The sequence below is a fragment of the Centroberyx gerrardi genome, chromosome 7, assembly GCF_048128805.1.
Source record: "Centroberyx gerrardi isolate f3 chromosome 7, fCenGer3.hap1.cur.20231027, whole genome shotgun sequence".
In the NCBI taxonomy this organism is placed as follows: Eukaryota; Metazoa; Chordata; class Actinopteri; order Beryciformes; family Berycidae; genus Centroberyx; species Centroberyx gerrardi.
Genome location: NC_136003.1, coordinates 13,008,164 through 13,148,710, shown reverse-complemented (window position 1 = coordinate 13,148,710; position 140,547 = coordinate 13,008,164). Strand labels below are relative to the sequence as shown.

Here is a 140,547-nt window from a genome sequence, read left to right as displayed (position 1 = left end):
CTTGGCCGGCAGTATCCCAGATCTGCGTAACAAACCACATAATTACACAGTGGCTCACATGGGAAAAATGCAAATCCTAAACAATCCTTTCAGCAAATCCTAAACAGTCAATGATTAAAACGGAAACATACTATTATTGAGTCATGGTGAGAGAGAGAGACTATTTTAGAATTAAGCATAGGACTATTTCATGATTGGGGCCTTTGCAAGAGAAGCTGTGGATTTACTAGAGCTAGCAGAGGAATCTAATTTTGGCACCTCCCACGCATAGTGTTGAATGAACAGGTTATGATGGTAGACATGTGTGTGCTCTAGATAAGCAGTGCAAACAACCCTGTAATACTATCACAACATGGCAGTCATGTGAGTGTAACGCACAACTGGGTCAATTCATATTTGTAAATTACTATTTAGAGTCTATTGTTTGATTCTCCTTTGACTAGCAGATGAGTCGAGTTAGCTGCATAGGATAATGACTGCCAGAAAGATGAGACTATCTGAAAATCCACCACCCATTTGGAGCGTTAAAATAAAAGGTAAAAATTATACTATAATACAATAATACTATTTTGCACAGATCTGGAGTAAAGGTCCAAGCTCTCACCTGAAGTTTGACTTTCAAGTTGTCCACAGTCACCACCTTATTCTGAGGAAAAGAGAGGAAGAGTCAACCTAACTGCGGTGGTGCACAGAAAGAGAGAGAGAGAGACAGACAATTTACCATATGCCTTAAAGATTGGAGTGCTGTGAAAGCTACGCAGAAACTGAATGATGAACACCACAGCAGACTAAAAAGCCCATAGACACAGCATGTGGCAAAGGAAACATGACAAATAAGAGTGGCTTTGAATGCTGGCAGAGAAAGCAATTTGCAACACCCACACAACAACAAGGTCTTGGGATTAGACTTAATTACACAATAGTGAGAAAGAGGACTGGCAGCATAACAACTTACTCCCCCGTTAATTTCCTGTAGTTGTCAGGGGCGCCCTATGATTTCCTGTAAGGCAATGATTGGCCTAAAATAGTTTAAGGCACCCCAGCTGAAAGACTGAATGTTTTCAATGATGAATGTGGTGAAAGGGAAAAAATGCTGATAAAAATGCTCTTCAAGTCAGTAAAAAATGGAAGGAGTGAGGTTGGAATAAAGGCTATAATACAGCATTTCATCATGCATGCTCATCCACAAACAATGGCAAACAAAAGCACTGTCTCTCTCACTCTCTCTTTCTTTCACACTGTTTCTTTCAAGTCAGGGCAAACCACATCTCAAGGGTTTATTGGGTGTCTGTCTGTCACTGTGATCCAGCTACAGCAACAAACCCGCTCTCGTTAGCATGAACATGTTTTTTTTTTTTTTTTTTTTTTACTTTTTATTGAAGAGAGAATTGTGTGGAAACCTTGCACAGCAAAACAAGATCAGAGAGAGGCTGAGACGCAGGCTGACGGAAGTGCGGTTTGCAACTGTTCTGCATCGCTTCCTGGATCACTTCATAACTTCTCTATCAGTGACAGGTCATCACAGACAGATCTTGCCTTTCCTGTGAATGCGCAAAAGCATTCAGGAAGCACATGCACGCACAGAAATGCAGCGAGCGCGACACGACAGCAAACAATCTCAAGTGTGCGCAAAGCTATCACTCCCAACTAGAATTGCCACCTGCTGAGTCCTCTGCCTCGGCAGAATGGACATGGTTCAACCCCTGCATTAGTTGCTATGGGTTTCCATTCCCCCCCCTCCCAATTATGACGTGAGAGGAGCCTGCATGCTGAGTAACTGCTACAAGGAAACATGCCGAAAATAGACCGGCCATGTTACAAGCTGCCACAGCAGCCTGCCTGCCTATCCATACACAGAGCAGAGGCTACGGACAACCTCAGCAAAAGACTCAGTGAGGCTCATATTGACTGAACTGTCTCCTCTAAGCTGCTTTTGTCCTTTTAACAATACAAGCATGAAAACAAGGGAGTGGGCAGTGTTCTTTACACAGAGCAGCTCCTTATGCTAGTAGACATTATTCCCCTTTTTTTGTTTGATAGTCTCAATAACAAAACCATGTCGCTATCCCTTTAATGCATCTCATGAATGGCTACTGGCCACAGTACCTGTTGCTTTTACTTGGGGGTTAATAAAATGTTCATTCTGCTGGATAAACTGCCTCCATACAGCCCCATCTGTCAGCCATCCATTAGGGCCGGTTCACATGCCGCATCTTTTGCGCGCTCAAATCCATTCATTTCAATGGTGGCGCGCGGCAGACGCGCGCAAAAGCGAGGCCGATGCGGTCGCGACGCGCACGCGTTTTCGACCGCGACCATGGCGCACTGAGATAAAAACATCTCAACCTTTTGGAACGCCGCAAGCGCACCGCATGTCACATAGCCTGAAAGCGAAAGAGAGAGGGATGTATTCATGGCGAGATCTTTCTGCTCCACATGTAGATCAAGAAGTGAAGCTACTACGACAGTTTTACTGCGATGTTAATCCATTATTTCAGATAACTACTAACAAACGTGTGAAGTTGTTGTCTTTGGTTGCTTGGCAACGCCAGGCGCACCCGTAGCGCAACCGTCCAAGCCATAGAGATGTAACACACAGAGATATGTTATATCTCTATGGTCCAAGCGCACTTGATAAACTTTCTGTGTTCACTGTCCACCCAGCGCGCCTCGCGTTTTCCAAGCGTTTTAGAGCGCTGCATGTGAATCGGCCCTTATGCTCCCTGCCCACACCACCATCAGAAGGAGACGATATATCACTCTGCCTAATGCAACACAATTTCCTCCTCAAACCACAACTACTTGACTTGCCATTAGTGTGAGTGTTTTGCCCTGACTGGAGGGAAATGGGAGTTTGGGGGGATCCAGACCGCTCCGGCCAGAGCTGCCACTCCAAACAGTCCGCTCTCATCCTCATCCCAGTAGGGAAAGATATGGACATCTGCTCCCAATTCAGTGACGAATCTGTGTGTGTGTGTGTGTGTGTGTGTGTGTATGTGTGTATGTGTGTGTGTGTGTGTGTCTGCATGTGGTATATATGAGTAGGTAAGAGCTTGTCTGTCAGCAGTGTGACTCCTCCAGGGCCGAGCAGAGATGCAGCCAATCTCTCCAGGAGGCAGGACGTGGGCAGGCATCTGCCAAGATGTTTATGAAGCCGTCCGCACTGCCTAGCAGCACAAGTGGTCTGTGAACTTGACTGATTGGTGAGAGGGTTTGTACATTTGGTGCTACCATCACAGAATGATTAAGTGTTCAGCATGAAAAAAGGGTGATAATTGGCCAGTGTAACTCTTGTGAATGGATCCCTCACTGTTACGTAAATATCAATAGGCGGTCTTTCAAATGTAAATTATTAATTTCCTCATTAGAGCAAAAACAGTGTAAAACAAATGACAATTCATTAATGGGTACAGAATGAATTAACAAGACAATGGGGGCAATTCAATCATTTGGTGATCCATTCCGTGAGTGGAGGGCCAGTTTACAGTATCTCTCTCACCCTAAAGTCTATTCCCACGGTGGCTATAAAGTTGCCTCCCAGAAATGCCCCATCTTTAAAGCGCACCAAGACGCACGTCTTCCCCACGGCCGAGTCTCCCAGCAGCATCACCTAGAGCAAATCCACCACCAGAGAGAGGCAACAGGTTACAGCTGGTCAACAACATGAGAGACAGCCTATACATGATGAGTAGGACAGAACCAAACAAATGTGGAATTGCAGTCGCCTGAAGAGGAAACTCCAAAACTTTGTCCCTAAACTTTGTTTAGGGACGTGCTGCATGTAAAATTTTGCAATACATTCTATGACTGCTACGAATAAAGAGGAAGATTTCACAACTGGGATCAAGACCTTTGAGTCAGATGATGCTATTGCACAATGTCTGATTTGGTCGGTTACATTTGATTCATCAGGTTTTCCTTATTTCAGGCTATGCCGAATCTGAAAACCTTGTTCTAATGGTATTATATAGTCTGTTGGTGCAAATACAACGACACTACAGTAGGCTACACATACTGTAGTGTTCAACTGTTGATTGGGCTGGGACCAACATCTGACATTCTGCCAATACTGGAGGGGGGACTCAAATGTTTGCAGCCAACTCTGTAATTTTGGTCTCATCATTTTACAGAGGGCAACCTTCTTCAAAACTAATCAATATAATTACTACAGTATGGTGTGTAATTATACAATCCTTACTTAAATTCATTGCAGCACCATGTCATGTCAGCCTTCCTAGATGCTGGCTACATAGACAGCCCCAGTGGTTTTACACTGCAACTCCCTATACTGTATAATCACACTGTGTAAATGCATACATTTAGTAATATAGTGAAACTTTTTCCCCTTTTAATTCATTCACTGGGGGTCTATATAAAACAGTTACTGGTGTACCTGAACAGATACAGGCGCTTTTTAAAATTACACAATGGGAGGGTTACTAAGGAGCAACAAGTCCACCCTCAGCAAATATTTACATATCAGTAAAGGTCGATGCAACGCAGAGAAGATTTATAGACTAGGAGCTACTTCTTAATACAAACTGAACACATCGACTGGCATGGTGTCTGCACTGTCATAAATACACAAATATTGAACATTATCCATTACATTTAACTGTAGGTTAAGACACAAAGCCAATCCCATCAGTTAATAATGATAGGGGTTTACTTACATTGCATTGTCTGGTATTTTAAATTGCAAAAGCCTTTAAATTGTGTTGAGCACAGCACATTCTCCAATTGTTAAGAGTCAATATTCATCTTTACAGTGTTTTTGCCACAGGTACACCCAGTTGTTACTGTCAATCATACAGTAAAGACACCTGTTCCGCCAGTGTTTCCTACAGCTGTCAGTAACACCACCACAATTACAAAAAAAACCCATAATCAACACACATATGACAAGATGGCAATACACACCTTGAAGGCAATATCATAATACTCGTTAACAGAGGCGCATCTCTCCAACACATATTTTGATGTTCCGTTTTTAGTCTGCTTATCCGTCAACGATGCCTTTCTTGTGGACATCGCAATGACAAAGGAGTACAACCTGACACCAAACCACAGGAGCTCCGAGATCTGTCCAAGAAGCGCACTCTCTCTGCGTGATATCCGTGACTCAGTCCCAGTCACCGCAAGCCTCAAGTCCCTCAGCTCGCATACTGCGTGGCCAAAATATAATCACCAAGCGCCTCGCAAGAAATTACCCTAATATCGCCTGTCAAAAGATGGCAGTGACAGCGTGATCAAAACTTGAAAGAGGATGAGCGCTCGGGAAACGCATCTACATCCACCAGTCAAGGAAATAATAATGACAAATAGGCGGAAACATTTCTCAGTTTTGCGGAGCAGCGGATCCTGGCGTAGGCAGATGATGAACCGAGTCAGCTATGTAAGGACGTCGCCGCTGTTACATTGGTCCATTGCATTTTCCGACGGACTTTCCACCGAGTGAAATACCGGTCTGTCTTTCAGGCTGACATTCTCCGATAACAGCGACAGAGGTCAATCGTGTCTTCATGGGCAACAGGCGCTGATGGCTGACTCATTCGCCACAGGTGGTGCTGGATCATCAAGAGGTTCAGCTACAAGAGCAACATGTCACCTAGTGATAAAACAAGGGTGAACCATGACCTGCAGTCAGAGTCATCATCATAAGGCCAACAGCCACCAATGTAAACAGAAGCTTTCAGAAAAGCTTTCATTTATGCCCTTTCCCCTTTAAAAGGCCCTACCCTCATTTAACTAACATTAATTTAATACTACTTACTATGATGCATGCTATGAATTTACGTCTTGAAGATGGGTAAACTCTATTCTAAAAAAAAAAAAAAAAAAAAGTTAAGGTGTGTTTGACCTCTACATCCCTGAACACACCCAAAACAAGATTTTGTTCCTATATCATACCATCCTATATTACCATAAAATATCATGTCTTGTCTTATTTGATAGTTTATTTAACCAGCTTTGTGATTCAAATACTTCTTTCTTTAATGAACCCTCAGCACACTAGTCATCCTTAGCTAAATTAATAAATAATCAACCGAAGACTCTTTCCATAAATATCCCAATCCCTTCATTTAATTAGCAGGTCATACATGACTAAATGGTTTCACCGAGACTTACAGTATGTGTGAATGTCCCTGTTAAATCTAAAATAAGTCTTTTTTTTCTACAGTGTTTGTCTCCCCCCAGTGTTCAAAACAAGAGAGATAAGCCAGTCTGAGAAAGAGCATCTCCACTATTCTCAATGCTGACATAAAAATAATGACACACAGTCATGGCTCATTTATGTTACATAACTGGAATGCAATCTCTTCTTCAAATATATGAACTCATCTTTCCATGTCGCTGGCAGCTGCATGCAGCATCTCACCCCATGGCTTTGACAGAGGCAAACACAAACACAGCCTCAATCATTCATTAGCATACCAAGCTGACTGAATGGCTGACTGGTTTACTGCTGACTATGATAGAAGTTGTAGTTATTGTGTGTTTGAAGATGCATGGTGAACCAGGTAAGTAGGATTTACTAATTCAGATAATATCAGTTGTCAATCACAGAAAAGCACCAAATTAACTTTTTCATATATGTTCCTAACTTTCTGGCAGTCATTGTATTGTCTTCTATGGCAATTCCCATCAATTTAGCACCTGAAAAGGCCAAAAAAAACATTAAAATGTATTTGCAAGTCTGTACGAATAGACTATGTCTGTGAAAAGGATCTTTTTTCCTGATGGTGAGCAGTGTGCAGATTCTTGGCATGATACTTCAAACACTGTTTGACCCAGGTCTGATTGACTGAATGTTTAATCTGAGGATCTGAGGAAAAAGCTTTAAATCCAGTGGACCTATTAAACAGAATAACTTTGGTAACTTCTTCATCTACCTGATCATTTTTTTTATTTTTTCCGGGGTCTTTGAACCTCAAAGCATACAGAACCACAAAACCTGCAAAAATCAGAAATGGCAAAGCCAATTTTATACTTTCACACAAACAGATTTCTGCCTCCTCTATGCTGCTCTAATGGCGATGACACAAAGCCAAAGTCGTCACTGTCACAGCAGAGAAAATATGATAGTTGGTGCGTTGTACAATAAATGAGCCATATATCTCTCATGGTCTGTTTCTCACCCAGAGTAAAACCCCCCACGTGTCACAGGGCATAAAATCACCCTTATTTAAAGCATCTTTCTTCGAAACATCCAGCAGCAAACAGCCTGCTGCCATGGCATTCATTAGCGGTGCTCTCTTCACAGTAATTTAATCATAGCAATGGCATCATTAACCATAATAATGTACTCTCTTTCGAACAACCCCCCTGCAGAGTGTTAAGGATCATAATGAATGCAGCGCGAAGAGGCAACATCCCACAGTGGAGAACACGGGCTGCTGGTGCTTGTAGCATTAATTCATGCTGCACTTCACTGAGGGAGTTCAACACTCGATGGGAGAGAAAGAGAGGAGATATCTGCTCCGCTCATCTGTTATGTCACAACCAAAGTGCGAACGGCCTATCACGGTGACATGTGCTGGTTATCACACGGATGAAGTCAGACTTCAACAGCATATCAGGGAAGGGAGGAGGAAGAGAGAGAGAGAGAAAGAGAGAGAGAGAGTGTATGTGTGAAACAAGAAAAAGTGGATGAAAAGTGGGTGAGTAGGTGAAACGAATTTGGGTGGGACAGAGGCTGGACTCACGGTGAAGCCGATGCCGACGGTGGCAGAGAAGGATCCCGGGATGAACTTGCCCTGGTCGTACTGAACCAGCAGAGAGGTCTTCCCCACCCCACTGTCTCCCACCAGGATCGTCTGGAGAGAGAGGAGAGAGAGAGAGAGAGAGAGAGATGCAGCATCATCCGTCCAGGCTCCACACAGCATTGCTGCCTTTGCTTTTCGCCCGAGGCCGGTAGCCACACTGTGTGGGAACACTGTTACTGTACATGTTCATCTGTTGCGTCGCACATGCCTCTGCCCGCCCGATAGAAGTCAGTAATGTAAAGTGATGGGTGGAGGCTGGCTTCATGCCCTCTGGGGGAAGGGGGGGGTATCAGGGCCTGTGGGATTCAGCCAGCCGCAGATGCCGTGTCACTGTATCAGAGATGGCGGCTGCTCAAATCTCAGGCGCATGTTCTGCCTTTGTGCTCGAGCCCCAAGGGGAGTATTAGCGACAGCTCTCCTTGCCCGCTCATCTGAAAAACCTCTTGCACAATAACATAAAGCTCTATCTCTCCCTCTCCCTTTCTCTCTCTCTCTTTCTCTCTCTCTCACACACACACACACACACCACACATACTCACCAAACACAAATCAAGCCACACACACACACACACACACATACATACACACAAATAAAAAGGCCCGGTGTGATAAACATCAGCTCTCATGGCCGAGGGTCATGCGTCATCCCACCAGGGGATCTGAGACGCAGCGCTGGACGTAGGCGTCAATCGGCCTTGTCGCCATGGTTATCGTCACCGTCGGTGGCCGCCGCGTCCGGCCTGCAGCTCCTTGGCAGCAGATGCTTGCCTCTTTTGTTGACATTTATCACCCCCCCCCAGCAGGCCGTCCCCGCTGCCTGCCTCTTATCTGCAGTCTCAAAGAGCCCGCATACAGCAGCACAGCGCTACAGCATGCGGCACTTTGCAACTCGCAGCACGTTCACTTTAATCACTGGCATCCACAGCTTCGTATCCGCCTTTGCCCTGCCGTTAAAAGAAGAAGTTGTTCTTGACATTTTCAGCAGATGCATAGGATGAGAATCGGAGAGGATCTAGGGCTTTGAAGTGGATCAGTGCTCGATTCTTGTTGCAGATGTAGTGGTTTGCCTGCACTCAAGTGCTGAGTTTAGCAGTAACCTTTATACATACAGACAAAGCTTCAGAATCCCTTTCCGCCAACAGACACTGACCTTTTCAAACAACCCGTACAGGATAGAAATGAACCTTTCACAGGATGCAGTTTGTTTTTATCTCTGAATAACAGTCATTAACATGCAAAGTTCTACCACAGAGCTTCATCAACAGTGGGAGTGGATATAAGTCAAAAGATGGCCCGCAGGTACACAGCACAAACCGATGCAGACTGGAGGTGCACCGCTGTGGATGACTCACTGAGTGAAGGGAGTTGTGCAGTGTTTAGATGCAGGCATGTGTGAAACCAACATATTACTATTTCATGCCTTCTTCATCAAATGTTGATGGCAGCATGTAAACGTCTCATAACTAAGTTTGTTGGGAAAACGAGAGGCAGCAGGGAGGCGGTTCATCCTCAGGCATATGGGAAGTGTGTGCGTGCATGTTGGTGTAAGAGTATAATAAGGAGCGGGTGGGGGGTTTACCCTGTCGCAAGGGCCCTGCAGTAGGGGGTAGAGATGCTGGTTATGTTTCCATGGCAACGTGAGATTTCTCATAGCATGCATCAACTCATCCCCTGAGTTGTTTTAGCTAATCAGGAGCGAGCCCCAGAGACGCCTTATAATTATATACTTACTGAGAGACAGGAAAGGTCCATGTGACTGTACCAAGCCCCTGGAAACCCCAGTCGGTCCCTCATGCATGTCACTGTCCAGTGAAGCCAATGCCTGGCAATTTCCTTCACTTAGTAATGAGAATCCCTCCTGAGGGATTTCCTAGTGGGCCAGTAGATAGCTCATTACGCAACATGTTTACTTAAGTACCAAGTGTTTACCAATACACAGGATAGTAATTATGTGATACTTTATAGATCCCCACTGGGACTTTATAGATCCCCACTGGGACTTTATAGATCCCCACTGGGACCCCCCCGCCCGCCCCTTCACAGTCAAGTCAGACTGCAGGGTCAGCTACAAAACATGACCGGTGGAGCTGGTGGGGATTCAGTGTCTTGCTCAAGGACACTTTAGCAGGGTGGATGCCAACATGGGTGCTGGGTCCTCCAGTTGAGGGGTGCTCTCCCTATTCACTATGCAACCCTACTTCATTTAACTATCCCTTGGTGTTGGGAGGACAGTCTGTCCATATACTGTTAATCAACTGGGAATATTGTGGTCTAACAAGTGTAAACACTCTATTAATATAAGATATTTTTAGTGCTTTGTATGCAATTGTGGCATTATGAACTATGTAGTATATGAATTAAGGAGAGCATTGATAAGATTAGACTTGTTAAATTCAACATAAAGAGTCACCAAATGAAACTGACACTATCTTACTAAATTAATACCTAAATTAATAGATATTTAATAAAATGTTAGACATGGCATTAAACTGGTGATTTTTATTCTAATTTATAATTGAAAAAAAAAAATAATAATTTGCTGCCAAATGTATGTTTTGTCTGCAATTCCAGGGGAATAACAGGCCCTTAGTCTCATGTATCTTTTATTCCATTTCCATCCATAAAAACCCACCACACACCCACATACTTCCTGCTATTTCCATTAAAAATGCAAATTCCTTTGGAATAACTTCGAAAAATGCCAGTTGGCCAGGCTTGTCTGTTAATTTGAGCAGGACTGCATGGATTCCCCTCAAGACAGCACAGAGTACAGCAAGTGTCTTTGTTCTAATCCTTCCAGACAAACCTAACTTAGAGTTGACTTAAGGATGAAATGCTGATGACTTCTTCAAAGTGAGAATTATTGTTGAATCAAAAGGATTGCACTGGAAGCTAGAAGTCCATGGTGACCCAGGTGTATCAAGTTCATACTTGGATCTGACTTTGGGTGCCAGTTTCTTGCATATTGCATAATGAATTTTTCAAAGAAATGACTAGTTTTGTTTTAATTTCTAGTTTCAGCGCAGGCTTTATATAGAAAACATCACACAGATTTAGTCATGTGTTATGTGTTCATGTAACTTCATGTCTAGTAGGCTTTGAAGGCCAGATTAGCTCCAAACATAAAATATTTTACAAAGCTTCTAATCACTACAGCATTTTCTAAGAGATCTGAAAAATATTTGAAGAAATTAGGGCCATTTTGTTCAATTTAGCTTGCAAAAAGATGCAACCATCTGCATTAAGTAAGCTGTTTATGTTCTTGTTCAGGTTTGGAACAGAAAGCATACATACAAGAATACATTCTGTGTACATACATACAGTCTGTGGAGCCAAGTTTGTTTCTTGTAGTCCTTGTGTTCTTAGACGTGTATATTTCTAATAACTGTGAAATATGTGTGTGTGTGTGTGTGTGTGTGTGTGTACATGTGTCATATGGACTTGTGCATTTGAGTAGCCTACAGATAAAGATGTTATTTACTCTGCTATAATGTGGAGTACAATTTACTGATTAATAGTCTACTAAGGTATTGAGACTGATGGAGTGAATTACTCAAATTAATTGTATTACCAACAGTTATCCAGATAGATAGAAACCTTTTATATTGGTATTGACAATTTTCCTATTGACCTCTGGGGTCAACAGTTGATACCTCACTGTGAAGAAGGCATGTGTTTCTCAGTGCACAGTGGAAAAATAAAAAGTAAACACAACCCAAAAATGATGTAAAGCCTGCTGGGATGCATGCAGATGCACAAAGCCACTATCACGTGATCTAAAGGGGTCACACTTGAAGCGGGTGAAATGTACCTTTACAACTTTAACGTTACTTGACTTTACAAAAGTGGACGGTAAGTGAAAGCCATCAAAGTAAAAGGTACTGCACATTACATTTTTCTGTATAATTGCTTGTAAATTAAATAGCCTAATTTCCTGAATTTTCTGATTATAGTAGCCAAATCAGTACTTTCACAGCCATTTTGACACATATAGTCCGCAATTCTGGTCAATTTTGTCAATTTGTTTTCTCTTTGATGGTTTTCAGTTTACTAATGCTCATCAAAAGTAATGCCAAAGTAGTCACCTTATGCATTAGGTCTTCATTATAGGGGAAGGGGGTCGCTGTGGGTGTCTGTCCGTCTTCTGTGTCCGTCTCCACCGCGGATGACCCGTAGGCGCTGTCCGAGTAAACCATCTTCATCTCTCCCTGGCTCTCTGCTTCACAGATATACTCCATCTCCTTCATTCTTGTCTATCGTTAGATATTATTTTCTGACCAAAAGCCGAGTGAGCTCGCTCTTAAAATACGCGTTTAAACACGTCGCACAACTTTGTCTCCCCCCGTTTGTCCCGTTTTTCGTTTCCCCTCCCCGCCGCTCCTCACCACCGCCCCCTGTCTGACTCTTCACTCTGGGGAGGTTTATATCCAGAGCTAGAATTTAAATTACCTTGAGTTTTGTTTTTTAACCACAAACTCGGATAAATATTTATATCAAAGAGCTCCGGTTAGAGGCAGACACGGAGGTGTACAGTATTTATGATATGAAATCATGTCAGGCATGTCTACCGTGACAAGGATGTGTTCAGCACCCTGGAGAGCGCCTCTGCAAACAAATTCCATTTCCACCTCCTTCCTCCCTCCGGTTTACTGCTTTAAAGTAGAGGAAAAACTAGCTTATAAAACAGCTGAAAACAGTGAATCCATGTCCACTACCAAGTCAGCATCCATCAGTGACTTTGAAGTCGTCCATGTGGTATAGATTAATACCATAACAGCAACAGATTCAGTCAAATACAGATGTATGAGATAGGATGTCACAATAAAATGCAATATCACATGACAAAAATGATCATTAAAGTGTTTTTTATTGAGCCATCAGTCAAGATGCCTGTCATACGAGCTTTTCCAGAGGCAAACTGTGATGGGCTACAGTTCTCTACTCAGATAAGAGACACAGAGCCCACGATGACTCACCAACCAGGCTGCTGCTGGATACTACAGCAGCAGGGACGGAAACCTTAACCTCCAACTGTTTCAAATGACACTGAACGGGCGGAAGATGACTGTCAAATACAATATAAGTAGACAGTAGTTCTTAACAGTACAACAGAGTGGTAGAGATGAACGGACAAGTATTTCCTCTCAAACCGTATAGAAAAATATCAATATCTCTTACGCTGACCGCTCTGCTTTCTTGTATCGATAAAACTGGGGCTTCACTGAAGCAATTGTGCTGTGCAAGGTAAACAAGGTCACTTGAAAACTCATATAGTGGCAGACTATTAAGAACATAAAAGATTGCATAAAACTAGGTAAAAATGATATTGCAAACTAAGACACAGGACGGGGGGCTCGTTACTGTCTAAAAAGGCATTAATTGCACATCTCTTGAAGCTATTATTCTATAGTAAACAATTCATCTTACTAACTAAATAAAGGCAGCTTACATTTTCTTGATCAGGCTGAAAGAAAAACCCCAAACATATAATGTTGGACATTTTTGGTTGGTGGACTTAAAGTTAAAATGAAACACATCATGACAAATGCTTGTGAACAATAACCATCTGCTAGGTGACAGAGGGCTTTTCACTGTGGCAAACAAAGTATACAAACACACAGGAGTGATAATACTGCATATAAACTGATACAGAGGAGGTATAATATGAGGTCCTTGCATTTGCAGTTTCATCCAATTTAGCATTTTTCGTAGCCTTTTGTTCATAGAATTTTGTAGTCAAAGGGCAACTTACAAAATAATTTGAGAATAATTTTGAATGCAACCCAACAGTCTAGGCACTTCCTCTGACCTGACAAACAACTCCAAGTGGCTTTGTTTGCAATGATGGACATCAAAGACAATTAAACATCTTACAGCCAGTTCAAGAAACTAACAGACAAAAAAATACATTAAAAAATCACACATTCAAAAAAATGAATGTCACAGTAAAGAGAACTAATAATGAAAGAAGACACTGAACCTCTAAACTCAACTCTGCTTTTTGACAAGACAGGACTAGTTCCTTATTTTTTCCTAAATCCAGGTTACAAGTCCAGGTATTCATCGATGTGTCTGTGCAATGGTGAGTGACGCTGCAAGTGTATTATACCTTAAAGCAACACTTTAGAGACCTACTGTAAAGTGAAAGGGTGAGGATGTCATCTGACGTGACGTGACCTTATCCATGACTTTTTAACTTCTCCTCCTTACATGGCAACCAAGTGACCTCTGTGTAACATTATAGTCTTACAGTAAAGTGCACTTCATCTGTCTGCTCCCAATGCTCACTTAATAATGCTTCAAAATAAGCACAATAATATGGTTCAGAGGTTTCATTCTCCCCTGAAATGACGATAGAACACAGCAAGGAGCCTGTTGTTGAATTTTGACATCTGCTTTCCGATTCCATAAAGCAGAGGAAAATTAAAACTGTGCGCGGAAACAACAGTTCAAACATGTGCAGGGGGTTCTTTTCAAGGTCCAACCCAGACAGACCCTGACTGAAAACTTGTGTGCCAGCAAAAAAACAGAACAATGCATCAGGCATCCATGTATCAATCGGCAACGTTTTCAAACAAACGCCACAAAAGTTTTTGCTCTTGCAATCTTGTATGTGCAAATTTCCAGCAGACGTGTCCTCCTCTCTCGAGTCTGTATTGCCACTTCACTGAGAATGTCTCGACTCTTCAGTGTAGGAAGATGCCTTGTTGTTTATGTGCCCTTGGGCTCTGAGCCGTCCTTGGAGACAATATCCCCGTACACACAGGCTCTGTAAGAGCTCTCACACTATAATGTAGGTCCATCTCTCCCTCCAGCTTCCTATGTTCCTGTGTGTTGAAGTCCAGAGTCTCTCCTCTCTTGGGGCTACCTGATACGGCCATCACTTTTGACAGGCCCCAGTTCAGACTTGGGGTCTGGGGACAGGGAGCTCCAAGAGGATTTGGTGCAGGGTCCCAAGGCTGGGCAGGAGGAGGTCTGCGTGGCACAAAGGTCCCCTGTCACCCAGAAGGCCCCCACGCTGCTGTCCACCCAGGCCTCCAGGAACTTGCCCACCAGCTGGGCCCTGCGCTGGGCTTCCTGCATAGCAGGCTCCTGGGGAGGCAGCTTCAGCACCGAGCTCAGCTGCTGGAAGCTCTGCTCCAGGTACAGGTTACCTGGAGGACCTGCATGGAGCCAGCTGTCCTCTTCTGGAATGGACAGCGAGGAGACGGATGTTTGAAGACAAAGAGAAATTGCAAGGGGAAGACATTTTTAAACGTCATTCAAGACCAAAACAAATATTCCTATTTCATGATGAGGGATCACAAATTTAAATTTACTGGAGGAAAGCCTTCACTACAGTGAATGGCAAGGAAAAAATTGGAAAATCAAAATCTCTAAATCCATGTCTCACCTTTGCGTAGTGGCTCCTTTCCTTTGAAGGCCAAGGGCATGACAAGGAAGCGGACTTCTGCCACGCGCTCCCATTGCCTTAACACCCGTACTGTCCAGGTCCCGGGTCGCAGGGGGCGCTGCAGTGGCGGTTTGTACTGGGTATACTCTGCATCCACATCCACGCTGATGTCATAGGATGCTGCTACCACCTGAGCTGGGTCGATCCACACAATGGTGGCCGTGAGGTTGGGTCCACGAGCCCACTTCTGCACCGCCAGTGGTTCGTCTAGAGGACCGATCACCCCACCGAAGTTCCGAAAGATTCTTTCCTTAGGATCCCACTCGGTGCCGATCTGTCAAGAAAATAGACAAAAGGAATCACAGCCTTTAGAGTACAGTCCAGAAATACTGATAACAGCCTATATAATACAGTGCAGCTAAGCAACGCTTCACATTCTTTATCAGTCTTCAAACTTTCATATGTAATTTGAAGACAAGGTGAATGAATATGTTAACACTTTCTGGACTTGACTTCCTCACAATATTAGGCTGAGCAGCATGCCTGTGATTTCCTGAACTAATTAAAACATCGAAGTTTTGATCAGATCAAGCCCTGATTATGCCGCCCCAATTTTAACATATCAAGGTGAAAGTCTTCAAACGCAGTTTTCCTCAGCAGTTTTCTTGGGGTACCTTGATCTTGATCAAAATTTGTCTGGGACAGCAACTTAAATTACAATGAAGACTGTGCATACAATCTTAGACACACACCTCTCTAGCCCTTGATCTTCTTTAACACAAGAACAATGACATATACAAAGTAAAAGCTAGTGTTCAAAGTGCACTTACTTCCAAGTTCTTGAGCCTCTCAAACTCCTTAAGGTTGGTCTCCAGGACGAGGGTGGCATGAGGCACCGCCCACATCTCCACTGTTTCCCTGACCTTTGACCCCGGGGTCTGGACTTCCTGACGCACCAGGTACCCCTGGAAACGGTCGTCATAAAAGTACAGGTGCACTGATACAGGGTAGCCTATTGGCTCGAACCTGCAGTGAGGGAAAAAGCACACATAAAAGATAAAAAACAGTCATATATTGCAATTCCTTGGGGATTCAGTTATAGTATGAAAAGGATGTAAACAGACTGTCTACAGTCTTAGTGTAAACTCAAGGCCTGACCTGCAGGCCTCCACGTTGCTCTGAGCGGTCTCCAGACTCTTGAGGCCGAGGCGAAAGAAAGAGGTGTACGCAGTGAGAGCCACGTCACTGAGTGAGCCCACCCCATCCAACTGCTCAAACAGGCTCTCCCAGTAGGCCTTGATGGCAACGGTGCCTGGGGCGTAGTGGCCATACAGGTGGGTGTCCAGGATGTCTATGGCCTCCTGGTTCACTGTCGACTCAAACTTACGAGCAAAGAATGTTGGCCGTGTCAATTGCTGTGGATGGGAAGAGGGACACTTAGTTGATGGTGACACAAAATACATCACAAAATAACACATACTAAGAAATAAGAAATGACGAGTGAAATGTGAGAGTTTGGAATACTACTAGATTAAAAAAGGAATCAGTCAAGGAAACATTTTTCCTCCCCACCAGGTCAAACAAAAGCAATCATTAATGAACTGTAGTTCCACACTGCCCCCATCTGGCTGACTCACCTGGATCCGGATGAGGTCTTGAGGTTTGAAATCATTGGGAGAGCAGCCACACCAGTCAACAATGTGCTTGTATTGGCACTTGCAGCCCAGCTTACGATTCCAGTTGGTGACACGCAGGTTATTGTCCACCAGGGTGTCACACATGTGGCTGTTCCCTAGCACCGTATGGAAGAAGGACTGGGAGAAGGGGCAGATAGGTAGAGCAGGTATGCGTAAATACAATACTTCCTTCTAAGCAGTGCGATAAAACAAAGGGTGTGTTGTGTGAGAGTAAATTCACTGTAAACCTCAGCTGCCAAATTTCAACACCTCCACAGACATGCCCGAACAGTTTCAACCCACTGACTCTAAATTCCAAGAGGTCACACCTCAACAGCACCACACAACGGCAAACAAATCACTGCACCTCTATTGAGACATTAAACCACACAGACAGATAAACTCTCAGGTGAACTCAGTGGGACCTTGCTTCAGTCTGGCACCTCTGCTGCACTAGGCGCCTGAAAGCTTAAGGTATTACATTTTTTTAGCTGCTAGATTGTCCTCTGCCTTGGCAGGGGAGGAGGGCCTGAGACAGACTTGGATATCAAGCTGTCTGTCTCAGCTACAGGAGATAAATGGGCCCCACTGAACAAGGCTTACTTACCTCAGCAGGGAGCAGAGCGTAGGTATAGAACTGCTTCAGCCCTGACACTAGGTCGTCCTGGGACTTGATGACGTATTCTACGAAGCGGCGGGTGAGTGAGAACCAATCAGAGCCCCCCGAGACCTCCAGGCCTTCTGGGATGCTGCGTTCGCCTAGACGCCACATGTGGTTGTCACACTCATGGAAGAGACGGTCAAGGCCCTGCTTCTTAATAAACCTTGAACACAGCACACAACAGGCAAGGCTGGAATTGATGTCTTGAAAGACAATACAATGATACTTTACAGCATGCATTAAAGTAAATAATCAAGCAAATACTTGTTTGCTAGTGTGCTGCCTTGTATTTAGTTACAGCAAAATGACAACTCTATGAGATCAGTTTGTCATTTCACTTTTTGCCTCTGTCCTGATATCAGAAGTTATAATGCAAGTGTTAACTTCATGAAAATAGCAGTTAAAAAATTCTGAATATTATAAGTGGTGTCAGATTTAATGCACAGCGGCAACCAGATGTGTGTCTTAGCAAGTTGTGAATCAGAGGTCTGTATGTCACAGCTAACATTCTCACCTGGCATTCTCTCTCCCGTGGGACTTGAGGAAGTTCTTGTCTCTGTGCTGCGTCAAGAACACCACCAGTTCGTCATTGGTCCTGTAGGAGGGCGTTAGGGTGAGAATTGAAAGGAGGAAGAGGGACACAAAGACACAAGAAAAAGGTCAGAGGATTAGTTTGGAAGAAAATGCTGGCTGGAGTGTGGTGTTGGGTGTGTGCGTGATGATATTCCTGAGTGAAATTAGCTACTCTGGGCAGGATTTGGGAGACATAGGCTTGACTGTATGTATCCAAGCAGTCCAAGTTATTCCCCTTGGGAAGGTTCAGGAGGATTGGCAATTGCTTTGATAGGGGCTCAGAGCAGCCCCAGAAATCCAGCCAGAACTGATCAACAAGAAAGAAGGCTATTTACTGCTGCCTCTGTGCTTCAGTGACCAAAACAGTCCATTTAGTGCTGCTACCAGACAGGGCTTTTCATCTGGCAAATGCTGTGGCCCTTCTTCATCATGTTGCTATACAAGTCAAAGTCACTGTAGGTCAGAGTAAGTGAATCAAATCCCCATGCACTACTGAAAGGCTAAGCCACCAATGAGAAAGAGACAATCCAGAACTAATCAACTCAAACTAGACAGTTGTGTAAGAGTTGTGCAACTTCGATACACAGCACCAACTAGCACCACAGAAAATAGATGAAAATAGGTGACTGCATATATATATATAATTCACTTGACATATTTAAGCTACACTTGAACGGAGCTACCACTGTGAACACAATAAATGTTATACTGCAGCCAATATAACGATACACAGGGATATTTGATAGTTGCTTGATATTTGTTAGTACTGTTGTGAACTAGGGAGTTATTACAGAAATGCTCAAACTGTAAATTTCCTTTAGGATTTAATTCTCTCATGCCAAACCCCCGAGTCTTATATTCTGTACATAGGCTAACCAACCTGGTGGGGAAGTCTGTGGCGCTGAGGTTGATGAAAAAATCCCACTTCCAGTCCAGCATGGAGAGCAGGTCCTGCATGCTGCGTAGGTAGGCCTTCAGTAGGCTGGCACCGCCCCAGATGGTCACCATGCGCCAGGGTGTGGCACGCACATTGTCGTACTGCTGGGCTAACTGCAGGACTTCCCGATGCATGTAGCTGGACCGCTGGCAGAGTTCAAAGCAAAGGGTCAAACGATTAAATGAGTGAAAATTGTGTTGCTGCATCACAAATGATAATCTAGTTTTAGCTGTATAACAGTTTCTGCATTAGCCAGATCTGCTGCTGCAACCGTGCCAAGGCAGCCGACCAAAGCTGACTCATGTTGAAACAGAATGTGATCTGAGCTAGAACAAAAGCCACATGGCACATCTATTTGTAATGTGGGTTACTGTGATTAGAGAAAATGAAAAATATTTTTTTGTCTTGTAATAAGTTCAAAAACTATATTTCCTTCTCTGAAATGGCAATAGGTATTTTGACAGCAACACATGACTACGAATAAGAGGAACTAAGCTTAGAGGCTACTCTGGAGAAAACTGTCAAGCAGGGATTAAACATTAGGAAGGGAAAAGGATGAGTTGAAAAAGTAACACCAAATGCCATAGAGCCAAACAGCTGTCAGGCTTTATGCCAAGAGACATTAAAGTGGTTAGAGACAGAGCTGTGAGAGAGCAAGTGTGAATATTGTCATGGTACCTGCAGGTTTCAAGAAGCCAAACTTAAGACATTTTAAGACATTTTTTAAATGCTACCAGGAATTGAATTTAAGACCAATTAAAAAATAAAATAAAACAAAGAAACAAAACCAACCTATTTCCGATTGATCATAGCTTATGAAAGTTCTGAAACTACAAATGGACAGTATAAGAAAAAGCCCACTGGGAAATTGATTAAGGGACATGAGGTGTGTGTAAGGCAGATATAGGCCCTGTTCTGTATTATTCAAAAGGTTGACATGCAGTACAAAGAAACCTGTTATTGCATGGTGAAAATAAAGACCTCTAATTGTATTTAAGGCATTTGAATACTTTTTAAAGATTTCAATTTAGCCAATTTATTTTAACACTTTGTAACAATCCGCAGATACCCTGGTTGTGTTTGGAGAGGAGTCAGCAGCAGGGAAAAGGGCCAGAGAACGACAGTCATAAAACTCACAGCCCTCTCAGTCGTCTGCTCAGCAGAAAACAGACAGCAGGGAAAAAAGGGGTGGCGGGTGGAGGGTAGAGGAGCCAGTGCACTGATTCCAGTACAACCTGACCTGTTTTACAGCCCCATCTCTCAAACAGGCCCTTCCCTCAGAGACAGATGAGGTTAGGTTGGCTGGAGTGTCTGTGGTGACTGTCCCACTGACTTCTCATTCATCACTGCCTTCCTTCCCAGACTCCACGCTTCCACAAAGCCTCTCCATAGTCCCTTGGCAACTGTGCGAGCCAGCTCCCCAGGGCGGAACAACCTTTCCGGCTATACAGGTGCACTGGCGACAGTCACCTGTTTCTCTATTGGCTTCTGTCTCTGTACTATACACACCTGAGGTCTCTACCTCAACGTTACCAGCCAAACATCTGTCTTTGTCTTCCAGCTGAACACCGTAGACCTTTCCTCCACTAAGTCCAACCCCTATGAATAACCACACAAGCCCCTCTATCCAGGCTAATCCCCATTACCACAGTGAGACCCATGGGATAAATTTAACCTTCATAATGCAAGAAGACCCAGCCTGTAAAAACGTTTGTGAGCTCAGAATACACTGCGCCAAGCAGATGTGTCGACTAAACCGCTCAATGTTTAGCCTAACTGACAATAAACATTTTGTAGATGCAGAAGTTGAGGGTAATCTTGGCCAAGGTTCACCCCTGGGCCCTTTCCAATATCAGTTCCAGTAGGTACTGCCAATGAATGAATGCCTTCTATTTGGATATTTCTATCATGATCCATGGACAAATGGTCTGTATGCAAGCAAGTGAGGCCGAATGTATAGAATGTGAGCATATTACAGGGACGATGTATGGTAGTCGGGGCACTGTTGCCTCCTTCTAGAGCTTACCTTGTCCACATGGATGTAGTAGTAGTGGTCACGGTGGTATATTGCTTTGATGAGGCGCTTGAGCTGCCGTACAGCCCGGCCATGGACCATCAGAACGAAAGCCACCCTGACAGGGTTCTCCACCTTGGACAGACTATTGTCCAGCTCATCACCGGCCTGAACCGGATTGGATACACCTGGAAGAGGGGCAAAGAGAGAGAGGGATATGATAATAAAGGATAGGGGCAAAGAAGATTCAGTAGGGTCAGGAGGGTTTCAAGGAATATGGGCTGGGTATTGAGAAACAAAAGGGGTGGAGGAATAAGTTTAAGCAGATCCTGGGGTATACTGAGAGGTGCCAGGGGCAAATGATCAAAACTTTGCATCTTAAGCAAATACACTACATCATCCTACCCAATATCTGTTGCTGATGAAATCATGGTTGACAGAGATGTAGCATTACATTCACAGAATCTAGGCTATGTTTAGATAAGAGGCGAGGAGTGAGACAAGGACCCGAACCACAAATTCCATGCAATATTAATGCAAATTTGGTCGTGAGAAATGCTTTTATTAAAAATGTATCGGTGAGTGAAAATTGGTCTAATAAATCATTAAGGATCTGAGAGTGTGTGGGCTGCCTGCACATTTAGTCTTCAATCCCGCAAGGAGGGCTACAAATGAGAGAGAGAGCGAGGGAGAGAGCAAGGGAGAGAGAGAGAGAGAGACAGAGAGAGAGAGAGAGCGAGAGAGTAAAAGAGAGATTACAAGAGTGAGAGACAGTAACAGAGTGAGATAAGAGATAAACAGAAAGAGAGAACAAGAGAGCAAGTATCTGTACACACTGTGAAAGGCTTCTCACCAAGCTGGGGGCAGAACTGAGGCAGTGCATGCGGCATGAGCTGTCCGGCCTGATGCTGGCACACAATGTTGGCGATCTCCTGTCGGCACTGCTGCGACCCGGCACGATGGAGGGCAGACAGCGCGTCCTTGCCCATGATGTCACATTTGGGCACAAAGTCGCTGCTGGGGGCTTGGTGCGCCCCGTCCACGCTGCCCGGCTCCCCTGGTATGGCAGGAGCGGGTAACTTGGCCGCCCCGTCTGTGCCGCCTCGGGTCTCACTGAAATTGCGGCTGCTGGACGGGTCGTGGGGGACTACGCCATCCACTCCGGCTCCTGTCATTCCCTGCTCCTGGGGATTCTTCAGCCTGATGCTGGGCTTCCCTCCTCGGCGGCTGGTCCCTCTCCTCAGCGCACTGGCGGCTGTACCCCCCGTCCTCTCCAACCTGGTGCTCCATCTGCCCCTGCTCCTCCCCGACAGAGAATTTTGTCTCTCCCAGGGCGCCGCGTCCCTCTTGGGGTCCTGGCTGTTGTGGTCAGGCAGCTTAGACCGTCGCGTCTTTCTCTGAGGAGAGAAAGGAGAGAGGGAGAGAGAGAGAGTGAGTAAGAATACATTTCAACTCCAGATATGTTGCCAGTCATTCTATAAGAACATCTTGGACAAATGCTGCTGAGAGGAGGGAATGATTCACACTTCAAGAATGACATAAAAATAGAGAAAGAAATCCACTAAGACAACAGCAAAAGGAGCCCCAGAGGGAAGGATGTGTTTACTTGGTTTTGTTTTTTCCCTTTCCCTGATCTGGGTTATTTTTAGCTGAGCCTCTGCCTTTTTGTGGAGGTAATCTGGGAAAGACAGAGTCCAGGGAAGGCGCACACTCAAAGACGCATAATGAAGCCAATGATTCACTGTAAGGACCTCAGCAAACCTCAGTCAGTCCCCTGTGGCAAAGAAGTGCAGGCAAAAGGTGTACAAATGTGTGTGCATGGCACATGAGCACACAGACATGTAGGCCTACACACACACAGACACTGGGCACAAGCCTCAGATACTGAGGAGGTCGCAATGAGAACCCTTATCAGACCACTAGCGTGTGCCTTTGTGTGCGTGTGTGTGTGCATGAAGTCCTCATAGGACAGTGACAGGTTTGTATGTATTTATGTATGTGCATGTCTGTGCGCAGAGGAGTAAACACAGGGGGCCGAAAAAATAATTGCTGAAAAAACGCTCAGCAAGATTTCAAGGCGACTGAGAACCTCGCTGCACTGCAGGATGGCTCGGTAGAGCTGGACTCTGGCAGATGGTTGTTTTGTCAAGTGATCGGCTTTGAGACCAGCCACTCTGTTTATCCTTGCAATGTATTATTGGTAGATGCAATGCCCTTTTAAGAGTTTCTGTTCCCATAAAGTAGGAGTAAAGTAGGTCGCAGAAGGCCGTGAGACAATATCTCTTGAATTAATTCAATTCATTTAAACTATCAATGCCATCCATTTATTTGTCAAATTAAAAGTCTTTTCCTGTATTTCATAAATTCATGTATATTTTTAAGTAGGATGTGTTATATAAAGTAAAGCATTAAAACCATCATTAAAAAAGATAATTTTTAGACCGAATGTACCAAATGTATTGCATGTCAAAATACATATTTAGTTTCAATAAGAGAATTATGGTTACACCCATATTCCTATCCATCTTGATAGGAAGATGGACTTTATTATTTATATATAGCCTACTTAATATTTAATCTTCAACTGATAATTTCACCCCAATTAATTTCAAAACGGTACCAGAAGGTGTAAATGTCTCAGGATGGCTACAGCAATCCCAATCACACATTTATCTCGGTAGGAAGGGTGAGCCAGATCGTGCCATGTCTTATCTTTCCGCCTTCATGCCTTCATTTGTGTTTTATTGGGATGTGTGTGGGTAAGAGTTAAATGTGATTGCCTCTCACTTTCCATTGGATTGCGAGGACGACCAGTTGTAGACGTAATTATTTCTGTAAAATAGAATAATTGTTTGGATGAACAGAGAGGCAATCCACAGAAAGCTTACTGTAAGGGTGCGGACAACTTCTTGACCTACAAAAACTTTGGATACGACTTGGCCACACAGACAGTGTGGGTTGGAGGAATAAACAGAAGATACAACAAGTCTGTGTGCAAATGTCCATTCCAAACATTGTAACAGTCCCACAGCTGCATAGAGCAGGGAAGTGACTGTTGTTGTTAAGATTAGGCTATTAACTTTTGGAACAAATAATAAATGTAACATGGAAAACTGAAATTGAGTTTAGGCTGTAACATCAGGAGAGCATTCAGGACTTATGTTCCCTCTAAGCTGATATTTTGGTGACGTCTAATAATTTATCACACTCACCAAATAATATCTTGTCAGTCAGAAGTTTTGGTGGCAAATAATAATAGATGCAGGGACTTTGCCATAGCTTAGGGTGCAGAGAATTGACGCAGCTAGGGTTTTTGAAATGAATTACAATTTAAAATTAAATTAAATTAATTAAAATTATTTAAAAAAATGTGTCCAATGCCACAACCTTTTTGAATGTCTAACTGAAGTGAGTTCTTGCATGGTGTTGCACACGCGTACATCTCATGTCCGAGCTTAAAGATAACTAGAGATGTCATGTTTTCAACCATTTTTACACCACTGAAATGTGGCATGTATAGCATTTTATAAAAGAGCCATTTGTTTGATTGTGTATTTATTTACATTTTACAAATCGCCTTCCTATTATCATTTAGCCTGCTGTTTTGAGCAGGCAATCTACTGACAGTGGGGAGCTAATGGCTGTTGGTAAGATTAGGCTGTAATATTTTGAACAAATATGAATTCACCTTAGAAAACGGAAATTTGGATTAGGCTATAACTTTGTGAACAAATAATGAATTTACTTGGAAAATGGAAATATGGATTATTAAACAATTGAAAATATGGAATGGAAATGAAGGAAATATGGAATGGAAATGAAGGTATAAACTAATATACCATTATTAAATTAATAGCTATATGTGGTGAGTAAATAGGTGGTCACAGTCTAAAAGCGGCCAAAGGAAAATACTTGTCCAAAACAACTGTCTGCAAGACAGCAGTCAGTCAACAAGCCCAGTCAGCTAGCTGGAAAAAATTGTATATAATAAGAAATAAGTTGCCCTGGAAACCAACTGGGGTACTACACCATAATTACAGAGACCTATAAAGGGAAGGTAGCAGGAGGAGCTGAAGGGCTGGCATGCTCCGAGCTGACCAATAAGATCACTGTCGGAATGGGGCCAAATGGCCTTATCAGCAGCTACCTGACAGTTTCAGTGCGCCTCCACTCTGCACCGAGTCACTAAGACGCCCAATCACGGATCCTGTCACTTCAACTATACAGCAGTGCGCCCTCATGTCACTTAGCCCCGGGCTCCCTGGGGAGAAGTGGGGACATTTAACTTTGCATCTCTCTCTGGGACACTACGGTATTTACCAGACTAGGTATGGACAACTGTGATGGATGTGGGGCAGCATTCCCTGTAGGGCTGCACAATTATGGCAAAAATGACAATCATGATTACTTTGCTACATATTGTGATCACAGTTATTAATCCTGATTATTTGTCTTGGTTTCAGGAAACAAAAACATTTCATTGCACTTTTGCACCTTAACATACATTTTCACTTTTTTCAGTGCGGTATTTCTCAAAGTAGCAGCAGCTAGAAAGTCTTGTTTTCATTCTTACTGTCTCTTTATTATGGTACTTATTTACAATGTTCAAATAATTGCTACTTTATTACTTTAGGGTGCAGCTACAACCCTGAGGCAAACTTTGAATGTCTGTAGGGCTGCAGCTATCGATTATTTTAGTAATCAAGTATTCTACCGATTATTCCATCGATTAATCGAGTAATCGGATAAGAAATACTTTTGCTTTATTAAAGAGCAATAGTAAATATACAAAAGAGAAAAGCTGTCCGCACGAAGCTGTCCATACGACACTGTGATTTACTGAAAACGAGGTGAAATAATAATTATTATTGATATTTATTACTAGGCCTAAATATCATACAAGTTCATAAGACTGGCTAATGTACATTTATTTACTATGGTGAAGGGTTGCCCTACACCTGCTGACCCTACTCACTGCAATCAAACTAAACTGAATATACCTGCTGTATTGGACTGGTGCATTTTAGGCTCCAATTGCTACTTACACCACCTGACATTTTGCTTTCTGGGGTATTTTATGCATCACTGTGAGGGGAGTAGGTGTGTGTGTGTGTGGGTGTGTGTGTGTGTGTGTGTGTGTGTGACTATCATAATAATAACATGAATGAAGCTCAGGCTTTCACAAATTGACTGCAGCATTTTATTTTCTGTGGTTATTTTCTTGAGCAAAACTTAGCTAACTTAGGGACATCATAACTAGCCACCATATTGATTTACGTTCTTAACTAGCCATTACATATAGCCATAATTAACGTGCATTCTTTACTAGCCTTCATCTCATTCCGTTTTAATATTAAGTGCTGACTCCGCCCACCCGGCCAGTTTCGGCGTACGCCGGTAGCAATTACAAGTGGACCCTATCCTACAGTCCCTGCTCTCAGCGGAGGGAGGGAGCTACACTGTGTGTAGGAAGCGCTGTGACCGTCAGACCTCTCTGGATTAGACAAGCAAGTAGTGAAAACCGGCATCAGCCATACTAATTTATTGCCAAATGCTTTGGGATTCAACACATTAACATTGCTTCCCATGGTCAGAAAAAGTCGGCAGATTTGTCGCTAGTCGCTTTTGAGAAATAAAGTCGCCAGGGGGGTCTGAAAAGTCGCTAAGACTAGCGACAAAGTCGCCAAGTTGGCAACACTGGATCCGAAACTTTGGACACTTTCTGTCGTTTTCTCTGGCCTGTCTCTTCTCTTCGCCCCTCGCTATTTTCTCTCTCTTTCTCCAACGCGTTGTGCAACAGTAATAATCATCCGTGCGAAACACTGAGTGTGTATATAGTTATATGGATTAAACGAAGCTTCGATGCAAAGAATTTGCATCGATGATTTTTAGTAATCGAGTTACTCGAGTTTCTCGAGGAATCGTTTCAGCCCTAAATGTCTGTACTGATTTGTTGTCATCTGGTTTAAAACCAAACTATTTACAAATGACACAGGATGATTCACTTTGAGGAACTAAAACATTTTCACACTCACTCGGGAGAAGTACTTTTGCTCTCCAACTTTGTTTGGAGATCGTTTTTCCAAAAATGGGTGTATGTAAGGTTTCTCTCTTTCTTTTCCCAACAAAATGGCCTTAACTGTTATTTTGGTCACATGGATACACATTGTGCAGTCAAAGGTTGTGATTGGTCACACATAACGGAAGCACTTGCTATACCACATCGGGACTTTCAGGGGATTTGAAAATATAAAAAAACACTTCAATATCTGCACATTACTTGATTATTAATCGTATAGACATAAACTCCAACATACAATTATCCAGAGCTGCAACGATTAATCGATTAGTTGTCAACTATTAAATTAATTGCCAACTATTTTGATAATCGATTAATCGGTTTGAGTAATTTTTTAAGAAAAATAAGTCAAAATTCTCTGATTCCAGCTTCTTAAATGTGAATATGTTTCTTTACTCCTCTATGACAGTAAACTGAATATCTTTGGGTTGTGGACAAAACAAGACATTTAAGGACGTCATCTTGGGCTTTGGGAAACACTGGTCGACATTTTTCACCATTTTCTGACATTTTATAGACCAAACAACTAATCGATTAATTGAGAAAATAATCAACAGATTAATCAACAATGAAAATAATCGTTAGTTGCAGCCCTGCAATTATCTATGATTAATTGTGCAGCCCTAATTCCCTGTAGAATGTTTTATAGATGTGGATGGTGTGGATAATTTTGGCTCTGAGACTCAGATAAGGTTGGGTATCATTCGAGTGCAATTCCACTTCTGCTCATTGAATCCGGTTCTTATCAAATCCTATTTCAATTCCTATATCTTTTGGAGGAAAAACCTAAAATGTTTCATGAACAAAGCTGACCTTTTTAGCATATTGTCAACCATGACATGAATTACATCTTTTTCACTTCATTTTGGTAAAATAAAGTAAAATAAATATTAGATATTCTCTTTTTAGGAATGTTCAACAGAAAAAATAATAAGCCAAATATACTGAATAATGGAAAAATACAACACAATGTAACAAAAATAGACACCGCTTTCACCACAAATCTTGTCACTGCTCGGTGACATTCATCCACTCTTCTCCTTTATAGCTAAACTGAAAGGAGTTTCCCTATTAGAGGGTCTCTGAGGATGAACTGGAGATGGAGGGGTACTGCAAAATATGCATTCATTCATAATTATCATTCATATTGCAATACACAAGGCGAATGTCAGCTGTAGAGTGTTGTAACTGATAGTGAGGCACTGACATTAAAACAGCTAGCTGTATCTGGGGCGTGAGGACTGGCAGGATGCAAAATGTTGAAAACGATGCATTCCTTCAGATTTACGCCATGCTGAAGCAAAAGGTTTGTCATATGGGAGGAGCTTCCTCCCTTGCATGAAATACACTGTTACATTTTGCAGGATCATTATATGTTTTCGCAAAGCTCCACCAAACTTTCAAGCATTTACTGCGGTCAGCCATGATCCAGCATGAAAACAACTCTGACATGCTTTGTTGATGCACAACCACAGCTAAATAAATATAAAAGAAACCCTGAGGTGGTGTGTGGGTGAATGTGCAGCGCACATCTGTGAGACTTAACCACTCTAGTGAACTTATGTGGTGCAATATGCCTGTAATTAACAAAATACCAGCTACCTACTGGGACAATAATGTACGCATAAATTGGTACCAAAAGATGCACAAGGCTAGGTGTTTCACAACATCCTCTGTGTGACTGTCACATAGTCTGCCATTTTTGACATAAGACTGGATAAGCTATAGCCCTACCACATATTGCTGATCTTATAATATCTTTAGTAAATGTTCAACAATCATCATGACTCTGATTTGTGTATGACAGATGCATCTTGAAAACAGTGAAAAAGAAATCATCCTCACAGATTTTACAGCCCCCAAACACCTCCCTAAAATGTCAAGACATGATCCTCTTATACCTGCTTTGAAGTAATAAAATCCTTGAAGTATCCCATAGTTAGAATCTTTGGCTGTAACATCCCTAGAGGTGACGTTAAATCCAGAAAGTACATGTCATTTAGTCATGGTTCAGTTAAAATAGGGAAAAGTGGCAGTGCGCACAGCTCCAAATCCTGAATACTGTATCGGGTGCACGGTTGTGGCAAGGATCAAAACAAACAGAACACCGGCACTCACAGAACAATAGTCTTCTTATTTATTATGGGAAAAAACGAACGCGTTTCAGCTAGAAGCCATCATCAGCGTCAGTTAAAATAGGCTAAGGGGAAAGATCAACTCCAAGTTCTCTGGTGACCTGTGTGTTCATCCAACAGAAATTTGAGTAAACTAAAAGATGTAAAGTTTATCTTCCTAACAATGGCAAAGTGAGGTTAAAATTAGTTTGGTGTTGGTGTTACTCTACACAAAGGCAGTGAGATACTGTATTGATCGGAGGGCCCAATGTGGGCCACCCCACACCCATCACTGATCTAGGCTACTTCAACATCATATTTCAGTGTCCCAAATATACAATTCAATTTCAAAGCAACAGTATGGAGAGAAACAGATCAATAAGTCAATATGTACCTCTGTGAGAGAATTGGTCCTGTTCATCTTGTTTTCCTGCACTGGGGATCTGAGGCTGAGGTACAGAAACAAGCAGCCTGACAATTGTGACAAATGTAGCTGACAGTTTTCTAAATGCAAAGCTATTCTTATCCCTGGTTTCATTGGCATTATGCTCTTTTCCTCTGTTCTTGTAATACATGGCCTTTTAAAAACCAATACGGACTCCTCTGTTGACCTGAAGCATTTTCCTCATGTGTAATGGGGACAAACAGCTCAAACCACCACAGCTCACCACATAGTCAGTCTTACTGGAACACAAAACACGCCTCCAAAAATGGAAGGCATTGAAAAAGCAGGACTTGAGCCATTTAGACTTCTTCTGGCCAAGCAACATCACAGCTTTGGCACACTGGATTATTGGATCATACAAAGGGGACTTGAAAATATGCACTTGGGGAAGAGGAGGAATAACAGTGAGTGGGCCGTGAGCTTTCTGCCTCTGTCAGACGACATGGCAGAATGTGGGCTCTCTCGCCACACGCCGCTGGCACACCGACAGCCTAGAGACTATGGGAACAGAACAGGGGCTGTGGCTGGGGCAGCAGGGTATGACAAGGAGCCAGATAATCCAGTGCCAGTGAGCCAGCTGCCAACCAATACAGCACAGTCAGCTACTGATGCCCAATCGCACTCTAAAACCCATTACAGTAAGAGGCATTGTGGAGCCCAGTAACATACCATTCATTGCAGTGCTAGCTCCTTTGCTGCAAAGAGTCAAGTTAATAGGCAAGCTAAAACAGCATTGAGAATAGAGAGTTTAAGTTAGACAACTGTGTGAAGACCATGTCTTTCAAGCCTATTGTCTGCTAATGTTGATAAAGAGACTCCTAACTTTTAGGCTGCCTGAGTCGATGTTCTCACACAGAAGACAAGCGTGCAGCAAGGCCTAATATTTCAATTTTTCTTATCAGCCGTTTTCACAGCTTTTAATTAACACCATCATGTCAAAAATGTATTGATTCAAAAGCGAGCTAGGCCGCCTCTTTACTTTCCAATTAGAGTCGAGCGAAACCATATCAGCGCTATCATCTACTGAAGCGGGGAGCAGCAGCGAGCACTCAGCGCTGTAGAAGAGCGCGGGCAAGCAGAGGGTGATATGAGGATGACAGAGGAACAGAGTGTGCGGTCTTCTTCTGTCCTCACAAGCCTTTCCCTCTTCTGTGCGAGGGCTTTAATATAATGCATGTGGCTGTGTTCACACATGCACGGCCAGCCACTGATTAGAGCAGATGCGAGTTTACAGACACCACTGAGCAGGGAGAAATCCAGTCACCCTCACTCATTTCGCCTTGGTGAGTTTCCCTGACTGAACATGAACATAGACTGACATTGTTCAGAGATGAGGTGATGATTAATGTGCATTCTTATGGAATGCACCTGATGAGGGAACAAGCAAGCCTGGGGCGTTATAACGCAAACAGGCGACAGAGGTCAAAATTAACACCACTTCCTACTATCTGACGGATCACGTCACATTTCCTCTTTCCATTGAAGTCTGTCCAAAGGAAATTGATTACTTGCATCTTAGCTGGTGTTATTTATATTAATGGCCAAGCTCTTGCTGAGGATGTATCTTAGTAGGTAGGCTACTGTCTGAACTGGTGCACAGCATTTTTTTGGTGGACACAGGGTATTGAGTACAGATTCATAATGCTCCCTCTATTCCTCACCTTTCTAAAAGGTCCAACTCCTTTCCTCCACCCAGCTGCTCCACTGGAGCCATTGTCATACCCACTGCTGCCTGCCTCACCCTCCAGGCGCAGATCTGCTGTGTGCAACGTATTGGTATGGGGGAATGTTATGCACACTCCACGCATGTCACATCATGATAGAGACAGCAGGGTTACCACCTCAGATTTCAGTTCACATTCCCGTGGCTCCCTCTGTATCAATTTGTCTCAAATTGATTACTGAAATGCAAAGACCTCCAGAGGCCATATCTGTTAACAGCTCACAATTACCTTATTTAGAGAAGAACTGGGAGGGTATGGGGCACTGCCCCAAGCTAGTGTTCCAGGTGTGCTTGAGGTATATGGAGGGAAGGTTCCCACAGAGGAGTTGGCTAATGCTAAAACGGTTCAAAGCATCTCTGGAGTTGCCTCCATCATAAGCCATCCTTAATTTTAGTCTTGATCCCTGGGATATGGTGAGGGTCACGCAGACAAAACAGACCAATTGTGAAAGGCCACTGGCTAACTGAAATATGAAAGATTATGTAGAACAGATGTTGGATAGCCTCGGTCCAGTCAATCAGTATGAATCACAACAGACTTCTTTCTTATTATTCTTCCAAGTTGCATCACTTGATAGACATCCGTGCTAGCTAGCTGACTCTACGGTTTAGTTGGATCATCTGTGATCATCTGTTTTCTGCGTCTGTTCCCCATCACCTTTTCTTAGGCTTAGATCGTCACTACGCCACGAAACAGTCACTCCAAACGAAATGTATTGGCAGTGTACAACCAGAATTCAACGCTGTCCAAATACCATTTCACTGACCCAGTCACTCAGTAACCGTAACTTTATCGTTATTAGCATATAGAGTTGATAACAGTGTAACGTTACACTGTGATGGGTATAGTGGACAGAGAACGTTTCAGTGACAAACGGACAAAACGGGGCTGTTTCGGTTGTGTTGAAATGTTTGGCAAGCGAAGCAGGCTATTTCTTAACTGCTAACGTTAGCTAGCGTTACTGTATAATAACACACAGTGAGCTAAGCTAGGAGCTAACGGCTAGCTATAGAATTAAACCCAACTGAATCATTGTCATGCCAAAAACAAACATAGGGGATGTTTCTCACCTCTGCCTCGCCCTCTTCGAGACTTCTTAGACTCCATACTACAAGCCCTTGAATCAAGAGAATCGTTAATGCGGCGGCAATCGCTAGTTTATACCGTCGGAGGAGCTTTTGCACTCGAGCGCTGGCCACCATTTTTCCGACTCCAGTTTACATGAGCGCGTGCAAGGCGAATTCTGAACAGCGCGCGCACGCAGTGACGCTGCCCATCCTCAGGTTGCTGCAAAGTTTTTCTCAACCCCTCTAGTTGTTCTAAAATCACCATAAAACACTACCTCGAGTGGTTTATTGCTTTTGTAAAAACACAAATGTTCAATACATCTAAATAAATAAACAACACTTAATTAAATGTTATTCTTTCGCCAAGCAATATAGACCTTGAACAGTAACTAAACAACGTGGTTGCTAAGCGACACGTACCATACAGTCTATGGTATGAGCGCTGATTTTAAGTCAGCGCATTAATATTTGAATCAGCTGCGGTCACATGTGTGCTTTTATCTGGTATCTACAACGGCTTCGAACGTGATTCAGCCAATCAGAACTGGGCCGGCTTCACAAAGTTATATTGTGCGCAATTTTTTTTATTTATCACAGACAGACTAGGCATGGGGCTACATTGTGGAAAGTAGCCTACCCTGATTGTTTGTGAGTGTTGTTTGCCGGAGAAACTAAGTAGACAAGGAAGTCTATGGCTTGTCATACGTCTCATCCATGAATACTGATGCTACATTTGGGCTCTTTGTCTCAGCTCCGGACAGGACCCCCAGCATCTCCATGGTAACGTGACTCCAACTCAGGAATCCATTCTCTGTCTGTAGCCTACCGGTCTGGATCTCATAGCGAGTCAGAGTTCTCCAATCAAAAACAGTTAGCCTAGAAACATACTGGGTTTAGAACACAGCAGTGTAGTGGGTTTTTTTTTTATCTCGGTGAACTGCAGCAGTTATTCCATTAGCCTACTGAAATGTCTGATGGGATACCATAACAGGATTTCTGTCAGCCGTTCAAAATTCGTAAACTATAGGCTGCGGTTGTGTTTGTATGTGAGCCCTCGAGCCTTTTCAAGTCAGAAATTTCAGGTTTCTGTGTACAGATTTTTCCCTGAGGCAACCTAACAAAAAAATCCATGTCAATTAGCCTAAGTAATCAGTCAGTCGGCCTATGCGAAGTTGCGCCCTTGGTGGCTGCTGCTATCTGCCAGTGCCAATCTATAAAGCAAACCCTGCTGTCCAGTGCAGGACCTGAGCCGGGGCGACGTCACGGGATTTGGAGAGGGCGACAGTGTGCCTTACGACTCAAACACACTGTGGCATGTTTACCGTGTGGAGAGTTTGACTGATCCGACTTGCAGAGCGCGTATGGTGTCATTCTGTTTGGGATGGGATAGAGAATGACGAGGGGCAACATAGCTGGTCTCCGGTCCTTCTAAATAATATGAGAACCTTTGTGTTACGGCTGGTGAGTTCAGGAGGATCCAAGGGAACAGTTTACACATCAGAAATGTCCACAACAGCAAGTCCAACCATTCCCTCCTCACAGCTGACATCGGATCAACTTACAGTGATCGTTGCATCTTGTAAGTAAAGCCTTTAATCTCTCAAAAATATCAGATTTTATATGAAAGCGCATCTGCCAGATTGGACACATTTAATCTCTGGCATATTTTAATATGTTGTTGCGAGGATCGCCTGTCCTTTAGCCTATTACTTTATATCAGTAGATCTGAGGAAGAAGTTAACTTAGAAAAACATTCAAAAAAAAAAAATGCCTGAAAGTGGTTGATTTTACTTTTTCTGCCCCGTTGTTGGCTTGCTGATGAGTAGTAGGCTATCTCACTTTATCCAACCATGCTGTAGCATTGTGATAAGAGTTGCACTGGATGATTTGTTTGCCAAACTAGTCACTGTTGATAGCAGCTGATTTGCTTGCCACATGGCACTTGAAGCATTCCATAAATATCATCAATGCCTTCAGAAACAGTCTGTTATCTTCTAGCTGTCATTGTTCTTGATAGAGTAAAGAAGAGTATATCAGGAGAGGAATTTCATGATTCCACATTTTTAAGTGTTTCAAGTGTTGAGAGTATAACTGTCAATCAAACTATCTTTATTCATCACTTTCATAAAATCAAATTCACAGATTGAAACTGACAATTAAAAGGTCAAAACAGTGTTCATTAACAATATCAAGTTGAACTTCTCTGGTGCTTCTGCATTAGCCAACCAGTAGCAAAAAAAATGGTGTCTGATTAACTGTGATTAATGAACGTTCCCTTCTCTCCTCCTTTTTCCAAACAGTTTCTTCTCTGGTGTTCTTTGTGGTAATTGTGGTGTTGCTGTCCATTATTTACCGTAAAAATCCTCAGTGCTGCAAAGTCCGTTCCTATCAGGAGTCACATGGAGATATGGTAAGCCCTTAGAAAAACAAATGTGAGAAAGTACCTTTTGTGTTGTGGCTTTGTAGAGTGACCTGTGAGTTCAGTTTTGATCCTGATCCAGCACAGTGGTTCACAGCAGATTGAGTGAACCCGGGCCCAGTGACACCATGCAAACCCAGTGCAGCACCATTAAGAAGTGTCAAATTCAATTTGCATGGCTGTGGGAAAAGGCCTAGAATAAACTTGATATGATCATTGTCAGGCCATGGATTTGCCTCGATTGAATTAGCTGTTTATCTGCCCTCCAGAAATATCTCTGAGTGCCACAGTAACTCTAATGGAATTGGACAGAATTAGCACTTAGTACACATATTGATGTTAGTTCAGCACCAATGTAATTATATCACCGCAAAACAAATTTTGGCTTACGCACTGGCATCGCAGGTAAAGCAAAACAACATCATCTTTAAACATTTTTTGAAGGTAGCATAGACATTTTATATCATTATTGATTTGCTATATGTATGAAATAGAAGCTAAGCCTTAATGCCTGAGTGCTAGTAGCATTGTCTGACCTGGAGGTGCAGGCATCTCTAGTCTTACAAACTGAAGTTAAGTGTTGCTGTAAAGCTGTAGGTAATGGTGCAGGAAACAGAAGAGGAAATGTAAATGCTCCACAGAGGTAACTCTAAAGTGGCTGCCCATCCTCCATGCTTCCTCTTCCTGGCCTGTGTCTCACCTCCATAGGTCCCAGGGGTGAAGTCGGAGTGTTATCTTTGCATTGCAGGGACACAGCTCATACCTTCCCTGCCTCGCGGACAGGAAGCTCTGTTTGTCTGTGGTCTTACTGTATGAGTTCTGTTGTCCCATGTTAGGAACTAACAGACCGTTCCACTGGTATGTATTGGCCATGCTGAGCTGTAGCTGTGGCTGCACGCCTGCTTGGTGTGGCAGATAAGACAACACCGGCTAACTGTGTCTAAATGTGTTGTCAGCTCTAGAGTCCAGCCTGCATGGTAAAGTATAGGTGGCAGACTGTAAACACACAGAAAACACAGAACACATGACCTCAAGGAGCTCTAGGAAGGATTCGTAGTTTCAGGATTTGTTTTCATTTGTTATGGGATAATTCATTTATTTCAGAACTATTAGATCTTGTCCTCAAACTTAATCTTATAGTTAATTGAGATGTGTGTTTGGAAAGAGAAAGCCTGTGTTTGTTATCATCAGAAGGACGGAGAAATTGACGGTCAGTCAGACTGCGAGGGAAGCACACCCGAAAACACAACTCTTTCACTGTGTCCCTATGGAACATTTCATGTCTTCTATCAACTTCATAGTCACATACCTCTCCCTGCTTCAGTTTGCAGCATGAATAGTGGCCAGACCCCACTGTGGGTGTTGGGGACACGGGGGACAATGGATCTCCTTTAGGTTGCAGCGGTGAAAAAGGCACGCTGCCGACGGGGTCCTCCCCCGATTTCAACACTGATTTTACACGGTTGTGCTTTTTCACACTGGATGAATCAGTGGCAGGAGACAAAAGCACAACTCTCCCTTTTTCTCTTTCCTCAAGACTTTTTTTTTTTGCCCCTTAAAAGTACAAACCAGTGAGGGAAAGTGACCTTTGACATCATCTTTTCGGTGTCGTCTCTCTCACTCACATGCTGTAAGGGTTATGGCAAAGGTCATTAGAGTGCGTTACTCTAAGTTTGAGTGATGTCATTGTTTAAGTGGGCCTGGGAAAATGATAGATCTGATATTTTGATGCTATCCAACGTCATTGTATGCTCAGCCTCCAGTTTTGTTGCTTCTTGGTGAGAGCAAATCTCGTTGGTAATAGCAGCAACCGTGGTCCTAACATCCCAAATCCCCATGCTGGATTTAAATCTCAGTCAGGCAACAAATTGACTTTGTTGTAACGCCGGCCCAAATGACGTATGAGCCCATAATGTTTACTGGAGTGCGCTCGTTAAGAGGTACCTGCTGCAGTAACAAGGGAGATACAGAGACACTGAAAAGACCACACTGTGTGGTTTGTTGCCTAGGGACCCTGATGACACAGTGGGACACTACTTTGTTCTCCAGACAAAGGGGACTCGTTTAGACCCAAGGCAATCACCTAGTTTTCCGGCAGCCTTTTTTCAGGATTCCAGCACCTCATACAGTGGGACCCCACTGGGTCTTGTTTAAGAAGGGGTGGGACTGGGAGGAGGCACGGAAATCGGAGGGTGGTCGTCTTATTGGTTGGATAATTTATGGTATTGCTAAACCAGCCAGTGTCTACAGTGATTAAATAAGGCATGAAAATTGGCCAATTAGGCTGAAATTAGTGGATTTTTGACTAATTACAGGATTAGGCACCAAGGACCCATGGTGCAGATAACCAAGTAAAGATAGAATTTGATGCTTGGAACTGAAACAATTTAACACAATATTAATACCTGAAGTTCTGCCATGCTGCATCCTTTTAACTCTCACAGACACACTCATTACTGTCCCTGTGTGTGTTTGTACCAGGATGCTCCTCCTCAGTACTACAGCAGCAGACAGATGCTGGTGGGGTCGCCTTGTCTGGAGCAGACTCAGGTCATGAATGACAACAACACTCAGGTGAGAGAGCGCAGTTTTGCATAAGCATTATCTGCTATCAACCATGCAATGCAGCAGTCTTCCCCTCTGTGTACACATGCTCACAATATCCCCTTTGCATACAACACATACAATACAATACACATATCCATGGGTAAGACAGTCTCCCCCAGGAACAATAGGTGCTACTGTTTAAAGTGAGTATGACATGGTTTATTTGGACCGTTTCCAACAAATCATTAAACATCAAAGCTTCTATTTCCCATTGCTTTAACGGTCCCCCTGTGTTTTGGCCTGTGTGTGCCTCAGCAGGCGGGTCAGCTGTTCTACGTGGGGCTGCCCTCCAGCTACAGCCTGCCCTCACTCGACACCCCCCTGCCAAGGCTTCCCTCCTACGAGAGCGTCAGGAAGAAGGACCGCCAGAGGCAGATCCACATGATGATCGCAGACCGCTTTGGCCTGAATGGACCCATTATGACCGAGGTAAGGCAAATTAGGGATTACGACTGTGTCACAGCAATTGATACATGCAGTCCTCAGGCATAAATGACACGGAGACAAAGGAGTATTTCAGCTACTGTGCAACCACAGCAGCTGGTAATAGGAAAGATGTTTTACTCCTATTATACTTTCAAAGAACTTTCAAAGAATCCTAAACCTCATATAACCTCAGTTTATTACGGAGGCCCCTCATCTGCAGTTTTCACAATGGAGGGAGATAATGAGAGGTAGGCTGTCTCTATTATGACCAATGCTGTCATACAATATTGTAACAAGAGCTTGTTCAAAGATTAGACCGCATTCAGAGTGCTGTAAACAGGATGCACTATCAGCTCATCTAATGCTCGTGGTCGAAGTTGTGCTGGCGGCCGCTTTTCAAGGTTTTACCGTGTTGATCTTTCGCTGAGCTTTTGACTTGCACAACGCTTGAGCAAACAAGGTAATGAGAAAAAGGCACATCAAACATAATTAAAGCCTGCATCCTGAGTGCAAACAGTGCCTGAGAATGCAGCTTTGTGCTCCTGTCTTCTACTGTTTTTTCTTCTTTGACCTCCCCTCCTTTTCCTTAATTAAACAGTCCCTAGCATGACTGCCCTTCTCCTACGCACACACACACACACGCGCACGCACATACACACACACACACACACACACACACACACACACACACACCACACTTTCTACTCACCCTGTTACTAGTCCCTGAAAAGCCCCCTCCCCCCTGTTAGGAGGGTTCAAATGATGGCCCTTAATTTCCCCTGTCTGTCTTGTGGCCTGAGGCAGGATAGTAGTAAAACTTTGTGGCCTGGTATGTGTGTGGTGTGTGTATAGGGCGAGGGTAGGGTTATAGGGTTGGACTTGTCGCCCGAGGGCCCCCAAGCAATTAAAAGATAAGAGGACTCAGTCAGGGAGTGTGCATCTGCCTGATGTGATCAGAGAGATAACGCATTGGAGGAGCACATGTTCAAGGCAGCCAATGTGAAGACAGATTAATCAGTAATGTAAATACAAACATGTTCCAATTATGTTTTGTATTAGATATCAGGCATCAGGATGCTCTCTAAGCAGCACATTCATCCTGGGAAATACCAGGGCTAATCTTATCGGAGACACTATCAATTTAACAAGTTTGCACGCGATTCACTTTTCTTTCCACCCTCTGCCAGTGTTTTCATTGTCCTGAGTGGCTTTGCAAGAACAATTCTTTGGTTATCATCTTTATGTGTTCACTTTGTAGGTGACTCAAAGTGAGTCAGTAAATCTATTGTAGCCTGTGAAGATGTAACTCACCAAATGAAACAAAGCCAAAGACTTAAAAACACTTGCTCATTGTTGTGCTGGAGGAACCTGACTTCCTTCAGTATGCTTTTTCATCAAGTACAATGTGTTAAATTGTCAACAAAATTAAGCATTCAGTCAAAACTAACTAACAGAGTTTGTAAAGCACTAATTCCTAAATCTTTCTTGCTGTTCTGCCTTTCTTACAGCCACCGCCAACATATGAAGAGAGCATCCGCCAATCTGTGGAGCTGCCATACAACATCCTCTCGTCTAACCTGGACATCTCCCATCCTCAGACTGTCTACCCAGCGCACGCTGACACGGGGCCCAACGCTCAAACTGACACACCTGCTCAGCGCTCCATCCACAGCGATCCCAACAGCACCATTCTCCCCGTGTGATCCTGTGGGCAGTCCTCTCATTAAGTCGTTAAGTTGTCTGATGAAAGGGACAAACTGTAAAAAAAAAAACAGATATCTTTCATGCAGGTGAAGCTGCCAAATGAATACGAGATTATAGACTGATCGAGGTCGGGTCCTCCTGACTTCTATACAAGCTGATTCAGATACCTCAAGCATGAGTGTATGAGAGCCGGCTAATGTTGCTCATGAGCTGTGGAGTGACCAAAGAGGAGCTGCACACCCTTCAGGGCTGATGCATCGTGGCACACTTGAATGTCAAAACACTTTGGGACAGTTGCAGATGAATTGGATTCTGGTGGAGAAAACTACTGATTGTTTTTCACCATTTTGAAATAGAAACCGTTCATATTACCTGAGGTGGCTGGTACATCTCAGAGAGGATGCACTGTACCATTAGGGAAAAAGAGACTGTTATGAAAATCATGGACTATGCATTAGTGTGAGCATAAAAATGACCAAAAAGGAGGCGCTATTTACTTTGTGGATTAAAGTGATAATGTGGATTATACTGTGTATGTGAACATTGTTAATTTGGCTTCACAGTTTGCTCTCCTTGTTTTTTCCTGCTGTTTCTGAGCCAGAAACCTTGCTTCATTGACCAGAGGCTCATTGTGTGGCTTGCAAGGTTACCACAGGCCTATTTGAATAGGAATTGCTTTAATATGTCTCTGTACCCTGCTGAGGCTGCGCTACAGCTGCAGCTTGCGGTTCAGCTTGGGAGAAGGTGAGTAAATTAAACTAAGGTGCTTATCCCAAGGTTTTAACTTTATCACAATTTATCTCAAGGTTTCAACAAAAGTAAAAAATTTTCACTTTGCCTCGGTTTATTTCTCTGTGAAGGCCGCTGTGCCTCTGTGGTTGATTTCTCACTTCCTTTTCATGTTTCGTATCCATATTTTAGTCTTGTTTTCCAGAGTGTATTGGGCCTGCTTTTCTCAAGCTAAGACAGAAAGATGGATTTGTATGTTCTCTCCTCTAAAAAGCACTGCCTGTTGTAAAGCTTCAAGGAGCAGTCACTGAGGTGAAAGTGAAATGAAAACAATGGTGAAATACCAAGTTCGTCTTTGTCAAGACCCGTTTGTTTTTCTGGAACCCAAGTTACATTACACCAAGTCACGTATGCACACATACCAAGTTCTTACCCTTCAGATTCTCATGTATTTCTGAAAGTAAAATGAGTTACTGCTCATGATTTCTCTATGAAAACAATATTGATTGTTATGCACTGTTGAAATGACACAGTAGTAGGAGATAATGGATTTTCTTTGTGTTTGACAAGAGCAGAGAAATCACGGCTCTTGGATGGCACTCATAGCGAGGTTGACCTCTGACATCTGGTGGCCACCTGAAGAAATGCAGTCACAGACATAACTTGCCTCTCCCCTCACATTTGGAAATTCAGTGATTAAAAGAGTGAGAGAGAGAGAGAGAGAGAGAGAGAGAGAGAGAGAGAGAGAGAGAAAGAAATCTTCATTTTGGGCAGCATAGCTATAAACAGCCTATTAGGAGCCTGCAGGCGGAGCATTGTCCATCAGTCTCCTCTGACTGAAAGAGACAAAGATGCCAGTGTTTGCAAATCTCTTAAGTTGTCCAAATAAAAGATGAGCCCCATATCCTTAATTAGCCCACAAATCGTTTGATCTCATTAATTACACATCGTGTAGAGTGGTCAGCGGGGACATGGTTTGTTCTTTTCATCATATCTGGCATCATCATCTAATTAAGGAAACAAGTTTAGTATTTAGGGGATACCGCTTGTTACAGACAGGCTTTGATGGAATTAGACTGTCTGCTCACAGATTGTCTGATTGCACATAATTGTAATTGGAAATAAGTAGTCAAAGGGTTTTGTTTTCATGTCTTGTTGCCAAAATCCTATGAGCTAAACTTTTTGATTAAAATTAGCTACAGCATGATCCAGGGTTGGGGTCAAGTCATGAATGAACTCATTAACTGGAATTTGAAGAAACCTACAGGAAACAGAATTGGAATTGAATTGGTATTTCAGGAAGATTAAATTAATTCAATGAAATTATGTGAAATTCCATGTTTTGTTTTGTTTTTTCTTACCAGATATCTGAGATTACAGGTAGTGTTATATATTATCAATACTGAATATTATAAAATGTTAAAGGCACCTTTCAGGTGGTATTTGATGCATAACATGTAATTGTAATACATACATTATGACTGAATGTATTTGATGTTGAATTTCATGGAATTTAATGGAATTCCATTCTGTTTCCTGTCATTCAAATTCAATTCTGTTTCCTTCGAGCTGGGTGACATTCCAATTTCAATTCCAACTCCAGGAATTTCATTGGAATTTACCAAGTATTCTCAATTCAATTCATGAATGAACCACTCTACATGCAGGCAGCAACACTGTATCTAGATGGCCAACAGCCTAGGTTAATAATAGCAGTGTGTCGACTCTGCCAGGCTGTAATTTAACTCCACATCAGTGTACAGACCGTACAGACAGTGTCAATTACCCCACAAACATGGCCGCGCGCTTGATCCACCAGAGGAGTCGCGTTCGCCAGTGACGGAGGCAACCGAACTTCCCCGAACGACCGAAAGTCTGGTATGTAAACAAGGTCAGACACTGCAGCATATACAGTACAGTCCAAAGACTTTGTGGGCAAGACCGCTGGACTTGTTTGAGCACGAGGACAGCGAAGCTCCCCTACCAGCCTTCTGACAAAGGTAAGCTGTGCCTCATATGTTCGTATGATCAATGGTATCATTTGATAGGGAATGCATTTCTGTTATGCAAAACGCACTGCGTGGATTTGAGACATCACATTACATGGCATTAGTATGCATCGTGTGCGCGTGTCGTTCCATGCACAAGTGCAGATTAATAATTTTGCATTTTTCGTTCAGCATTATTGCTGCAACACAGGTCTGCAGCAAAGTCACACGGCCAGCCTGTGTTTACCTGGTGCGCAGTAGATCTGTTGGCCTCTAACTGGGTCGCTGTCACTGCAAAAGCTGCATAGTCATGTTTTCCCACAACACACATTATTAAACCAGACCAGCGGAGTAATCCCCTATTGATAGACCTATTACTAACCGATCGACTTTTTTCAGATTCTTGAATTAAATGCTATTTGATTTTATCGCATTTTTTTCCCTATTTACCCAGGGCAATATTTATTAATATAACATTTATTTTATTTTATATATATATTGGCAGCTGTTTCTTTGTTGCTCAATACGTAGCAACTGAATGATAAACCTCATTCGTAGTCCAACATCTCTAAGGACCATTTATGGCTTTGTTTAGTGAAAGCATAGAAAAACATTAGAACCAAATGAGGCCGAGAGAGAAACATAAGCACAGATAGGCATTATTTGGGCCTGTGCATGTACCCCTATCATTCATAGTCTGTGATGACATTAAAACCTGTTTATACTGGTCACCCTAACCTGCTTTAGTGCCAACAAAACACTGACTAAGCTCCTGTGCCATACTGCCCTGCTGCTGCTGGCAGCACAGTAACTGGATTAGCCTGCAGATAAAGGGAAGGAGGTAGAGAGGGGCGAGAGAGACAGAAAGACAGTGGGGAAGACAAAGAGAGAGACTAACCAAGGGCACTGTAGCTGTGTGTGGCAGATGAGTCACTGCCTGCTTGTAGCTTGATTCTAGTCCAGTTAATCATCCCTTGTGCCTCCAGTGTGACCTCCAGAAAGACTTCCTGTTATCTCACCTGGAGATAATATGACTTTATTAACTGGGTTAGTTAATAATACATATTTGGCAATGATTGCCAAAACTGAGGATTGTTGTGTTTTGATCCATGAAAGGTGGATTTCTGCATTCCTGGATTTAAGCCTCATGGCCATGTGATGCGTTTTCCATCACATGTTTGATGATTTACAGTACATGCTGGTGTTTTAGAAGTAAACACTGTGTCCTGAAGAGTGAGGAGAATTTACTGTATTGCTGACAGTCCATAAGGGAGGTGTATTGAATAAGATGCAACCAGATCAACTCTTGAAGGAAACAAAAATACTAATAATATGAATCCAACATGCAAAAACAAGAGAGCTTACTTATTTATTAATGCAAAACAATCAAGTGTTTTTGCGCTTAGAGTGTTATCTTATAGGGAACAATAGATGGTCTGACCGACTTGGAAATACTGTCAGATGGAGACTTGCTGTCAGGACCCTTGTCAAAGTGAATTTCTTAAGTAACTTTATGTTAATCTGTGGTATTCCTTCTAGGATTCCAGCACAAACCAGCCAAGATGATGCAGTGTTTCCACTTCATGGTGGAACCGGCCAAGAATATAACGGCCAAGCTCAAGGTAACAGAGTCTCAAATCCCTCCATGAGTAAAAAAAAAAAGGTTTTTTTCTACAAACGTGTTTTGTTCTTGTCAGAAAGACTCAATCACAGCAGAGGGTCACCTTGACACGTAAGCAGAGGGTTGCCATGACAACACTTTTTATATTACCATGTGGCTGCATGCATTCTCCCTCCCTGGTTTTATTTAGCAGGAGACAGCTATGCAGGCTGTTGTTAGGGAGATGAATACAGGCAGGGAGTCGGGTGGTGGTGGGGGGAGGAGGGGGGCGTCTGTCTTTTTTGCTGACAGGAAAAGAGGCACGATACGCATTTTGATCAGGCCAAGTGACCACCTCCTCTCTAGCTTGACCTTATTACTTTCTAAAGCACTCGTGAAGCATCACTGTTGTGCTTTAAATCTGTCTTTTTTTTTTGCTGAGTACTCTTTCCTTTCCCTACTTTATCTGTATCTCACAGAAAAACCTTTTTTAAACCCCCCCCCCCACAGGAATCTCACAAGAGGGCAAAGAAGGAGAAGAAGGAGCCTCTGGAGGAGAACCAGCTGTTTGTTGTGGAGCTGGCTAGAGATCTCAGCCGAGTGTGCCAGGTACAGTACATACCGAATGAACTGTGTACACTTTATACACCTATATGGAAACACGTATACACTTTCAGGAATGACTGTAATATGGATCTTACAAATGGTTATAGTCAGCTAAAATCAGCTAAAAGAGGAATTGTCACATACTGACTTAATGAACCAATTTAATTAATGAATCAAGCCACAATATTGAGCTGTGAAAATCCCCTTCAAATCATTAAGGTTATTCATTGATATGTCATCACGACTGATGAGTCCAGTTGGACCAGGATTTCTGGTCTTGTCTGCCGTCTTTATTCCTCTGCCTGCCTGCACTCACTACTAACCCCAGTGTCCCACTCTTTTCTGTCTGTCCTGCCGCTGCAGAAGTCAGAAGTCCTGGAAAACATCTGGAACCTGGATGACACCTGGCCCACTCCCCTCTGCAGGGCCTTCATCCTGGAGTGGGCCTCCATGCTGGAGAGCAAGGTGCGTGTCTGAGGAAATGATCCATTGTCACATACTGTGAAATAGCCATCTAGTTATGAACCTGCTGTAAATCAGATTTGATTAGAGGTTCTGCAATGAAATACGATTAATTTGTACAAGGGCATTATACTATAACTCTACCTCTAGGTATACAGAGTTTCATATCTCAAATGTGTATGTCATGGGTGGATTAAAAAAAAAGATATAGACCCCTACATGTGTGACTTATGAGACCATTTGCCCTGTTGTCTGCAGAAGAGGCCAATGCAGACGGATGGCTGGCCAGAGAAGGATGAGGGCAAGCAGCAGGACCTGGCTACCGAGCAGGACCTGCAGCAGGCCAAGACGGTGATCTTCAACTGGATCAAGGACCTGAGAGCCCAGCCGGAGGTGGGAAGTGCAGATATACAGATAGAATTTCCTTTTTTACCTGGGTTTAACTGTGCTTATCAAGTAAAGTATCTGGTTTCTATTCTTAAAGTTGATCATCTTGCATTGCAGCAAAGTGTTTGGCCCGGGGAACCTGTGGCGAAGGCTCTGGAGGACCTGCAGTCGGCCTGGCGATGGGGCCGCGTCCCCAATCTGCTGACCGCTATGGAGCTGGTTATGTGGACCTTAATGTCACAGAGGCCAGACAAGGTAAACATCCATGTTATCCATTCACATTATATAGCTAACTCCTGATGAGTAGCCTGCAGTTCGTCAATGTAACTGTAATATTTATCAAGCTAGTATTTCTCAAGCTGTCTCGGTTTCTTGCAGGATACCATACCCCAGCAGTGGCTCATCTGGAAGCAGAGGACTCAGAAGATTGGTGTGTAAACTAGGATTGGATTAATCAATATCTGAATCCAGTTGATTTTGCTTGTATGTCTGGATTTCACTTTTAAATGTGTTATTATCTCATTCCAGGTGCTGCACACTACGTTCCTCAGTCAGGTCAGCGATATGGATCAGCACGCATGTTGAAAACAGATGTGTTATTTGTAAATTATTTGCAACCATTATATGCTGCTACTTCACTGGTTGCAAGTTACACTGCGACTCCTTTGGATAGTAATTAACATTGTGCTGCTGTTTTTGTAGATCTAAAGCATTCGATACAGTTGATCATGCCCTGCTATGACAGAGGCTTTTGTTCATTGGCCTTGATCCTATAGCCTGTGGCTGGTTTCAAAACTACCTATCTTATAAATCTCAGTGTGTACTGTTGAGTGATGCATGATGAGAGTTTTGAACATAACTAAAGGAGTTCCTCAAGGCTCAATATTAGGTCTGTTCTTGTTTGCTAAAAAAAAATGTAATTAATTTAGTATAAAAACAGGGCTTGTTTCCCATGTTCTGTAGACAGAAGATTGTGGAAGCCACTCATCACTGTATTTTATATAAAAACAAATGGGCTGGCCTGTTTATGTGAGAAGAGATCAGCATTGGTTTTTGTTTATCTGAAAAGAGAGTCAGAATTGATCAGAATTGTCAGGACCGGCTGCTGCTCCAGGTTCCTCGGATTAGAACTGATTTGGGGAAAGTCGGCTTTTAGATTTTGTGCTCCATATACCTAGAACAAATTGCAGTGTATACTGAAGCTTGATGTTTTGGTTGCAATGGCACAATTCAGGAATAAAGAACCTGATTGATTGATTGATTGATGGATTTATTGGTCCATTAGGAAATTCATCTTGTGATATATAGATGTCACAGATGACAATACACAGGTACAGATTAACTTTAAATGTGAATGTTTTAGTTGATGATTGTAATCTTTTGTAAATTAGTTGACTGTGTGTCTTTCTCTTGTTTGTCTCTAAAAAAAGACCCCATCCCTCAGCATGTTTTCTGAGATAAATGAAAGGATAAATGAAAATCAAATTTAATGAAATATAGTTGCAACAACACTGTCAGACAAACAAGAGTTGTTACTAAACTACTCTCTTCGTTTCACAGTGTGGGAATGGATGTCAGATGCTGCAGGTACATCATTCATTTTGTCAACATTTTAGTCAATATAATACTAAAGCTTTACTGAACCTCTGTTGTAATTGAAACCTCTTTACCCCCCCCCCCCCCTAGTGGAGGTGACTCTGGACCTGGACACGGCCAACCCTGATCTGCTGATCTCCAACGACGAGAAGAGGATGCGTTGCGGCTTTGAGAGGAAGGACATGCCTAACTACCACCAGCGCTTCGACGGCTGGTGGTGCGCCGTGGGGGTGGAGGGCTTCAGCTCCGGCCGCCATTACTGGGAGGTGGAGGTGGGCGAGCGGGACTGGCGGCTGGGCGTGGCCAAAGAGTCGGCGCTGAGGAAGGGCTTCAAGTCGCTGAACACCGACACGGGCTACCTGACCCTGCGCCTGGAGCGGGGCACCGAGCTGAAGGCCCTCACCGTGCCCTTCACCGCCCTGCCGCCGGGCCTCATCCCCCGCAAGGTGGGCGTCTACCTGGACTACGACCAGGGCCAGCTGTCCTTCTATGACGTGGACAGCCGCTCCCACATTTACACCTACAACGAGAGCTTCGCCGAGAAGCTGTTCCCCCTGTTCGGTACCGTGGAGATCATCAAGGATCTGGTGATCCGGTCCCCCGTGGTCAAGACCCACTTCCTCTGCCCCACCTCCTGCCTCTGGGGCTGAGTGTCCCTCCTTTACCCCTCCCTGGCGATTCCTCTCTCTCACTACACCGGTAGACATCAGTGCATACAAAAAGCGAGTCCATGTAATCACTGGGAGTAATCAGAGATCCATGACTATAAAAGACCATCATTGTGCTATTGAGTAGCTACTCTATGTCACCACTCTCAATGCTGCTGCTTCAATGTGATTGTTTCCGCCTCTTCCTCACTAGAGTTCTAGTGCTACTCTTCGCTCACATACATACTGTATTTTCATATATTTAAAAGAGCACTATAGTATTAATGTAATGTATTGTGCAATATTAATCCTGCAGTAAGAATGCACTTTCTGTGAATAATGAATAAACCAAACCCATGTCTTACTTTTTTTGGTCTGTTTATTAGTGCGGTCTTCCACTGTGTGGTGTAACAGAGGGTTATTAATATAATCATTACATTACACAATCAATGAACTGCATATATTACAAAAAAAAACAAGAATCACTTCACAATATACACAGTAAATGAAACCTCACAAATAAATACATAAATTATCTGTTTACAAAAAGAAATCTGACCTGAAAGAGATTAGATATTCCAGGAAGTTAATTGAACATTTGACAAATGAATCAAGACATCTGAGTAGCACATTAATTGGGAAGTTCCTAATTATCATACGCATAGGAAGGCGTTGATGGTTCTTTTCCTCAGGAGCAACCTTAAAAACAAATACTGTTTTGAATCGTAAATGTAAATGTGTTTACATTTCCACTAAGACTTCTATGAGAAGTCTTACAATATGCACAGTATGATGAAGAGGGATGTCCGGGCTGAAGTGTGAAGGTGAGTATGGGCGTCAGTTCAGAGCCAACCTGCAAAAACCTGCAATGATCAGTCAGAGCTGAGGCAAGATTGCAGCAGAAGGAGGGCTGTGTGTAAAATCTATCCCAGGTTGCCATCTAATTTGGAAAGTAGTTGCTCCTCAAACTTATCTTCTATTTCTTCAAGTTGTCTTCTGCTGGGTGTCACTCAGTTGGGTGAATGACACAACACAACACAATTTAATCTGAACCACCATCACGGTTAGGTTCCACACTATCACATCAAATGTGTTGTGCCAAGGTTGCTCTCTCAAGCTGATGATCAGTTTGTCAGTATGACTCTTACATCACAGCACACAGTATGTACCAGAAGCAGAGGATGCATATGAGTCGCACAGATCCATGAGAACGGCCTCTGAAACAAGGGATATAGGTCAGACTCTTGTGATTTCATTGTTTTAGCTCATTGGTTTAAGTAAAATAAGGTTTTATAGGACTGAACGTTAGTTGACATCATCTTGATTTCGGGTGAAATGGCTGATCATTGTTTTTCTGCTTTAGAAACTAAAATAAGCAAACAGAAATCACATGTGGGCAAATGACTGCCGCCCGGTTCTTCTTGCTAAATAACAGACATGACCTGCACGCGCTCAGCTGTGATTAACCAAAAGGCGTGTGACAGCTGGTCCAATCAGAGCTGCAACTGATACAAAATATGACCACGTGGTTTCTCTTTTTGTCGCGACGCTGTTTTTAGTTTGCAAATCTAAAACAGAAAAGGAAAAGTAAATTAGAGGAAAATCTGACATGGGATCATTAAATTTATTAAATGTTGGTCTTCTCGTTTGTGCATTGGCATTCACTTTCAGTTTATTCACGAATGTAGTGATGTCATCGACATGCGACGACGACAGAGAAGTTTGTTTTTAAGCTGCCTATGAGTTCCTCAGTCTAGATAGGTGATGACAACCCTAAAACAGGCTTTAAAAACCCACTTTGGGTTCGACAGCTTTAGGTCTAAACTGCAGGAAGACATCGTCAAGGCGGTCATCGAAGGTACTGGCCGTTTTATTTGTTTGCTATGTTAGCATATCTCTTTGCTAATTAACGTTAGCACACGTTAGCTGGCTGACGTCAACTTAATCTGTTGTTCGTTAGGTCTAATCGCATCAGCGAGCTGTCATGTTACTGTAATATGAAACTGAATATCTGTATTACCACTCACAGCCTGTTGCCAAAGAGTAAATGATGCCACGGTGATAACTGGTGAAGCTGTCCTGTTGCAGGTGACAGGGATGTGTTTGTGTGCATGCCCACTGGAGCAGGGAAGTCCCTCTGCTACCAGCTCCCAGCAGTGCTGGCCGAGGGCATTACCCTGGTTATATCCCCGCTAATCGCTCTCATTCAGGTCAGTTTGTGTCTCCATCTGTACTGTTCCACTTCAAACTGTTCGTTCAGTTACTTCGTCAAGTAATGTTAGACGAAACAATAGCCAATGTTTTGTGTTGCTTCTATACTTCTAGGACCAAGTGGATCACCTCAGGGAGCTGAACATCCCCGCTTGCTCCATCAACTCCAAGCTCCCTGTGGGCGAGCGCCGTATGATCCTGGCTGACTTGGAGAGCAAGAGCCCAAAGCTGAAGTTGCTCTACATCACCCCGGAGATGGTGGCCTCTCCCTCGTTCCAGCCGTGCCTGACGGGCCTGTGCTCCCGCAGCCTTCTCTCCTACCTGGCTGTGGATGAGGCTCACTGCGTCTCCCAGTGGGGCCACGATTTCAGGCCAGATTACCTCAAACTGGGCAACCTGCGTGCCCGCATGCCGGGGGTGCCGTGTGTGGCGCTGACGGCTACAGCGCCCAAGAACGTGCAAGAGGACATTCTTCAGTCCCTGAGGCTGCGCACGCCACTGTGCTATTCTACACCAGTTTTCCGCAAGAACCTGCACTACGATGTGATCTATAGGGAGCTGCTGCAGGAGCCCTACACCCACCTCCATGCCTTTGTTAAAGAGGCTCTGGCGCTGGGCAGCGGGCCCGTAGGACAGGTTAGTAGACTGGACTTTGTGTGGTGCAGGGATACTGTTTGTGGCACTGCTCCTCTGCTCTGGTCCTCAGTCTCTATCAACTTGGTGGAATGATAGATCTCCTCCTTGCTCGCCCTGATTGCTTGGGTCTTGCACTTAATCTTTCTATTCTTTGATATATTAGAGAAGTGGAGAAAGAAGAGGGGATTTTTTGAATCCCATTCCGATATTTTCCAACCCATATCGGCTGATACCGATATGCATTTTTGTAAGAATGCTGGTACAAATACAGGTGCAAAATGGGCTAGCCTTTCAGACATGCCTAACTTAAAATAATTAAGTGGTTTTTAAACAAAAGACCATGTTAGTTTTATTCTGTTGCTAATTTGACTGTTATATTAAGTGACACACTCCTAGAAAAAAGGTCACAAAAATGTCAATTCCACAATAGGCTAAATATTGGCAGTAAAAATAATATCAGACCGATATTGCTTTTTAAAGCTTATATATCGGTGCATCCCTAGAAAGAACAGCTTAGTTGAAAGGATAAAAGTATCTGTATTCTTTATTGTATAAAAAATACAGAAGGAACAGTACCGAATGCCTATGGACAGTGAGAGTAAGGTTTTCACTCTACCATTTCCTCAAACTGTGTGATGTGTGTAAGCAGGGTTGTGGGATTGTGTACTGCCGCACCAGAGAAGGCTGTGAAACAGTGGCTTACCAACTGACTAAGCTTGGAGTCTTGGCCAAGCCTTATCATGCAGGTAAGACAGTGTTTTTTTAAGTTCACTGGTGTAGGATGGGAAAATACTTGCATTTGGGCTCAGGTGCTTGACTCTGTGCTGTTATAGGTTTGAAGGCGGGAGATCGTACAGAGGTGCAGAGTGATTGGATGCAGGGTAAAGTGCTGGTTATTGTAGCCACCATCAGCTTTGGTATGGGTGTGGACAAAGCCAACGTCAGGTAAGGCAGTGAATCTGGGTTTTTTGCAGTATTTTCATAAACTAGGACTTTTATTTGAGTTTGGGTTTGCACATGTTAATATTTTTTGTAAATTCCACAGGTTTGTAGCCCATTGGAACCTTGCTAAGTCCCTGGCCAGTTACTACCAAGAGTCTGGGCGAGCAGGGAGGGATGGCCTGCCTTCCTCCTGTCGAACCTACTACTCCCCAAGAGACAAGGAGCAGATGAACTTCCTCATCCGCAAGGAGGTCTCCCGCAAACAGGTCAGCACCACATCAGGCAGCGGAATATCATCATAAGGAGATCCTGTGATACTCTGCATCATTTAAAGACTTGTGAACATCTTTTGGACTTGTCTGTAGGAGAAGCGCGGCTCTGCAAAAGAGGTGGACAAAGCGGCCATCACAGACTTTGAAGCCATGGTGTTATTTTGTGAACAAGAAGGGTAAGTGAAGCACACACACACACAAAGTGTAACGTCACTTTTTGTTTATTGCATACCATTCCAAGTGAATAGTATAGTCTGTGGGTTTAAAATCACTAATTCTATTCAGAAAATATAGAATCATATAGTACACCACTGTCTCTCAGGTAAACATCATTTCATGCAAAGGAATTATTTTTTTTCCTTGTATATAGAAAATATACAGTTCTATACAACATAACTTTAATTATATACAGTATATACCAAGCATTTTTTTTTTTATCATGGTCCATTTCTGTTTTTGTACAGCAGAGGGCAGACTTGATCTCTCTTTCTCGCTTTTGTTTTCAAGGAATTTCAAAGTTTGGTAATGGCAAGCTGTTCCTCTTTAGGAGGCTTTTACTCAGTCTAACCTTGACTGCCATTGTCATCCCTTAAGAGTATAGCAGAGGGAGGTTTAGAAAAACACCAACAAACCAACTCTCATATCGTCCTGTGTACTTGCACTCATTGCACACTTTTGAACATTAATTTGTGCACATTTTATTATTTACATTCCATGCACTTGCCTGCATTATTCAAGACACTTTGGGGAGGCCCTGCCCTTTTCTCAGGTCAAAGGCAGCATTGTTGGTCTGCGGAGCCCAGGGATGCTCTGAGGAATGTTGATACTCCTGAAAGCCTGGACGCTTTAGCGGGTGTGTTTGGCAGCCTGTCAGGACATCCTCCTCTGTGTTTGTCAGGTGCCGTGTTATTCAAGGGCTGGGCCCCTCTAGAGCCACTTCACACACCCTGTATGAGGCCCCGTCGCTCACTGAGCTAGAGGTCTACAATGCCTGTCTATTAAGGACTTGACCGTGTCTCCCTTGTGTAAATTTCCACGGGCTCTGCAGGACTCCTCATGCCTGACAGAGCTGCTGAGAATGCCCGTTTTGTGTATAGAGGACCTTTGTAGCATTTCCGGCCACCTGAGTTGTATCTCCTGTGTACGGGGCCTGATTTGTTTGAGAGTTAGACGTCCAGAGAGTGCCTGTCTAAAGATTTCTCCTTGTGTGGAAGAGTACGTTTGCTCAGATGTGGGGCCCCTTGGTCCTGGCCTTGCGACAGCAGCAGCAGCAACTCACACAGGCCAGCGCTGCCATGAGCACAACGACCACTATGGGAGAGCACATTAACAGTATCATTGATATAATCGATCCGATCTATCACAGTAGATCATTGACAAAGGCACGTGACCAGGTCAGCCACTGAGAATATGAGAGTATTTGGTGTAAAAGAGGTGGAACTCACAGATGAAGGTTAAGAGGACGAAGAAGGCCCCCAGCTCTACAGGGTTGGCGTTGGGCAGACCCTGCAGCTTGGTCCATATCTTGTTCAGGAGGTTCAACGTCTCTTCTTTGGCATCCATCCTAGGGAGGCAGAGCAGCACTGAGGTGGATTCATTTGCAATCAAATGGTTATGTTTGAGTTTTAGCACTGTTTTGCACAGTTTCTCCTCCAGGACACAAGGCCTGCTGCTTGCCACTGACTCTTCTGACTGGGTGAAATGATATTGTTGGTATGTTGACACGAGCCAATATTCTGGTTATGTGCTTGTTGTTTATCTTTGAATGTGATGTAATGCTAAATACTTTCCTAATGAACTGGCGGTATCCTAAGAGAGAAAGTGGGAGGATTACTTGGAGAGAGAAAGAGACACAGGATTTTACTGCCTGGGAGTGTGCAGATATAAAGCATGTGGTTTTTCTGGCCAAGTGTGTGTGTGTCTGAGAGTGAGTCTGTGTACCTGGTAATGATATAGGGGAGGTTTCAGCATAACTAACTAACTAACTCTCTCTGTTGAACTGTGGGAGAAGAGAAAGCTTTCCTGATCTCACTGTCTTGGAGGACAGACATTTGCTTCATTGTGTGTTTAGGTGTATAGCCTCATATGTATTTTGTTACTTTACCGGGTGGTGTTTGAGTGGCAAGTGATACAACATTATTTACTTTCCTCTGGGTTGCTGACAGTATTGGTGTGCTCTACAGTAAATTAATAGCACTGGGTGTGACAGCTTTTGGTGCTTGGACAAGATCCTGCTCATGTAAATTACCTGCTGATCACTCTTTATTTCCCAGGCTCCCCTCCCATCAGTATCTATATCTGGATCCACCCCTTTCTATTTAGTGCTAGAACTGATAGACTACATGTTTAGACATATTATACCAGGCCTACTCATTTTACTTTTCTGTCATGCAAACATGATTTTGATTGCGTGTTAGTTTCTCCCTTTGAGTAGCTGAAAAACACTCCGATTGGGCTACTACTGTAATCAACTCAACATTTTAGACTATTCATCAAGAGAAAGAAGAGTTCAATTGACAATAGGACTGTACTGGTGGGTGTGAAGTGTAAACAACAGATGCCAGACAGTAGATTCAGTCAATAGCTCTATCCTGTCATTAACTTGCATTCTTTAATTTGAAATATTGAATTCCCACTCATCCTGTATGCATTGAATTGTGAAGACAAAATTTACGTTTTTTTTTTTTTTTTTTTGTATCTCACGTTTTTTTTTGGTTGTTGTTATTTTCCCCTAAGGCAGATTTCTGTCCCATTAACTCATTGACATTTCTGAGGTCCATGCAGTGATCAGATTAGTACTCATTTCTGTCTCCGGTTACATATCTAACATTATCATTTACAGCCAGTCTACCCACAGTGAGAAACTTCTTAGACATCCAGCCGTTAGAAATGTCATTAGAATAATAACTACAGCGTATCCCCCCCTCTCACCTTAGAGTCAGCTAGTTTCACTTCTCACGGCGTGTTTACACCTAACAAATCTGCTACATATGCAATCTGACTTTTAAATGCATTCCTCACATTCTTCTGGTCATAGGTCAGCCTGCTGTACCTCTCCTATGCTCTGTCTCTCAAACTCTGCTTGCACGGACACGAACACATTCGCAATGAATTCACTCACCTGAGAGAGTCTTTGCAGTTTTCGTACACTCAGCCAAGCCTGGGCCGATTTTTAAAGAAATGACAACAGCACTCTCAGAAGTAAGCAGACCAGTCGGTGAGGAGGAGACACAATAAACACGGCATATCTTACCTGAGGGAGTGAGCCTGGGAGTTGTCTTCTCAGAGAGCGTCTGTCTGTGTGTGTGTGTGTGTGTTTGTTGTCGGAGCCTGCAGTACGTCATCCAGAGGAGGTGTCCTCAGACTCTGTCTCAGCCCAGCAGTTAGGTCAAGATTAGTGTTAGCAGGGATAATTCCTCAGGTACTGACGGTACTTAGCACGTGGATGAAAGGGAGAGTGAGACGATACAAAAGCCATTCACTGCTCTTCTGTCTTCCATTCACTGTTCCTCTGTCTTCTTTCCACTGTACCTGGACTGTAGTGCCAAGTTACAGCAGTCTTGCAGTGAAACCTTTCCAGCTGTCCCTCCTTCAGGCCCCTCTTACTCTTTGCTTTCTTTGTGTCTTCTCATCTTCTCTGTTCTTTTCTTCAAGTGTGCTCTTCAGCTTTGTTGTCCTGTTTTTTTTTTTTTGTGTGCCAGTGATGGCTGTTAATGGTGAAACACAGCTATGAATATCTTTGTTCAGAAAGGACCCCTACTGTGGTTTCGTGCCATTTGACTGTTATGCCTTAGTTTAGTTTGTCTACTACCAAGGCTGGTTTACAATCCTCCATGGGAGTGACTGTTGCTTCAGAGTGTCTGTGTGTGCCTCTCTCTGTCTGCGACTCCGTCTTTCCCCTCCTCCTTTGGTGAAACTGCACCCCCTTTCATAGCTGTAGACGCTATGTTTCCATTTCCAGCGAGGTAGTTAGTATTGGTGTATTGTTGAAGTGGCTTGTCTAATGGGCTACTCCCCAGAGAGAGCGTGTGTGTGTGCCTGTGTGAATATAGGCTGTTACATAATATTGAATCTGATACAGCAGCTAGGCCTGTTTATGAGAGGAATCACAACAGTCACATCAGGGATGTGATCAGGAACACAAAAGGCAGGAAGACGGTGATCTGCCATTAGAAATGCATTGGAGTTGTTCGTCCAAAACCCCTGAAAACAAAACTGAAAAATCTCATTCCAGCTCAATATTGAATTTGCTTTGATATCCTCTTGATATCAGTCAAGGCCACACAGTTCTAGGTTAGTGCCTCAGTTTCTGTAAATGACCCCAAAGAGTCTGTCGGAATATGTCTTGTTCTCTCATCATCAGACTAGTCCCTCAATATGCAGCGAAGCCTCTCTGCATCAGTCTAATGTCCTCACACTCCTGTATCTCTTAGGTTCAACAGGGTGATTGTCAGAGAACTTTTTGATTTCATGTGACTGGGGAGCCTTGTTTGACTTATTTGATAACAGAGAAGCATTGATCATGGTAATGGGGGGGTGGTTGCACAATAGCTCATCGATCAATGATGCACTAGATGGTGTATCCAAATAACACCCTGTGTATGATGGTGGGATATTTGCTATGTGCCCAAAAACATTATAAGGCTTGATCTTTTCTTTTAAATACAGAATGTCAACTGCTGGACTGTAGGTCACATTGGCTCCAAACAGCACTCTTTAGTGTACTGAGCCTCTTTCCATCTGTTTTGCTCGTTTATTCTATGTAGCCTGGAACGGTACTTGCCCATGTGTGTGTACATGTTAATAAGCACCGTCTCTTACCTTCCCATCAGCTGCCGCCATGCTACCATCTCCAAGTTCTTTGGGAACCAGACGCCGAACTGTGCCGGTGCCTGTGACTTCTGCCGTAACCCCAAAGCGGTTCGGGCCCAGCTGGAGAAGGCGGCTGTCCTCAGCACCAAGACCGGAGCGGCCCAGAGCAAAGAGCCCAGGGGGGCGTTCGGCTTCGACCGCGACCTCTACGCAGGAGGAAGGAAGGGCTACGGCTTCGAGAGGTACGGGAACTTTGGCGAAATGGTCTGAGTTGATTTGATTCGTCCCACTGGGAGTTTATATTTTTGTAGCGTCGTTGATTCAGTCCTGATTGGTCATGATAAGTCTGTAGAATAATATCGGAATCACGCCTTTAGGTATGATGAAGAGGAGGGTGGAAGTGGCAGTGGTGAGGATGATGCTCTGAAGAGGAAGAAGGACTTTGGCGACCTCTTCAAGAAGCAGATGAACATGCGGAAGGTGAGTCACTGTCATCAACACACACAAACTCTTGAGTTCTTCCCTTCAGAAATGTATATTCTCCTGAAGTCGACTAATCTCAGTGGAAAAACAAACTCCATCCTAGTGTTTCTGTTTTCTCTCTACATCTGGCAGCCAGCTGTGGGCAGGCAGGAAGGCAGGGGTGTTTGGGGCCCCTGTAAGTAAAGCTCGAGTTAAATCACTCCCACATGTGCAGTGGAATTGGCACAATGCTGTAGGAAAAAAACGGCAATAAATATTACCCAGCAGGGCCAGGTGGAGCTTGCCCAAAATGCATATAACACTGATCAATACCAGTACTTCTTCCATAGCCTGGAGAGCAAAGCATCTCTCCGAGCAACAACATGCAAAAAAAAGTCACATAAATGTTTTTAATTGAGTGGCATAAACAACAAATAAGTGCTAGTTAGCCCTTCTAGGCCTTGTGATGGGAACGAGGCCAGTGTCGCTCCAATCCCCACCACTCACACCCTTATTTAAATCTCCATAAGTAATCATGACAACAAAAGACGTGTTGAATTGATCTACCGTGTTAAAAGGGTTGATTTGATAGTCAAGGGGTTTGTGTCTGGGGGGTGGAGGTGAACACCGAAGCACACTGAAGGTGAGAGGTGAGGCTCGAGAGGGGGAAAGGTGGAGTAAAATATTCCAGAATGTCTCTCCTCTTTAACAACGCTGCCGACATGAAGACCGCTTACACTGATGTGTGCAAATTCTGTTGTTTCAATATGAATACCAAGTGCCATTTCTTTCTCTTCTGTTGTGTCTTTAGGGAGGTGAAAGTCACAAGGAAGACTTTGTCCCCCCAGGTAGGCCCTGCATTTTGCAATTAAACTGGATAAAAAAGGTACAGAATGAGCAAAAGTTATTCTACATTAGCATCTTTGAGTTCATGGTCACTGCGTTCTCATGTAACTGGTGTTCTGATGTGCAGATGACGCCTGTCCGCTCAGAGAGGCGAGCAGCCAGAGGATCCCCAGGCTGACTGTGAAGGTACACATGGCACTTTAATACTGCAAACACATTCCTCATGCTGGTGATATCAATTAACACATCCGTAGGCATTCAGTGACTCGAGCGTCATGAGATGTTGATGGACACAGTGTGGCCATCATTTCAGCTGAGCAATAAAACAACAATGATTCCAAATTGGTTATCATACCGCTGCAAAGAAAAGACTCAGACTAGTTTAAAATAAAATGCTGCCACCGTGTGGCTCATCTGTGTATCACAAATGAATATATTTTGTACAGTAGAACCTAGGAACCAGCCTGTTCACCAAGTGAGCATAATGAGCTGAAAAAGAACAGAGATTTTCAAAAGATATTTTCTATTGATTGTGCTTAGTTGGTGGAATTATCTTGATAATACATAAAACCAAAAAACATTTTAATTTAAGTATAGAATTTGTCTGAATTGAGGTGAATACACATTTTAGATCTTAATTTAGCTTTGGTGTGGAATTTCAATGACCTGTGTTCCTAAAGGGTTTGAATACATATGGTACTATGGTACTGGTGCTATTAATAAATCTATCCATGGTAATATTTTTTGACACATAACACTTTTTAACACTTTTTAAATTATAAATCACATTTTCATCATATTTCAGGCCAGGGAGTACTGTCTGTCCCTCCTGCAGGAGGCACTACACGGCCACCAGGGGGCAGAAGACACATTCAAGTATTGACACACACACACACACACGCACACGCACACACACGCACACACACACACACACACACACACACACACAACTCAAATACTATATGTTGATACATTGTTGAGTTTATTGCAGACATAAATAATGTTTCCCCACACTCCCTGTACGTTGTCCTTCATCTCCTCCTCCTCACCCTCTCAGCTGTGACACGCTCTCCTTGGCAGTGGATCTTGAACATGAAGTCTTCAAGAGCAACAAGTCCTCCAACTTGTACAGAGGTGCTGTCCTAAAGAAGGTACCTACTGACTCTTCTGCCCTTCACAGTGCTATCTATATTATCCTATACAGTGAGAACAGGAAGATGTTATGGTAAAGACAGTCGCCTAACTCGTCCCTTGTTCTGAAGGTAACGGAGTTGAAGAAAGTAGCACCTGCTTCAACGGGAGGAAGTGGAGGAGAGGATGGGACCAGCAGCAACTCCAGCGAGACCAGAGAGACGGAGTCAAAACCCAAAGAGGAAGCAGCCTCCTCTTCCTCCTCCTTTACTGAGGAGCTGCAGGGGTTCACATCTGCATCCCAGATCTACTCAGTAAGCTGATGAAAGGGGATGAAAGGGGCTCTTGGGCCGCCTGCTGTACAAAACACTCACTGACCTTTACACTGAGCTAAGCAGTTGACAAAATACATCATCCTCCATTAAGACCCAGTTTCCCCATGGGGATCATTAAAGTTTCATCTAATCTAATATTAGTAAAATGCGAGCAGTCACTCATATCACATGAATTCTTGGAGCTCTGGGCTGCGTGCTATCGTTAAGATATGAACATGTATTTTATTCCTATTTCCCCACCAGATGAAGCGTAAGAGAGTAGGGGCAGGCCTGAGGGGCTCCTCCAACCCCTTCCAGACTGCCAAGGAGCTGCTAAACTCCTCCAACGGGGAGAGCGCGTCCAACAGAGGGACGGAGAGCGGCGGGTTCCACCCGGACGGCCCGGGAGGCTCTGGAGAGTCCGCTAGCGAGGCGAAGAGGGAGAGGAGAACGGAGACGAACGCGGACGCGTCCTCAGCTGTCACGTCATCCATCAGAGCCAGAGCGAATGCCGTCGCCGCCTCCCTGAGCAGCCCGACCAAGGGAGGCAGAGCCCTGAGCAAGAAGCAGCAGAAGCTGGCGGAGGCGGCCAAGAACTCCCGCAACATTTCCCTGTACTTCGGGAAGAAGCAGACGACGGAGAAAAGCCAAGCGCTGGAAACGCCGAAGGGACTGGACGCCGACTCCTCTCCGACTCCTGTGGGAATCCCCCAGGCAAACGTCGCCCAGCAGCAACACTCACCCGCCGCTGTGGAAGCCGCCATGGATGCTGCTTCTGTAGAGAGCAGCCCTATAGAATCGGTTACTGAGGACACGATCCAAGCAGAAATTAAAACGGAAGTCATAGTTATACAAGATGATGATGATGAAGGGGAGAAAGCTGTGAAGCTGGAGCTGGTTCAAGAGAAATCTAAACCGGATATGAAGTCCACCACAGAGTAAGAGGCCGTTAGCACACCAGTTTAGAAAAACATTGTCAATCTTCTTTTCTTACCCTAATAGCATTTTTTCCTCTCTCACACAGACAAATCGTACTTGAGGAAGAAGCTAAACCACCTCTAATAGAAATGGTAGGTGTTTCCTGTCTGCAAATACTAAAGAAGACTATATTTTCCTCCACTGTGACTGACGTAAATAATGTGTGTCCAGCTGACAGATGACATGAAAGCAGACAGGGAGTCGTCCCCTCCAGCCAAGCGCAGCCGCCCGCCTAAGGAGCAGGGGAGCAGGAGGAGGGTGACCTTTAACCCCAACGTACAGGAGAGCATACTGCACTCTGTCAGCGAGCCACCGAAGCCTGTGACGCTGAAGGAGGTGGCTGATATTGTGGTGCGCTGTCTGGATCCGTTTTACACTCAGGGAAAGTTTGCCACCAAGGTGAGAGAGGCACAAACTGTAGAAACTCATGATGTTATTGTCCCTTATGCAATGTTGTTAATGATTTATTGTGCAATATAACTAGTGTTGACCTGTTCCTTTTTCGGGTCGTAGGAGCTGTTCAAGTCATTTGCCCGCTACTTGTCTCACCTTCTTGCAGAGGGCAGGAGTCGGGGAAGAGGCCAAGGTAGTTAGTTTAGTTAGTTAGTTTATTATGCTTTCGGAAATTCTCTTTGTGTCTGTGGCAACTGTCAGACAAAGGTAAGTAGGGAATAACAAAACGCCGCAACTTGTATATTGTTGGGTGTTATGGGCTGTATTCTAATACTTGTGTTTGTTTCTGCAGTCAAGGCGGAGGCCAAGGCTCTGATTAAGAAGTTCTTCAGCAGAGTGAAGCGCTGTGAGAGCGAGGCGGACTGGAAGCAGCTTAAAGGCCCTCACAGCTCCGACGCCACCGAGAAACAGGAGTGACGGGAAGGGAATCGTAGCCATTTCGGGGGTCAGAGACCCTCCTCTTTGTCAGTGCCTGTGCTTCCCTCGTTCCTGTGATCTCACCGTACAAGGCTTCGCCACAGAGCCTCCACCGACCCGGCTGATTTGCTGCTAGACTTCCACTCTTTCCAGCCTCATTGCTGCTACAGTAGTGCATCTCAATAACGAAGCAATAAAACATGTGTACTATATACAGCCTGACTGCTGAGCAGAATGAGCCCTCCGTTCACACTTAACGCTGGACATAAACCAGGCGCTTCTGTGTTTGGCGGGTTAGATGGCGGCCAAGACCCAAGATAAGGATTGTTTCAAATCCTTTTACTGCTGCTATATTGTCTTGGGCTGCTGGACTGCGGAGAGAGCTAGACCTACAAGAGCTATAGACATGATGTAAAACTGTCTAGTCTGTCTTGTCTTTAATTTCAAAACTGTAACTGAATGCCCTTTTATCTTTTTATGTTGTCTTGATACTTATTATCGTAGCCTCAGCAATGAGACTGGCAATGACAGAATGTGTGCAGTAGGATGATGTTTTTTTATAAATAGGAAAAAAGGTTTACCAACACGGTCTCAAATGAGGGAAATGTTTCTTAGCTGTGTGCCTGCCTGTGTCTGTCGGACATTGTGGTTCACTGTGTGCCTGGTAGGAACAAATGAGAGGCCATGGTTCTCCGTCTCTACTGAGTCATAACGAAATCCAAAGAGTACTTGAAGCAATTAATTGACACAAAACCCCTACTGTACAGAGATACTGAATAGCAGTACTGTTAGCTCCTAATTGTTTACAATAAAGTCCATGCTGAATATGCACAGACTGGGACATCCATCCCTTATTGTTGATTTATTAATGCCATCTAATCTCTTTTGAACTGGACAATTAAATGAATCTTATTGGTGCTCAGGGAATCGGAGGGATGCGAAGGGAAGAGACGTCGCCGCCGAGTCCGCTGGTTAAGGGGCGTGTCCGCGAACAGCTGGACACTACGTAACCTACAGCGCTCATGGAGAGAATACAATGACGTCACCTCCAGCGGTGCTGCCTTCAGGTGCGCCTCGTATGCTCCTATGTCCGAATGTCGTGAATAGGAGCTGCAAGTGTTTTTAGTCGGAGGTCGGAAATAATCATAAAACAGACCCTAAAATAGAAATGAACTATTTTGGTCGCAGAAGTAAAAGGAGAATTCGTTTTTCTTTTTTATTACCCAAAAGTTGTTGTTAACGTTACTTTTACCATCAGTTGTTGACACAGCCTCCATGCGCTGTCACCCTCCCCACCCAAGACGCCCATGTCACATCTCGGCAAATAGGGATAACAGAAATTTCCCACCCACCAGTCTTTTGTCGGGTCGTTCATGCACGCTCCAAATCGTAATTTCAATATTTCCGATAGCACTTGAACGCAGCAACATTTGGCCACTGAGCTACGAGCGAGATCCCCCCAGTCTGCGTTTGCAAGGCCTAGCTGCACATCAAAGACTGAGGGGAAAAAAGAAGAAATATTTTGGCATTCGTCTACAGCTGTTGTTCAAAAGAGGTGTCTGTTTCTGCCAAGCTGTTGGTAATGAACGGGTAGTTTCCACTGGTCTCACAGGGATCAGATCTGCAGATGGTCTGGGAGCAGGTGCGCTGCCACCGGGTTTTGTCTCCTAGGAGATTTCTCCCATCTCCGCTGAAAGGGTTACACCTCAGGAGGCTGCGCCGTTGATGTTTTTTTTCTCTTCCGGGCGAGTCGTCGGAGAATTAGCAGATCACACCGCCGGGGAACGAGTCCGCCAGCAGACCGAGCATCGATGCTTCGTGCAGGCAGGATGGAGGAGTTTGTAACGGAGGAAGAAGAGCCATGGTACGACCAGCGGGACTTAGAGCAAGGTGAGTGGAGTATCTATACTTGATATGATATGGTGACATCATTTCTGTTGCTGAGTTTTGTGAGGAGTGATCACACAACATGTGACAATAAACACAAAACCCCCTCAAAATCTTCGTCGTTGAACGCTAATTAGCTTGGATTTGGGGGGAAATGGATTAATGCAGAAAATGCAGCCTAAATCATTGAGAGGAGGAGGTTGCATGCATTAGGAAATATATTTTATGCATGAGTGCACGCACTTTGGGAGAGACACGAGATGTTAAGTATTGTGCATGAACATAGAGGGAGCAATAAAAACACTGCATGTGAGCCTCTCTCTCTCTCTCTGCACTAGACCTCATATTCATTGAGTCCCGAGTTCCCTGCCCTTCATCTCTGCTCTCTTCCTCTGCCAATTACTCTGATCTTGTCAGTGATGTTCCCAGAATAGCCCCTGTGTGTCTGACTGAGTGAATTTTGCCTTCCTCTCATCCCAGCCTTCCTCTCTTCTCAGGATTATTTATATACACACTCTAGTCACCCTGGTCTCTAAAATGCTGAGTTGTGGGTCTGACTGACATGGAAGGATGTGTGAGCAAGTGAACAGTGAGCAGCACCCTCACATCAGCAGCGGTGTGTGTGTGTGTGTGTGTGTCTGTGTGTGTCTATTGTGAGTCAAAACAAGTAGGATGTTCTGGGAGAGAAATGCTGAACATACCCAGAATTCTCTAGATGTGGAAGTTTTTGAACAAAGAAAGGACTCATGAGGGAAAGGAGGGCGGAACTGGACACAGACTCCATGTCCAGCTGTCTGTCTGGTGAAATGTGGTGAAAACAGGATAAGTAAGGATCGCTTTCAAGACGCTGTCACACTGTCACGCCTGTGAGCTTTAACATTCACATGACAGGCACAGGCAGGAAATCTATGTGATTCCTTGAAAATGCCACTTCTCTCTATCCACATAGCAATGATTAGATATAGCTAACTCTGTTGAATGTGATTTGTGTTTGCCCTTCACTAACTGATTCATGAGAGAGAGAGAGAGATGCTCCACCTCTCAGCCCTTTCATTGATTATTACGCTGAGTGGGTAATTGTTTTATAGTATGATCTTGTACTAGCAGCTGGATTTGATTTGCAAAATGCGACCCAGGTTTTATGTCATGGGTTGTGTGTGATCAGCCTCCTTAGTAATGACTAAAATGGATGCAATTTCCCAGCATCAGCAGTGCATCTCCTCACCGCCTCTCTGAGGATACATGTAAGAGTGTGTGTGTGTGTGTGTGTGTGTGTGTGTGAGAGAGTGTGTCCTTGTGTGGCCTGACCTCCACATCACCCCATCTCCTGATTACCTGCTGCCCCACAGTAGAAAAGCAGCTTTGTGTCTCATCATCACACTGTACATGGCCAGAGAGAAGAGCGGCAGGTGGGTTCTGCTCTATGTGTGTGTGTGTGTGTGTTTATGTGTGTGTGTGTATCTCATCTCAGCGTTATTCAGCATTGTGCCTGGAGTCATTAAGCCCCCGGCTGATCTGATTAGGGAGCCCCAGACGGAGACCTCCTCAGTGGGGATCAGAGATTTCAGGCTTTGGGGTCAGGCACATTTTCTCTAAATACCCTCAGCGCTTACTGCTCCACACAAACAGCCTCATACTACAGCGCATTCGCGTCCACGCGTGGTTTCGCAGTAAGCCCCCGATCGCACTTTTGCCCCAGAAACGAGGCTGTTACGCAAGATCCCCCATTAGCGGCTCTGTTTTTCGGTGACCCCTGCGTTCGTTATCATCTGCCCAGCATATGTGGCGCGTCTGGGCAGATGGGCCGCTGTGGTGATGTCATGCTTGTCCTGAGTGCTTCGGCTTCACACTCTGCCATCCAGCAATGAGATTGTACACATCAAAGGGCATTCGAGAGATGCAGGCTCACACGTGCAGAAAGCTGTGACACACACACACGAGTGTTTACTGTTGTTACTGTATGGATAGATGCCACGAATATCTGTGTGACCGAGGCCATTATTGCATGTTGAGTAGATGATGCAGCTGTTTGTGTTCTCCAGGATGAGGAGAAGCTTTGCTGTGTGATGATGATTGAGGGTTTAAGGTTGGTTATGCCTCTTCCAACATGATATTTTGTATCTTTTGCTTTCTTTTGTGTCCTTGTGTTGTATTTGGTTGCATACTGTACTGCATCATTTTATTCTGTGACTGATTGTTGATCAGTTAGATCTAGGCGGGCTCGTTCAATCAATCATCTAGCTCATCTATTTAATGAGCTTGAACTTGATTATTTCCTCCTTGCCCGTCTCATCCTTGTGCTGAAATACAGAAAATGGTTGTGTTGTGGTTTCTGAAAAAAAAAAAAAAAGCACCGACGTTAAGATTACATAACCAAGGCTCGGCTCTAGAGATACTGTCAGTGTGTGTATATGCAGCACGTGTGTTCCCTCGGGAATAGGAAGAGTGCTGGGACACACACACACACACACACACACACACACACACACACAGAGCTCGTTATCACTCAGCAGCCCGGATAAGTGTTCTCTATCAGTCATGCATTGTTGAAACAGGAAATTACAGCCTGTCGTTGGGCAGCGACGGAGGCAAAAGTAGCTACGCAAATGTGTGCAGTATGAGCTAATGAGGCTCGCTACATGTATTAAAGACAAAGCAGGGGAGTTCTTGTTCTATTCAGCCATTCGGGATTATATGTATACTTTACACACAGATACACACACGCACACACACACACACACAGCCAGCCAGCTTCTACCCCAGACAGGCCAACAATAAATCATATCTGCTCCCTTGTGTTTTTACACCTATGATGAAGCGTTCTGCAGCTAGCCCTCTGTTGTGTGTGTGTGTGTGTGTGTGTGTGTGTGTGTGTTCCTGTCAGTGCCGACACCATACACTGTGGTGATAAAACGCTGCATTCATGCTCTGTAATGGAGGTCAATGCCTCTCAGTTTCTTCCTGTCTTTCCCCTCCCACTGCTGTGTTGTTATGGGCTCCGAGTGGGATGGAGCCAGCAGGACTCTCCTCCTCCTACACAGTCAGGCCGGGCTTTCTCACCAGAGGAGATGAATAATGTATACTTCAAGCTGCGTTGTGAAAAAGCAAGAGCCGAGGGTGGCTTCTTCTGTGGTTTTATTGCTGCTCAGGCTCCTGTGCAGATGGCTCCAGGTTTGTTGCCCTGCATCGAAGTGATCCACATTCAAGCGGACTGAACACAGAGGGGAAATGTACTGTAGCTGTTGTTAGCTGCGTGGCCAATCATGTTCTGTCAGCATGTTGTGCAGCAGCTGGTGCTGAGGGACTTTGTTTTACGGCTAGTTGTCTTTTGCTTACTTTGGAGTACACAATATAGGCCTGTAAGCAAGTTTATTTCAACATCCAACACACCCTTTTATGTTAAGAAATATTAGAGGAAGAAATATTTTTTTTTGACTAAGATATCATGTTTTGTCTGTGGATGCTCATAATGTTCTTACATGACCTGCGTGCCTCTGCTGTGCCTTCTGTAACAAAAACTCTGCTAACTGGGTCTTTCCTCCAAAGACTCGTTCTCTCATCTTGGCTTTGTTGAGCTTCTTCTTGAGAGAGCGGCTTTAATTAGAAAAGAAAGGATTTAAAAAATCTCCTGTAGGTTGAATTGAATGAAAGGATTTTCTCTCGTGTTTCACAATCTCAGTTAATTTGATATGAAACGAGGAGGTTTAGCTTTCCAATCAGGATGGCCTCATCAAACATTAAGGCCTTTTGATTTTGATTAACATTGAAAATACAGTTTTAAAGGATAATTGCAGTCCAGGGAGTTATTTCCTATTTTTTTGCCATTATGCCGATTGTTTGATGTGTTCTGACATGAACGCAGCATCCAAGTACATGAATGGTCTAGTTGCCAAATAGCTTGCACTGGTTAAAATACCTAATACCGCAATATACTGAAGCTTCAGGTCATGGATAATAGGAAAATCAGATGTAAGCAGGTTTCATTGCAGTGAGTGTTAGGTGAAAGGACATGTTTGCATTGGCCCTGTGGGTGTGTATTGGAGAGCATTACTCCCTGCAGCTGAGTGGTATGTAAAGTAAGTGACAAAATTTCAGAGCAATCAATCGGCAAAAACTAGGAAAATAAGGCTCAGGCTGAAAATAACTGGAATTATCCTTTAAGGCCAATTCCTTTTTATGTTTCAAGCAACATAACATCTCAAGAATGAAGGGCTTCTCCAAATCTTTCTTGGTGAAAACAAAAAGTAACACCACCATACAGTGACCTCCTCCTATCACTCTCATCACTTTGTCCCATATATCTGACCTCCTTTCTTCCCTCAGACCTGCACCTGGCAGCAGAACTCGGCAAGACTCTGCTGGAACGCAACAAAGAGCTGGAGGACTCCCTGCAGCAAATGTACATCAACAACGAGGAACAAGTGCAAGAGATAGAGGTATGCTGGTCTCCGCTAACTGAATCCTCTCTGTGCATGTGTCTTACTAGTCCATGCAATCCAAATGGATCCAGTAGAACTTGTATAAAACACAATTCTAAAATACAATTCATTCTCATTGTCCCGAATGGCCAAATCAAGCACCGCACCATGTTTTTGTTTTGAACTCTGAGCAGCAAAGCGCCTCTTGTCTCTGGCACAACCCGACTCTCCTTGATCTCGCATCAAGCCAATTATTGTAAAGCCCGGAGCGCTTCGAGGGGAAAGAAACGGAGAGGAGAAGACGAGAACTGAATGCAGCTGCATTAGAAACAGTGTTTACTCTGTGAGCGCAGAGGGAGAGGGGAACGCGCTGACTCCTCTGTCACACAGCCAAGTCTGCCACCTCATTACAGCTCAAAGCCTCCACTCCTTATTAGTCAGCAGCCCAGCAGCTCTCTGAGGATGAGTGTACGCAACAGCAGCCACAGTACACCCACAGACTGTGATGTAATCACGTCAAACGACGACCGACCGAAAACCACTTTGAGTCTATTACTATCATGAACGTCTCCGGTGACAGTAATGCCACTTACCTCAAAATTTGTATATGTATTCCTTAAGAAATTTTACAGTCAGTCACTAGCCTGGACTTTATCTTACAGCCAAGCGGACAACTTTCCATTGTGGTTGTGTCTAGATGAACTAATGAAGATATCTTTAGTCTCAACTCTACTCATTGTAATCTTGCACCTGTTTGCCCTACAGTACCTTGCCAAGCAGCTGGAGATGCTGAGGGAGATGAACGAGCAGCACGCCAAGGTGTACGAACAGCTGGACGTGACGGCCAGGGAACTGGAGATCACCAATGAGAAGCTGGTGCTGGAGAGCAAGGCCTCGCAGCAGAAGATAGACAGGTGATCCGGAGCTGCCACCACACTGTACCACCACACCACCCCACCTATAAAGCACTACTGCACTCGTTTTCTCTATAGCAATTTCCTAATCGTAAATCATAATCAGGGATTGCAGTTAATTTCAGAACATATTGGTTTTACAGCTGGCTAAAAAGATTAGACGTCTTGAATGGTTTCCTCTGTTCATTCTAAACATGTTCCCCCCCCCCCGTTCGTTTGTTGTGGCTCACTATAGCTTTAGGAGAAAGGTATGTTGAGAAAAAGAGAATTAACTCACTTTACTGACATAACAAGTATTGAACATACAAGTATTGTAACGTGTGTGTGTACAGGTTGACGGGCACCATGGAGACCCTGCAGAGTCAGGTGGACAGTCTGACGGCTCGGGTGGAGGAGCTGCGAACTCTGGAGGAGCTGAGGGTCCGCAGAGAGAAGAGGGAACGCCGCAAGACCGTCCACTCCTTCCCCTGCCTCAAAGAACTCTGCACCGCACCAAGGTCACTGGCTGTCTGCAGCTGATTACTCATGTACAGTATGTATGGTGGAAAAAAGACACTTGGCCTGAGACTTGGGTTTTGACTCCAAAGCCACATCAGCACAGGTCAAAGGTTTTGCTGTCATTTTATGAGATGAGACATTTTTACAGGTTTTGGTTGAAACGTATGACAGAATAATGCAAAATTTGTATGATTGTGCAATTTAAGTATTTGACAAAATGTGCTTGAAATCCAACTCCCATAGTGGTGTGACAAATTTTTTTGTATCAACTTTTTTCCATGTCAGGTATGAGGATGGTTTCCTGCTGGCCAACCCAGGCAGTGTGGACCTGGCAGAGCGGCGGCCGGTGGATGAGGAGAACGAGCGGCTGCGGGACATCGTCTCCTCCCTGCGCGCGGCCATGGCGGCGGAGCGGGGCAGGCGGGAGGGCGCGGAGCGGGAGTGTGCCGCTGTGCTGCAGGAGTTCGAGTGTCTGGAGCAGCGGCTCCTCGGGGCGGAGGGCTGCCAGCTGCGGGTTCGGGAGCTCGAGGCCGAGCTGCAGGAGATGCAGCAGCTGAGGAAGTCCCGGGTGTGTCTGATCGGGGGCATGGAAGACGGCCTGGAGTCGCTGCTGAACAACGGCCCCGAGACAGACACCCCGGAGGAGGGCGCGGGGCTGGAGGAAGGAGGCGAAGGCGGCGGCGGGGAGGCGGCGGGCGCGGGGCAGCAGGGAGGCCCGGTGAGGAAGAGCTGCAGCGACACGGCTCTGAACGCCATCTCGGCCCGCGACGCCTCAGGCAGGCGGCAGGGCAGCTACGCTCTCCACGCCAACGGGGTACGCAAGCGGGGCATGTCCATCCTGAGGGAGGTGGACGAGCAGTACCACGCCCTGCTGGAGAAGTACGAGGAGCTGCTGGGCAAGTGCCGGCGCCACGAGGAGAGCCTGTGCCACGCCGGGGTGCAGACGTCCCGGCCCGTCTCCAGGGACCCCTCCATGAAGGAGTACAGCATGGTCTCCCCCGGGCCCTCCGCGTCGGGGGCCATCGCCGCCCCTCCCACGCCCCCCCAGACGCCCTCCACCCCGGAGGCCCTGGAGGGGATCAGCAGGCAGGTGGAGCAGGTGGACAAACGGCTGGGCCAGAACACGCCCGAGTACAAGGCCCTCTTCAAAGAGATCTTCTCCCGCCTGCAGAAGACCAAGAGCGACATGAACTCCACCAAGGGCAGGAAGTCGGGCAAATGAGACGACGACTGCTACCAACACTACATGCACTGAAAGCAAAGGGTACAAAAGCCACAGACTCCTTTATTTATCTTAATTTATCTCACTGTTTTGATGGCTGCTTGTTAAATGTTTGGTCACTCATGTCTTAATGGCAGGATGCCAGTAGTCATGCAACAGGGTGTTTAATGATGCACAGTCTGCTGCGGATGCCTCCCTTTGCACTTGGAAGCTAGCTCAATTCATTTTAAAACTGCCAAATGTTACATATCACTACATGGATGATTGTAAATGTGGTAAATTAATTGCTGGGTGGATAAAATGCCTTTTTTGAGCTACCATAATTGACAAATAATTAGTGCACTAAAGAATTTGTTTAGCCTGTCTTAATTAAGACAATCTAGTATGTGATGTAGTATTTGTAACTGAGAGTGAAGATGTGCTAATGCAGAAATTATATAACTATTGCCAGTGATTTTGTTTTCATTAACAATTTGGAAAACAGTGGTTCTGCCAAGTAATTAATTTCAAAATGAATACAAACGCTGATGTCCACAGACTGAATCTAACTGTGGCATTGAATGAAAGTGGGCATGATGCATGTATCAATCTATTAAAAAAACACTAAATTGATCTTCAACAGCAGGTAGCAGCAGTACAAACAAAAGCAGTACAAACTTCTGACCTTGAATAAAGGAAATTCAGCTTGCGATGTTTAAAGAAGTAACAGAAAAGCTCTTCAAACATTTAGATTGAGTGTGTGTGTGTGTATATATTGATATTTCTGGATGGGTGCCATGCCTTCATAAGTCAGCTGTTTCGTTGCCAAAATGCACTGCACAGAAATGTTGATTATGTTTGACTTAGATGGATTTTTTTGTTTTATTTAAATGGGTTACTGTAACTTATTTGTTGATGGCACTGACACCTGAATACAATGCAGAAGCCCTGTGGACACAGAGGTGTATTATATATATTTTTTTTTTTACAGCATGCATTATTACCTAAGGGAGCTTCAGCTTCCATATTTCTCTATTGCAGGGATTTCAGTTGTTTTGATCGTTTTGTAAGTGACATCATACTCCATTAATTCTACACTGTGCTATCTCCATGTCAAAGTTGATAACTTAATTGTACATGTGATTTCATTTAAAATGTTTTCTGTTCAATTAAAATATGCAACGTCTTGACCGTGTGGTCTGCTACGTTTAATGGATCAAAAGTGATTGTTTAAAGCTCCCAGGGCCTCACAACCATGCAAAGTAGCTTGAATATTTGGGAACATATTATCAACCCAATATTTCTTAATTAGTTATGTCTAACCAATTAAGCTTTTATTTGGTTATTATACCTGTAGTACACATGAGTCAGAATATAATAAAGGGACATGCAGGCCAGTCTGAACACTTTAATGTAGACAGCGGTGAGCACTAATCTCTAGGTAGCACACATCAAATCAAACCCAACCCATAGAGAAAAACAAGTCCATGAAACATGAGATCTGAATGAAGCCGTGGAACCAAATAGATCACAGATACATCACACATTATGGAGTGTACAAAAACATTATTATGTATCAGGATAATTGTCTAATTGGAAACTCTGGGTCTGCATAGATGGGGCCAAATGAAAACAGTCTCACTAGTCTATGTACTGAGTCAAAGGTCAATTATTGATCTTACAGACAACTTTTCACCTTCCGGATGTTGAGCACACATAACCAAAGTGCCCCCATGTCAGCAGAGGTCTACAGAGAGCAGCATGTGGTTGTAAGAGACTGGAGTCAGAGACTAGGCACCGTCAGTATTGGTAATGTAGTCGAGTGATACGAGGTGAGCTGTTTAACAGTCCTTGTGCTAAATACCTCGCTTCCCACAAAAGAGAAACGCACGGCCCTGGAAATATGGCTTCAGTGTGCAGAGAGATGACAGTGGATATTAGAAAGCCATAAAGTATGATCTGGGCCAATGACATTCCTAACAAATATAAATGAATTAATGGATTTAAAAAACGGTTCCTTTAACAGATCACCGGACATTTACAAGAGTGGAAGGGAAGGAGAAGGTGGTAAAGAGGGTTGATATGGCTGGTATCTACATGCAATGGCTTTCACATGCCATCCAACCTGAAATAAAAAGGCATTACAAGTGCTTAGCCCCGATACTCTGTCCGTGCACCACCGGCATTGTTAGAGCAGGCTCACATGATGGACTGGCAAATATATATTCTGAAGGCAAATGGCTCTACTAAGGTTTGTCTATTTCTTAATCACGTATAAGGGTTTTCTTTAAGGCCACATGGCTGCTAAAAGAACTGCCAGGACACCCTGATAAAGAGAGGGACAGCCGCAGCTACAGCAAGCGGTTACACTGCCTCATATGGGCCGGAGGTAATTAGTATACATTTGGTCCCCCTATTCTCTCAGCAGACTTTATAGGGTGTTAAACCATTTGTAATGGAGATGGCCTGAATTCCAAACAAATTACACAGACTCTGGTACAAATAATCTACTCAAAGGCTTTAGGAGGGCTGAGTCAAAGAGCCGTTTCCAGCAATGATTGCTCAATGGCCTTACAGCCGCCATGCACATACAGCAATGTCCCCTACTCCCTTTACAATGCATTCCAAGGCAGATCATGGTAGTCATATAAAACAACCTGAAAAATAAGAAGAAATGAAAAGGGAGGAACAAGTGTGGAAGAAATGAAAGGGGAAGAGGGCAGAGGAGTTCACATAGCTGATCACCTATAACATCGCAAGAGCAGTTAACAGATAATATTTTTTCCTTACTATTTTTTTCTTTTATATACAAACAAACCATAATCACAAAATCTTGATTGTGCACAGTGTTTGCTTTCTCCATACATATATTTTCAAGGTTTAAAACTCATTGGGGTGGAACAGAAGAGAAGGAGTGTGTTGGGAGGAGGGATGAAGGGAATGACGAAGTGATTGGAATAAAAAAAAAAGGTAAGACTAACTAACAGTGGGGTAGATGGACGGAGAGAGCAAAACCTTAGTCACTTTAACAATGAATACATAATCAAGAAGTCGATCCAAACAGAAATAATGGAATGGTGGTAAGAGAAAGAAAGAGGGACAAAGAAGAGGGGGAAGTTGACGGTGGATGGCGAGGGGGAAATCAGTCTTTCCAGTCTTTCTTGATGGTGAGGTTCCACTCCCAGGAGAGAAGGTTGTTCTTGTCGTCGTCGGTGAACTTGGACTTGATGTTGTAGGTGCCGCGGGCCATCATGCCTTTGGGTGCCTCCTCCAGAGGGGTGAGGAACTCGTACTCCTGGGTTGGTCTGGGCCCATAGCTGCCCACCATGTAATCCGACTTGTCAACTACACATGAGAGAAGGAGAGTGTAAGAATATAATCTGGTAGATCACAGCTCCTAAAAGATGTAGCACACATCCAGATTTAGCAAAAGTGCAGATTTCACAACAGAAGAAAGGCTGCCTCATATTTTACCGCTTGTTACTGAAGACATGTGCTAAATATTTAGGCCAGTAGAGAAACATTAACTAGACATTCATTGACCATGGCGAAAGTAAACAACTCCTCCACAAACCTAAACATACCTGCAGTTATTACCATTCAACAGGAAAGAAGACCCACTTGGGGCCTGGGAGAGCCAGGGTAATTTTAAATCCAAGGCATGGAATTATTAACGCATTGGCAGTTGCTATTATATGACAGTCACATGCAAAAAACGCCAGAGAGGAGGCAAGTAGACAAGACAGAAGAGACGATGCAATATTAAGCCAGCCTTACTCCTCACTCCTTTCCTGGATGTTTGCTGGATGTACTTCAGGCCCGAAACGATTTCCTTGTTGACCTGCAAAAGACAACACACGTCACATCCTGTTGAAAACAGTTTCCCATAACAAAGATTGATCATTGCAGCTGGAATAACATCTCCATGTCTACAACAGCCTGAGATACACAAACAGAGGAGTCATGGCTCTGACAAAGACCAGGCTCTCGCACCTTGAAGCTGATCTTTATCTTGTACTCCACTCCTTCCTTCAGCACAAACGACTGCTTCTTATAGGACTCCAGGTCTCCTGGCAGGGCAAAGTAATAGAGCGGGAAAAGGCAAGTCAAGCAAGTGTGAGGACTGCTGGGAGATGCAACCTGGGCTCAATTTGGAAAAATTTCCAAACATTTTTACCTAGTCTACATAAAAAGAAAAAAAACAAATAATGATTTTATAGTTTAGCTTCACCAATGTGAGAGAAATTACATTTTCAAAGACAGATGGTATTTTCATTTTTTCCAGTACCCTGTAGTAAAGAAACTGGCCACCAGGTGGTGAGCACAACTCTACTGCTCTCTGCCTGTTTCCCTGGCTGTAGTTCAGAATGAGGACCGTGGGAGGGCAGGAGTGCCTCACAAGGAAATGCCTCATTAACCACCTTACACAGGAATCATGTCATTACTAATTGGCCAACTAACGACCCAGCGGGTCATTTGGTCTATATTTGCAAACAGAGATGAGAGTGATTACTGTTCATAATTAATGTTGCTATGAGGTCATTCCTCTAGTAAGTCTGCTGTACCGAAAAAGACAAGCCCTTATATGAGGGCTTTCACTCCCATGCATTCATGTGGAAAATATTACAGGTGCCAACTATCAAAGGTCTCTTTTTACACTAAAATCTGCTCTAGCCTTTCAGTTTTGTCCGGAGTCCAAGCTCAGACAGACCCACAGGTTCATTTTCGGATGCTGGAGAGAAACATGCCTGCTAAATACCAGTGCAACTACCATGCTGCTCTACTCACCCAGCAGGTCAAGGGTCAGGGCGTTGGGTGCTGTCTCGCACATCAGGGTCAGTCGCGTCACCTGGACGTTGGCAATGGTAGGATCTAATGAGACACAAAAAAGGGCATAGGACATAATTGAAGGGTTGATTTACAAAACACTAGATCCATTTTATGGGGGAAAAATCATTACCATAAGTTCAGCATTCAGTAGCACATAAGTATAGAGGATCCAATTTGAAAAACTGTTACTTATTGGGCATTGGCTACATGGACAAGACTCATTGCTGATTTTCTTATTTTCATAGGATTTGTTGACGATAAGGAATGCATTAAAAAACACCAGCCATATCCAAGTATGCTTTAAAAATAACTCTAATTTCAGTGTCACTCCCCCCCCCCCCAAATGGTGGATCATAAAACTCACTGATCAATTATAAAGCGGTTTGATGAACATACAGTAGGTTTACATGGAGGCTGCAACTTGATTACTCTGCGAAGCTGGACTGAGGTGGTTGGACTTTTTGCGTTGTATGTGTAAGAAAATCACTGACTGATGGTTTGCAATAACACGCGCTTAGCCTGATTGAATCAATGCATGTGCTTTTTATCATTATCCCTTGAAGCTTTTAATTCCAGTGATAAATGTCTAAGTACAAAAAAAGACATTCCTCTTCTACCATCAACACACCTTTTGGGTTATTACACAATGAAGTGTATATATTTTGGTGGCTGTAAATATATCACTGTCGGCAAGAAAATGTTAAACATTCAGTTCCTCGCCTTTGGAGTGACAGTTGTACCCACACTTCTAGGATTAAATCCCATTGAAGCTTTCTCTTCTGTTGTCTTCCCCACTGTTTGAATAAGACTATACAAAAACAATAAAGGTGAGTGGACTGCCCACTCTCCTTTAAGAAAACATCTCAATGACTTGTGGTTATGTTTTGCAGGAAAAATATGTATGCAACCCAAAGCATCAAGTCCACAACATCAAAGCCATCTGACAACAGACAGTCCAGTCTACAGATCTCTGTGGGAAATGAGTGGACTGCCATGAGTCTTGATAGCACAGCTCTAACAAAACCCCCTGGCAGTGGCTTGACCTCTTTTCTAGCTCCCACACAGTTTGATGTGGGTGTCAGGCTCTGACCTGCCATCAACAAAGGCAGATGCCCGGGGGCTATGGTGTCTGTCTGAGGAGGCATGACTAGGTTGCTAGAGCACAAGCCAACACAGCCAGTCTGATGATGCTCAACAGGGTTCCTAGTAGATTTTATCTTTCAAAATCCTATACTTTTTCCAGACTTTCATTTCTTGGCTCCATTTAACGATTGTGTTCAATATGATGTATAATGATAGTGATTGGATAATATGACTGTCCACAAGGCCATATCACCCTATTACTGAAGATTATTCTACACAAAAGCAATTATTATGACACTGGATGCAACAACTACATAAAATGTGTGGTCATATGTATTTTGGAACTGAATTTTTTTCCCAAACTTTTCCACGCTTTTAGTGTACTTTCCAAACCTTTCAAGACCTACACAGGAAACCTGGTCTAACTTGTTTGTCCACCAGTTACAGTGGCAGGTTCAATCATCTACATGTTGAAGAGAACTGGACGTCCAAGTGATTGTTGTTTACCTGCCAAAGTGGCTGGCAGAGCAGAGAATCTTGGCAGCCACAGAAACTTTACCACAAAATTTACAAGCATTTGGCTAATGGCTGGCATTAATTTCCCACCTTGGTACACATACACACACTGCACTTTCAAAGTCATAATATAAAATGCCTACTGTGTGCTGGAAGAGTAAAACAAGTAGAGGAGAGATAAAAGTAAGCCTACGGTTTTGTAACAGATCAGCGTATTGGTGAAAGAAATTAAAAGATAATGTGTGATTGTGTGCATATCTGTAAGTGTGGATAGTGAATGGCTGAGGATATATGCGCAGATTTAAATGAGAGACAATGAGACAGACATACACAATTGTTCTAAAATATCTCAAGCGTTACTTCATGTGTATGTGGGGGGTGTGTGGCTCCATCCATACCACTAATTACTAACCTGCGACCACATCAGTACTGCCCAGTAGGGCCTCCTTGTACTTGCGCAGGCTCTCGTCATCCTTGTCCAGCTCCTGGATCTCCTGTAAGCTCTTCTGGGCAGGGGCTTTGTAGTTGACCCCACCTTCGCTCTCGTCGTTGGCTGCTGCAATGGCTGCCAGCTGCTCTGGAGTAGGATCCTGCTCTGCCATGGTCTGCTGCTCACAGTGAGGAAGAGGCCAAAGAGAGTAAGAGAAAGACGGGAAACGGGAGCGAGAAATGGAAGATAAATAAGGGAATGAAAGGGGTAAAGGGGAGAGAAATAAAGAGGAGTGATTAGTAAGGATTGAAAGATGGCAGAAGTCCACACAACAAATCACTTCCCATTATGTTCTTTACTGTGCTTTAATTAAATCTGATCTATGGTGCAGGGCAGCACCTGGTTATTAGACGTCCAGCTGCTTGATGATTATTATGGATTTACATAGGCTACTTATCCAGAGGGAAACCTCAATGAACTTTGACCTGGGGCTCTGGCAGTCTCAATCCCTCAGTGTATGCTAACACACACACACACACACACACGCACAGACATACACACCAATAGAGACATGATATGCTGGCTCTCACAGTCTAGTCTAGGCTTTGGAGACAGTTTCTATGGAGGCCACACAGCAGAGACAGACAAAATGGGGCAACACCATGCATGTGAACTGTGAGAGTGAGCCGTGGAGGAGGGTCTAACTGCAGATAATTATCTGAGCTCCAAACTTTACTCTCCTTCTCCGTCTCTCCTTCCTCCCTACCTCTATTGTTTCTGCACCACCAGGGACTGCTGTCAGGCTTCAGTTTTAGGCCAACAGGAAAACAGCTGTGCTAATGTGGCTATCTGCACCCAGCTGCACTGTATTACCAGTCACTACCGATTAGGACTGAGGAAGCTGATGCTACGCAGGAAACAGACAGGATGACATTAGGCGATCATCTTCCTCAATGTCTGAGAACACAGACGGACTGAGAGGAGGGTTACAAAACTTAATCATGAATTGTTCTCATAAAATACTGTGGAAAAACAGGCATTTATAAATAACATCTGGTACACACGTGCATGGGAAGAGCCCATATAAAGCTGATGAACACCTGCAAAAGCCAAGAGGCAGCTGGATGGCTGCGCTCTCATTACACTGGCTCTGTGTGGTCCGCTCTCCGTCTGCCTTTCTCCCTCTTCTTGTTCTGCCTGCAGAGTGACTTCTCCTTATGTAAACTACACACTGCAACACTGTAAGCTAAACGCTCTCTGAAGTCTTCATTGCAGTTGAGCTACCTAAAATAATTATTTTGTGCTTGTCAATACAAGTGTTGTTAGTCTGGCTTACATCAAAAATCAATAGGAGTCATAAATGTCTTTAAAAGGAGAAGTGATACTAGTGGTGAGAATAATCAGGAAATAAAACAGCATTTATGGGATGAGTTAAATTTTAATTTATTCAATTCAAAATGGAAATACAGTATGAAATTATTTTGCCAATGATAGAACATTTCTCTCAATTAATAGGCAACTAGGCTCTCAAACCGCTCATCCCAAATGTTTTCAACATGTGAATTTCGAAGGAAATCTATTTCCTGATTTTAAGTGAACCCAACCCAGTCACACCGTCAAACTGCCCTAACTTCACTTTTGTTGAAGAACCAAGACAGAGCTTTACAGGAACACAGCAGAACAAAGCTAGACTGTGGACGACGTGATCACATCTGTGCACAGGAAACCACATACACAACAATGAGACTGGAAGCCTATAACATAGGTATGACAAGCGAGGGCAAGGCTACGTCACACACTATGTAGGCCTATATGGTCAGAGTTAGGCTCAACATGGCACAACAATTGTTTCCTCATAAAAATCTACTTATAATCCCTTTATATTTGTTAGCTACAAATATCTTAGTAGTGCAAATCAATGTTAACATGAGCGATATATGTCACCATAAAACAGGCTAGGCAAGCTGAGCAGCACTGTAGAAGATAAATGTTTTAGGTAAAGGTTAACATAACCGACAAATGCAAAGGCCTACTCCTAGATGGGAGAAATAGACTGATAACTGCTGATACATTGTAAGGGAGGCTTCAGATATTGAACACAGATGTTACTATCCCACTATCACAACTCACTGTAAATCACAACTCAACACACTATCAGCAATCATCGCAACACCACAGTAAATCACACCACTGCAAACAGAAATTCAAGGCATCTCTCAACCCACAAGTCCCTTGCCTTCTGCTTCAACAAACTACACACAAACTGGTTTGTCACTCTGTCCAACCCTTTTCTCTGTTGTACTGTGCCTTGCATATACAGTTGGCCATTAGCCAGGCAGGAACTGAGAGCACAGCACCATTTTTCCAAACGGGGCCTCCGCACTCCCATAAAAGCAGAAATTCCTTTTCTGCCAATAGTGTGTTTTGGCAGGTCAGCTGTGAGTGAATGTCTCTGGTCGGAGAGAACGAGTGAGGGGCTCCCCGCTGGAGTGAGAGGGGAAAACAGGACTAGATAACACAAACATGCCCTCATATCATTCTTCCAGTGTCTACTAAATATTCTTTCTTTCTCTATTCTGGTCCTTGTGGTACGAGCCCTCTCCCATCCTAAGGTGCAGTGTGGAAAGGACTGTGGCATGCCGAACTGTCGATGAGGTGGAGTGACAGAGCGGCACTGTGACATATAAGAGGGACATTTACTTTGGGAAGAGTGCCGTGATTCTGTGCTGCTGCTTACATACAAACAGGCAAACTAATACGGCTACAGCTGGTGGAGATGGAGCATCTAGTAGGCTTATGCTACATTTCAGCTACATCAAGTACAAAAAGATAGGACTTGGGGACAGAGTGGATAATAGTAACTTCATGAGAACTTGGATGATGAGCTACATTACTATAAAAAAAAAATGCAAAAATCGTTTCAATGATGATTGTGATTGCCAGGTTGCAAAACTACAATAGATTTCATGAAGCAATCTTGAATGTAGCTAAAAGAACTAACACAATGTTTGTATGATGGTCTAGGCTAGCTATATCCACTGCTTAGCGTATGACCAGTGCAGCTTCCCTGCACCAATCTTCCACTGACGACGTCATCACGCTTATCAACACGACCAATGGTGAACTTGACTGTGCAATAGCAATTTAAGTACAAGCTGTTTATATGTGGCATATTCATTGTCTGCACATTGCCACATCACTCAGAAATGCCATCTTAACCAAGCATGAAATTGCTGATCAGGTAAATTAAAGGCCCGTGGGCTCAATAAAATAGATTAGTTTTAACAATATCAACATTACCACCTTCATAATAATACATTCTTTCTCTGGCTGACTCTGCACAAACACAGGCTGCGACTAACTCACCACATACTAAACTGATAGAAATAGGCCTAGCCATTGTTTGCTCCTGATGACTGTCAGGAGGACAACACCGAGGCCATGAGATCATGACAACACTGGACCTTCTGTTGAACCTCTCAACCTCTGTCTCCTAACCTTTACCTGCACAGTGTTGCATATAACTAGCTCCTACGGGAGGATAATCTGCTCGTTTGTTAGGGCTCAGCAGCACAGCTTTACCAACACACTAGGCTTGGGAGCAGCTGAGATTTGAGATTAGGCCTGTTCCTTAGCAACACCGCTAGAGCAGTAAGATTATGGAAGGTGGGATTATGACTAATGAGGCGTCTGGGGACAGCAGAGGAAAGTGTTTGGAAATGTGATAGGTGACATATCAAGAGGATACTCTTGACAAAAGTCATTAGTGTCTTTGATGTTTAAAGATTATTCATTGTCAAGTTCAGCGAGGACCTGGGAAGCCTCCTGAGACATACCTTCTTGGAGTGGAGGGGGTTGGACAGGTGGTGAACAGGGGGACTGCTCCTTAAGGACAGTTTGTAAAAGAGACAACCCATCTGCATAACATGTTGAATCTGTCTTAAACTCATAAATCCACATAGATACATAGCTGTAGACCTACATTCTCTCATCTGACCTCTGTCTTGTGCTGTTGGTCATACACTGTAGGCTACAGGTCAGGCTCTCACAGGGAGGAATACATAGGGAGGAACAAAAAACAATGCGGCACAAGGTCAAGCAATAGCAACAAGTAGCCTAGTTTATGTGTTACGTTGTCATCCAATACTGCAAACCTTGGCCAGTAGCCCTCCTCAGCAGCTACACAGCTCACAATCCAGCAAGGAAATGGATCATATTTTTCCCATAACACAGACAATGGAATATGGCAGCAGCCGGGAGGAGTAGAAAAAGATGATGATTAATAGAGGCTTTGTACTTGCATCAGAAATCTCAAGTAACCAAGCTGGCGCCATCTTGGATGTCCATTGGAGAACTTATCGTGCAAATAATTGATAAATATATAACAACCGGGCTACAAGAGAGATACCTGAAAAGATACAATTTCATGTTTGTGAACATACAATAAAATTATAGCTAAAAGTGAAAGGTCTCATATGGTAGATTTTGTGACACAGTAAACTATTTCGCATTTTGGACTTTAACCTCATCCCTGCTCCACAGCACTCTGGGCTGTAGCTTGATTAGTCTCAGCTCAGTTAACTATTCAGCAAACTAACTTAGCGAACTAACTTATGGACCTCCAATATGGCCACCAGGGGGCGAGTTGCGTCACCTGAGTCACCTTAACTGTGAAATGGTGAACTGTAAGTCTCACAACTCCTGATTAACACCCTGAGCCACTGTTACTAGGAACGTAGCACATATTAACTCAGCGACAATGGGACATGCGGATTAGAGTAATGTTGCTTTGCTTAAAACCCTGACTGAATTGGCAACCGTTGTGAAGCGCCATTTAGCTCTTGGCTTCACCTCCCTACTGAGATGTCACTCACAGATCTATGGCTGCTTTGATCCTCTCTGGTCTCTGTCGGTCTCTCTCATGCAACACTCAGTGAGAGTGCCTGAACCTTTGCATTTGTCCCTTTTCTCCACTGGATTCCCTCTTTGATGTGTCCTTGTGATGTTGCTTATAGAGCTGGGCGATATGAATTGTCTGGCTTAAGATGTGTGGAAATTGGGTTAGTACATTCCCTGGCAATGTACCAACCCAGCAAATGTACCAACTCAGAAATAATTTGGTGCAACCCTGTACATCTACAGAAAACGCTCTGCATTTGATTGTATCTCCATCCTTTACAAAATATTTTTCATGCAAAGCTTGTATACAACTTCATCCAAATCAGCTAGCTTTCCAATATCATCCGACTTGAATCCAAACTGCCAAGCAGCTCCAGTAGCCGATTTTTCTTCATTCAGTACTTCAAATAGTTCTGTGATTTCCTGATTAGTGAAAGTGTGCGTAATGCAGAATTGTGTCATGAAATCAGAGCAAAATTTTAATTTATGTACTTTGCAACGTTTCTGTTTACTCTCAACTCGCCGTTTCAACCAACAGCAGACTCAGGATCCCATTGTCTGCGGGTCCAAGTACTACAGGTGTGTAAGAGACAAATTATATAGCCTATAGGTCCAAAATTGCATAACTTATCCTTTAACAGAAAAGGAACATAGATGACTGAATGTGATACCTTGAACATTTTCAAATACGTTTTAATCTGAGCACTACTAGCTGAGTTCAAGAGTGCTCTGCAGTAGCAGGCCGCCATTAGACCTGCTTCTCTGTCTAGAGATGACTGCAAGCTTCCTTCTTCTAGTGAGAGCTTGATGACTCATATCCTTTAGAGCGCTAAAACCATAAACTGCCATGTTGAAGCTCAGGTCATCCTCTTGACTTTACCTGTGAGGCTTTTTCAACCTGATCAAGTTTCAGGGATATTAACTTTCTATAAATTAAAGGGACAACACTGGCTTGATGTAATATCAGCAGACAGACCCATGCTGGGTCCAAGTAAGCTGAGGACGCAGCATTAACACATACCAGTGCTTTGAGGAAGTGTTGCACCAGGAACTCCTGTGCAGAGCTGATGCAATGCAGAGGAACTCAAACCCCACAGAAATAGGGAAGGGAGTATAGAGACGAACTAAACAGAAAAAGTAAAGTAATAAATGAGAGAAAACTGGAGTAAGAGAGGGATATAGAGACAGGGAGACAGAGAGAGAGAGAGAGAGAGAGAGAAAGGCGGCTCCAAGAGAAAAAAGAAACAAAACACGATTCTATCCCAGGAAAGAGCAGAACAAATAGGAAGCATTAAAAATAGCTGGTGAGAAATCCCTGTGTGTAGCAGCAGGAAGCCGGGAGTGAATGGGAGAGCCAAGGTGCCAGCTGAAAGGTCAGGGCTTCTTCCCCTGCTCTGTGCGGGCTTCAGTGACATGCCCAGATTCTGTCTGCCTCCCCTGGCAACAGCCCCGGTAGAGGTGGTGGACACTGGGCAATGCAGGATTACAGCTGTATAATGGTTCCGTTCAATGATGCCACCAAACTGATATAGCATACAACGGCCGGTATGAGCAGGTTACATGTGAATTCAAAGGTCCAGCACCCGAGCTTTAGGCCTAAAAATCGCTGGCAAAAATGAAAGCACATGCTTATTTTAAACCTCATAGCTAAGGACTACCAAAATATCTGTAAGAGGAGGCGCTTAAGAAGGCCGCCGTTCCCCGAGGGGCGACTGTTGTTCCGGCTGAGGAGGACTGCACAATGTGAAGGAACAGCAAAGAAAGGCTAATCATTACTAGCCAACACTGGTCTGTGTGTGGGGCGGCTGGCTACCCTCCCTGTAGCTATTCCCCCATGAGCCTGAGCTAAAACAGAAGGGGGCCGCTCCATGGCAGGCTTGGAGAGGTCAACAAAACAGACCGAGCCAGAGACAGATATGGTTGGCTCGCACAGAAAAGGAGTTATCCGTACTCCTGTGTATTGTCAGTGGTAAAGTACTGAGATTCTTCATTAAAAGTCTCCACGCATCTATTTTGGAAATAAACATTTCATGTCCCCCTCTCTGCTGTAAATCTCATTCGCCTCCATCCTTGCAATCATACCTTCACTTCAAATCTTAGCTCCTGTCTTCTTTAAAAAAAAATAAAAATAATGCCTTTTCTGCTTGGCTCTTATTTCTTTAATTGGGCATTCTAACTACACACCAATATGTGTAACATTTTATAGTCTGTGGCTTTGACCCTTCCACTCCTCACTATTGGCTGCTTGTAATGTTGGCAAAGATGATTGAGGAATTTGAATTTATTGTACCAATGCACTCTGTCGGCTGAATGGCTACAATAACACCATAAAACCTGGGTGATTTGTAGACCTAGCATACTTCCTTCCTGAGACAGCCCACTCTAGATCAATCAGCTCAAATCACAGAGATAGAAACTGCAAAATGAGACACATGGCTCCTGTTGCAAAGCTGCATTTCATAGCTACGCATCTTGAAATGCTGGAGCAAATGTAGAGACCATGATAAAAAAAAAAGAAAAAAAAGTACTTCCTTAAATTTGTCTATTTTCCGAAGGGGGAAGAAAGATCCTCCAGGTCATTCATCACACACAGGAAGCAAAGGGAGGCTTCGCAGACAGTTCGGGTGAACTGTTACTGAAACATTTCTCAACTATTCATCCAAGCGCATATATATCAGACAGAGGCTAAGTAAAAGTGACTGTCACATCAAGCATCTTTGATCTCAGTGCAGACCTGTCTCTACTTCAAATGTTGAAAAGAGTGGATTTGTCTGAGATTCGGTCGGAGCCATCCGGTCTACCGTTACAGAACATTTCAAATCTCGAACAGACCGTTGAGATCCAGGAAGTGACAGAAAAATGTCTTATCCCACATGACAGACTCTAGTCATACATTTACTGAAGTTGGTATAACTGCCGAACTGTTGATTTTGATCCATAGGTCAACACATACAGGTACTGTGTGGATTTAAATAAGCAATACTTAATCAATTCCGCGGATGCCTTGACATTACCTGACGGTCAAGACTGGCAGCACAGATCACGGAGATCAACTCCCGGTAGTTAACGGCTAACGATAGCTGCTATACACTTCATAACTTTGCAACTACTAACAGGCTAGTACACGTTAGGTGAATAGTTTGATACACCAATTCAACCACTACCGCAATACAATAAAGATAGTCTAAAAGATACAACAACCATCGCTGTTGGAAGTTGTTCGTCGGTTTTCTAACAAGTTGCTGTGGCACCTTTTATAAAACGGATGCACGCCTAGGTGGCAAGGTTAGTTCATATCTACCTTCTCAACTATTGCAATTTGTCCACCAAACTGTCCTACGAAGCCGTAATAGCTCTGAGATGTATGCTATCCAATCAAAAAGTATTATTTGAAGAGTTTATGAACTGTTTTATCATCTCTTACCGTTACTGCTGGTGCTGGGATATGCGCCTCTGAATGGCGGTGAGAGGGAGTGAAGCGGCAGCGAAATCTGAGTGAAGCTACCAAGAATAGCGGAGCCAACTTCCTGTCCACTGCTTTCAAAATAAAAGTGTTTATATGGCTATTTACATGAGGTGAATGGGAAATTTCAAGTACTAGAAGAGATACTTACCCTTATTACCACGCAAATTGTTCTTATATGATGATAGATTGGTATTTTCATCTTTTAATACATACTTATGTTAATACATGTTTCATTTAATATCATTTGGCAGCAAAACATCCAAACCCACTTCCATCAATCAGATTTCTGGGGACAAATGGAGCAATGAGTGATGACCGACAAAATATTTTTATTTAGTTGATATGATCGATGAAACCCATTAGATTGTAAATGCTACCATATATGGCTGAAATTGCACTTCTTGGACTGTTCAGGCCAAAAAAAGATACAAAAGCACAATTCAAAGCAAATTAAGTGAAGGTATTACCTAATTCAGGAAAAAAAATAGAAGAATTAAAGTGTTCTCACAATGTCAAAATTGTTATTCTTGAACCATATTTTGTGTGAACTTATATTGCACGGCCAATGTAGATTTAAAATGGAAAGGATTCAAAGCAAATGTCACATCCTGCTATCCAGGGGTATTGATAGAGTACAAAGCAAGTGAATTTAAAGCTTTTACCAGGTCAAACGGGGTCAAAGGGCTCCACTACTCAGGTCACCAAAATGTAATTGTGGCCTACATAACATTAATTGCAAACGAGTCACAGCCACATTAACTCCACAAGATAAAAATGTGATTCACGCTTTAATTTTGAAAAAACAATTCCTCAACCGGAAACTGCGTTCGTTTGAGGTATTAGTAACTTCACATAACTTGAGTTGGGTTGGTTGGGGTTCCGTAAAGTCACAACACGCTTCCGGGAAAAATGACGCGTACGACACTCGTGGGCACGGGGGCGCAGTCCAGACATGGTGGACTACAGGTGCTCACATTGCCGTTGACCCTCACATTAGCATGAGCTGTGATCTACACGTTTTAAAATCATTGCTTAGTCAAAGTTTTAGCACTCTCTCCTATCTAAAATCCTCACTCAGGTGCTTCTGTTGCAGCCTATGAGCGACAACAGAAGTGCATTATTCACTACTGAGACAGCGAAGGAGGTATGCAGTGAATCCGTTGATTGATTTATGTTGTGCGCAAGTATTTAGAACAAAAACATTTCCAACTATTGGATGTTCAAACTTAGTTGAATAGTCTTGTTACAGACTAGGAGGACATCTAGTGGTCAAACTGGGGTACTACATTTTCTTCTACATAATGTGTAGCGCTATTGTCTATGGCACTACTCAACTATTTAATAGCCAGTGAGCTCAGGATATTTCCGTCTTTAACCAATAATAGCTTCTAACTTATGTACAACTCACTCAGAGGTAATTCGTTAATACATTTCATTAACAATCAGGTGCTGTCTTTCTCTCCTTTATGTGTAGGCTGACAAATCACCCTATTTTTCAGCAATACCCTGCCACCCACACACTTACCCAAAATTACACCTAAAGGCCTACAACTAGTCTACTATGCATTCAACAGCTCCAATGGAGTAGCTGATGATAAAGGACCTAGTTCAAGAGATTAATGTCACAACTTTCAGCCCAAGACCCAACTTGAGTGAAATTGGTCTCATCCAGGTAATGAGTTTATTAAACTCATCATAGAGACCCATCAGTAACATTACTGCAACCATCTTGGGTCCTAAACAGGATTAGATTGATATGTCCACCTCCAATATTATGGATTTTTTTTCATTATACATTTGTGTAACTGATCAATATTACACCGGTTTCTATGGGAAGCACTTAACATGAATTGGTTTCAATAAGACAATTCTATTGGACTCCACACACCTATGAATATTTGAATTATCAGCACCTTCAGTTTTTTTTTCCCCAAAACCCATAGGTCAAACCATAATCCTTACCCATAGACTCACTGCTTAAGATCCCATCAGTACATTTGCCCCTCAACTACTGTACACAACATATAAATGACAAATAGGAAGAGACATCATATGGTTAATATGCACTGCAGGTTTTATTACACTGAACTACAGGGAAAAGGAATAGACAACAGGGAAAACCCAATTCCTGTCAACCTACAGTCAAAACCATTTTTCCTCAAAAAGAAAAAAAAAAAAAAATACTGGTAAAAAACACTTCGGAGAATTTAAAAGAAGAGATTGGTACATGAATTTCAATCACATTAGAAGACATCCAAGTGTAAAATATCCTGCACATTTCAATTCTGTAACAACTGCAACTGCCCTTCTGTGCAGACAGGAGGGGAAGACAACCAGGAAGACTGGCTTCGGTTCTTAGCTGGTGTCCATCTGAGGAGACAAAACAAAGACATCGAAATCAGACGGCTGCCAACATTAAAAGCTTAATTGATAACAGGTAATGTGCTATTGACTGCTGAACTTACCCTGGCATTGTAGGCGTCTAACTGGGCATCTAGCTCCTCTGCAGAGAGCTGCTGCTTGCTGCCCGCCCCGCGGCCGCCGCCACCACCTCGCCCCCGGCCTCTGGCTCCGCCCGCCCCGCGGCCCCCGCGTCCTCTCTGCATGCCTCCGAAGCCACTCACGCGATTTCTGTTCATGCCTCCACCGCCTCTGTTCAGGCTGGAACAAAAGTGGCCATCACACTTTCTGTCCACGACATTAACAACAACTGTGTGTGAAGTTCAAGACGGCTGCACTCACTTACCCCTGCATAGGTCGCCTTTGTGTGTCGATCTGTGAGGTGACGAGCTGTATGTTCATGGGGCGTCCTGAAAAGATAAATCGTTGTCATTAACCCACAAATTTGGGGAGGAGGGTTCAAAGCAAGCAGATGTGTCAAAATTAAGCTTTGGACATACCATCAAGTGGGATACCATTATACTGTTTCATGGCCTTGAGAGCATCTGCTCTCCTTTCGAAGTGGACATCTGCGGTGCCCAAACTCCTTCCAGACCGGTCGTAATGAACTGCAGCCTTCTTCAGAGTCCCAAATTCGGCAAAAAGTTCCTGAAAAATAAGAAAACGATGAGCCGTCTCACTTTGCTGCAACCTCTCCACTGCCAGCCCAATGGCAACATGCTCATCTCAGGTCACTGCAAACACATGGTGATATGAATTGGTCAAGTTGCACAACAAGTACCTGAATGTCTGCGTCTGAGACACCAAAGTCGAGATTGGAGACAAGGAGCTTCCCTCCAGTTTCCACACCAGCTCCGCCGCCGCCCCCGGCGCTGGCATTGAAGCCATTGTCGAACATGTCATGCTGCCACTTATCCGGAAGCTGCTTAGGCTGCAACAGATGAAAGAGAACGCACCTGCTGACTTCAGGATCCCCTGCCTCTGTCAATCACAGAGTCCACACGGCTGGGTGTTGGGGCAAGCAGGGGCTCCACTTCCAACAGGGCCAGGGTGCTCAGCTCCCCCATGAAGGTCCCCAAAGTTCCCTGCCCACCCCATCACTACAGGCAAGTAAATCAGTTCAGACAGAAAAGGAAATTGAACACACGGGACAAGCAACTAAAAACTATTCCAGCACAAACTTTTGTCAAGGGGTTTGAATTGTGTTTTGCGCTATACATAATTTAAAATGTAATTAAAACATTTAAGGTGGTTAAGCTTAGTGACATCTGCTGAGACTTGATATAGCCATTTAATATTGACTTTAAAGCCACTGTACACAGCTGATCCACATTTACTTGTTATTGCCCGCAAAATCCCCACAATCTCTATACTAAACCCTAAACATCTCAGCCCACCCCGGCTAGCTACCAATATTGCCCACTGTTCTCTTGCCATCTGCGCCTCCACCAAGGCTCTCCAGACGGCCATCTCGAGGGGAAATGATCCTCAGGTACACAGGTCGCTCTCTGAAGCAGCGGTGCCTCCGGCGTTGCGCGAGGTTCCTGGCCCGCCCAAGAGTTCTTTACAAGCCATGAAAAGGCTTGCATGGAAGAAGTGTCCATGAGATTGGGATGGAGCAGAAATGCAACTAGAAAGGCCAACTATCCATTCTATGCAATGGTGGTTATCTGAGCGTCCATTTTGAACCCACGCCATTTTGATTGGGGCTTGGGTGTCTAGTTACTCATTCACACTTAAGAGTGAAGGTATGCCTTAAAAGAACACTATCGGGGGGTTAAAGTCCACTGCTCCATCCACAAATAATAGCCACACTGGTTGAAAGCCACCGAGATGGCATTGTTGTGTAAACCCGCCAGCCACTCCCAAACAAAGGCCGCCAAGCCACAGCACCGGGACAGCACGCGATGGATCAGAACTACGCTCCCAAAAGTGATGGAAAAATCTTCACTTGCAGATGTATTTGTCGATGAGGTGGTTTCCTTTCGCCATCATTTCAACACTGGGTGGAAAGCACTGCTATTGACCGATGACTACCACTAATTTGATGGTTTGTGGATGCTGGATTCAAAATGGCGCTGCCAAGGCCTTGAAGATTAAAACAGACGATCCAACTTTAGCTAGTTAGCCAACATGGCTAGCGCACTAGCTCACTCCAACAGCCTCTTCTTCAAAAATGGTGCAACACATATGGGTTGGGAGAAAGGACACACTATGTATACAACTTCCATTAATGCTTAACCGCAAATTAGAGAGCTCTCCTCTTTGAGGAAAACTCGACGGTTAGCCATATATTTGACTAGCTGGCTAGCTAGAGGGTAGCTAGCAAGCCTATTGAAGATTAGAAGGATGTCACCCAGGCATTTTCAGGTTGCCACGGGTTTTTCCTTTTTCTGCTCATTCCTCTAACTTTCTCATACCCTGCTGTAAGGCGTCGGTCTGCCTCTACCGCGGCTCAGGTTCTGTCGGCTCCTCATGGGGCCGGATCCGCCGCCTCGGCCTCCAAATCCTCCCCCGGTGCCTCCAAGACGCCCAACACCACCTCCTCGGCCCCCGCCTGAGCCTCCGCGGCCACGGCCTCTTCCACCACGGCCTCCACCTCTCTGCTGCCTGTTCTGTTTGATAATGTCGTCTAGAGACATATCCATTTTATCCGTCATTATGCTGCTCCAATAATGCTAAACTTTAAACGAAATATAAAAAATACACCCTAGCCTGGATTGGTCCCACTCCCTGCCCTTCTAAACCGCGAAGGTCTGCCTCGACGGAAAAACACAATGAACTAGAGTCAGCAGCAGGATATAGGGAAAACAACTCGTACGTACTGTACGTAAGTATGACGACATCCCGCAGTGTTCCGTGGCTCCACCTCTAAGTAATATCCTACTTGATCTGTTTACATATCTGTGGACCTTCAGTTTGCTCCCATCCACCATACCAACTCCTTTTTAATATGAAGGCCCTTTTTCTTAAAACACTGGATTTGTGAACATCATTTCATCATTACAAAGTATTTTTTTTCAAAACATAGATGATGAGGTGATGGTAAAATGCATGTTTTGTAAATGTACAGTGGCATTGTCTATGGATGTGTCCACAGTGACATTCAGTCTGGTCAATGTCTATGCAAGATCAATGCAAGTAGGAATATTGTAAAAGTCTTTTATTCAATGTTTTGTTTCAAGGCTGGGGAGTCAATCAAGGGCAGCATACTTGGGGAGGTCTCTACTTAAAGTCCATTTCAGGGCGAGAGGAATTCATATTAAAAATGTTGGCGTTCTACATTGCATTTGGCTTCCAAAACTTGCCCATAAAGTGTGATTTCAATATGACCATTCCAACACTTCTACAACTCATCTATCAAACTATCTTTCAAAAAACAAACAAACAAAAAAATAGAAGTCAGCCCTTCAGCATTCTCCTCCAAGGTCATATTAGTAGATTTGTAAAGAAACAGGGTTTGTATTTAAGACTGCAGTCTTTTGTGTCCTGTGGAGGGTGTTTATGAACAGTTTGTACCTCAGCATCAGATGTCAGCAAATTTTGATGAAAGTTTGCATTAGTCCCGTTCAAATAAAAAAGAATGTATCTGAAGAATTCATGACTTGGAAAAAAAAACGTGGACCAAAAGAGGGGAGAATTTCTGTTTCTTGAAATCCCAGTTCTTTCCTTCTTATTCAGATGGAGAGAAAAAAGGAGTGGGGTAGAGAGAGAGGGAGAGGTAGAGAGAGAGAAGGAGGGGAGGTTGCTATGGTCCAGAGTTTAGAAAGGAAATTGGCATTCTGAGCTAGACTGGCCAAGAGGGCTGACTTGCTGGCTGACAGAGGGCTGATGGAGGAAAAGTTCCCAAGAATAATGGGTGGAGAAAAAAAAGCTGCTGGACCATCATGAGAAAGACTAGGACTTCTTGGAGTCTTGTGTGTTGCGTTTCTTGAGGTCACTCAGGTCCACTGGTGTGAAAGCTGCAAGAGCAGACAGAAAAAAAAACAGTTATTTATCCTGTGCCTGATCAGTACTAATCCTTTGGCCACAAATACGACATAATCCACTTCAGGCACTTACAATGTAGGTTAGGATTTGGGTTCTTTTCCACATATTCCTGTGGTCCACGGTCGTTGCGTTCACTGTTTTGCGTTGATCTGATGTCTCTGAGCACACACTGCCAGGCTATGAGAGAGCAAAGGCAACAATGCTTTTGGTTACATTCAAAAAGTCTCATCCTGAACTGGGAATTGTGCTGAGGCTTGTTTGTAAGGACATTAGACAGGCTGAAGTGCAGGCTGGGGTAGATGGACAAAATAATTTGCATAAAAGCAAGTCTACAAAAGAGTGTTTTAAGAAGTGATTTAAGTGATACTGATTTGACACTATACAGACAGAAAAATTATAGTATAGACTGAAATACAGGCTGGCGCAGATTGAAGGTTCAACTGTACTGTATAAAATGTGAGACACCTGTTTGTGTCGGTGTTGGAGGGCATACTTACTATCATGGATAAAGCGCACATTTTCCTCATGTGCTGGAGTGAAGAGCTCCCCACTGTTAGTAGGAGACCGGGGGCTTGAGGTCCGCTTGTAACTGTTCACCATCCTGGGAGCAGATGAGCTTTACGAACATGAAAATAAAAAAAGATTAGTAGCTGATAGATAGATAGATAGAATACAGAGAAATGAATTTACAGCATATATATGTATATATAGCATGTGCAAAATATGTGTCAGATTCACATTTATATGTCTACACAAGGCAACGTGTCTAGATGTGCAGATGTGCATTCAAAAAACTATTAAACTATGTAATGTTCAGTAACATATTTAGATATATGGCAGTCAAATCAACAGAAAGAATTCAAAGTCTATCAATGCCATTTTTTTCTGTGCAGGTAGCCAGGGCTACACAATATAGACAAATTATCATATGGCAATTATTTTGATTGATATTACAGTTGTGACAAGGCTTGTGATATAAAACTCTAGATCTAGGTTTTACTTCAGTGTAGGGAGATCAAACAAAGGCCCTGCACTGAACAAAAAATATAAAAAGCCAAAATGACATTATTTTTTAAATGAGAGCACAATTGTTTGGTTGGCAACAGTTTCAGTAGTTCTGCAAAGGTAGATTGTAGGAATATATTTCCTTAGGAACTCCCGCTGATTTCCTCAATTGGTCTAGAGTTTCTGGACCTGAGGGGGATATTTCTGCTAGGAAACATTGCATTACCACTACTGCACGCACTGACTGTTTTATGAAAATGCTCATATCGCAACCTTTGCAATATCTGTATTGTATTATTCAATGTTGCAATACATTGATGAGTTTGTGATATTGTTCACTAATTTTGTGTACAATACTGACTACTGAGTACTTTCTCTGACACTGAGAATTTTGGAGAAGAAAGTTTTGAAGGAAAATATTTTTCTGAAAATATTCTGCAGACTGTAGTAAGAGTCTTAGTAATACGATAAAATTGCATTCTCTAATATTATTTGTCATGTAATTAATGGATAAGTATCAATTCAGCGTCATCACATAGCATTATGCTGGTATTTGTTTCTTGGCATCAGTGGTGTTCAATTAATCGATTACTACCTGGTCAATATCTACATTCAGTATCAATGCACTGCTACGAAGTAAGATATTTTTCTTTAAAGGAATAGTTCACCCAAAAATGAAAATTCAGTCATTATCTACTCACCCTCATGCCAGTTGAAACACGGGTGAAGTTTGTTAGTCCATAAAACACGCCCGGAGATTGCTAGCACAAATTCGTAGCAGCGTTCTCCAAAAAAACTGAAGTCTTTGGTGACAGATCTTTAGAGTTCCGAAAAGAGCAGAAAAAGAACAAACAAGACTAAGAGTCTAACAGCTCCGCGAGGTTGAATTTTGTGGCAGCGTCTCTGTCGGTAATCGAACTCGGGTCTCCCACTTGAGAGTCTGCAGTCTAACTCCCTGCGGGCCACGTGACCCATAAAGTGGTGAACAGGGTTGAACAGTTAGTGGAAAAGACTGATATTGATGCCATTATTTAGAGCAAATTTTCACTACAGCCAGTTGTTTCCAAGAAACGGTTGCGCATGCACAGTCATGTGAATCTCCCCCACTTTACACTCCTAGTCATAGAGCTATGTCACACAAACTGAAAAAGCTTCACTTGGACCTAACATTACCTTTTCGGTCTGTTTCCTAGCTGCTGTGTACGAGGCATATTTTTACAATGGGGGTACAGTCCTGCATGGAACACCGGCCGTGTCTCTACAAAGAACAGAGGTATGTGAAATAATTTACATGTATAGTGTTAGAGTGAGCAGACGTTTGAAAGTCTGATAAGTATGTGGATAGCGTTATAAGTCACTTTCAGCAGAGTTTTTCAGTTTGTGTGACAAGGAGTGTAAACAAGGAAGTGGAGGACATTCACATGACTGCGCAACGTTTTTTCGAATACAACTGGCTGTAGTGAAAATTTGTGCTAAATAATGGCATCAATATCTGTCTTTTCCACTAACTGTGGGATCGATGGATTCAGGAGACTTCGATTATGCTGCAAGAGCTGTATGGAGTAATTTTATGGATATTTTCTGTTCTTTTTCTGCTCTTTCCGGAACTCTAAAGATCGGTGCCCGCAGACTTCAGTTTTTTTGGAGAACGCTGCTACGAAGTTGTGCTGGCAAGCGCCGGGTGTGTTTTATGGACTACGAAACTTCACCTGTGTTTCAACTGGCATGAGGGTGAGTAGATAATGACTGAATTTTCGTTTTTGGGTGAACTATAACTTTAATAGTCACATCATAGTCTATAGACTTAGATTGTGCAGCTTTATGAACAATAAGCTGTCAAAATCCCAGTTATCTGACACAACAGGCTGCCTACACAAAAACACCACTCCAAGTTCTTCATATTGAGTACTTGCCAATAACAAGACTGATCTAAGTACTATAATTGATATTCTGGCAGTGCCTTAGGACATAATGAAAAAGGGAGTCTGTGTACAATCTATCACAAAAAAGGACATTTAATACAATGGATCATTATAGCAGCCTCAAAATTGCCTTGTACTTGGTTCTTGGTATTTCTGGCTCCTCTAATACCACGTTTCAGTACTTTTGCATTTAACATTGGCCCAATATGTGACATCGGTATCTGCATCAACACCTACAACCTGTAAAGGTTTCAGACCTGGTCATTCTGTTTGCAGTCTGCACTCGCTCTTCGCTCCTCTATGGTGAATGGATAGGATTTGAAGAATACAAAGGTTCCAATATCTTCTGTTGAATTCTAGCGATGGACAACAAAGTGACAGCATTAGTAGGCTCAAAGCTCAAGATCAAAGCGGTCAGTTTATGAATCATATAACACAGAATTAGACTAAGATTACAGCTAACTATGAGGAGAGTCAACAACTCACAATGTTGGTTAGCTAGCTAGCAGTGTTCAATTTACTACTTGCTAGGTAGGCTACTTAAACGTAACTGCAAAGCACCCACTTATGACAAGGGGTTAGTAGTAACGTTACCACAAGGATTGGCGGCTAGCTAGATAATTATAATATGTTGCGAACGTTTTGTTATAAGGAATACAAAACATATGAACAGTGAATGTTGACGTTAGCTAACCAATAGGGCTTTTGTTTACGTTTGAGCTAACACTGGCATGCTACCGAGCCAACCAAAATTGTGGCTAGGTTAGTCAAACTGTGATGTACAAGAAGATAGCATGTATGTTTGTAAAAGGTCCTCATTTCTGCTTGTTTGACATTCCTGTCCCAGTATATTATGGTTCAGGTGACGGCTATAACCTGGCTGACACAATACTGTTAAGTAGTTAGCCAGCTAGCTAGCGACTCATACGATTAGACTGTCTTATCCTAGCTAAAAGCACTAACATGTAACGTAACTAGCGTTAGCGTCGCTAGTCCCAGGTAGTTAGAAAGTAGCTAACCTTAATTATAAGATCTATACAATAGCGTCATAATTTTAAGATATTCCACAAACCTTTTCTTTGATCTTTTCTTTCGCTTTCTTTATTCAGACAGTGTGTACGCTGTTAGGCCTGGCTAAAACGTTGCCAATGCCAACCAATCATTTCCGGGCAAAAGACACGGAAGTGAAACTACTCAACTACAAACTTCCCTGATTCTAGATAATACTTACGTGCTCAACTAAGGACCTTTAAAATAATAAATAATAGGCTAACCAATATAAAGATTGTCCAACAGAACATACTGGAGATCAGTTACAGAATTAAAATCTTGATTATTGGTGCTGAACAGTATGTTCTTGGCCAGGTAAACGAGGTAATGATCTTACTACTGGGACCAGCAGATCTGTTTCAAACTCTCAGACAATGCCCGAGTCATAAATTGGTTGTTTTACATAACTTTCAAAACATTTTTTTTTTCCACCAAAACTTTTCCTTCTAAATACCATATGGACCTTTATTTTTATATCCTACACCAAAGCTCTGATCTTCTCTACAATAATGCCATCATCAAGGGGGGAACCAGGACAGTTGTCTCAGCTTAAAGGGGCTAAATGATCAGTTAGGGGCAGTTGACTTATTTTCATAAGTCATAAAAGGGGCAGATGATGTAAATCCCGCCCCAGGAATACAGCAGCCCTGGTATCATAATGAAGTATTTCCACTGTTGTCACCTACTGTTGTCACCTATTGTCACTATATTTCAAAAAAATTCTCCCATTATAAATATAGTTTCTATATCATAACAGGCTATTTTGTTATGTTTTGATATTTTATGGTATTTGGTTTGTCTAATAAAAATGATAAAAGTGCAGAGTATCAAAATGTCCAAATGGGAGCAACACTTAATCAATCAATCAATCAATCAATCAATCAACACTTAATCAAGTCTTTGTATCTATAATATATAATAATGGACAGTAATGCTTGTGTTGAAAAGCTACAGCTCTACTTGAATTGATGATGGCATATGGTGAAATTGCAGGTGTGTAGTGTCCAGTCTGTGTAATACACTATTCCTTATTCTTTAACAGATTACACCACAACAGCTTGGTCGTATTTATAAAACGTGGCTTTATTTACGAAAACATGTACAAAAATAATTATTGAATTTATAAGACTTTCATCGCTGACATTCATATTGTTTCAGCATACTGTTTTCTAATACAGAAAATAATAACAGCAATACTTGAGAGGCAAAATGGCAGCGTAGCAGTAGAAGTGCATGTATAGCAATAACTTGATGTTTTTATTGATTTCTGGCCTATCAATGAAGTATTCATTTGGATGTTCCTCTCTCTGCCCAGCAGTAAGGACACATAACTCTTCTTATAAGACATGAACGATCCAGCCCAAATTCAAGGTTTTAGATTCAATAATTGACAATAATATGGAAACAGAGGGTCTCAAAGTGCAACCAGCATACTTGCAAATGATTGCTTCACATGGAAGGTTAACACAATTGATAAAATGCTTAAACTGAAAAGCTCATAAGGACAGAAATGAATCTCATTTTCTTCAGCAGGAAATAGATATTAAGACCTGCACCATGGATTAATTATAAAGATGAAACTTCCAGACACAATGGCACAGTGTTGTGTTGTGCGACATGAGCTGAGAGTGAAAATAAAGAGCTGTGAATAGCACATAATGGCAGTAAGATAATGTCACAAAAAAACCAAAGTACCAAATGAAAAAAAATTAAGCAAAGCCCCAGAAAGAGAAAAGCAGCTTAACAATGTATAGCTTAAAAGTCTTATGCAAAAAAAAAAAATATAAATAAAGCAATTTGTGTCACTCGTATGAAAATAATAAACAGAACCACCTTCTTCTTTCACAGGAGCGGTGGCATGGTCCAAGCCCCGGCTATGCTCTTCCACCCTGGCACATGTTTGTTTGGTATTGTATGCCGTTTGTGTTGTATATCGCTTTCCATTCCCAAAATGGCTGTTCACTCTGTCCCTTCTCGCTGATCCCCCCGAGGTCCATTTGGTGCATAATCACACACAGCCAGTCTCAAACAGTTTGGCCAGCTCTTGGCAGTCGGGGTCGATGAGGTCTGCAGGCTTCTCTCCGCTCTCATTCTCTGCCTCTGTACTGGCTCCCATGGCCAGCAGGTAACTGGGTGGGGCAAGAAGGAGAGTACTGTTAACCCAATGGGAGATTCACAAAAATCTATAAAAAAAAAGTCATAGTTTATTGGTGCAACTGATGTCTTTTATCCTCGACATTGGATCTATTGCATAAGACTTTGAGCAAAGTATTTTTTTATTGTTTCACTCTCTCAACTTCATGACCTCAGAATTATAGGGTTCCATATGATTTAATTTTGGTCTAAGATGAATTATTCAGATAATCTAGCTGTATAAATGTGTCTATAGATCTTGCAAAAGTTAGAAAATATTTTGAAAATAGTGGGCAAAAGTGAAAATTAACAACAGTAATATTAGTTTTGCTACATGGAATGTGAAAATTGTAATGCTTATCAAGACATGCTCATCTTTCTTCCTTATGCAATTGCACTTATGTAATTCAATACAATATATACCTTCTGACATTTTGACATTGTGAATTCTCTCATATCCACTGATTGAAATGGCTTCTCTTTTAATCCCTGGGCTTGCTTTATACTGCACACTGCTTTTTGTGTATGCTGATGGGTCTCTACTTGAAGTGTGTCACTGTTTCATGTATGTTTTACAAGAGACAGATGCATTAATTCAATTTCTAATGCCCATTGTTTATGTTCAGTGTCACATCCAGTTTGATCCAGTTCAGTCAGGTCAGTGTGGTTAGGTAACCACTTCTTTCCCTTTCGGAGAGAGGTTTCATCCATGCGTGTTTCATAGAGAAGATGCTAACTTTGAATCTGATATTTTGGTTTCAGACATTTCTAATTGTTCTATATTCATATTTCATATCTGTGTTTTGTAGGTTAGAGTTTTATTAAACCGACTCTGTTTAGAAATCAGAGGATAAAGATTTGAAGGAGCGAGTCTATCTGACCATGTTGCTGAAAAAAGAGCAAGTGTGCCCAGCCAAGGTTAAAAGGTTAAAAAGGTCAACAAAGAGGGATTACCTGGCGATTTTCGGGAAGCCGTCACTGCAGGCCATGTGAAGTGGCGTCCAGCCATCCTCATCCCTCTGGTGAACGTCAGCGCCGTATTTCACCAGCAGCTTCACCACCTCCAGGTTCCCCGTCAGGACGGCCTCATGGAGCGCTGCCATACCTGCACACACACACACAGCACCATACATGGAGCCAGTCAGACTGAAGCACTGCTGCACACGACCCACGCAGTCAGTTCGGTCTTCAAAACTATTTGGAGCCTTTGGTCGTCATTAGTTTATGGCATTAGAATGACTGATAATTTTAGATGTGTTAGGGTGACAGTTTTAAACCCCTCTGGGCCAGTCAAAACTGTGGAGGGAAGACTTTGCTCACCTGAAGGGAAGAGGGTATCCACACGAACCTTCCTCGCTCTCATGAACCGACCAATTTGCTCCATGTCGCCGCGTCTTACAATATCCTGGAAGATGATGTCATTGGGGAAGTGCACAGCTCGCTTTGCGGGTGCGACAGGTACCACAGGTGCGGGGTTCTCCTGCGCTTGCGTGTGACGTGTTGAGCTGTACCGCGATCCTTTGCTGTACGAAGGGACGTATGTTGACGTGGGCTTGTATGTGGATGTGTAATGTGACGGGGTGTAATGGGATGTGCTGTAGTGTGTTGGGGTGTACTTTGTCGTGGAGGTATATGTGGATGTGTAGTGAGTTGGCGTGTAGTGGGTCGGGGTGTAGTGTGTCGGTGTGTACTGGGAGCTGCGCGTGTATGATGACACTGGAACATGGTAGCTGTACTTCATCCCTGCAGCGGCCACGGCTCTGCCTCCCCCTGCTATCAGCCAGGAGGAGGAAGGGAGAAATCCAAGAGAACGCACCAATCCAATCAAAGAACAGTATCCTTTGTCCTGTGTCCTTTCCCCCACTCTTTTTATCCTTGTCTTCACCTCCCTCTTATCCTTCTGGTTTCCAGCTGGAGCAGCTCCTGCTGCTACTCACTCTGCGGAAAACAAACACTTTCCAAACAGCTTGCTTCGCTTCACTGTATCCCAATCCCCTTCTTTTTGAGCTTCTGGTTCCCCGACTCTTGCCTCCTGTGTATTTCTTCCGTCTGTATCTGGAATTGTATTTGCACAGTGTGTTTGCCGTTGCACAGGGTGGTCGCCTGATGGGGCAGGTGGGAGAGGGTCCCTATATATCCTCTGTAGGGCTATTTCAGGGCCTAATATCAAGTGACTTCAGCTTAGAAATGAGTGGCCCTCGTCCGGCTCCTCCCACTTTACAGTCACATGCCCACTGACACTGCTCCCACCCCTTGGCCCATAAAAAATGTTGACAGCCAAGATGTTCCCTTTGCGTCTTGCCCAAGGCGTCCTACCACATAAACATCCAAACAACTATCATCAATATCAGAGCTGGGGGTATTAGATTCTGGGCAGCTGAGGGAAATCGAATGTTTACAGTACTTCAAATGCACATTTGTGGGAAGCTTGGAGCCATGTTATTTCCCAATTTTGGAGTATTGCAAGCAACATCATAGGTCACAGTTTGAGAGTCACTTCTATGAATCAGGACAAGTTGTTTTTATACCATCAATGAGAGAGATGTATTGCAGGACAAATAAGCAACAGTAAAACAGCAATGTCACATGAGTTCATTTTGGAATATGGTGTTGATTTGTTTGCTTACATCATATCTGATGGTGCATTATTAGTCAGTTATACCAGAGAGATTTCAATAAAAGTGAGATCACATTTTGGATTTCTAGAAAACAGGAGGACTTCAAGTAGTTTTTAATTATTTTCTATAATAGCTTTAGTGTTTCTTAGTATCAGTGCTTTCATGCCATTGACCCGTGTTCCTTCTTGTGTTCCCATTGACCTGCGGTCCATCATGTGACTTGTGTGCTCTATGCCTGCCCTTTGCATCAGGACCAGCTATATCAATACAGTTCAGACACTGAAGATGTTAACTGTAGGAATGTGGTTTTGGCCAACTGTCACGTCATAGGGGCATAACTCAAAGGCACTAAATTTAACCCCTCTCTGTAGATGCCATTGGAAAGTCATATGGTTTTAGTTGTCAGAAATGCAGCCATTTACAATGCCTTGCATTCCAAGATTTTCAGAGAAATAATTAGAACTCCCTCAGTAAGAAATGTAAATGAGTTCATGATAGCATGTAAAGCAAAATTTAGCTTTTCATTATTGGTTTTGATCTCTATGATTGTATCCATGCTAAATGTATGAGCATTTACATTTATAGTCATAATTATCAAAATATAGAATAACACCTATGTTTATCATCACTGAGAGTGTGTGAATTGTACTGTGACATTGTGCTGGTGGCACCAGCTGTCCCCAGATGGGCTTGGCAGAACTGGATATAGCTGGATCTCAAAGCCTTTGGAAGTGAACTTGGGCATTTTACAGAAGCTGCCAGTGTGGCTGAAGAAATAACATAGTGACCACCCACCGGTTTTCTCTTGCCAAGACTCTCATCAAGCCACTGCTATGCCTTAAGGGACAACCTTGTTCCAGAACTACATCTGTTCTAATACAAGCTTTATCCTGCAACGCTAATGCTTTACTGAGCCACATTTCTGCATATATGACCGGTCTACATTTTAGTTATAGTTATATTTTAGTTATATGTGAAGTGGAGAGTGTATGGGAGCTTATTCCTTTCAGGACTGAGAACACAAAAGCGTGTCATGAAATGATGCTTGGTTTAGAGCAGCGATGCAGTATATTTTGTAAGCGAACCTGAGGAAGCAACAAGCGAAACGCGTTGTTCGCTCCTTAAGCCTATTTTTGCAAATGCTAAGAAAAATAAAGATGTGAGTATATTGTCATCAAAGTCTAACAGTGTGCGGTTGGATAATTCCTTTATATGGACTATCTTGTATTCCTGCGACCAACCAGCACCTGATTGTAAGTGGCTGTGCACAGGCGTCTTGACTACTACTTTGCAGTATATTTCATGTTGATATGAATACTGTGGTACCCTGTGTTACACAACCAGAAGAGGGAGATTCTATCTGACTCGCCATATCTGAACAGGAAATGATCAGTGAGTAACCCCACCTCTGAAGGCCACTGCTCATTATTCGGTTATCTCCTCCCTGTGCAACTGGTTGTTATAGGTCTACACAGGGAAGCAGGGGGTAAAAGAGGCTTAGAGCTCATGTCTAGACAAATTGAGGTGAGAGTAATTGAATGTTCACGGCTCGAGGAAGAGACTTTTAAAGCAGCTATCAGGTTCCACAGTCTCTTATATGGTATTTTGTTGAGGGAGTGCTGGGCCTCCCTGAGCAATGGTGATACCCCATCCCAGCTTCCTTCGCTCCCTGCCACAACGTCTTCCCCTCCAGGAGAAATCCAGACCACAGTTGGTGGAAAATGTTTGTTTGTTACACTCCGGCGTTACTCTTGGATACATGCCAGTAAGGGCGCTCACGCGTTTCGGCCTATACCTTAGCAGGCAATTATAGCCTGCTATACATAGACGCAGCCTGGCCCCTACATGCCCTTTAGGTTGCATGTTACAGTCTGTCAAATTACCAAGAAGTCAGTGTTGAAAACATCCAGATGTATGGATCTGCACCAAAGACATTAGCACCACTAGTCCTTGACGGAAATGGGATTATTCTAATGTTGCAGATTCTGGTGTCATTAGCTCCTTCAGACATACATCTGCCTGCCCAAGTGAGCAGGCTAGTGAGTAACTATGGCCTCAACGTATGTCTTGCTAGCATGTATGGTTTAATAAACGCTTTAACACCACCATGTGTTTTGAGTCTGTGATGGAAAGTAATTAAGGGGTCTGAAGGCACAGGAAAGCAGTTCTCCATACTCTATAACCCAGTGATATTGTCTGTTTCAGGATGTTTTGCTGTGTGAGGTGAATACCTGCCTATCATGTTCACTGAGCATGGCTGTATTTATTCATGTTTAATGTGTAAATGTGTCTTTCAGGTAGAACAGGCCTAGCAGAGGCTATTAACTAATCCAGTGCAAATTGAGATTGGTTGTCCTTCCAACATTAAGCCTGAGCCTGTAAAAACAATGTTTATGATTTTGTTTAGATTAAAATGAGACCCTTATTCCAACTGACTTAAATCACATAGCATGGATAATCAAAATCAGATACTGACAATTTTTTTTGACAGAATTTAGTTGACAGTCAGTGCTCACAACGCTCTTTGTTTCACCTTACTGCACAGCGTTTCAGCCCTATACGGCCAGGTATTCAATAATGGACAAACAGTTTAGGAGGCATGAAGCCAAAGCCAAAAGAACGGCCATGTTAATAGCAACCTGTCACAGAGACTTATCAGTGGGCTATACATGTTACAAACCAGCCAGCTATGCATTCCTTAACACTCTGTTGACTGAGTCGTGTGATGCAGGTAGGAGACAGGTTGGTGACTCCATACCCTAAAAATAAGTTCTGTGAAACATCCTGTTCTTGTATAGCATGTTATGAATTCAGGCTGCTGTCCTCATAAACATTGCTGTTTAAAGAGGTCAGTGTAACAGAAGCAATACTATCTCTTTGACTGAAAATTCTGTTAGAATAATCCTTATCTATGCATAAATGTAGTTTCACAGCTCTACTATGTGTCTTAACAGGGATTATAAGCAAGACTAGGTTGCATGCTGTCTAGAAAATGCAGACCTTTTGCCAAGTTGGCAGAAGGTATCTTTATACCAAAACACTGCCAGTTCTTGTCTGCCCCTTGTGCGTAGCATCATGAGCCTTTTCTCAGAAAGCACTCCACTGTCCCGGGCACATGCAGCCCCGTGGGGGACAACAGGGGCCGTGGTATGCTGGTACCAGGGGTGAGAGACAGGCAGCAGATGAACACACCTGGATTACTGGACAGTAAACATGGTAGGGATTGGTCTCTGTCTGGATTCCCCCAAGCCCAGTGGGAGATACACGCTCGGGCCGAGAAGTATCTAGTTACGGCACGCGTACCGGGCTCAAAAAAACCGAGCCTAAATCTAAATCAGGAGCCAGTAATCCTCAGTCCTTTGCTGGGAGAGAGACTGTGATGCCAACTGCAATCACCACTGTCAAGAGTGTGGAGATGGTTCCATCTTGGGACACTAGTGATGAGACTCAAACCCAAAGAGCAGACTAAGAGTCAGGGTCACCTCCCGGTTAATGATTCAGAGAGGTGAAATGTTCTTCAGTGCAAATCTACGAAGAATCTAGAATAGGCTTTCTAGATATCACAAGAACTAGGTTTGTGAGTAGAGGAAGCTGGTGCTTCAACTGCCAAGTTAGTAACAGCTCTGTCTCATAAATAAGTCAAAATCATTTGATTTGATTTTGCCCTTTCAACAATAGCAGGAGTGTGAACTGAGTAAAAATGTGGCTATTCAAGAACTGCTGTAGCTGAGTTGAAGTGACATCAATAATGCTGTAGATAAGAAACACTTCTTTCCACTGTGGCCCTTGGTGGATAACAAATAACATGTAATGGACGCTGATAGATGACAACAACCAAACCAAGTCAGTTCATTTAAGAAAGGTGATGTTTTGGCTGAGTGAATCTCTTTTCATTTTAATCAAACTACAGCTAACACAGTCTAAAGTCATCTGCTTATTGTATTCCACATGAGCGTCATCCTCTAAGTGGATCCTCTGGTGTATGCAGACTACAAGATCAAGTGGTGTGACATGCATCCACAAACAGATGAGCGGACAGCTCAGAGTCCGCACCCTGAGCCACACAAGCACACAAGACAAGCCAACCAAAAGTAAATCGGGCCTGGCTGCCATCTGGTCCTACATGCATGGCATGACCCTCATGGTTACCATGCCTCCGGACTCTAAAGTTGCTGAACCCCCCCAAGTCACGAGCACATAGTTTCCATGGAGATTGGTCCATATTCATTACCACTAAGTGAATGAAGATCATTTTTGAAATACCATGCTATTCAAATAGCATGTTTGTACCTTTTTTTAACCTTATTTTGATACTTTTGCACTGTCAGTGACTATATTGCTTGGTTTAGGTTGACATAAAACTCTGAAATATATTGTCATTTCTGGCAATATATAGGGGACCATGGTGAAAACAAATGATTAAATAAGAGAGATTGACCTCCTTGAGATTGTGATATAACATAGAATAATTCAAGATACATCTTCACAGAATGTACTTTTAAAGCATGCCCTAGTTTTTCTGTTCCTGACATGTCTTTCTCTGCAAACAGCATATCTATCACGCAAGCCAAGGAGGCACCATGTCAATTTTACAGATATATTTAGCTCTCTCTCTCTCTCTCTCTCTCTCTCTCTCTCTTTCTCTCTCTCTCTCTCATTGATCACTTTAACAAATGCAGCTAGAGTTTCTCAAAGCTGTTATCAAACCTGAGGAAAATTACTATGCTAAGAAATAGTTCATCTTAAGAGTGTCCCAGATTTAATATTTCAGACAGCATACAAGCCCACAGTGTGAAAAAACCGTTGGAACTGTAAATAATATTTGACATGGGTTCATTTAATTCGGGCTAACTCAATTAAACCCACTCTTTTCCATAAAGGGGGTTTAAAAGATATTCAGCATGTCCAACATTTTTCTGATTTAATGCATTATTATAAAGCCTGTGACCACTCTTGTATACACACAGCCTTAGAGTGTCAACAGCACAAGCCTTCCCATAGGAATACATGTATTTGGAAGCAAATAGTTCTTCTTTCACTGTCTCTCAGATATATGCAAAATGGATGAAACTTTGCACTGGTGTCCATATAACATGTTTCACATTGAAAAGATAAGGTCCATTTTGACCCATAGTATGGAAACTTGGAGTAGCGATACAAATTTATATAAAAAAAAAAATAGTGTGAAGACAAAATTGAAATTTAAGTAGTTCATGAACATGATTTGCACAAAATACCTGAAATCCAAATTACAATACATTTCTTTAGTGAAAATTGACAAACAAGTACTGGAGCTGCTTTTTTTTTTTTTTTTTTACCCTTGTTATGCATCAAGAAATAACACTAAATGGGATGATATATTGTAGTGATGGGTCATTTGTAAAGGCTCTGCAGATTCACAACTACAGTTGAATCACACATAAAGGAACAACTCTAATTTGATGTTCACAAATGACAAAACAATGTAATATATAAAAACAGCAGGGGGGGCTTGTCTTTGCAGCCAGGTCTCAATGAGAAATGTTGAAGTAAAGGCCAGATCCAACACACACTAATGCAAATAAGGGCAGTAAAGGTGCAAAGTAGTGAGCTGGAGTAGTTGATTGGAATTTTATAAATTTCACCATAATATGTAGGTTTGATCATATTTTGATTTTTAAATTTCATTATCTCAATTAAACAAATGGTAGAAAAGCATTTAGTAGACGACAATTCACTACAATACAACCAGCTTGGACCGGTCAGCTATGCTGGGATAGACTCCTTTGTTGATACTTCTGATTGGTGGAGCTGACAACAGGCTCTTGACTTCTGTTCTCAAAATGTCAAAGATGTGGCAGGAACAATTTAAAAAAATTTTTTTTTTTACAGTCTATGGCAGGAACAAGCTACAGTAGAATCTGCCGGAACCCAGAAGACAAAAATTGGCCTCAGGCTGCACTTTAAGAATGAACAACAGAGGCTGCATCTATTCTATTCTATTCTATTCTATTCTATTCTATTCTATTCTATTCTATTCTATTCTATTCTATTCTATTCTATTCTATTCTATTCATTAGCATATTCAATGGCTAAACGAATGTACATGATAGCAAATAAAACCTAAACCTATTTTCAATTTGTCTCAGTTGCACAAAAAAAGTTATGTATTAACAGTGTGTATAATCATCTCAATGATAACAGGTGCAGATGACTGGACACTCCAGGCTGCCCACTGGGGGTGCAAATGTGTGTTTTGTTCCAAGAGAAATATAACTATCCAGGCCGTGTCTAAATATTGGCATAGAAAGGAGCAGAGCATTTGAACCCAGGCACCTCCTGACTGTGCATATCTCCATATAAACACCTTACCCCTCTAATAGTTTCCAGTGACCCCAAGTGACCCAAAATTAAAAGGCTTCCAGCTCAGTGGTGACTAAACTGTCCCATGAGAAGGATCACAGCTTTTATAGACTGTTTAGAATAGTTCTTTGTGCGCCATCCAGCGCCCCTGTTCAAGACCAGGGAGGAGAGCTCCCGCCCCACGGAGGGACCCTGCCGCTGACATTGACCTGGTATGAGGAATGCTACCCTGCAAAGCAGCACCGGCAGTAAACAGGCAGAGCAGCTGTCTGGGGCGTAGTGAGAGCGAGAGTGCTCTGACTTAACACAGAGGGGAGTGGGAGCAGCAGCGAGGCTGGCTGACTGTTTGTGCGGGGATAGGGTTTCCTTAGCCGGGACCGCATCCATGGAAAAGGAGGGTGAAGGTTAAAAGCGGTGCCTATGGGCGTCTAATTTGTCGATGCTTGATTGCACAATGAGGGCGTGTGTCCCAGTCTGGCTCTGGAGAGGGTATGTGGTCAGTAGCCAATGAAGAGGAGGGGGGCGGGTGTCCGGTGAACATCCCCCCTCACCACCGCTGTGTGTTCTTACCAGGATGGACAAGGTTAGGATGAATTAATTGGCTGGATCTGTGAGAGCTTAAACAATTAATGACGGACAGTGTTGAACAGGTGGGCATACTAATTTTAACCTTTACTCAGCACATGAAAGGACAAAGGAGTATCAGACTTTCACACAATGGCATTCCTGAGCTACCTTTAGATGGCACCCTGCACACAGCAGTGAAGCGGCTACTGACGTCAAATAATGACTGTCATCAAAATGGCACTGTCAAAAGAAAGTGTTGGTACACCAAAAGCAGTGCCATTTGATTGGACACCATTTGAATGGAGTCAGACCCTCTTATTGAGGTATTTCATTGTTTTTATAGATCAAACAGTGTACCAAATCACTCCTTGGTGAGTGTTTTGTGGGTTAGGAGTAGGATTTGACAACAGCTACATTTAGACATTGAGGATGTTCGCTGACTGTAATTGGTTAGATGAACTAACCCTTTCAAGAAAAGAGGATGCACGCGGAAAGTTGGTTAATACAGAGTGCTGGGACATCCAAAAACACGTAAAACGTAAAATATATGAAAAACAGCTTCATGATAGAGGTTAACACATTTCCATTGCTAACCAAGTTATTTTTAATTAGAAATAGCAATTATGAGGTGATCTTTCACTTTGAACCCCCAATAAATTGATAACCCATTCTAACGCTATATGTCTCAAAAGCAGCGTATGTCATATAGCTATTATAAAGCTCTTCTTCAGCAGTATGAATGTTGTATTTAAGGAAACACTTTTTTCAAGTGTTTCCTTTCCCTCTTAAGCCTGGAAATTACTAGGAAATTATTGAACTACTTTAAAGCTTTGATTCTATGACTGCAAAACAACCCCCATTTTAGTACTTTGTTATTGTTTTATACTGTAAGTGCACCTGGATCTCCATTTCAAACCAACATTTAAAGCTGCACTAGGCAAGATTTTTATGTAAAATACACAGTCTTATCTGTCAGAGAAGACCGTCCCATCCCCCCTAATTGAGACCCTGAGATTCATCCTTTTTGTCTAAAGGAAATTCTGGTGTCAGGTATGGACACTTCTTCGCCCACAGAAAGTGATGAATTGAAACTAAAGAGGGAAGTACAAAGTGTCTCCTAAACAGAGTGAGTGAGCGCTCTGTTCAGAGAAAGCTGGACTCACTAACGTTTGATCTTTTGCTTCTCTCATCCCTTTAGTATTCTTTGGTATAAAGCATCAGAGTGTGGCCAGGTTGATGAGTGTGCTGTGTGTAGTTCTGAAGTTCAAATTTCAGTCAAAAACAGTCACCTCTCCTCACAAAACTGCAAAGTCCCTTAGATCTTCAGCCCGTGGGCTTCTGGCCGTCCCCCGGTCCAGACTTAAATCTAGAGGGGACTGTGTATTTATTCAAATTAAGGTCACGATTTTGGCATGAATTTAATGAATGATGCAGTGTTATGAATCTCATTCTGAAAAACTCCACTGTAGTATGATTTGAAACTTACGTCTAATCCTTCCACAATCCCTGACACAAAACCCAAGTATGTATGTGTGCATGTACTTGCCAACCAGCATCCCGTGGTCTAAGTCTGTAGGGGCTTTGGCCCTGTGACCCCTTCATATTATCATGCTCCAGTTGGAGGACCTGATCCTCCTCGTTAGCTCTGGAGATTTCATGACAGAAATTAATTCAATACACGGAGGAAGGTTGGGATGAGCAGAATAAACTTTGCAGTGAGACCCAGTTGTTGCAACGTAAATAGAATCTGCAGCTGGAGTTATTCCCGGTTATTCCCTATTCCCGGTCAGCAGGTTTTGGAATCAGCAGGGGCTCCTTGTTCAGTCATGAGCTCGCCAGAATCAGGCCTAGGAAACATATAGGTAAATAATATAGGTAAATAATAAGGTCACTTATAGGTAAAAAATGTAAATAAGATACACACCTAGTCTAGCTCAGATGGAAATTGTGTCAACTTGTGTGTGTCAGTGTGTTACACACAAACCTGGACTCTACTGCTGCAGGTCCTTACTCCTAATTTCCCAACACGATTCTTATAGGCTTTTACAGTAACAGTGAGGGTGAGATACCATGACAAATGGGCCACACAGGTCATATGAAGAATAGCATGAAATACCAGCCTGTTACATTAATAAATCATTTTATGATTCATTTCACTTTTACTTTATTGAAAGATTTAATGTTGAATTGAGATTGTAGTTTCTGTATTGTATATACACTTTATTTCAAATGCAACACTACAAGAAATCCTGCATAGTAATATTTCAACTTAAATCATGCAATAACTCAAATGAATAGCACATAATTGAATTTGCAGTTGGGAAAAAAAAATAATGGCCACCAGTTTGACATTGCCTGTATTATGCAACCACTGCAGGAGCAGGAGGTCATTATAAGAATAGGGTTGTAAATGATAAGTGTTCAGGTTTATGTAAATATCTATCTTATGCAATCACAAGACACGTCACATGATATATGAAGGCATTTGCATGTTTTCACGTTTCTTTTTACGACACACCGGGAGTCTTATTACATTGTGCTGCACTGTCATTTAGGACTGTTGATTATTTATGACGATGAAATTACACTGTATATCTGGTTATGGTGGTATCATCAGAATCTATTTATGATCCCTAATGGTTTGGGTTGTGTATAAATAAGACATTTAATTGGAGGTCAGGTAACATCTCTCCTCATCTCAGTACATTCTTTCTGAACATGTTCTGTTTTGCACCATTTATTACAATGATTAGTGAGTGAATGAGTATTGCTGTATGACCTTATTTCACAGTCCCTGAGTTACAGGTGTACAAAGCAATTTTTGCTCATTTAAGAGTCATTGTATGGTTAATTGTCAGTGCAGCTCTGGATCTATCTGGTGCCATCACAAACTGAGCTGTAATTGTCACAGAATGTTGTGTGTTTCATTTATTAGCTAAACATAAAATGTATCAAACTTGATTTGTTTTTGTTGAGAGCACCACTGAAACCATGTGGAAATATTTTATGGATACAGCCCCATATAATGTGCAATAGAGTATACTACTACTACTAATAATAATAATACATTTATTTCCAAAGCACTACAATATGCTTTGCAAAAATGTACAGTATAAATACAAGAACAGTAAAATATGTGCAATATAGCATATAATGAAATGAATATAACATAATTTCAGGGATCAAAGTAACTAATATAATATGTAATAAAGTATTCAGTAATGTTGGTTAATGTACAGTGCAACAATATTTTTTTTTTGCATAATGGTACCTAAGAACCTCTCCCTCACTCATAAACATTCCTTTGCAGGTCCAAGAAAGATGACCCTAACGTGATGACCTCATTGCTCCATCTGAAGACCACAAACAGCACTGGCCCCATAAGGCCAAGTGAAAGACAGGATATTCCCAGAATGCATTTCACAGGGGTCAATATGCCAATTTTAGCAGAGCAGCCAATGGCAGTTCAGGACTTGTGCTCCAGATACAGGAGGGGCTGGATCGGGTTACGTGGCTGAGACACGAACAGCATACGTGCTGTAAGAGAGAGAGAGAGAGAGAGAGAGGGGACGGAGCGCTCCACTTTAAAACTGGCACCTTTAACACTGAGAGGTTCAATAGACCTATTTATCGCTCCTACTATATGTATAGCCAAGCCCCTTTCCTTAGTTATCACGCTATTGGCAGCATGACCATGGAACATGTGCTCAGTTACCCAGCATTGCTGTCTCTGGTGGTGGTGGTGGTGGGGGGGTGTATCTAGGTACCACACACCTCCTTGTAATAGGAATCCCAAAGGTCTGTGAGCGCACATGACCTCACATCGTGGATTTAGGGACGTAGTAAATCCTCCGTCTTCTCCCTGACGGGGCGGCTACTCCAATGACAACTGGGACCTGAGCAGAAAACAGCTCCATCCTTGGGCAGAGTGTGTGATGTCTGAGATGAGTTTTGTAACCCTTGTAAATACACAGACAGGATTTGACGGCTGGTGTTGCATGACTTGATTCTCGTCACCTTTAGTCGCATGTATCCAATAATAAAAACCAATGCAGCTTCAATCTTTGGTTCTTGCTGCCCGCTGTTTAATAATACTTGTAACAACCTGTTGCTAATTCTCATGCTGCTATACGCACAACTTGCACTTCTTATGCTGATATTCGTGCGACATAGCAGTGAAGAAGAAGAAACAGGACGGACAAACCCGTCTTTATTGGTCACTGGTGCTGAAGATATGCTGTCTGCTGGTGTCAAGGCCAGTCTTCTAGTTAAGCAACGTGATTAATAAACCATCAGCCCTCCAGACGGCGGAGATATGGTTCTATCCTCAGAGCAGGAATGGGTTTTCATTTTGGAACCTTAGAGCTGATGCCATATCCATTCATAGATGCCTCTGCGGACCCACACAGGCCAAGACATCATTCACTATGAGACCTTAGAGGCCTGAGGGAATGGTAGGAACTGGAAATACAGTACCACACCCTGGTGTCACGTAGTGTGCACACACATTCATGTAGCCTTGACACATTTGCACACACAGCCTAGAGCTGGTGAATGGAACAGGGATCAAACAGTTCTATGAATTGCAATGCACACATCCTGTAATATATACACTGCACTTACACACAGAGAAACAAAATACAAGCAGGCAGATGGGTCTTCTAATGAAGATGAATACTTCACCCGCTAGGCTGCTCTATAAGTCAGCCTGCGCTAGGAAAGGAGATGAAAGCGTCTCAGTTGGTGGCAGGCTGTTGGCGTTAGCCCCGGTGTCAGGTTCTATAGCTTCCCACATGGATTCGGTCTGCCTTTCAGTGTTCCTAAGAGCTTCCTGTCAAAATGCAGATCCTCATAAGCCGGACTGTCGACAGCAGTTGCCATGAACCGAGTGAACCCATTGTTTGCCATCCATGCTGTCTAATTAAATAAAGTCCAGCTTAGCACCTATAAAGGTTCTTCAGTGTGTCCCTATTCAAGAATATATCGTCGCTGTTGGGTGAAAACCTTGCATCTCCAGAATGTCAGCTTTTTGCCATTTTAATTAGATAGTGGAAAATGGAGCGAGACAGACTGGGAGAAAGAAGGGGATGACATGCGACAAAGGTCCTGGGCCAGACTCAAACCCTGATTGTCATGACTACATGGTATGCGCTTTAGACCACTGAGCCACCAGGACACCATGACAATGCATTTTTGACAGTATGCAATGAATTTTGAAAGGGTTTCATAAACCCAAAATTATAATTTTCTCAACCCATAGACAACCATTTAATCCTACAATTTAGGTGAAAACATGAAAATCAAGAAACAGTTACAAGGTTTTCATGCAACAACAGCGTTATGTAGGTGTGATATTGAAACCTTTTGATGTAGAACTCCTTTTTTCCCCAGAACATGATGTGGTGTCCTGGCCCGACCAGTGTATGTCTAATTGGCTCCCTCCTGAAATTCTCACAAGGTTGTGCAATCATCACCTTCAGGTGTGGAGTGGGAAATTGGGGAGGTTTTTATTAGCCCTTGAGTTTGGAAAGGCAATACTGCTAATTGTAACACAATGGCTATTGTGTATATATACACTGTGTCACTATGTGGGTGTAATGTCTTGAGAAAGATCACAGGACCGAAACATCAGCAATAAAGTACAGATATGATCTGTGTGTGCAGGAATCTACGTTTTTAGTAAAGCCTCCCTATATGATTGTGTTATATGTGTTATATGTCATATGATATATCAGCTAGGTGCCTCCTACTGTCTGGGTCAATATAAATTAATATTAATATATCCTCTGGTATTATGTGTCCTGTGTAACACTCTGTCTTATTATCAGAATCAATGACAACTTCATATGCCATGTATATGACATGCATGGGGACCTTGATTCGGCTCACGTTATGTCATTCAGACATCAGAGAATGGAAAGTGAAACTGATATGACCCGATGCTGTAACAACACAGTGAAAGCCCTCCTCACATTAAAGGAGATCACAGCCAGATGGCACAAAGTTTCCATGCAGCAGAACCAAAAGGCTGTCCTCTAGTGGTTTAAACAGACAGCACTGATTCCAGTCCTGTCCTCACTACTCTGCGGGCTTCAAAGACCTCTATCCCTATCCAGTATCTGTCACCTCTGCCAGCAGTGGGAGGATATACATTTGAATGCCCTTTCCTTTGGGTCACAGCACACATCCTCTCTGTGTTCTCAGGGCAAGAACACTGTCACTTACTGAGGAAAGGAGACTCGCTAAACAAAAGCATTTTTATTTGCCCGTCTTCAAAACAAGTGAATTTACAGTGTGCAACAATTTTTTGCATAGTGTTAAAATTTTTTTACCAAAAATACAAAACTGCTTTCATGTAGTTAAAGTCTTTCAGTGAAAAAAAGTCTCCAGCTGCGTAAATGAGCTGGATAAATTAGGGAATAAATATTCTTGGTAGCTGGTTAAGAGTTTGGCGTTGGCTCATTATTGCATTCCCCTTGGTCAGCAGGGTCAATGTCATCAATGTCATCGATGTCATCAATGTGGTCATCCTGGACGCTGGGGTCACCGTGGTCGCCATGGTTGCCATGGTTACAGTGGTCGTTGCGGTGGCCGATATCGTGATTCAGCTGGGCATATTCAACTGACCCCTGGTGAGAGAGAGAGAGAGAGAGAGAGAGAGCAGAAATCTGAGTGTGAAGAAAGAATAAGAGCTCTGATATGAACTGGGAGTCAGAAGCCGACACCGGTTGTGTGGCTGCTACATGACAGCGATGCCTGTATCTATCTGTGTGACAGACAGGGGAACAGTGACAGCTCTAATGTTGCTGCAGTGTAAGCAATCAGTCTTACATTGGCATTTCGTGGTGAGACAAAACAAAATTTGTCACAGCTCAAAGACAGTGTTTTATATTACTTGGAATATAGTGCTTTATATTACCTGTCTACAAACAATAAAAACTGATTCCACAGGGTTTCCGTTTATTGTATTGTGTCTCTCTCTGTGAGACGTCTCTCTAAGCAAAGACACAACAGATTCATGAGTGTGTGTGTGTGTCTGCCTGTGTGTGTGTGTGTGTGTGTGCGTGTGTGTGTGTGTGTGTATGCAACACGTGCTTGTATGCGTGTGCATGTAAAGGTGTGTGTTTATGGAAATGTCAGTGTGTGAGCGTGTTGCTTTACTTACGCCATCAGCCTGTTCTGAAGCACCTGCAAAAACAAAGCCAGAGGACAAGCTCAGGAAACGAAGGGAGTCAGATGATTAGAGGTCAGCACCCAACAGCCCCCACCCAAACCTGGGGGCTTATCACACCACACACACGCACTAATATGTAAGTGCTAATAAACTGTTTCCCTACAAGCAAGTCTATTGTTTGGCACATGGTGGCAAACCCAAGCCCGTTATTGTGTTCTCCTTCCCTCATGCTGCATCATTGTTTGATACCAATACCGCTGACATTTAGCCTGTGAGGAGTCGGCCAATGACTCAACAATGGACAAAATGGCGGGCGGGTGGCTTCCCCCCCTGCCCCGAGAGTATCAAACAATAGGGCATGTTGCTCACTTAACCGAACGGATGCACTCCCTGTTTGGCTCTGATTGTTAGAACAGGAAGTTCCCTTTGACGAAGGCAGGAAGTGGACACCTGGCGACGGGGCCTTCTGCTTTAATGGGACATTCTTTCGCTAACAATGCAGATGTTTACAGTCGGGGCCGATCCTGTTTCCTGGCGCATTTTTTAAACACCAGCAAGCGAGCTGGTTTCTCTCGCTGTGTAACGTCAGCAGGGTGTGAGTGCGGAACAGGATGTTAGTCGTACCTTGCTTGGAGTTCCGTACTTCGCTGTACACCGTGTCCGTGCCCTTCTTCGCCGGGACTGGCATGGGACAAACACACATCAGCACATAATCCTTCCAGACATGTTTAAGGTCAAATTGATGCAGATTTACTATGTTTAACAACTGTGATAAGCAAGGGTGGAAGTAACTAATTACATTTACTCATGTTACTGTAATTGAGTCATTTTACTTTTACTTAGATAGGTTTTTATTGAAATATTGTACTTCACTACATTTTAAATCACATCCATTACAGAGCACACATTTTGTGGCTCTCCTTCAGCATCAGAAACTGGACAGACATAAATTGACAAATAGTGGAGCCATTCACAGTGAGAAGAGTAATGTGGCTTTACTTTGTTTGTACACTTTATTTTGTGATTTCTAATTTTTCCAATTAAAAGACGTCGTTTTAGAATTGCATGGGAAAGATCACATCTAGCAATGTTCTCTTTTCTAAAAAGCAACTCAGTAACTTTTAAATGAGCTACAAGTAACAATACTTTTACTTGAGTAGGACAATCTAGTACTTTTTCCACCACTGGTGATATGATTATACACTCTCTAGAAACATGAATATTCAGCCTGTTAAAAAGGGGCAGCCTCACCTCTGCTAGGGTCTATCTGTTTGGTCTGGACCTCTGTGTATTGTGTCTCTGGTTCCTCTGGAGAGGCCACACTGTTCTGGTCATCAGACTCTGCAGCACAATAGCCAGCGTCAACAAAGCTGAACTTCATAACCTTTCAGATGATTTTAAATGAAATAGAATTGCAATTAAATAAAATAGCATTCAATGAAATAATCAATAAATGAGTACTCTTTTGTTTGCTTTACATCTGGATTGAATTAAAAACTGTCAGTCTATACACAGTACTCACCAGAGCCGGATACATGTTCACTCCAGACACTCTTTCCCATCACTCCTGGAGTGACTGCACAGAGAGGACAAAAAGTCTCAATTTTAATACCTTTTTTTGAAGGGGGGTCAATCCATTCTCCTACACCGGCTGTTTCCATTGGTGCTTTAATATATTTGATATTTGCTAATATATTTGCCATGCAGTACACTTTGTCACATGGAAACTGTTGGTATCAGTATAGTAGCCTTTACCATTGGCAGCCTCATTGACCTCTGCCTGGGTGAGGCTTAGCCGCTCTGCTTTGGTGCTGGCTGACTTCCTAAGAGAGGGTGGACATGAAACACAATCAGCACTTTATAACAGGAAACTGGTATGGGCGTTGCCATAGCACCTACACTTATAAATCACATTACTTCACCTTGAAAACACTGATGTTTGATAAGAATATGGGAGAGCTTACTCACACAGACAGCTCACGTGTTCTGCCTCTCTTAAACCGTAGAAGGCCTTTTTTAATGAGGATAACAAGGACGAGGGCCAGTGTGAGCAGGATGCAGAAGACTGCTATAAGACCTTTCTTCCAGCCAGCCAACTTCACTGTATAATACATTCAAGTTAAAACAATGAATGAATATGAATTAATTAATATTAAAACAAATGAAGTCACATTAAAAAAACCTTTTCTGCTTAACTCTGCTTATTTACCTCGCACTTCTAGGTATACATATGATGACTTTTAAATCTATTGTGAGGGTGCTGTAGTTATGACCCTTCCACCCCTTTCTATTGGCTGCATGTGATGTTGATGATGCAGGAATTTAAGTTTATTCTACAGTTCCTCTCACTGTAAGGATAAGTGTGTCAGTTCAACACCTAAAATGTAAATTCATGCAAATGCCATTTGAGAGCAACTACTCTAAGTTTCTTGAGTACCATTCCTTTAGCTCTCCCTCCCCCTCTCTCTCTCTCTCTCTCTCTCTCTCTCCCTCTCACTCACACACACACACACACACACACACACACACACAAAACCATCATCATCACCACTAACATTTAAGGATAAAACACACCTCCAACCGTGACAGGAAAACTTTTGATTTCGTTGGCTTGGTTGCTGCTTAGACAATAGTATTTCCCTCCATCCTCTCTGCTGACGCCTTTGATGATGTGGGATCCTTTCAGCCCAGGGGGGATCTGGGAAGCAAGAGCGCCGTCTTTGTCGGTACCAGTGCGGTACCAGGTGAAGTTGATGGGAGGGGTGCCTCTCTGAACAGTGCAGACAAGAGTCAAGTCCTGCCCTTCAGAGACGTCCCCCATGTTGGGGTACATGGTCAGGATTGGCTTCGACACAGGCTCTGTAGGGGGTAAAACACATGTTAGCAAATCCTCATCATGTTCCATTATTTTTTACCTCCAGAAGCAGCGTAGTCCAAAACAGTGGAGGTCTGAGACAGAGATAATGTCTATGTTTGCAAAGCTACTTTCTGCTGTTGACTTGCAGTATCTCATAATACAAATCTACAATCTCTTATATTAATGTGATTGAATACATTGTTGTTATCCCTGTGTCCGCCACACCTATGATGTTGGTCATGCGTAGCAGCTTCTGGTCTGAGCTTGTCATTGGGGGGTTGAATTCATTGTTCCTCGCGTGGCAGAGGAAGTTGCGGATATCTGAGCTCCTCTGGATGGCTGAGGTGTTGAAGAGGGCCTGGTCTCCCGGCCTGCTCACCACCCTGAGGTCAGGCTGTCTGTTGGGGCCATGCAGGGTGTAGGTGATGGGCAGACTGCCACTCTCACTGTGGCAGCGCAGCAGGAAGGGCTTTCCCAACACCAGCGTACCCCCAACCACACTCAGGACGGGTTGAGAAACAGGAACTGGGGGTAAGATGTGATAAGATAAGATAAGATTACGATACGATACGATACGATACGGTAAGATCAGATACAATAAGATAAATACTTTGGGAAATTGGGTCATTGCAGCAGCAAGGAATGGGATAGAGATAAAAATACTATAAGAAGAAGAATAAATATACAGCATTTTTCATCATGCTAAATAATACAATGCTTCTATTGGCTAAATGAATTCTCACCATGTTGACTGTTGACAAATTTATAGATTCAGATGCATGCACTTTGCAGATGTCCAGTGCAAGAGCACATATGCAAGGCGTGTGTAAATGTGCAGCATTGGTTAAATACATGATCCAATTTACAGAGCAGCTGCGCAAATGTGCATCGTTAGCTTTTCACATTATTTCACAAGTTAGTGAAAGCGGAAAGACAAATAGATGTTGAGTGCTGTGAGTTGGATGCGAGCCCAAAGATCAACCAACTGTATTTTCATGCATTTCATGACTCACCTTTGGCCTTAACAACAAGTGTTGTACTCTCTTTTATAAAAGTGTTACTCTGAGTAGTAGCCTGGGCTTTACATGTGTAGTTGCCATTTTGGGAAGAGTGTGCAACTGCGCTGTATGTGTCTGTTTTGGACAGTTTGACGTGATCTTTGTAGATGGAGAACAGTATGGTTTCATTGTCGATCCTCTCACGAGAGTAACTGGACACGGAGCAGGTCACTTTGAAGCGTTTGCCCTCAAATATGTCTATGGGCTCCACTGTCAGCTGTGGCTTTGAAAACAGCTCTGTTGGGTTCAGACAGCAAAAGTCAAGTATTATGCAATGGGTATTTGATTTTATTTTGAACACAGATAAGTAGATCAAACGCTACTTAATGCAGTAAACAAAATCCTATTACATTTCAAAAATCAGGAGGATATCCAGTTCTTGCCTTTGACTGTGACTGTTTGATAGGTTTCTTTCTGCACGCTGCCCCACTCTGCCTTGCACACAAGCTCCCCAGAGTCTCCTGCTTGTGCCGTGTATCGATGATTGAGGCTCACAGAGGCTTTCTTGAGGACCCTCCTGTCTTTAGTCAGGAACACGTCAACGTTTCTTGGTGGGCTCACCACTTTACAGACCACCTCGATGATGTCACCTTCATAGACAGTTGTGGAGGGCAACACATTCATGGTAGGGGAGATGTAGAGTCCTGCAAGAGACAACACAAAATACTGAATTAATTACACACGCTTGTTAAAGCAATCTGACCTTTTCCTGGTGACGTTACAGCTCTTCATCTAATCACCTCTGACAATCACTTGAATCTTGTTGCTGCTGTTGGAGCGTCCGGCCTTGGTAAGCATGGGGATCTCATAGTCACAGTACAGGAAGCTGTCTCCAGCCTGCGTCAGGACCAGCTTGGTCTCAGATGAGTTCCCACTGGGACCCACCTGCTTGATCTCCCGAGGCGGCCCAGTTCTGAATTCCTGGTAAAAGTGGAAGATCAGGGATCCTTTCTCCTCAGGAGCACCGCAGGTGGCTATGAGCTCCTCACTCTCAAAGAATGTAGTCTGACTGAGCTGCAGCACAGGGGTCTGCAGGCCTTCATGGGAAGAGGAGAGACAATGCCCATGAAGAGTGGAGAGTAGAGCCATCAACATATCTACTATGTACTGATATCATGCTGTCAAAAAGACCAACTAAAAACCATAGAAAGAGCGTGAAATGTTTAATCTTGTAAACAAGGTGTTATCTTCAGCTGTACCTGTGACGGTGAGTGTTTGGCGGATGCTGGTTCTGCTCTTTTTCCCGACCTCGACCTGACACTCGTAGGCCCCAGAGTCGGCCGCCCTGGCTGGGGCAAGTTCATACAGGGCTACGGTGTCTGTGGTGGTAAAGGAGTGGACAGGGACGTCGTACCGTAGGAACTGGAAGCTATGTGTCAGGTGGAGTTGGGGGTCATGACTGACGCTGACCTCGCAGCGCAGGGTCACCGGTGTTCCGCTCTCTACTGTTGTGCTGGGTTGGATTGTGAGGACAACCTTGTCTATGGTGTATACTGTATGCCACAATGTCACACAGACACACACACAAGCACACACAAACATGCACACATATCCAAAAGAGGGTTATTAGGATTGCATGTCTCACTTGTGTAAAACCAACATCAGGGACTGAGCCAACGCTACACTACATGAGTCAGGGTCTATTATTCTCTCCACAATACAGGTGAAGTCTGGAGGAAGGCCCTCCCTGGGCCCCACTGCACTGCACAGTAAGCAGGAGCTGCTGCAGGAAGGAAAAAGCTTCAACAAACACCGGCTGACCTTCCCCTCCCCCTGGGAGAGCTGTGTTGATTTATCCCAGCTTCTGCTCTCACTCAGCAACAACAACACAATGTAACCAGGCTGAACAGCTATGAAACAATCATTTAGTCCACATCCTCCTAGTAATGCTTCTAGCTAGGGCACCTGGCTCAGTGATGTAGAGGAGCTGAGGCAGTGAAATGAACCAAAAACACTGCCACTATTGCAATTAAAAAAACAAAACATCAAATCCCTCTACAGCCACCCAGCCAAGAGCTCCAAATACACAAAAGCTCAAAGAAATTTCATTCTACTACATCCTACATCCTCTTGGTTGAAAGACAGAGAGAAGAGAGTTTGGGAGATTCATTCACATACTGATGTGAACTCCACTATGACAACTAAAAATAGCGTCAATAAATCTCACTACAGACATGAAAATGTAGGAGACCAAGAGTGCACAATACAATGCCCATTTACTGCAAAAAATAACTCTCTCTGTAGATGTATAATGTAAAAATAGCCTTCTTGTCTAATACAGCGAGGACCACTAACCTCAAACTGTCGCCACCCTGGAAAAACTACAGCTCTCTAGACCAATTATTAAAGAAGTGTCAAATGCATAATGCAGTTGCATCTTATACTTACATGACTGACCTCTGGCACATTGCCCTGTGTTTGGAGAAAAGCAGAGGAAAAGAGAGAAAAAAAACACAAAAACACAAAAAGTGAGAATCAGGGGAATAGGTTAAACTGAAGAAACAGCTATCCTTGAAGTAGCAGAGCGGTGCGTCCTTACAGAAGTGCAGCAGACTGGTGAGAAGCAGCAGCAGGTAGGCGAGTCTGGAGTCCATCCTGAGTGACGGTAGTTCACTGCTGTGAGATTAAGACGCAGCTTCAGAGGGACGAGGAGACAGAGGCCAGAAGGACAGGGTACAGGGGTGGGCCATAGAGAAGGAGAGGTGGAGTGTGTGGAAGGAGAATTCAGGATATGAAACCATGTCTCATATCCTGTGTGTGTGTGTGTGTGTGTGTGTGTGTGTGTGTGTGTGTGCGTGTGTGGGTGGTAAGAGGGGGGCATTCTTCGTCTTATCACACACCCTCCTTGTATTGCTTGATTGACCAGGAAATGGCTGCTGCTTCCTCAGGATCGGAGTATATAAAGGGAGGAGAGTTTTCAACAAGAATGAATGGCCTCGGTGGCACCTTTTAGCCCTCAGACCTGGAAACCTGCTCAGCTCTGTCTCAGCATGGAGCCAGTCAGGGATTTATGGGTAATGTTTATATAGCAAAACAACTTAGGATGGACGACAACCATCTTCAGCTATGCTCTTTAATGATTTCAGCAGTCCATGGCTAGACATATGGTAATATTACAGTTATGTCAGTCATTACACCAGTCTCACACCAAACACATCAGGCATTATGCAAGAATCTAAAGGCCATGCTCCACTTTGCTCGGCCCCTCAGCTCACCACTCAAATCCTCAATACCGCCCGCTGTTCTTCTCCAAACTGAACCACAGGGATTCCTACTGAATCATTATGAATATTGCTAGAAATAATGACAGAAATAATTGACAGTGACCATTCTGAAACAATGTTTTGACAAACACGACCAACACAACCACCTTATACTCCATACTGACCTTGGAATCAGCTCTCCAGTACTCACTCAGTACGCTCGCCTCTTGTCAAACTTGTGAGACGAAACTGTGTTTGAGCTGCTGAATAATTTAAGGGATACACACTAAGATCTTAGCAATTGCCACGTTTCAACTGCAGGCCGTGTAGTCATGATTTATAGATGATTGGCATGTCCAATAAAAATCACCAAGTATTTGGGGGATTTGGGGAGACTTATACACAACACAAGGGAATGTCTTACTAAATGATTATGGCTACAACTTGGGATCTCAAACCTTCAGTCAGTCTACAATCCAGTCAATGAGAAAGTTAGACCTGAGTATATAGCCATTATATTGTTGGACCAGTGTAGGTAAAATCTCAGTACAAATATTGAAGTTGTCATGGTTGTGTTTTGATGCTCCCCTTCAAACAAAAAGCCCTGGGCTATGGATTTCCTCTGGGGAATTTAGTCACTCCACTCCACTGTTTTTCTCATATGGGGTGGAATGACAATGTCACACACTGCGCTTCATTATTTCCTTTTGGTATCTTTCCTCTGTCATAGATTCCCATGTCTGCAAAAGTATTATTAATTCTAAAGAGTTGGTTGAATTTTTAATACTAAAGCATATGCAATACTGTGCAAAGACTTACTTGCAACATTTAACTCCGGCCACTGAGAGGTGCTGAGGCTTAACAGAGGAAAGTGGCTTGAAAAGCCACATGGTCTGCTCTGCAGCTTTATCTGCATAATGCTCCCTTTCATTTGTGCTCCTTTGTGTAAACAACATAAACATTTTCAGGCTGTGCAGAGGTGCAGTTTATCTTCTACAGACTTGATATTGAGGCGGCACAGAAGCCATGTTGGGAGATTCCAGCACAACTGCCTAGTCTGACTTGCTGCTGTCAACACTGCAAACATGGTCACCTTTTCTTGTGTGGCTGGCTGTTCCAATACGGAAGGAAAAACAACAGAGAGGAAATCATTTTATGGAGTTCCGAAAATTGTCGCACATCAAGGAGAAAAAACAATTATCAGTAAAAAGAAAACAACTATGGATTGCCTCAATCATTAGCAAAGATGAGGAGGCAGACAGCAACAAACCAGTAGGCTACAGGGTCTGCTCAGATCAGTTCATATCTGGTGAGTCATTTTAACTAGCTATAGCTTTCCAAATAATGCTTGCTATCCAAGTAAGAGTCAACAAGAAATCTTATACTTCAACTCAAAGAACAAAATGTCTGAATGATTGCCAGCATACACAATGCCATCTACTGCTTTTATTGCTTAGCAACACAAATGAAGCGTCACAGATTTGTCTACAAAGCTGTTGATTTACCCATAGAGTGGTTAGTTAGCCATTTTGTTAGCAACTTACTTTATAAAACCTTCAAAATTCACAAATGGGATGCTTAATGGTTTATTTTATCTCACAGAAAGAATTGTGAAAACTTTCTTAAGCTTGTCTTCTACCACAGACCTTATTCTCAGGCTTTTAACAAAAACCCCATTCAAATCATAACCACTTTTCAGCCGAGGGAACCCATGGCTCAGAAATGCTAACTCACTTCTGAGTTTAGGACTCAAAACTGGACCGCTCTAGCATTACCTAGCTTAGCTACCTAGCAAGATTGGTAACTAAGTCTAAGGCATTAGTATCATATGACTGTAACGTCCCTAAACTTGCTATTTTTACTTAACATTAATCAGATAACTCTTTAAATAATATGAAAGGCAAATTGAAATGGATGTCATAAAATTGCTTATGAAGTGTTTTATGTTCATGTAGTGGGCCTCGATAACCTCCAACTGGGCGTTGGGTATGGTTGCTATGGTATTTATCATGCTACAAAGGGCCCATTGCAGGACGTAGCCTGACCCTTGCAGTCCTTCCTAATTCAGTTCACTGGCTCTGCCTGGCTCCTGCCTGTAGACCTGCAATCCTGCTCAGACCCACACTGCCGCTGATTTAGCATTGGTTAAAGATTCATAGAAGGGTTAGAGTTTAATTGCATGGCAGACACATCAGGGAGATGGCATAAAAAGCTTAGGCCTATTGAAAAATGAGTCAAAATGAACGGCCAGTACACACACACACACACACACACACACACACACATGCACGCACGCACGCACACACACACACACACACACACACACACACACACACACACACACAATTAAAATCACATATCTTTTTCCTCATAATTTCAAATTTATATGCTGCATCTCAAGTAGTTGGTACACACTGAAATGCTCACTCACCACTTACACAAATAAAACTCATAGTGCTGCATCAAATTTTACTGCACCTATGTCATAAAAGTCATATCAGTTGGCATCACCACATCATTTTGCTGAGGGTGCTGTATCTAATTGCGGCTGGGTGCAGAACAGTTTGCCTGCACTGTGTGCCAAACTGAGCTTGAGTGACATATAGCGGAGCACAGTGCCTGAAATCATCTAGCTGAGTTCCCTATTGCTCACGCCATGATCGGCCACATGGAAATCCTGCCGGTCCCCGAGGAGAGAGCCACCTGCTCACTGGCACTAAACAGCCACGAGGCTGGGCTGTGTGTGGGCTTGACAGTGGGAACGACTTGATAACTTGACATTTTGACCTGCAGATGCTTTTGTCTACTTGACATTTCAACTTTGTCTGTCTTCTCTTCCCCCAAAATACAGCAGAATCACTTAAGGAACTAAAACTGACTAATTCTGCTGGGCGAACATAGCGCCTCCATGCATTTTTATTTATGATTCTAAGGAGTTGGTTGCGTTGAATGGAGTGATTGATGGTGGCCGTGGCAGTACCACTGACACAGTCAGTCCTCGCTATAGGGCAGCAGTGTGATTGATGTCTTCGCCCCGGGCTCTACTGCCAGCTCTCTTCACCTCCTCTCCACCTGACAAACAGAAAGTGGGTCTGATGCACACTGTAATACAGAACCCTGCCTGTTAAGAGTCATCCACTGCAATAATGCACATCATGTATATGAGTTTGTTCTATGAGAGAGAGAGAGAGAGAGAGAGAGAGAGAGAGAGAGAGAGAGAGAGAGAGAGAGAGAGAGAGAGAATCATGAGTCTGAGTCCCTCAAAATCTACATTATGCAGGCAGCAAACAACATAAAAATGAATCTTCCTATAACTCAATCAGTTCTCCTGAGCCAACTGTGTCATTTTCCTCATTATCATGTTTGGTAAGATATTACCCTCAGATGAAGCTCTCACTTGGCATTAACCTTAACCAATTCAACATCTATCAGACATCTTAAAACATTAGAGAGCCTTGATTCTTTAGAGGTAAAATATCAGTGTTTGGGCATGTTTGCCCATTACTTTGTGAAAAAATGCGGAGTTGTTGGCAAACTGTTTGGTGTCATTTGTAAATGCGTGAAAGAAAGGTTTACAGTTCTCAATTCCTCCGCAAACAATATTGTTCCTGCTGTGCACTGTTATCCAAACTTCAGTGGGGACTCGTCTCATCAAAGGTATCGCCTGAATCAGGAAGCTGTTTCTTTGTAAAAAAAACAAAACAAAGCAGCATTGTGTGTGCAGTGATGGCGTTTGGCTTTGTATTTGGATGTTTGTCTGCAGGTAGTTTTAAAGGAGTTCTGGTGGAGTTTAAACTGAACATCCATGACGTTGCTTTTAATTTTCTCATGACAAGCCACATTGTACAATAGCCTAGGTTGGTCTGAAGAAGAGAGAAATCGGAGAGATGAGTGAAAAACTCACTTACACTGCTACTTCATTTGAGCCTAATGGGAATGTTGTTAGATAATGAAACACTTGATTGAAAGAAGTGAGAAGGGAAATGTATTTTCACCGTCAGGCAAAAATCTTTAGTGGCCTGATTACAAGCAATCAACTAAACTAATGTCGAAAAATCTAGCCCAATACATTTGTGCAAGCGTGGTTTTAGGGGAGACGTATTGAAATGAACGCTTTAATATAACAAAGGGACGGAGAAGAATTGCGCACTGGATAATCAAACTATATTGTATAAAAAGACATTCTTTCTCCCCATCTGTGGAGTGCCTGCAGGTCTATCCAACGCAATAACCCTCTCTTGACTCTGCCACCCACACTCACACGTTGACTGCATAAAACCACTTTCCATCTCCTCCTGCCTGGCGTGGTGTGTTGTGACAGAACGCGGCCAGCTGCGTCTCCAGAGTGTTTACAGTGGGAACTTCTGCCACTCACCCAGGGCGGAGTGACCCGGGAGCGGGACCGCTGGTGATGAAGGACGACATGGAGATGTTTCTGCCTCTAGCGCAGCCACCTGCAGGAGGCAGGGAGCGCGTTGCTGCGAGGCGAAGCTTTGTGGCTACAGGCACCACTCTTTCCCCCGCCCCCATCTTTCTCTCACTGGCTGTCTGAATGTCCTAATATGATGACTATTCTTTTTCGCTAATTATTGAAATGACTTTGAATCTCCCATTCCTGCTCTCTCTTAATCCCTCTCTCTCTTGCTTCTTCACACTCTCTCACTGTCTCTGTCTCTGCTTCACTCTTTATTGTATGACTGTCATAACTATTTTTTTCACTAATTAAATCAGCCGACTTTGACTTTCTCTCCCTCTCTCTCTTTTTCTCTCATCCTCCCCCAACCCAACCCATCTCTGCTGAATCAATAATACATGATCTGAGAGGCTTTGCTGTGACAGGCTCCCTCCGCATTGACTCTCTGAGGGTTGCTGAGGAGAATCAAGCCAATGCTCCGGGTCCTGGTTCTGCACTGTGTCAGCAGGTCCGCAGAGACAACGGCAGAACCGGGTTTACGGTATGAGAAAGAACCGAGGGGACATAGAAAAACTCGTGCTCATTGTTCCGTACAGCAGAACACTCATTGTTCCTGTAGCTTTCACGGATGTGTGCGTCACAGCACAGCCGAGGCTTCAAAGTTCCACTTGTCGCCCCTCGATGCAGCACATGCATCCAAGGTGTGCAGTGTGTGGACCGCTCCATCTGAAACTCCACAGGGGGCGATTGCTCTGCGAAGCCTGCTGTGTGCTCACTCCCGACAGAAAGCTGGGCGCAAAGAAGGATCCAATGCCTCCTCTGTCTGCATGCTGTTTTGAACATGAGCCTATTTTTTCTTTCTTTATTTATTTGGCAGGCTCCTGTGTCAGCATCCACCCTGCTGAAGTGTCCTTGAGCAATGCACTCCGGGGGTGCTGTTCTGTTGCTGATCCTGGTGAGAGAGAGAGACAGGGGGAGAGAGAGAGAGAGATAGAGAGAGAGAGAAAAAAATCATATCAGTGTGAAACCCTCATTCAGGCAGCAAAGAACATAAAAAGGAAAGGTCCTATATAACTCGATCAGTTCTCCTGCTCCTTCCCTTTTCTCATTAGAGGGGCAGAGAGAGGGGCATCAAGGCTGAGCTGTCAAAAGTAGTGTCTACATTATGGCCACTGGCCACTATTTCACCGGCCTCTCTCAGGCCTCCTGTAGATAGACGAGGGGAGAAGCCTCTGACTGTATCTGTTTGATGAAGGCAGGGCTGCGGCTTTCATACAAACAAGCCCCTCATTAGACATCACGCAATATGGATTCGTAGACCAAAACTATACTGCAATCAGAACCCGGTGTTATGGAGAAACTTGCTTAACTTGCACAATTTTGAAAGCCATTTAGAAAGAGAGAGAGAGAGAGCACCGAAGAGAAGCCCTAGGTTAGGTGGTGTGAGTGTGGGTGGAGTGACAAGAAAAGCTCTAAATAGCCTCCCCAGAATAGAGGCTCTCCAGAGAGGTGAGTCTTTCTTTGGGCCCTCATACATCATGCGATGGGTGCAGGTTCATTTTCCACAGGATAGTGCTGACACACAAAGTCATTTAGAGCTCAGATCCTGCACCGCTACCGGGCAGGGAGGAGAGGAGAGGAGAGGAGAGGAGAGCGGCCTCATGATCCGTCATCCAGGCCTATTCTTGTTGCTCCAACAAGGGTTTGAGCTCTGCTAAAACCCAAAGCCATATATCTGCCACAAGTTGGGACATTCAGGTTTCTGGAAAGTTTTTAGGCATTAAGTGTTTCAAAACTGTAACTGGCTGGATTGTAGTTTTTCCTGGCAATATTAGCAACAAAAACTTGTTTCCAGTGAGGTAAAAAATTGAATAAAGAAACCTCCAACACACACACACACACACACACACACACACACACACACACACACACACACACACACACAAACATTGTTATATGACGTCTATCAAAATGTCAGGTCTATCCATTAGCAATAACACTATCCCTGGCCAGAAATGATTTACATGTCTCTGCCAGCAGCTGACGGTGACAGTACGACATAAAGAACCTTGCAGACAACACTGACCTCGACAGTTTGGCCAACAACCCAGCGACATGTTATGTGTGACTCCCACCAGTCAGGGGCGCTGTAGAGTCAGTCAGTGAAGTTATGAAGCCTCGAGAGGGCAGGGCTACCTCCGTTAATCATGATGGTTCTGATTAAAGCATGCATTTAGCCTCATTAAAACCCTGTGGTCCCTCCTCACAGTGGAAGGGCATCTTGGGAAAACCCACTCACAATCAATACAAGCATTATGTTCATTCGTGTGACGGCGCGCAATAGAGAAAAAGGACAAGCTCCCTCGGCGCAGTCACGGTGCTCCTCCTGCTCATTTAGTGTTACAGAGAGAAAGTGTGTGTGCGTGAGACAGAGAGAGAGAGAGAGAGAGAGAGAGAGAGAGAGAGAGAGACCCCCTACTCCCCACCTGCCAACCACAAAATGTCTCCGAGTGACAGATAGCCTTGCAAAGTGTTCCTGTCTGCCGCCACTGGCACCAGGAGTGCTGAAATGTGTCAGGCGGCGACTGTCTAAAAATTCTCAGAGAAAGTTCTGAACTTTCTTTTTGTATTTCTTGCACTGTTGAAACATGAAACTGCTCTGGAAATAACGTTGGAACTACCGTCGGAGGTACAAGACTTGACATTTTTGCTTATTTTCTCAGCAAATGTCAATAACAGCCCATTTTAAACAGAAAATACCAGCTCACAGGAGAAAAGCAGTTGGCGAGAACTGTCTTAAAAGTGAAAGGGAAGTGGGAATTCAGTCATTTTCACAGCAAGTCGGCATGGAATGTTACATAACTTATGGTAATTTTCATCTCCTAGCCTTTGCTGGCATTGCCCTTTATAGCAGAACAATGTGTCTCAGTTGAGACGAACACTAATTAGCCAGAAAAGCTTGGGACAAAATTAAGCAAAACTGAATGTGCTATGCTTGGACTTGCCCTCTGCCATCTCTTGGCCAGCAAAATACTGAAAAATTATATCATCATGATTTTTAAGTGTCTTTGTGTCCATTCCAGTGGAGCAGAAATTCCACAAGCATAGCTTTCACTGAAACCATGTTTCTCCTCAGAAAGCTACTACAACTATACTCTAAATGGTCCTGAAATAGGAAGTGAAGGGCAAGAAAGCCCAAGTCTTTTTATTTATCTCACAGAAGATCTTAGAAGCCGTTGCACTGCTTGCAGGGGGCCAATTAAAAGACAGGACCTGCCTTGGTCCTGGAGGCACCGTCAAGTTACAGCTCTTAAAAAACAGACGAAAAACATCATCTACATCTCAGGATACTTATGTGAAAATTATTGTTCCATTTCAGCATGTCTAGTTTATTTCATCTCCAGTAAGTACAGACTGGATGTGCTCAACTCAAAATCCAAACTCAGAATGAAGTGCAAAGGCTCAACAAAATACAAAAAAAACATTCTCAAAAAATGAACCGTACGCCTTCCATTTTAAAATCCAATTAATGTGTTTAGAGAGCCTGAGGCCATTATCAATGCTGAAAGGACTCGTCTAAAGAGAGGGATAAATCGAAGGGAGGGAAAGAAAAGACAGGATAGATGAGAGCCAGAGAGAGGACGGATGTACTGTAGCACTCCACTGTCTGTTTAGCCTAGAGACTGATGGGAGTGTCAAGAGGGGGTGAACGTCCCTCTGCCTCACCATGGAAAGGAGACAGAGGAGGGGATCAGAAGGATGGGGAAGAGGGGGATGTTAGAGGAAGATGAAGAGCGGGTAAAGGAGGGCATAACACACGGCCATTTCCTTAAAACCCTCATCCTACTGACTGGGGTACCCGCAGACCCCAGAGGTATACTTTTTGTCATATCTCACAGGCGCTTTATTCTATCATTCCAATTTTTCATGACTTTGTCAATCAATTTGTTCTTAATGACTTCATATCATTGTTTTCTGTTTCTGTTTTTATTAGTGCTTTTTAAATATACCAATGTAATGGGGTCCTGGGGGACCCCAGTCAAAAGCACCCAATTCTGCCTATGCAGTTTTAATAGATGGAACTATTTATTGAGTTCATGTTTGCCATGGGTCCTAATTTAAAGTATCACACACTATCGGGGGGGTAGGGGCACTCTGTCAGTCATTTTGAAGGAGACAGACACAGAGAGCAGACAGATTTCCTCATGTGCTCTGTCGACGACCCTAAATACTGGTCTTCCTAAGGTAAGATGATGTTCAAAGTCAGAAATACAATACATAATTTAATTAACTGTAACTTTCCTAAAATAATAATAATCAGTTTTTTTTTTTTCATTTGACATTAATTACATAATAATGTTTTGAGAAGAAATAAGTTAACATTTTGCTATGATGGTTGTTTCTTACAGTAGTTTATTCTTGGGGTCCCCCGGGACCCCAGTCGGAAGTCCTTGTATGTTAAATATGTTGGAGGATGAGGGTTAAACTTCACCATCGGAATTACAGAGCGGCTCATCATGGATAAAAAACCACAAACCACAAAGTAGACTGAACATTAATTTGTACTTTGCAAAACATTGGACAATAGGAATGTTCAAGACCTTGGCAGCTTTGGCATTCCGGTATAAAAAAACTCAAAATCTAACAAGGTTTTGAAGCTGTATTTCAGCCATCTGAATATGACTGCGCTGAGTGTTGCATTCCACCTATTCACTCCCCCTCTGCCAGGAGCATTTACTGTACAGTACAAAACCCCCAGACAATGAAGTATGTGGAAGGGTGACCTTGGTGCTGCTTTATGCCGGAGCCATGCACTGCAGCTATGCTCTGAATGACAGAGATTTTGTTTAAAAATGATTGAAGAGAATTTCTGACCAGAATGTAATGAAACTGTAACCATAGTAACCGCTCTGCTGATAATGAGGAAGCTGCCGGAGACCTCGTCTACCTTTGTCTCTGACACGACAGCAGGATGAAAAGACAGGAACGAATTCCTTTGATTTCGCTGATTTAATAGGACCAACCATCGGGAGAGAGGCTGGGGGGACGAACCTGCGTTGGGTTACGGTGAGGAATAAAGAAAGATGACAAAGCGAGGTGGGGGAGAGGGGGTAGGGTCGGGTAGATGGGGTGGGGGAGCACTCCCCCACTGAGAGAAAAGTGGGAGAATCCAGACTAACAGAGTGATCTCATCTCAGCCACTCCATGTGGAAACCCATGCTGACTTCACTCAGGGGCTACAGGGAAAAGCTTCCACTCTTGGTCTTTCAATTCCAGCAAAGCACAGAGACGCAAGCAAGCAACTAACATCTGGTCTCCACAAAGAGGCCGAGATGACAGGAGGGCCGAGCGGGAGACAGACAGAACAAGGCTGGGACATGCCGGCTCGGCTCCCAATTAAAATGTAATTTCTTAATCCTTTACATTTACTTCCCTCTATGGCTTCTTTTTTATATCAGCTGCAAGTGTGTGTGTGTGTGTGTGTGTGGGGGGGTGTTGTGTGTGTTGGTGTGACGTTTCAAATGGGCCGCGCCTGCAAAGTGCAGTACAAGTGTGAAAACTTATTCAGTTTCTATGAGCAAAACAATAAATCAACATTTTCTATGGTTGCTTTATAATTAATGTGAAATGCACATGTTGTTGTTAATTGCCCTTAACCTTTTCACGTCTGTCAAACAACTGCATGATCATTATAATTTAATTCTCTGGAAGTTACAAAATGCTACCAGGCTACCAAACTTCCGTGCAAACTTCGGTTCAAGAGAGGAGTCATGTTAGAATTTTGACACTTCAATAAAAAAACATTTTAATGATCCTGCTGTTGACACCTGTGAAAAGGTAACGACAAATTATTTACACCATATACATTTCACATAAATTATTAGAACACAGAAAAAGCAACCACAGAAAATGACAATTTATTGTTTTGCTCATAGGAATTGAATAGGGTTTCGCACTTTGCAGGCGTGGCCTTTTTGCCCCGTAATTGCCAGTCAGTCCGGTGCACATACTGGACATCCCAGGAGATTGATAGAGTCTAACAGGGTCACTGTGTGTGTGTGTGTGTGTGTGTGTGTGTGTGATCTTCTCATGATTGCAGTACCTGTGATATGTGTTCATACCACCAGTGCTCCAAGATTGTAAAACAATCCCTTATATTCATATAAAACTTTCTTTATATAGCACATTTCAAAACAAAGTTACAAAGTGCCTCACAACCAAGAAAAATAAAAACTGAACAATGACAAAGCTCAATAAAACAGAAAGCTCCATGGGGGAAAAAAGCTGTAAATAGCCCAGGCATAGAGATAAAACAAAAGGAATAAATAAAAAAGACAAGGCAACAAGGATAAAATGAATAAAAGTCAAAGATTGCAGAAGGGCTTTACGATAAAAGTAAGTTTTAATAAGTGAGAAGATGATACTGACTCTGCCAGCCTGAGCTCCTGCCAGACGGAGCCCTGACAGCAAAAGCCCGGTCACCTTTAGTTTTTAGCCTGGATAGAGGTGCAGTCATTAGGGTGCTGCCTGAGGAGCTCCGGCTGTGCGTAGGCTCATACTGGATCAAAAGTTCAGAAAGATAACTAGGGGCCAGGCCATGCAAAGCCTTAAAACTAACAGTAAAATCTTAAAATCAATTCTAAAACAGACAGGCGACCGGTGAAGAGACGCTGAAACAGGGGAGATATGGTCCTGTCGCCTTGCTGGAGAATTTTGAACACATGGAGATGTTCCACCTGTTTTTGATTTAAGCAGGTAAACAAAGTGTTGCAGCAGTCAAGGCGAGAAGGAATAAAAGCATGTATAATCCTCTCTGTATCACTGAAAGTCAGGGTGGATCTAATTTTAGCAGTGTTCCTGAGATTGAAAAAAACATGACTGAACAAGCTTTTTGGTCTGTATTCAAATAATGTTGCAATGTGACAGTCTTGCAGTTTCCGATGTAACAGGCTTGTAGTTTCCAATCTAACAGACTTGCTTTACCATATGAATTCCTATTTAAATGAGTTACCATTTTTTCAACTAAAAGGTAATCATGCAGTATGATGCACTACTTTACTTGAGGGGACACAAAAATAGTAACCAATATGGAGGTAATAAGGAAGTAATGATTGTTGATGTTATTGTGCCATTTAGCACCTTATTCAGAGTTAATCAGGAACGATTCATTAAGTGGTCATTATGCAGATTCACAGATATCCAGGAACTAATCATGAGATACTGGTTCATTAACATGGTATCTAACAGTCTGAAGTAACTTATCATTATCGACTATATAGTACTTGATTCAGGAACTACTTGTTAACTATTCATTAACTAGCAGTTCGTTCCTGATTTGTTCCTTACTCGTTCCTTACTCGTTCCTTGGTATCTACTAAGATTTTGTATACTGTATTGTATTGTTGTACTGTATTGTAAGTGTTACCATGTTAATTATCACCGAAGTCTAAAGAAAATACTTCCAGAAGAGTGTAGGCACATATGAGCTCCATTCAACTCGAGCCTAACTCTTCCTATCCCATCCTGCTCCACTCTGGCCTGACCCGCCCCGGCTCTGCTCTACTTAACAAGCCTTGCCCGCTGGGCTGCTAGAGCAGCTAGGTGTGTGTGTGTGTGTGTGTGTTACAGAGCGTGAGCGCTGGGTGCATTAGCCTGGCTGACAGCTCTGGTAATAGGGTAGGGGCTATCGGCAATGGACTCTAATAAAGTGGTTTCACTGCACCCGCATCAAAACCACCCCTTCTATTCAACATGTAAGAGGCTCCTGCTGCTGCTGTTTTCTGAAAACATTCACTATAGGTTAAGGTTGGAGCACTCTTGCCCCGCTGATGAATCCACTGCTAGTACTGTGTAACATGCATGTGCATACAGTACGCACACACACACACAAGCACACACACACACACACACACACACACACACAGGCAAAGAAAATGCGAAGAAATAATGAGTAAGGAGTTGAGGGTGACGAAGGAGGTTTTCATCAGAGGGAGGAAAAGAAGTGTGTGGGGGCAAATAGCTGCCGTTTTCCATCCCATTATATTCCTCAGTGCAGCGGTGGGAAATAGTCATTATGCGCAGCACGCATATGAGAAACACACAACTCTGACTTACTTTGACTTACCTGCCCTCCATCAGACCCGACAGGAACGATAAACAGCTGCGGTGTACCTGTAGGTGTATGTGTGTGTGTCTGCGCGTGGGTGGGCGGTGTGTGTTTGTGTGTGTGTGTGTGTGTGTGTGTGTGTGATCAGAATGCACCTGCTCAAGACAGTCGCAGAGTTGAGAATAGCTTTGATGACGGGAGGCTGAAAAGGCTCTTTGGGTGTCTGGGGAAAAGCAGCCCGGCCCCCGGTCTCCTGACTGATGCATGAACCTAATAACCTGGGTAAAAACTGCTGCGCACTCATCTACACTCAATATTTCAGATGGGGTTTACAGGCAGTGCTAAGGCCATTGCCACACAGCCTTATTATTTGTGATACTGCAGTGCTTCGCGGGTGGGATGAAAAAGAGAAAGAGAGAAAAAGAGAGGGAGACGGAACTCTATTTGGCAGATTCACCCAGCTGAGAGAAGACAAGCTGACACAGATATTTCTGAGATAAAGACAAAGATGAAAGCTCTTAGCGGAGGGCAAAACTCTGACTGTGCAGCTGCGTAATTACTGTATGAGGTAAGAGGCGTGTGTCGGCTGCACCCCCCCCCCACCCCCCCCAACACACACACACACACACACACACACACACATGCACACACACCGCTGCTGCAGAGAGGCCGGGGACAAAGCGAGGCTCTGGCGTGCACTCACAGGTCTCTCACTCTGACATTAGCACAGCCTCGCAGTCAGCATAATGAAAAGAGCATGACAATCACATTCACACTGGAGCCATAGAGCAGGGCACGGTGATTAGAGTGCAGAGCAAAAACACATTCCCTTAGGTTTCAATTATGGGAAACAATTATAGCAACAGATATGCGCGCTCGTTTCTGTGCGCCGCACAGTATCGAGCCAAACGCATGTATATAGCGTGACTCAAGGGAAAACATATGCAAAATAATGCAGAGGCAGGAACAATAGGCCAGTCTTTTGCTGTGTAATTTGTAGTGATGCAGTGTTACGCAACACATGAGGGGAGCGGGGTTGGATCATTTTGTGTCCTGTCCATTTCTGTGTCTTGTCCTGTGTACTGTGCGTCCTCTGTACCATTAGGTGGCTATTGTCTTCTCATGCCATGTCTTTGTATGCATTTAGCAGAGGCAGACTTTAGTAAAATACTGTAAAATATTTCTAAGGTTCTAAATGCCAATACATAGTCTGTAGTCTGGATAGGCTGCAGCTAAGTTTTCAAAATTGCATGCAGTCTGACAGAACAATGCACCATTTGACATTCTGAATTTCAATGCCTTTTATAATTTAGCAAAATGTATTAATAGAATAATCAATTCAATATTGGGAGTTTTGAAGATCTGTCTTTGTACTGAGAACAATTCCACGATGATTTCAAGACAGTGTAGTGGTAAAGCATTATTTTGCTTCAAGGAAACTTCCTTTCTTTGAAGTAGAATTTGGCAGTTTATTCACAGTTGATAGAAGTTGGGGTGGAGCATCCTGTGTAGTTATTGGATGTTTATCTATAGTTTACTCTCCAGTAGGTGTCACGTCATTTTGTTTCTACCCTGCATAGGACACAGTAGCACAGCAGAGGAAACAATCATAATGTTGTACATGAAATCATCCAGCTGATCATGCTGCATGTTGCTCTGTCTTTTCTAATTACAACTACTTACACTTTTTAGGTACATTCCACTACTTCTGCTACTACTGTAACTTGTATTTTTAAATGTATATTCTGCTAAAACACTTGTACCACAACTGATAAATAATTGTAAAGGTATATTACACTACAACACTATAATTACTAGAACTATCACAAATGCCTTGGGACTACATAACCATTTCTGTAGACATGTAGATAATGGTGCCAATCCAATAAAAAAGTTGCTTGTGCTAAAGACATGGCATGACAAGAGCACAGGGTGTGGTACAGAACACAGGACAAGACACTAAATTACATTGGACAGTACATTGCACAGGAGAGGACACAAAATGATCTACTGTAACCGCTACTGGACACCAGCCACATCCTTTTTTTCCTCCTCCTTCACCTCCTAATAGCCTTCCCTAACCCTGTTTCCCTATTTGAGAAAGAGAGATTATATTTGTGAACTGAAGATGCAGAGCAAAGACCGGGGAACTAAGGAGTGGTTCTCACTGGCCGCGAGGACAAAGCTCTGCATCTGACAATAAAGTGGCTCCTGTATGTTGAATTATTAATAATAAGTGCTTCTCTGCCAAAGAACAGGGATCGGCTGCCCACAGGGGTCCACTCCGCTGCCAGCACCCTGCAAAGCCTAACTGCAGTACTTTGTTCAATTGTAATTGTGATATCTCATTCTGGCTTCGCAAGGCCCTGCCCAGCTGAATCTGAATCTGTTCTGTTTCATAGCTAATCCTCTATGTCACTATGCTGTAACTCAAACCTGTTGAAAAAATGGAAAATGGAAAAAATGGAATCAAATCAAATTATGTTTTGCTTGAAAATGTTACACAAAGTCATCTATGATTGAATAGGGATAGCAAACACAAACATTTTTTGGATGTGGCTTTAAAAATGGAAAATGAAACAAACAAACCTAAAACTGTTGTATGCTAATTTGGGTGGCACTTCATGGGTTTGCCTCAAAAACATGTCCATGCCTCCAACAATGCTGGATTATTATTATTATTGTTTATACAAGATCAATAAATGTGTCATCCAAAAAAGTATTATAGTACAAGCATTATTATGGCATGATTTGTTATCTTAGGTCCCCAAAAGAAGAAAACAAGATACAAACCACTAGCTGTTTAGCCCCTCACTAACGCTACATCAACACCCCAGTGTAGCATAACCCATTTCCTTTTCTCAGCAACTCATCAAACCTGAAATAGAAGTAAACAGCTGGACGTACAATTCCCACAAAGGGAGTCTTCTGTGAGCCAGTCCAAATTAGCCTTCCAACACACTGCACCACTGAGTGTGTAAAACCCTAAACAAATACATGGCAAGCCTGTTGATAGATTCATTATATCAAATGATACAATGAAATTGAAGTAATGTTTGAAGCTTGGCAAAACAAAATTTCATTAGTAAGCAATCAGTACTATATTGTCCCCCTCTGATCCTATTGACTGAGTCAATAGTAAATAAAGCTGAAATATTTTTTATAGGAAAGACATCAACTACTCAAAGTCTACAAGACTGACTCACAGCTTGTTTTTTCACCTTGATTATTTTAATGGGAAGTGAAGCAACTCACATTACTTTGACACTAATTACTGTTTGGTGCGCCAGAGCAGACATTCATTCGATTTGTTGGACTCCTCTCAATAGGAAGAGCCTTGATTCTGTCTGTCAGTTTGAAAGCAATGCAAGGTTTTAAAGGTGATTTTCAAAATTGCTGCTACTACTACTTTTTTGTGTCTGTAATCTGATTACTGTATATCATGGTAAATTTTATGTCTTAATCAGTTTTTGTGATCAGATTACATTATTTTACATGTTATCTGTTACTCCCCAACTCTAGCTATAGAAAGGCCTTGTATTGGTCAGCTTGGTTGAACATGACTGAAATTGTAATTTCCACTGAAACTGAACAGAGGAGAAAAAGCATTTGTACGTATTTATCTGGTATCTTTATCCAGCTGGTAGCTGGCATCCTTATCCAGAGCAACTTGCCATAAGTGCAACAGTGGAAAAAGTTAACATCTGGGGAATCCACAATCCCAACCAATCCCCTGTGAAAGAACAAAGGGCAAAGATCTAATGCACTTGAAAGCAATATCTTCATTTCACTTCTCAGTCAGCTTTTCTATCACATGGTCCCCTGGTATTTCAACTCAAATCTAGGTATCAAGTGTAATATATGAGGTAGAACCCAGCATGCTTTCATAAAAGCTCTTTTTTCTGCAGGTATTCATAAACTCCCTCTGAAGTCTGGCAACTTTTCAAGGTAATTGAGTTTAGAATACTTGTATTTCAACATTGATATGGTGCGTGCGTTTCTTCATTAAGCTATGGGGAGTTCTGGGAGTGTTGTGAGTTCATGAAAATGTAATAACTGTAATAACATTATCCTCCCCTTGGAACGTCTTGCAAACTCTGAAACCCTACAGTATCTGCACTGACATTAGCTCTCACTTTCCTCTGTACTCCTAACAGACTCAGAGATTTATGTGCTGGTGTCAGAGTGATAATTCCCCTTTTCTTTGAAGGGGAGGATTTGCTTAAGTATGTGAGGGGATTCCATAAACAGTCCTGCACCCCCCCCCCCCCCCCCCCAATCCAAATGCTGAAATGCATGTAGTGAAGTGGGTGGATGTGAAACAAGAAGGGTGAACATTGCTTCCCCCCTTTTCTCCCCTCTCACCTTGAGAGCCACAACTCCCCGCCAGGAACAGAAATGAGAAGCCTGTTGCCCGTACAACGCCAGGGAAGCCCCCGCTGGCTCCGACCCATGTGTGATTTCAGGAGGTAACAGAGTGTTCGGGCATGTACGGAAAAAGGCTTTGTGAAAAGCACAGCCCTCCCCTGGTTGGTCCGGTGCAGGGAGGCATGGAGCGGCCTGAGGAGAGGTGGCAACAATCCTCTTCACTCTGACACACACCTGCCTCTGGGGGCCTGCCAAGACTCCCATCAAACAAGACACACAGAGTTTTCAAACTGACAGTAACTTTGCTGTGCCTTTCATGCCTTTGTTCTCTTTTTTTATCCAAGTCTCAGGTTGGCTGCCCTGTGCAAACAACCACTGCTTTTAAGGAAGGAGGAGAGTCTTCTCTCTTCCTCTGGTTTACAGATCAAATAGTCTTATAGCAAGTGTTGGATTTCGATTTCCGTCAGAGATTTGAGTTGAGAGAATTCAGCCATAATATTGTCATCTGGTTTACTGTCTTTTGTCAGCATCCTGTTGTATTCTAATTATACTACACTACCAGTTAAAAGTTTGGACACACCTGATTGAATGTACTATGTTTTCCATTGTCTTAAAGCCATTTTGATCTAAAGGCTTATGCTTAAATGCTTGAAATTTGACAAATTTAAATAGTGAAGTTGATGCCTATGTATGAATTTCTTTCCAAAGCCTTTGCCTTCCCATCAAGGGTGGCTTCTTTAAAGAATCTTTTTTTAAAGAATCACTTTTTTGGTCACTGCATAATTCCATTTGTGTTATTTCATAGTTTTGATGTCTTTACTATTATTCTAAAATGTGGAAAATAGTAAAAATAAAGAAAAATGCGTGTCCAAACTTTTGACTGGTAGTGTATATTCCTCAATAAATTGCTATTCTTTACCAGAAAGAGCTTGACTTTCAGCAAACCCTATCCTGCACTCCTTTCCTGTCATCTTGGTCAGCTATGCAAGTCAATCATAATCATCTTGTGATGATGTGAGGTCGAGTAAAAGGTTGTCGGATGATTCTGGAAGATTTTCCACGCAGGAATAATGAGAGTTTCGCTAAGGCACATAAGGACGAATCATGAGCTCAACTCCACTAGAATCTCATGGGTCCTCCTTTCAACCTGCCACTAACCCTGCTAGCACAACCAGCAGAACAGAGGAGAGGGTGAGAGGCAGATGAGAGAATCACCTCATTGGAGGTGACAGCCACCTGTTGGCATAATCACATCTATTTGCTTTGGCATCCTCCATTCTCAACTGATTCCAGCAGCCGTCGCAGCACCTGATCCCCAGACAAACTGCACCCTTCCCTCTTTTTCTTGCCGTTTCAACTTGAAAGCAGAGACGACGTCTCCCGTCATTGCCATCCATTATGGGACTTCTGTGCAGAGTCTCTTGAGTGCAGACTCTAGGGCAAGCTCCCCTCTTCCCCTCCTTGCACTCATCCCATAGTCCTTCTCCTGCTTCCCCTCTCACACTGCAGTCATGTGGGAGTGAAGAAGCAGGAGGCAGAAGCTTAGTAAAATAGGAGGCACTTTAGAGTCATGGAACAAGTGAAATGGGAGCTGATGAGGGGTAGGTATTAGGACATGAGAAGGCTGATCCTGGGGGATAGGAGCTGACACTTGACAACCATTTGGTCAGGTCACAGCAGGGTAACCACCCATCATCACAGGGGGAAATGAAATGGGGCTTCTCTTAAATCTTCTTGAATCTTGAATGTTCTGGAGCTTACCATGTTGCACTCACTGTGGTACTCTGCATGCAGGAACATTAGCATGAATTCAGGAGGATGTGCCCACAATGTGCCTGAGGATAAAAGTGTGTGTGTGTGTGTGTGTGTGTGTGTGTGTGTGTGTATGTGTGTATGTGTGTGTGTGTGTGTGTGTGTATGTGTGTGTGTGTGTGTGTGTGTGTGTGTGTGTGCGTGTGTGTGTGTATTTGTGCACACGTCAGTGAGTTTGTCTGAGGTTACATAAGGCCTGCAGGGGTTTGGTGTGAGAACAGAACAGGTAAGAAAGACAAAGAAACGCAAGAGGCAGACGAAAGAGAAACAAAGAGACAGAGTTCAAACCTG

General features: G+C 43.3%; 11 protein-coding genes and 1 long non-coding RNA gene across 21 annotated transcripts in view; 4 read left to right on the top strand and 8 right to left on the bottom strand.

The window, feature by feature from the left end:
- The window catches only part of LOC139921624 (ras-related protein Rab-37), a 10,694-nt gene extending 5,104 nt beyond the window's left edge, over positions 1-5,590 (bottom strand). The window contains exons 1-4 of one of the 2 annotated variants that reach the window (XM_071911910.2): positions 4,921-5,588; positions 3,500-3,610; positions 605-646; positions 1-22 (exon numbers count right to left, since the gene is read on the bottom strand). The exon at positions 1-22 is cut by the window's left edge and continues 45 nt beyond it. In XM_071911910.2, coding sequence (XP_071768011.1) covers positions 1-22; positions 605-646; positions 3,500-3,610; positions 4,921-5,031 — 286 coding nt within the window. In that variant the 5' untranslated portion in view covers positions 5,032-5,588. Of the gene's footprint in view, positions 23-604; positions 647-3,499; positions 3,611-4,920 lie in introns of both variants that reach the window. The other variant, XM_071911911.2, reaches the window with a different exon arrangement.
- Positions 5,591-14,224: 8,634 nt separating this feature from the next.
- Positions 14,225-32,585, bottom strand: xylt2 (xylosyltransferase II). The gene is made up of 11 exons (XM_071911916.2): positions 32,453-32,585; positions 21,874-22,417; positions 21,033-21,208; positions 18,950-19,152; positions 18,011-18,091; positions 17,443-17,659; positions 16,797-16,973; positions 16,318-16,574; positions 15,990-16,185; positions 15,160-15,493; positions 14,225-14,953 (listed from the first exon to the last, which is right to left on the bottom strand). Exons 1-11 carry the CDS (start codon positions 32,582-32,584, stop codon positions 14,631-14,633), a joined length of 2,640 nt encoding a protein of 879 aa, XP_071768017.2. The 5' UTR covers position 32,585; the 3' UTR covers positions 14,225-14,630.
- Positions 32,586-33,850: 1,265 nt separating this feature from the next.
- LOC139921648 (uncharacterized) lies at positions 33,851-40,225 on the top strand. Its single transcript, XM_071911938.2, has 5 exons — positions 33,851-34,028; positions 34,750-34,859; positions 37,350-37,442; positions 37,731-37,904; positions 39,410-40,225. Exons 1-5 carry the CDS (start codon positions 33,887-33,889, stop codon positions 39,602-39,604), a joined length of 714 nt encoding a protein of 237 aa, XP_071768039.1. The 5' UTR covers positions 33,851-33,886; the 3' UTR covers positions 39,605-40,225.
- A 1,925-nt stretch (positions 40,226-42,150) lies between these two features.
- Positions 42,151-47,984, top strand: LOC139921651 (butyrophilin subfamily 3 member A1). 2 transcript variants are annotated; one of them, XM_071911945.2, is made up of 10 exons: positions 42,151-42,212; positions 43,862-43,944; positions 44,433-44,531; positions 44,892-44,993; positions 45,249-45,383; positions 45,495-45,632; positions 45,756-45,807; positions 45,906-45,932; positions 46,938-46,964; positions 47,064-47,984. In XM_071911945.2, the coding sequence occupies exons 2-10, from the start codon at positions 43,885-43,887 to the stop codon at positions 47,621-47,623; spliced, it is 1,200 nt and encodes a 399-aa protein (XP_071768046.1). In that variant the 5' UTR covers positions 42,151-42,212; positions 43,862-43,884; the 3' UTR covers positions 47,624-47,984. The 2 variants fall into 2 exon arrangements, with proteins under 2 accessions (XP_071768046.1, XP_071768045.1); XM_071911944.2 differs by lacking the exon at positions 42,151-42,212 and adding an exon at positions 42,216-42,334.
- A 1,356-nt stretch (positions 47,985-49,340) lies between these two features.
- On the top strand, positions 49,341-61,910 carry recql5 (RecQ helicase-like 5). Of its 4 annotated transcripts, XM_078284641.1 has the most exons (19): positions 49,341-49,478; positions 49,709-49,830; positions 49,946-50,467; positions 51,117-51,213; positions 51,301-51,412; positions 51,513-51,675; positions 51,775-51,857; positions 56,514-56,735; positions 56,871-56,973; positions 57,767-57,803; positions 57,929-57,987; positions 58,607-58,677; positions 58,859-58,952; positions 59,064-59,246; positions 59,511-60,184; positions 60,271-60,316; positions 60,396-60,623; positions 60,738-60,810; positions 60,970-61,910. In XM_078284641.1, exons 1-19 carry the CDS (start codon positions 49,385-49,387, stop codon positions 61,092-61,094), a joined length of 3,108 nt encoding a protein of 1,035 aa, XP_078140767.1. In that variant the 5' UTR covers positions 49,341-49,384; the 3' UTR covers positions 61,095-61,910. The 4 variants fall into 4 exon arrangements, with proteins under 4 accessions (XP_078140767.1, XP_078140765.1, XP_078140763.1 ...); XM_078284639.1 differs by lacking the exons at positions 58,607-58,677; positions 59,064-59,246; positions 59,511-60,184; ... (2 more) ...; positions 60,738-60,810; positions 60,970-61,910 and having other exon boundaries at positions 58,859-58,929; XM_078284637.1 differs by lacking the exons at positions 58,859-58,952; positions 59,064-59,246; positions 59,511-60,184; ... (2 more) ...; positions 60,738-60,810; positions 60,970-61,910 and having other exon boundaries at positions 57,767-57,841; positions 58,607-58,672.
- Positions 51,887-55,093, bottom strand: LOC139921631 (uncharacterized). The gene is made up of 3 exons (XR_011785110.2): positions 54,935-55,093; positions 53,127-53,245; positions 51,887-52,992 (listed from the first exon to the last, which is right to left on the bottom strand). It is a non-coding gene; the product is annotated as an uncharacterized LOC139921631 (long non-coding RNA).
- Positions 61,911-62,905: 995 nt separating the features above from the next.
- Positions 62,906-70,332, top strand: cdr2l (cerebellar degeneration-related protein 2-like). The gene is made up of 5 exons (XM_071911952.2): positions 62,906-62,984; positions 67,305-67,417; positions 68,165-68,313; positions 68,646-68,810; positions 69,097-70,332. The coding sequence occupies exons 1-5, from the start codon at positions 62,906-62,908 to the stop codon at positions 70,031-70,033; spliced, it is 1,443 nt and encodes a 480-aa protein (XP_071768053.1). The 3' UTR covers positions 70,034-70,332.
- A 1,073-nt stretch (positions 70,333-71,405) lies between these two features.
- Positions 71,406-85,249, bottom strand: arhgdia (Rho GDP dissociation inhibitor (GDI) alpha). The gene is made up of 6 exons (XM_071911908.2): positions 85,195-85,249; positions 76,854-77,049; positions 74,801-74,884; positions 74,006-74,082; positions 73,790-73,853; positions 71,406-73,357 (listed from the first exon to the last, which is right to left on the bottom strand). Exons 2-6 carry the CDS (start codon positions 77,041-77,043, stop codon positions 73,155-73,157), a joined length of 618 nt encoding a protein of 205 aa, XP_071768009.1. The 5' UTR covers positions 77,044-77,049; positions 85,195-85,249; the 3' UTR covers positions 71,406-73,154.
- A 2,038-nt stretch (positions 85,250-87,287) lies between these two features.
- alyref (Aly/REF export factor) lies at positions 87,288-90,422 on the bottom strand. Its single transcript, XM_071911921.2, has 6 exons — positions 90,057-90,422; positions 88,418-88,567; positions 88,137-88,284; positions 87,983-88,046; positions 87,702-87,897; positions 87,288-87,606 (listed from the first exon to the last, which is right to left on the bottom strand). The coding sequence occupies exons 1-6, from the start codon at positions 90,294-90,296 to the stop codon at positions 87,592-87,594; spliced, it is 813 nt and encodes a 270-aa protein (XP_071768022.1). The 5' UTR covers positions 90,297-90,422; the 3' UTR covers positions 87,288-87,591.
- A 362-nt stretch (positions 90,423-90,784) lies between these two features.
- Positions 90,785-95,714, bottom strand: mcrip1 (MAPK regulated corepressor interacting protein 1). 2 transcript variants are annotated; one of them, XM_071911946.2, is made up of 5 exons: positions 95,626-95,714; positions 94,811-94,909; positions 92,124-92,242; positions 91,699-91,803; positions 90,785-91,598 (listed from the first exon to the last, which is right to left on the bottom strand). In XM_071911946.2, the coding sequence occupies exons 2-5, from the start codon at positions 94,816-94,818 to the stop codon at positions 91,534-91,536; spliced, it is 297 nt and encodes a 98-aa protein (XP_071768047.1). In that variant the 5' UTR covers positions 94,819-94,909; positions 95,626-95,714; the 3' UTR covers positions 90,785-91,533. The 2 variants fall into 2 exon arrangements, with proteins under 2 accessions (XP_071768047.1, XP_071768048.1); XM_071911947.2 differs by having other exon boundaries at positions 94,811-94,871; positions 95,626-95,681.
- Positions 95,715-97,611: 1,897 nt separating this feature from the next.
- On the bottom strand, positions 97,612-99,477 carry ppp1r27a (protein phosphatase 1, regulatory subunit 27a). The gene is made up of 3 exons (XM_071894359.2): positions 99,057-99,477; positions 98,691-98,841; positions 97,612-97,732 (listed from the first exon to the last, which is right to left on the bottom strand). Exons 1-3 carry the CDS (start codon positions 99,475-99,477, stop codon positions 97,612-97,614), a joined length of 693 nt encoding a protein of 230 aa, XP_071750460.1.
- A 14,029-nt stretch (positions 99,478-113,506) lies between these two features.
- Positions 113,507-121,015, bottom strand: pecam1a (platelet and endothelial cell adhesion molecule 1a). 4 transcript variants are annotated; one of them, XM_071894356.2, is made up of 15 exons: positions 120,892-121,013; positions 120,741-120,764; positions 119,552-119,845; positions 119,093-119,389; positions 118,736-118,996; positions 118,308-118,589; positions 117,520-117,819; positions 117,012-117,296; positions 116,406-116,538; positions 116,193-116,260; positions 115,960-116,013; positions 115,689-115,778; positions 115,062-115,118; positions 114,429-114,451; positions 113,507-113,892 (listed from the first exon to the last, which is right to left on the bottom strand). In XM_071894356.2, exons 1-15 carry the CDS (start codon positions 120,944-120,946, stop codon positions 113,704-113,706), a joined length of 2,412 nt encoding a protein of 803 aa, XP_071750457.2. In that variant the 5' UTR covers positions 120,947-121,013; the 3' UTR covers positions 113,507-113,703. The 4 variants fall into 4 exon arrangements, 2 of the variants coding, with proteins under 2 accessions (XP_071750457.2, XP_071750458.2); XR_011784446.2 differs by lacking the exons at positions 113,507-113,892; positions 114,429-114,451; positions 115,062-115,118 and having other exon boundaries at positions 115,697-115,778; positions 116,193-116,256; positions 120,892-121,015; XM_071894357.2 differs by lacking the exons at positions 113,507-113,892; positions 114,429-114,451; positions 115,062-115,118 and having other exon boundaries at positions 115,707-115,821; positions 120,892-121,015.
- Between the last annotated feature and the right edge of the window lie 19,532 nt (positions 121,016-140,547).

Bases quoted from the DNA above. Each gene is read 5' to 3' on its own strand.
- xylt2 (XM_071911916.2), bottom strand. From the start codon at position 32,584: ATGGTGGCCAGCGCTCGAGTGCAAAAGCTCCTCCGACGGTATAAACTA. The intron at 19,153-21,032 runs GTAAGCTCTAGA...GAACTCTGCCAG, and splicing joins ACTACATCCATGTGGACAAG to CGGTCCAGCTACATGCATCG. The intron at 17,660-18,010 runs GTGAGAATGTTA...GCTGTGTTCAAG, and splicing joins CACGGGAGAGAGAATGCCAG to GTTTATTAAGAAGCAGGGCC.
- LOC139921648 (XM_071911938.2), top strand. From the start codon at position 33,887: ATGAGAACCTTTGTGTTACGGCTGGTGAGTTCAGGAGGATCCAAGGGA. The intron at 34,029-34,749 runs GTAAGTAAAGCC...TTTTCCAAACAG, and splicing joins TACAGTGATCGTTGCATCTT to TTTCTTCTCTGGTGTTCTTT. The intron at 37,905-39,409 runs GTAAGGCAAATT...CCTTTCTTACAG, and splicing joins ATGGACCCATTATGACCGAG to CCACCGCCAACATATGAAGA.
- LOC139921651 (XM_071911945.2), top strand. From the start codon at position 43,885: ATGATGCAGTGTTTCCACTTCATGGTGGAACCGGCCAAGAATATAACG. The intron at 45,384-45,494 runs GTGGGAAGTGCA...CTTGCATTGCAG, and splicing joins ACCTGAGAGCCCAGCCGGAG to CAAAGTGTTTGGCCCGGGGA. The intron at 45,808-45,905 runs GTGTGTAAACTA...ATCTCATTCCAG, and splicing joins GCAGAGGACTCAGAAGATTG to GTGCTGCACACTACGTTCCT.
- recql5 (XM_078284641.1), top strand. From the start codon at position 49,385: ATGACAACCCTAAAACAGGCTTTAAAAACCCACTTTGGGTTCGACAGC. The intron at 56,736-56,870 runs GTACGGGAACTT...TCACGCCTTTAG, and splicing joins AAGGGCTACGGCTTCGAGAG to GTATGATGAAGAGGAGGGTG. The intron at 58,678-58,858 runs GTATTGACACAC...TCACCCTCTCAG, and splicing joins GGGGCAGAAGACACATTCAA to CTGTGACACGCTCTCCTTGG.
- cdr2l (XM_071911952.2), top strand. From the start codon at position 62,906: ATGCTTCGTGCAGGCAGGATGGAGGAGTTTGTAACGGAGGAAGAAGAG. The intron at 62,985-67,304 runs GTGAGTGGAGTA...TTCTTCCCTCAG, and splicing joins CCAGCGGGACTTAGAGCAAG to ACCTGCACCTGGCAGCAGAA. The intron at 67,418-68,164 runs GTATGCTGGTCT...TTTGCCCTACAG, and splicing joins AACAAGTGCAAGAGATAGAG to TACCTTGCCAAGCAGCTGGA.
- arhgdia (XM_071911908.2), bottom strand. From the start codon at position 77,043: ATGGCAGAGCAGGATCCTACTCCAGAGCAGCTGGCAGCCATTGCAGCA. The intron at 74,083-74,800 runs GTGAGTAGAGCA...TTGCCCTGCCAG, and splicing joins CCTGACCCTTGACCTGCTGG to GAGACCTGGAGTCCTATAAG. The intron at 73,358-73,789 runs GTAAGGCTGGCT...TCTCATGTGTAG, and splicing joins ATCCAGGAAAGGAGTGAGGA to TTGACAAGTCGGATTACATG.
- alyref (XM_071911921.2), bottom strand. From the start codon at position 90,296: ATGACGGATAAAATGGATATGTCTCTAGACGACATTATCAAACAGAAC. The intron at 88,568-90,056 runs GTATGAGAAAGT...CATCTGTTGCAG, and splicing joins GACCGACGCCTTACAGCAGG to CCTAAGCAGCTTCCGGATAA. The intron at 88,047-88,136 runs GTATGTCCAAAG...TTATCTTTTCAG, and splicing joins TAATGGTATCCCACTTGATG to GACGCCCCATGAACATACAG.
- mcrip1 (XM_071911946.2), bottom strand. The intron at 91,804-92,123 runs GTAAGTATGCCC...GCTCTCTCATAG, and splicing joins TGTGCGCTTTATCCATGATA to CCTGGCAGTGTGTGCTCAGA. The intron at 91,599-91,698 runs GTAAGTGCCTGA...CTGCTCTTGCAG, and splicing joins CCCAAATCCTAACCTACATT to CTTTCACACCAGTGGACCTG.
- ppp1r27a (XM_071894359.2), bottom strand. From the start codon at position 99,477: ATGAAGTACAGCTACCATGTTCCAGTGTCATCATACACGCGCAGCTCC. The intron at 98,842-99,056 runs GTGAGCAAAGTC...GTGTGTGTGCAG, and splicing joins GGATACCCTCTTCCCTTCAG to GTATGGCAGCGCTCCATGAG. The intron at 97,733-98,690 runs GTAATCCCTCTT...TGCCCCACCCAG, and splicing joins GGCTTCCCGAAAATCGCCAG to TTACCTGCTGGCCATGGGAG.
- pecam1a (XM_071894356.2), bottom strand. From the start codon at position 120,946: ATGGACTCCAGACTCGCCTACCTGCTGCTGCTTCTCACCAGTCTGCTG. The intron at 118,590-118,735 runs GCAAGAACTGGA...TGAACCCAACAG, and splicing joins TCAAACAGTCACAGTCAAAG to AGCTGTTTTCAAAGCCACAG. The intron at 115,779-115,959 runs GTGAGTACTGTG...ATTGTGCTGCAG, and splicing joins TGAACATGTATCCGGCTCTG to AGTCTGATGACCAGAACAGT.